This window comes from Bos indicus x Bos taurus, chromosome 29 (assembly GCF_003369695.1).
Source record: "Bos indicus x Bos taurus breed Angus x Brahman F1 hybrid chromosome 29, Bos_hybrid_MaternalHap_v2.0, whole genome shotgun sequence".
Classification (NCBI taxonomy): Eukaryota; Metazoa; Chordata; class Mammalia; order Artiodactyla; family Bovidae; genus Bos; species Bos indicus x Bos taurus.
Window position 1 is genome coordinate 7,817,048 of NC_040104.1, and position 121,896 is coordinate 7,938,943.

The 121,896-nt window shown below is 51.2% G+C and overlaps 14 protein-coding genes across 30 annotated transcripts; 7 read left to right on the top strand and 7 right to left on the bottom strand.

Moving 5' to 3' along the window:
• The first annotated feature begins 7,199 nt into the window (after window positions 1–7,199).
• SYVN1 (synoviolin 1) lies at window positions 7,200–15,212 on the top strand. 5 transcript variants are annotated; one of them, XM_027531219.1, is made up of 17 exons: window positions 7,200–7,364; window positions 7,788–7,872; window positions 9,056–9,204; window positions 9,430–9,522; window positions 9,612–9,764; window positions 9,892–9,940; window positions 10,363–10,466; window positions 11,105–11,231; window positions 11,326–11,425; window positions 11,498–11,563; window positions 11,659–11,775; window positions 11,870–12,033; window positions 12,309–12,437; window positions 12,530–12,685; window positions 12,767–12,953; window positions 13,773–13,924; window positions 14,000–15,212. In XM_027531219.1, the coding sequence occupies exons 3-17, from the start codon at window positions 9,073–9,075 to the stop codon at window positions 14,104–14,106; spliced, it is 1,836 nt and encodes a 611-aa protein (XP_027387020.1). In that variant the 5' UTR covers window positions 7,200–7,364; window positions 7,788–7,872; window positions 9,056–9,072; the 3' UTR covers window positions 14,107–15,212. The 5 variants fall into 5 exon arrangements, with proteins under 5 accessions (XP_027387020.1, XP_027387019.1, XP_027387018.1 ...); XM_027531218.1 differs by lacking the exon at window positions 7,200–7,364 and having other exon boundaries at window positions 7,783–7,872; XM_027531217.1 differs by lacking the exons at window positions 7,200–7,364; window positions 7,788–7,872 and adding an exon at window positions 8,111–8,220.
• On the bottom strand, window positions 15,120–19,158 carry MRPL49 (mitochondrial ribosomal protein L49). 2 transcript variants are annotated; one of them, XM_027531223.1, is made up of 4 exons: window positions 19,019–19,158; window positions 17,522–17,666; window positions 16,612–16,736; window positions 15,120–16,500 (listed from the first exon to the last, which is right to left on the bottom strand). In XM_027531223.1, exons 1-4 carry the CDS (start codon window positions 19,094–19,096, stop codon window positions 16,354–16,356), a joined length of 495 nt encoding a protein of 164 aa, XP_027387024.1. In that variant the 5' UTR covers window positions 19,097–19,158; the 3' UTR covers window positions 15,120–16,353. The 2 variants fall into 2 exon arrangements, with proteins under 2 accessions (XP_027387024.1, XP_027387023.1); XM_027531222.1 differs by having other exon boundaries at window positions 17,522–17,672; window positions 19,019–19,127.
• A 94-nt stretch (window positions 19,159–19,252) lies between these two features.
• On the top strand, window positions 19,253–20,897 carry FAU (FAU, ubiquitin like and ribosomal protein S30 fusion). Its single transcript, XM_027531224.1, has 5 exons — window positions 19,253–19,363; window positions 19,631–19,713; window positions 19,806–19,950; window positions 20,501–20,556; window positions 20,722–20,897. Exons 2-5 carry the CDS (start codon window positions 19,639–19,641, stop codon window positions 20,845–20,847), a joined length of 402 nt encoding a protein of 133 aa, XP_027387025.1. The 5' UTR covers window positions 19,253–19,363; window positions 19,631–19,638; the 3' UTR covers window positions 20,848–20,897.
• A 2,090-nt stretch (window positions 20,898–22,987) lies between these two features.
• Window positions 22,988–24,787, top strand: ZNHIT2 (zinc finger HIT-type containing 2). The gene has a single exon (XM_027532030.1). The coding sequence runs from the start codon at window positions 23,544–23,546 to the stop codon at window positions 24,741–24,743; it is 1,200 nt and encodes a 399-aa protein (XP_027387831.1). The 5' UTR covers window positions 22,988–23,543; the 3' UTR covers window positions 24,744–24,787.
• Window positions 24,788–24,933: 146 nt separating this feature from the next.
• TM7SF2 (transmembrane 7 superfamily member 2) lies at window positions 24,934–29,658 on the bottom strand. Of its 2 annotated transcripts, XM_027532028.1 has the most exons (10): window positions 29,423–29,658; window positions 28,844–29,040; window positions 28,684–28,738; window positions 28,138–28,332; window positions 27,955–28,058; window positions 26,382–26,501; window positions 26,124–26,292; window positions 25,849–25,929; window positions 25,639–25,761; window positions 24,934–25,344 (listed from the first exon to the last, which is right to left on the bottom strand). In XM_027532028.1, the coding sequence occupies exons 1-10, from the start codon at window positions 29,472–29,474 to the stop codon at window positions 25,184–25,186; spliced, it is 1,257 nt and encodes a 418-aa protein (XP_027387829.1). In that variant the 5' UTR covers window positions 29,475–29,658; the 3' UTR covers window positions 24,934–25,183. The 2 variants fall into 2 exon arrangements, with proteins under 2 accessions (XP_027387829.1, XP_027387830.1); XM_027532029.1 differs by lacking the exon at window positions 26,124–26,292 and having other exon boundaries at window positions 29,423–29,613.
• Window positions 29,659–29,805: 147 nt separating this feature from the next.
• VPS51 (VPS51, GARP complex subunit) lies at window positions 29,806–42,020 on the bottom strand. The gene is made up of 10 exons (XM_027532026.1): window positions 41,716–42,020; window positions 41,122–41,251; window positions 33,643–33,789; window positions 33,350–33,569; window positions 32,523–33,240; window positions 31,941–32,156; window positions 31,524–31,742; window positions 30,988–31,109; window positions 30,803–30,890; window positions 29,806–30,190 (listed from the first exon to the last, which is right to left on the bottom strand). The coding sequence occupies exons 1-10, from the start codon at window positions 41,938–41,940 to the stop codon at window positions 29,930–29,932; spliced, it is 2,346 nt and encodes a 781-aa protein (XP_027387827.1). The 5' UTR covers window positions 41,941–42,020; the 3' UTR covers window positions 29,806–29,929.
• A 776-nt stretch (window positions 42,021–42,796) lies between these two features.
• On the top strand, window positions 42,797–46,188 carry TMEM262 (transmembrane protein 262). Of its 2 annotated transcripts, none has more exons than XM_027532045.1 (4): window positions 42,797–43,024; window positions 45,432–45,721; window positions 45,827–45,926; window positions 46,035–46,188. In XM_027532045.1, exons 2-4 carry the CDS (start codon window positions 45,545–45,547, stop codon window positions 46,109–46,111), a joined length of 354 nt encoding a protein of 117 aa, XP_027387846.1. In that variant the 5' UTR covers window positions 42,797–43,024; window positions 45,432–45,544; the 3' UTR covers window positions 46,112–46,188. The 2 variants fall into 2 exon arrangements, with proteins under 2 accessions (XP_027387846.1, XP_027387845.1); XM_027532044.1 differs by lacking the exon at window positions 42,797–43,024 and adding an exon at window positions 44,023–45,305.
• Window positions 46,159–50,219, bottom strand: ZFPL1 (zinc finger protein like 1). Of its 5 annotated transcripts, none has more exons than XM_027532033.1 (8): window positions 50,063–50,219; window positions 49,635–49,744; window positions 49,213–49,324; window positions 47,894–48,087; window positions 47,729–47,801; window positions 47,509–47,655; window positions 47,144–47,267; window positions 46,159–46,634 (listed from the first exon to the last, which is right to left on the bottom strand). In XM_027532033.1, the coding sequence occupies exons 2-8, from the start codon at window positions 49,734–49,736 to the stop codon at window positions 46,448–46,450; spliced, it is 939 nt and encodes a 312-aa protein (XP_027387834.1). In that variant the 5' UTR covers window positions 49,737–49,744; window positions 50,063–50,219; the 3' UTR covers window positions 46,159–46,447. The 5 variants fall into 5 exon arrangements, with proteins under 5 accessions (XP_027387834.1, XP_027387835.1, XP_027387837.1 ...); XM_027532034.1 differs by having other exon boundaries at window positions 50,050–50,211; XM_027532036.1 differs by having other exon boundaries at window positions 50,106–50,205.
• A 40-nt stretch (window positions 50,220–50,259) lies between these two features.
• Window positions 50,260–55,859, top strand: CDCA5 (cell division cycle associated 5). 2 transcript variants are annotated; one of them, XM_027532038.1, is made up of 5 exons: window positions 50,260–50,362; window positions 50,715–50,809; window positions 50,883–51,059; window positions 53,488–53,925; window positions 54,117–55,859. In XM_027532038.1, the coding sequence occupies exons 1-5, from the start codon at window positions 50,281–50,283 to the stop codon at window positions 54,195–54,197; spliced, it is 873 nt and encodes a 290-aa protein (XP_027387839.1). In that variant the 5' UTR covers window positions 50,260–50,280; the 3' UTR covers window positions 54,198–55,859. The 2 variants fall into 2 exon arrangements, with proteins under 2 accessions (XP_027387839.1, XP_027387840.1); XM_027532039.1 differs by having other exon boundaries at window positions 50,361–50,491.
• A 772-nt stretch (window positions 55,860–56,631) lies between these two features.
• On the bottom strand, window positions 56,632–93,044 carry SAC3D1 (SAC3 domain containing 1). The gene is made up of 4 exons (XM_027532040.1): window positions 92,964–93,044; window positions 92,214–92,794; window positions 90,924–91,420; window positions 56,632–59,828 (listed from the first exon to the last, which is right to left on the bottom strand). The coding sequence occupies exons 2-4, from the start codon at window positions 92,785–92,787 to the stop codon at window positions 59,640–59,642; spliced, it is 1,260 nt and encodes a 419-aa protein (XP_027387841.1). The 5' UTR covers window positions 92,788–92,794; window positions 92,964–93,044; the 3' UTR covers window positions 56,632–59,639.
• On the top strand, window positions 63,435–67,123 carry LOC113886109. 3 transcript variants are annotated; one of them, XM_027532042.1, is made up of 6 exons: window positions 63,435–64,951; window positions 65,145–65,254; window positions 65,473–65,571; window positions 66,506–66,572; window positions 66,712–66,861; window positions 66,946–67,123. In XM_027532042.1, the coding sequence occupies exons 1-6, from the start codon at window positions 64,796–64,798 to the stop codon at window positions 67,024–67,026; spliced, it is 663 nt and encodes a 220-aa protein (XP_027387843.1). In that variant the 5' UTR covers window positions 63,435–64,795; the 3' UTR covers window positions 67,027–67,123. The 3 variants fall into 3 exon arrangements, with proteins under 3 accessions (XP_027387843.1, XP_027387844.1, XP_027387842.1); XM_027532043.1 differs by having other exon boundaries at window positions 66,712–66,787; XM_027532041.1 differs by having other exon boundaries at window positions 66,712–67,123.
• NAALADL1 (N-acetylated alpha-linked acidic dipeptidase like 1) lies at window positions 74,584–90,839 on the top strand. The gene is made up of 18 exons (XM_027532027.1): window positions 74,584–74,798; window positions 74,884–75,056; window positions 75,139–75,260; window positions 75,649–75,771; window positions 83,776–84,059; window positions 84,162–84,266; window positions 85,304–85,389; window positions 85,530–85,649; window positions 87,556–87,641; window positions 87,724–87,787; window positions 87,873–87,940; window positions 88,166–88,257; window positions 88,339–88,429; window positions 89,167–89,248; window positions 89,332–89,502; window positions 89,577–89,664; window positions 89,771–89,863; window positions 90,177–90,839. Exons 1-18 carry the CDS (start codon window positions 74,599–74,601, stop codon window positions 90,361–90,363), a joined length of 2,235 nt encoding a protein of 744 aa, XP_027387828.1. The 5' UTR covers window positions 74,584–74,598; the 3' UTR covers window positions 90,364–90,839.
• Window positions 93,045–93,503: 459 nt separating the features above from the next.
• Window positions 93,504–105,088, bottom strand: SNX15 (sorting nexin 15). 2 transcript variants are annotated; one of them, XM_027532031.1, is made up of 8 exons: window positions 104,886–105,088; window positions 99,808–99,843; window positions 99,475–99,595; window positions 98,058–98,173; window positions 97,790–97,958; window positions 97,333–97,476; window positions 94,342–94,599; window positions 93,504–94,054 (listed from the first exon to the last, which is right to left on the bottom strand). In XM_027532031.1, exons 1-8 carry the CDS (start codon window positions 104,982–104,984, stop codon window positions 93,960–93,962), a joined length of 1,038 nt encoding a protein of 345 aa, XP_027387832.1. In that variant the 5' UTR covers window positions 104,985–105,088; the 3' UTR covers window positions 93,504–93,959. The 2 variants fall into 2 exon arrangements, with proteins under 2 accessions (XP_027387832.1, XP_027387833.1); XM_027532032.1 differs by lacking the exon at window positions 99,808–99,843 and having other exon boundaries at window positions 104,886–105,060.
• A 7,465-nt stretch (window positions 105,089–112,553) lies between these two features.
• Window positions 112,554–120,448, bottom strand: ARL2 (ADP ribosylation factor like GTPase 2). Of its 2 annotated transcripts, none has more exons than XM_027532204.1 (5): window positions 119,991–120,448; window positions 115,755–115,865; window positions 115,497–115,659; window positions 113,877–113,957; window positions 112,554–113,033 (listed from the first exon to the last, which is right to left on the bottom strand). In XM_027532204.1, exons 1-5 carry the CDS (start codon window positions 120,053–120,055, stop codon window positions 112,899–112,901), a joined length of 555 nt encoding a protein of 184 aa, XP_027388005.1. In that variant the 5' UTR covers window positions 120,056–120,448; the 3' UTR covers window positions 112,554–112,898. The 2 variants fall into 2 exon arrangements, with proteins under 2 accessions (XP_027388005.1, XP_027388004.1); XM_027532203.1 differs by lacking the exon at window positions 119,991–120,448 and adding an exon at window positions 118,174–118,266.
• Window positions 120,449–121,896: the final 1,448 nt, after the last annotated feature.

The window sequence follows — 121,896 nt, forward strand, 5'->3', positions numbered from 1 at the left end:
TGATCGTTGAGTTTTAAGCCAGCTTTTTTCACTCTCCTCTTTAACCCTCATCAAGAGGCTCTTTAGTTCCTCTTCGCTTTCTGCCATTAGAGTGGTATCTTCTGCATATCTGAAGTTGTTGACATTGCTCAATCTTGATTCCAGCTTGTGATTCATGCAGCCCAGCATTTCAAATGTTGTACTCTGCACAGAAGTTAAATAAGCAGGATGACAATATACAGCCTTGTCATATTCCTTTCCCAATTTTAAACAGTTGTTCCACGTAAGGTTCTAACTGTTGATTCCTAACCCACATACAGGTTTCTCAGGAGACAGGTAAGGAGGTCTGGGACTTCCATCTCTTTAAAATTTTTCCACAGTTTGTTGTGAACACAGTCAAAGGCTTTAGTCAATGAAGCAGAAATAGACGTTTCTCTGGAACTCCCTTGCTTTCTCCATGATCCAATGAATGTTGGCAACTTGATCTCTGTTTCCTCTGCCTCTTTGAAACCCAGCTTGTACATCTGGAAGTTCTCAGTTCATGTACTTCTGAAGCCTAGCTTGAGGATTTTGAGCCCCTCGCTAGCATGTGAAGTGAGAACAGTTGTAAGGGAGTATTCTTTGGCACCGCTCTTCTTTGGGATTGGAATGAAAATTGACCTTTTCCAGTCCTGTGGTCACTGCTGAGTTTTTCCTCTGTTCATTTTCAGTATACAAAATTCCATCACATGATTAAATTACAACTCACTTATGCATTCTCTTCTAAGAATGCCTACTTGGATGTCTCCTCTACTTATGAAGAGCCACAGTGAACGTTCTCTGTATGTGTCCTTTCTGTACACATGGGAGACTTTCTCCCATGTGAGTGAAATTGCTATGTTGAAGGGCAGATGTGTGTTTAAATCTACCAGATATTGCCAAACCACTCTGCTTTACCTTCTTCCACCAGAGTTACTTTGCTTTACGTTCTTTTTGGCCATGCGTCTCGGCATATGGGATTTTGGTTCCCACCAGGATGGAACTTGTGCCCCCAGTGGTGGAAATGTGGGGTCTTAAACACTGGATCTCTAGGGACAGAGATGTTAAGACTTTTACTTTTTGTCAACACTATGAATAAAAAATTATATCTCATTTTTATTTGCACATTCATTTCCCTAATGATTGGTGAGGTTGAGTACCTTTTCAAGTTTTGTGGATTAACTGGTTTTATTACACAGTCCAGGAATCAATACAGCATTTCATCTAACAATTAGAAAAGCACTCCAACCATTTTTCTTTCGGGTTTTCTTGTTGATTTGGAAGAGTGCTCTTCATATTCTGGACACGGATCCTTAGTCTTCTCCCAATCTGTCATGTATTGTTCCCTTTACTTATGGAATATTTTAATTTTTTTAAATGGCATAACTTTATTGAGGCTTATCTGACATATGTCATCTGCCCACTTCAAGTGCACAATTCAACAGATTTTTAGTAAATTTATCAAGTTGTACAACCATCATCATAAATCAGTTTCAGGACATTTCCATCACCTCAGTATGATTCTTCACATCAACTGTTAACCCTATTTATGGAATCTTTAGTGCATAGAAATTTTATGTTTGAATGAAGTCAAATTTATCCATATTAGTTTTCCTTTATAGTTTGTGCTTTTTGGCTCTTTTTGAAGAAATCCTTGACTACCTCATATTTCCCCATATTTTCTTCTGAAAGTTTAAAATTTTTGCTTTTTAACGTTTAAGTGAATCAATTTTCCTAGAACTGATTTTTGTATACAGTGTGAAATAGAAATCCAGTTATTTCCCACATGGATTAATCAGTTGTGTCTGGAGGAGAAATGGAGACAGTTAATACTGAGTCATCTTAGAAATATTTATTGGTCTATTCATGTTCTGTATTCTGTGTTGGGTCAATTTTACACACCTTTTCTTTTCTAGGAAATTATTCCTTTCACCTGAGTTTTCAAATGTATTGCCATAAAATTACACCTACTATATTCTTATTATTTTTAAATCTTTGCTGTGTTTATTCATTATATTGTTTATTTTTACCTTCACTTTATGTTCTTAATCAGCCTTGCCAGAGTTTTGCCTATTAGCTTATTCAAAGAGCCAGCTTTGTACTTTATTAATCTTCTCCCTTTTATTGACATCATAGAAGTATTGAGTGTTCTGCTTCACAGATATGGTATATCTCTCCATTTATTTAGATATTTAATTTCTCTTGGCAATATTTTGCACTTTTCAGTGTACAAGTCTTGCATATTTTTACACCTCCTGATCTGGGAAGTTCATCTTTCAGTGTCATATCTTTTTGCCTTTTCACACTGTTCATGGGGTTCTCAAGGCAAGAATACTGAAGTGGTTTGCCATTCCCTTCTCCAGTGGACCACATTTTTGTCAGAACTCTCCACCATGACCCATCCATCTTGAGTGGCCCTACACGGCATGGCTCATAGTTTCACTGAGTTAGACAAGGCTGTGGTCCATGTGATCGGTTTGATTAGTTTTCTGTGATTGTGGTTTTCTGTCTGTCCTCTGATGGATAAGGATAAGAGGCTTATGGAAGTTCCTGATGGGAGAGACTGACTGTGGGGGAACTGGGTCTTGTTCTGATCGGGGGACCATGCTCAGTAAATCTTTAATCCAATTTTCTGTTGATGGGTGGGGCTGTGCTCCCTCCCTATCATTTGATGTCACCACCCTAATGGCAGAAAGTGAAGAGGAACTAAAGAGCCTCTTGATGAAGGTGAAAGAGGAGAGTGGAAAAGCTGGCTTAAAACTCAACATTCAGAAAACTAAGATCATGGCATCTGGTCCCATTACTTCATGGCAAATCAATGGGGAAACAATGGAAACAGTGACAGACTTTATTTTCTTGGGCTCCAAAATCACTGCAGATGGAGACTGCAGCCATGGAATTAAAAGACGCTTACTCCTTGGAAGAAAAGCTATGACCAACCAAGACAGTGTATTAAAAAGCAGAGACATTACTTTGCTGACAAAGGTCCGTCTAGTCAGAGCTATGGTTTTTCCAGTAGTCATGTATGGATGTGAGAGTTGGACCATAAAGAAAGCTGAGTGCCGAAGAATTCATGCTTTTGAACTGTGGTGTTGGAGAGTCCCTTGGACTGCAAGGAGATCCAACCAGTCCATCCTAAAGGAAATCAGTCCTGAACATTCATTAGAAGGACTGATGCTGAAGCTGAAACTCCAATATTTTGGCCACCTGATGCAAAGAACTGACTCATTGGAAAAGATCCTGATGCTGGGAAAGATTAAAGACAGGAGGAGAAAGGGACGATAGAGGATGAGATATTTGGATGGCATCACCGATTCGATAGACATGAGTTTGAGCAGGCTCCAGGAGTTGGTGATGGACAGGGATGGTTATGAGCTGCAGCCTGGCATGCTGCAGTCCATGGGGTTGCAAAGAATCAGACACAACTGAGACTGAACTGAGCTGAAGTAGTATTTTTAAGTTTTAAATTTTCAATTGTTTACTACTAATATTTAGAAATGTAGTTTCTCTTGGATCCTGACCTTCCATCCTACACCTGCTGAACGAACTCACTTAGTTCTAGTGGCTTTCCTGCGGCTTCCTTGGTAATGATTTAGTCACTCAGTCATATCCAACTCTGTGCCTTCATGGACTATATAGCGCACCAAGTTCCTCTGAGATTTCCCAAGCAAAATTAGTGGGGTGGATTGCCATTTCCTTCTCCAGGGGATCTTCCTGATCCAGGGACTGAACCTGGGTCTCCTGCATTGCAGGTGGATTCTTTACCAACTGAGCCACCAGGGAAGCACTTAGTAGTATTATTTAGACAATAAAAACAGTTTTATTTCTTCTTTTACAATCTGTAATTTTTCCCCTTTCCTTAGTCTCCTGGCCAGGACCTCCAGCACAATGTTGAGTAGAAGTGGGAAAAACAGACATCCTTGCCTTGCTCATCTTCAGTTCAGTTCAGTTCAGTTGCTCAGTCGTGTCCGACTCTTTGAGACCCCACAAATCACAGCACTCCAGGCCTCCCTGTCCATCACCAACTCCCAGAGTTCACTCAAACTCATGTCCATTGAGTCAGTGATGCCATCCAGCCATTTCATCCTCTGTCGTCCCCTTCTCCTCCTGCCCCTAATCCCTCCCAGCATCAGGGTCTTTTCCAATGAGTCAACTCTTTGCATCAGGTGGCCAAAATATTGGAGTTTCAGCTTCAGCATCAGTCCTTCCAATGAACACCCAGGACTGATCTCCTTTAGGATGGACTGGTTGGATCTCTTTGCAGTCCAAGGGACTCTCAAGAGTCTTCTCCAACACCACAGTTCAAAAGCATCAATTCTTCAGCGCTCAGCTTTCTTTATGGTCCAACTCTCACATCCATACATGACCACTGGAAAAACCATGGCCTTGACTAGATGGACCTTTGTTGGCAAAATAATATCTCTGCTTTTCAATATGTTATCTAGGGTGGTCATAACTTTTCTTCCAAGGAGTAAGCATCTTTTAATTTCATGGCTGTAATCACCATCTGCAGTGATTTTGGAGCCAAAAATATAAAGTCTGACACTGTTTCCACTGTTTCCCCATCTATTTCCCATGAAGTGATGGGACCAGATGCCATGATCTTCGTTTCCTGAATGTTGAGCTTTAAACCAACTTTTTCACTTTCCTCTTTCACTTTCATCAAGAGGCTTTTTAGTTCCTCTTAACTTTCTGCCATAAGGGTGGTGTCATCTGCATATCTGAGGTTATTGATATTTCTCCCGGAAATCTTGATTCCAGCTTGTGCTTCTTCCAGCCCAGTGTTTCTCATGATGTACTCTGCATATAAGTTAAATAAGCAGGGTGACAATATACAGCCTTGATGTATTCCTTTTCCTATTTGGAACCAGTCTGTTGTTCTATGTCCAGTTCTAACTGTTGTTTCCTGACCTGCATATAGGTATCTCAAGAGGCAGGTCAGGTAGTCTGGTATTCCCATCTCTTTCAGAATTTTCCACAGTTTATTGTGATCCACACAGTCAAAGGCTTTGGCACAGTCAATAAAGCAGAAATAGATGTTTTTCTGGAACTCTCTTGCTTTTTCCATGATCCAGCGGATGTTGGCAATTTGATCTCTGGTTCCTCTGACTTTTCTAAAACCAGCGTGAACATCTGGAAGTTCACGGTTCATGTACAGCTGAGGCCTGGCTTGGAGAATTTTGAGCATTACTTTACTAGCGTGTGAGATGAGTGCAATTGTGCGGTAGTTTGAGCATTCTTTGGCATTGCCTATCTTTGGGATTGGAATGAAAATTGACCTTTTCCAGTCCTGTGGCCACTGCTGAGTTTTCCAAATTTGTTGGCATATAGAGTGCAACACTTTCACAGCATCATCTTTCAGGATTTGAAAGAGCTCAACTCGAATTCCATCACCTCCACTAGCTTTGTTTGTAGTGATGCTTTCTAAGGCCCACTTGACTTCACATTCCAGGGTGTCTGGCTCTAGGTGAGTGATCACACCATAGTTATTATCTTGGTCATGAAGCTCTTTTTTGTACAGGTCTTCTGTGTATTCTTGCCACCTCTTCTTAATATCTTCTGCTTCTGTTAGGTCCATACCATTTCTGTCCTTTATTGAGCCCATTTTCCAAGGATTTCTCTTGATTGAAATTTAATTCTATTGTGGTCATAGAAATACTTTATATGACTTGAATTCTTTTAAATGTATTGAGTCTTGTCTACTATCCCACAATAAATCCATCTCCCTAGAGCAGAAAGTGGCACCCCACTCCAGTATCCTTGCCTGGAAAATCCCATGGACAGAGGAGCCTGGCAGGCTACAGTCCATAGGGACAAAGACTAACACGAACGAGCAACTTAGCATACACACGCTATCAGTCTAGGTAAATGTTCTGTTTTCATTTAAGAAAAACATGTATGCTTTAACAGAACATATAAAGTGTTTTGTAAATGTTAATCAGGACAAGTTATTGATATTATTGCTCAAGTCTACTATGTCCTTGCTGATTTTCTGCCTACTTATTGTTCTGTCAATGAATGAGAAACGATTATTAAACCCTTTGACCATTATTATGGATTTGCCTATTTCTCTCAGCAGTTCAACCAGGGAAGTCTCATCAGTCGTGATACTGTTTGCTTGGAAATCTACTTCTGTTTAGTGTGGGACAAAAAGACTCAGGCCTCCACCCTTAAGCTCAGCGCCTCTAAAAATGAGAGTCAAGTTCATTGCCAATGTCAGCCCAGGGTGCTGAATGCCATTATACCGGAAGCACAAGACATCATGGGAACACACAGAAGGGGACCCCATCCAACTCAAGGAGTTAAGCAATGTTTACTGTGTTGGTAACTGAGGAGAAAGACATTCCTTGGAGAAGGAAAGGACTTTGTGGACAACATTTAAATGAAAGAAAGAGGAAGAGGGCAGATACATAACTGGGGGGAACACAGAGGCATGTGGGGTCACAGAAGCTCAAGGAGAAGACTTATAAGAATCAGAGAAATGGGGATGTCCCTGGCGGTCCAGTGATTAAGACTGGACACTTCTACTGCAGGGTGCACGGATCCCATCCCTGGAGGATCAAAGATCCCTCATGCTAAGCGGTGTAGAAGGAAGGAAGGAGAGCGCGGTTGAGTCACGACAGAACTGAAAGCTGCCCATTGGATACAGTCATTAGAAAGTCATAGATGGTCTTATAGGGGAGCCAGCTCAGTGATAGGCTACAAGTTAAACTGGTCAGGCAAACTCAGGTTAACAAGTGGTGATAAAGGTGACTGAGGCTAACAGTACGGGAATTGAGTTTGACAGACCCGGTGTCCATCCCAGGACTTGCTAAATCTCTATACCTCAATTTTCAACATATAAAATGAGAATGTATAAAATAAGAACACATAAAATGGAATGCAGGAGACATAGGAGACGCGGTTAGAACCCTGGGTCGGGAAGATCCCCTGGAAAAGGGCTTGGCAACCCACTCCAGTATTCTTGCCTGGAGAATCCCCTGGATAGAGGAGCCTGGCGGGCTACAGCCCATAGGTCGCAAAGAGTCGGACACATCTGAAGCAACTGAGCACACGGTACAAAACGAGACTAGCACCACTAGCTTATCAACTTTAGTGGTTGATGATTAAACGCGATGACGGCGGAATACGCAACGCACGGTGGGCGCATTAACTCTATTCTGTCAATGAGCAGACGAGGTTGGGTGATGACAGCCAAGATCTGGCGAGCTGTGGCTCCGGCGGCCCGACAGAACGATCTAAGAACAGCAACGCAGTAGGCTTGGGGAGGGGTGAAGGCACGCTACGGTGAAGTCACTCCCTTTGCAAAGAACACTCCCATCGCAAGGTGAACCGGAATGAAAGGTCTATCTTCTACTCAGTCCCAGGTACACCTCCCTTTCGCGGCGCAGCAAACGTTCCCCTGGGGCAGACTCAGAACACCCGCCCAAGGACTGCGCCCTCTCTACTCGCTACCCTTCAGGGTTTGGAGCTAGCCCTAGGCAACGCTACCTTCCGCCCCTAGCAACGGCTCAACTGCTTTCCTCTTCCTATAGGCCAGCAGTTTTCGTTTCTTTTTCTGATTGGTCCGCGTAACTCTATTTTGAGCAATCAGTAGCAGCCACGGGGATCTAACACACTCCCACCCAATCTGGGGGTGATCTAGGAGGGAACACGTTTTTCTTTCCTGCATCCAGTTCTCTGAGAAAGCGCCTAACTTATCAAACTGTTGTAAGTCCCCTTGGAATGAGTCTCTAAGACATTCTGTTTATTTCTCTTAGGCCCGTAATGTCTTTCCCTTGCCTACGCAGCCCCTCCGAATGGTACGGCCCGCACGACTTCCCTCCCGCCCTCCTCGCCCGCTGGCAGCTTTGAGAGCCCGAGTCCTCGTCTAAGTTAAGTCCACTCAGCGGCGGAGACGCTACCATCTGTGCTTAGTAAATGGGGAGACTCTAATCTTCTCCGGGTGCCCCTCTGGCGCTCAGACCACCTCTCGCCTCTCTCATCTGTTGCGCGAACAGTAGGCGCGAACCCCACACGGGTGGTGGCACTGCCGTTCCCGGTGCCACCGGCAGCGCGGGCACGGGAACGGGGCGCGTGGTACGACCCACGCCCCGCCCCGCCCCGCCGGAAGTGAGGTGTCTCACCCTCCAAGTTCCGGCTCGCAGGGGGTGGGGAGTGTTGTTAACCGGAGCCGCCTCCGCAGTCGCGGGCATTGAGCGGGCTCGCGGTGCTGGGCTCCTGGTGAGTGGGCCGGGGTCGGGCCGGGGTTGTGGTTGGAGTCGGGACCTGGGCGTTCCCCTTCGAGGCCTCCGGGGTTGATGCGCCCCCTCAGCCCCGCCGCCCGCTGTCGGCCTGTCAGCTGGCGGTAGACTGGCGCCCGCGCGGCCGCTGTCCCGGAGGCCCGGCCCCGCCTGCGACGCTCGCAGCTCCCGGCGCTTACAGGTGCGCGGCGGTGGGGGCGACCCGGCTCCCTATCCGTCCCGCTCCTGCATCCTGACGGTCGGCCGTTTCTCCGGTGCCCCGAGTTGACAATGCCCCAGGGGGTGGGGGGCGCCAGGGTTCCAGGCTGACGTACCCCGCCCCGCTTCCGCGGGGCGCGCGTCAGAGCTGCCCACCCTGACCGAGCTGTCACTGGCGCTGCCCCTGCCCGGCTGCGCCCCCCAGCGCCTTGCCTTCTCCCAGACCAGGCGGCCTGTTCCCGCTTCTGGAGGTTTCTGCATCCCACCCCATCAAAGTCACTTTTAGGGGCAAAGGGAGCAGGTCCCTCCTCCGACTTTGCCGCCTTTCCTCATTCTTCCCTAGAGGCGGCGGTCTGGCAGGCAGCGTGGAAAGAGCCCTAGATTTGAAACAGGACTAACCCAGGCTCCAGGCCTTGCGTCAGTGTGATCACTTAAGCCCTTTGAGTCTTAGCCTTCTAATTTGTAAGATAGAGAAGCATATGTTATTCTTGACGCCATGATGGTGAGGATGAAGTGAGGTTTTCTTTCCTTTCTCCTGTTTATTAACACTGCGTCTCAGGCACGGTGCTAAGCTTGTACGGTATGGGCATCAACAATTCTTTATTTTCCCCTTGCAGGTCCTCAGGCCAGGGCAATGTTCCGAACTGCTGTGATGATGGCGGCCAGCCTGGCGCTGACCGGGGCCGTAGTGGCTCATGCCTACTACCTCAAGCACCAGTTCTACCCCACGGTGGTGTACCTGACCAAGTCCAGTCCCAGCATGGCAGTGAGTTCAGGGCTCAGGGAGGGAGGAACTCCCTGGGAGGCAAGGAGGAGTCTGCTTCAGACAGGGGTGGGGCTAAAGGTCAGGTAGGTAGGACAAAAGTGAAGTAGCTGCCAGACCTAATTTGGAACCAGTTGTGATGGGGATGTGGAGAGGTTCTTGAATGATGAGCCCCGGACAGAACAAGGCAGAAAGTGACCTCAAAACACAGCCTGTCTTCACTCCTAGGTCCTGTATATCCAGGCCTTTGTCCTTGTCTTCCTCTTGGGCAAGGTGATGGGCAAGGTGTTTTTCGGACAGCTGAGGGCAGCAGAGATGGAGGTAAGATGTTCATGGCTCCGAAGGTGAGGGGCAGGGAGCTGGGCAAACAGAATGTCTGAGTTCCATATCCTTCCTTGTTCAACCTCCAGCACCTTCTGGAACGTTCCTGGTATGCTGTCACTGAGACTTGTCTGGCCTTCACCGTCTTTCGGGACGACTTCAGCCCCCGCTTTGTTGCTCTCTTTACTCTCCTTCTCTTCCTCAAGTGTTTTCACTGGCTGGCTGAGGACCGTGTGGACTTTGTGAGTTGGGTCAGGGGATTCTCTGGAGCAGAATGGCTGGAGGGCAGACTCATGGAGTGAGGGCTGGGTTGGGGGTGTGGGGTGAGCCCCAGACTTCCTGACAGGCCCCCTTTCTGCTCTGCCTCAGATGGAACGCAGCCCCAATATCTCCTGGCTCTTTCACTGCCGCATTGTCTGTGAGTGAGATCCACGGGAGTGGAGAGGAGGGAGCTGGAGGGAGAAGAGGCACCATGAAGGACTGGAACATGAAAAGTCATTAACCATGGAGCATGCCATAGAGCATAGGCTGCCCACTCCACCCACAGCTGTACAGGAAAGATAATTTAGGAAGTTAATTTGCATCATCTCTGCCCTGTTCCACTCCAGGGCTTCTCAACTGCCTGGCCCCTTATTAGCTCTTTGCCTCCTCACCTGGAGCTTGGGCCACCCTTAGGCAGAACCAGAAATCCCAGCGGGCTGGGTTTGGTGGAGTGTGCCCACCTGACTAGATGGCTGGGGCCATGGTGGGCTTGAGGGTGGGAGCTGTCTTGGAGCAGAAAGTGGCTGTCAGGCCCTGGGCTGATCCCACCAACCTCCCATTATGTCCCATTACCAACAGCCCTTATGTTCCTCCTGGGTATCCTGGACTTCCTCTTCGTCAGCCATGCCTATCACAGCATCCTGACCCGAGGGGCCTCTGTGCAGCTGGTGTTTGGCTTTGAGGTAAAACTGGCTTGGGAGGTTGGGAGGACAAGCCTGAGGTGGCACTGCACGTGCCTTGAATCACTTCACAGACCTTTACTGAGCACCTGCTCTGTGGCCAGCCCGTGTGGCCACCAAGGAGCAGCTGTCAGTCAGTCCCAGCCCTGCCCACTACACACTCCTAGAAGAGTGGGCAAAGCCTAGAAAGGCATGTGTGGAGGAGCCCTGACCTGTTGCTCAGGGAAGGCTTCCTGGAAGTTGATGCCAGAGGAGTTGGCTGTTAATGGACAGGAGGAATTAGCTGGATGGACAGCTGGGGAGGCGTGTCTGGTGATGATGGTTCATCTTTGTTGAGTGCTTTCTGTATGCCGGGCCCTGTGCTGAGCACGACCTGCATCTGTTTTAATCAGCAAAGCAACACTGTTACACAGGAGCAGTTAATTCTGTCATTGACAGACATGCAGACTGAAGTTCAGAGTGGTCTAATGAGTTGCTGAAAGTCACGTCAGCTAGTGAGTGGAGAAGCGAGGAGGACCCTGGTGGCATCCAGGCCTGTGCTTGTACTGTGGCACTCTGCCGCGCACAGGCCTGGGGATAGCAGAGTTGGGCTGGAGCAAGGGGGCTGCATTCTTATGTTCCCTGCCCCTCCTACCCCCCAGTATGCCATCCTGATGACCATGGTGCTCACCATCTTCATCAAGTATGTGCTACACTCCGTGGACCTCCAGAGCGAAAATCCGTGGGACAACAAGGCTGTGTACATGCTCTACACCGAGCTGTTCACAGGTGAGGAGCCTGGACCTTCCCAACCTGTACCGGTGTCCCCAGCCCTGCCTACCAAGTCCTGTGACCTGCCACTCTCTGTCCCCCTGACGCCCAGGCTTCATCAAGGTCCTGCTGTACATGGCTTTCATGACCATCATGATCAAGGTGCATACGTTCCCTCTCTTCGCCATCCGGCCGATGTACCTGGCCATGAGGTGAGTCTAGCTGGCCCTGCCACACCGTCGACCCCTCCCCGTCTCCCTCCTCTACTGAAACTGTCCTTTCAGGCAGTTCAAGAAAGCTGTGACTGACGCCATCATGTCTCGCCGAGCTATCCGCAACATGAACACACTGTAAGTGGGCCTGTCCCAGCTGTTCGCCCAAGCTCTGCCCCAGGTGCCCCGCCTCCAGCTCTGGTCTTGACGTGCCCTTGGCCTGTTCTGACCAGGTATCCAGACGCCACTCCAGAGGAACTGCAGGCGATGGACAATGTCTGCATTATCTGCCGAGAAGAGATGGTGACTGGTGCCAAGAGACTGCCCTGCAACCACATTTTCCATACCAGGTGGGAGAGGCCCAGAGGAGCCTGGGCATCAGGGGTGGCTCTGGGAGGCAGAACCCCAGGGACCTGCCAACCACTGCCTGGTCTTGACCCCCAGCTGCCTGCGCTCCTGGTTCCAGCGGCAGCAGACCTGCCCCACCTGCCGTATGGACGTCCTTCGGGCATCGTTGCCGACCCAGTCACCGCCGCCCCCTGAGCCTGCAGATCAGGGGCCACCACCTGCCCCCCACGCCCCACCACTCCTGCCCCAGCCCCCCAACTGTGAGTGGCCCCTTCATCTGGCCATCCCACACTGTTGGGTACTTGCCCTGGACTGGGAATGGGAAATCTTGAGGTGAAAGAGTCCCTGCCCTCTAGACAGGGTGGGGGGGCCACAAGGGCTGGTCACAGGAAGAGACATAGATGACTGCCGTCACAAGTGATCTGTGCTGAGCTCAGAGAGGGCCTGTGGGGACAGAGGACATCCAGACCCCCTGCCTGCATCCTGGATCTGTCTCAGTTTGGACCTTTTCTCACCACCGGTCTTCTCTCTGCAGTCCCCCAGGGCCTCCTGCCTCCCTTCCCTCCAGGCATGTTCCCGCTGTGGCCCCCCATGGGCCCCTTCCCGCCTGTCCCACCTCCCCCCGGCTCAGGAGAGGCTGTGGCCCCTCCGTCCACCAGTGCAGGTGAGCCCTTTGGAACCACATCAGCCAGGGGATGGAAGCAAGGGAAGCAGAGGCCCGTCGACACTTACTGACTTCCTGTTCTTGCTCTTCAGCTGCCGTTTCTCGGCCCAATGGAGCAGCCACAACCACAGCCGCTACTGCCGCCTCTGCCTCAGCACCTGGCCCTGCCTCCTCCCCGGAGGCCAGCCCTGCCCCCGGCTTCCCCTTCCCCCCTCCCTGGATGGGCATGCCGCTGCCTCCGCCCTTTGGTAAGTGGGGCCTCTCCAGGGGTGGTTTGGGGAGGTGGGGGGTGTCAGGCCCAGGCTGAGCCTCTCTCTCTCTCCCTTCAGCCTTCCCCCCCATGCCTGTGCCTCCTGCAGGCTTTGCTGGGCTGACCCCAGAGGAGCTGCGGGCTCTGGAAGGCCATGAGCGACAGCACCTGGAGGCCCGGCTACAGAGCCTGCGCAACATCCACACGCTGCTGGATGCCGCCATGCTACAGATCAACCAGTACCTCACCGTGCTCGCCTCCCTGGGGTACGTCTACACCTGGGGCCAGGGCGGGCAGCGGGGGTGTAGAGCTGCCGAGAGCAGGCCCCCAGCGATGGTTTTTGGCCCTTTTCTCCTGCCACCCGTTGATTCGTGCATCCTACCTGTAGGCACACCCAAAGTGTCAGGGTTCTCAGTGTCTTTTTATCCTGCCCCTGCACAAGGCCTGTCTGGATCTGCGGAGGAGTGGGGTTTATCAAAGAGCTGACCTGAATCTTGTCCCTTTATACTTTCCTAAAGTCAGATTACTCATAATTCCTGGTACTTCAGTTTTATCGTGTACACCCTCTTGACACAGGGTGGCACTTTGGGAATCACGGCCCTTGATCTGAGACAGCAGATAAAGTCACCTGGAGCTAGCCTGGCCCAAGTTCAAGTCCCAATCCTATCACTCACTCACTTTGTGACCTTCGTTACCTTATTTGAATAGAGGTGTTCTAATTCCTATTCGCAGGGAACGTGTACAAAGTGCTTGGTACCCAGCAATGTCAGTACAGACTTGGAGGGGAGCTTGAGTCTGAGACTCGTGTGCTTTGTGGGTTACTCAGTGGACTGTCTTAGTTGGTCTGGAAGGTGCCTGGCACCTTAGATGGGGACTCAGCAGTGTAACTGAACGCGGCCCGCAGTCCCTGCCTGTACGTGGTTTACGGTCTGTGGTACAGAATTTCAAGGAGTCACGCAACACGTGTTCACTGGCGTCCACTGGTGACGTCGGTGCTGGCCTTCACCCTGCGAGGTGCACCGAGTGCAGAGTCTGTCCAGTCAGGCCAGGACGCCACGCCCTCCTCTCATCCCTTCTCTTCCTAGGCCCCCCCGGCCTGCCACCGCAGCTAACCCCACTGAGGAGACTGCCCCTAGCGCTGTTGCTGCCACCTCTTCCACCAGCATCCCCAGCTCTGAGGCCACCACCCCATCCCCGGGAGCCTCCCCACCAGCCCCTGAACCCGAGAAGCCTTCAGGTAGTTGCGGTCAGCCCCCAGGGAATGGGCCAGAGGCCTTGTCTGGGTTCCACTCCTGGACCTCTCTGTCCCCAGCTCCTGAGTCAGCGGGCACCGAGGAGCTGCCTGAAGATGGGGAGCCTGATGCAGCGGAGCTGCGCCGCCGCCGCCTACAAAAGCTGGAGTCCCCTGTTGCCCACTGACAACGCCCCAGTCTTGACCTGCCCCCTCTCGAGCAGCCCTCGCTGGGACACGTCCTGCCACCAAGTGCCAGCTCCCTCCCTCCCTGCACCAGGGAGCAGTAAGCCCAGCTCTGAGGCGGAGGAGGTGGCACCCTAGACCAAGTGCAAAGCGGCTGGAGGCCCCAGCTGACCCCAGCCCTTGCAGTCCCCTGGCAGCCATGGGGATTTGGGGTCACTTCCAGGCTTCTTCTCCAACCTTTCAGCCCTGTATTCTGCTGGGCCCATCAAGACAGAAAGGTGCAGCATCTGAGACGCCCTCTGACCCCCCAGTGCCCTTCTGGGAGAAGGGGCAGCCCCTCTGAGTCCCGCTTGTGCGTGGAGTCACGCTGCAGTGCCGAACAGTATTAGCTCCCGTTCCCGAGTGTGGACTCAAGGGGCTGGAGGCAGGCCAGGAACTTGCTCCTGGGCCCGCCCACCAAGACTGGTACCTAACCTCTTTTCCTACCTAAACTCTCCGGAAGCTCTTTGCGGTGGTCTGCTGTGCCCTTTGTGCCCTGTGGCACTTCCATGTCTTACTGGCAACCACACAACTCAGGGAAAGGAGTATCTGGGGGTGGAGGGGCAGGCGACAGCACCGAGGGGCCCTGCTCTGCCCCTCCCCCCCGGGCCCTTTTCTCCCTGTAGTTTAAGGTGAGACTCTGGTCTCACTCAGCAGGCACCGGGCAGCCTCACTCTAGGCTGAGAGCTCGTGTGTCTGATTCTGAACCACTGCAAGCCTCAGAACCTACGGAAAGGCCACTTCTTAACTTGCAGAATTTTTCTTGAGTTTAGAAGAATGGGAGTTATTTCCTTGCTGTCTTCTGGCTTACATTTTGAATTGGAATGCCTGACCCCCAGGAAAGGGAAGCAGGAGTGCTGAGTTCCTCATCTTTCCAGTTTAGAAAAGGCTCTGGGCCAGGTAGGGCCCACAGGAGCCAAGGCCTTGCCTGCCCCTGTCTTTTTCCCCTTGGTTTTATGTTACAAGAGTTGCTGGAGACAGTTTCAGATGATTATTTAATTTGTAAATATTGTACAAATTTTAATAGCTTAAATTGTATATACAGCCAAATAAAAACTTGCATTAATGACTGGTGGAACTGGTGTGATAGGATTGGTGTGCCACACTCCCTTTTTCTAAACTCAGGTTGTAGACTTAAGAGTGGCCTGGAATCTGCGGGTTTATTTATACAAAGCAGTACTGTCCCTGGGCAGTGTTGAATTATTAAGGTCTTCGGAAGATAAACCCATTTTACATATGAAAAAACTGAACCCCAGAGAGGGTAACTACCTTGCCTGAGGTCAGAGCAAGTAGGGGAGCCATGCTTTGAACCCTGTCTTGAGGCAGCCTGATGCCGAGGTGGGGGTGGATCTCAGGTCTCCTGCCTTTAGGACTCCCAAGGTGAGGCAAGTGTGAAGGTTCCTTGGCTGGGGCAGGATAGGACGATAGGGACAAAAGGTCAGTATCTTCCTGCCTGAGTATTGTCCAGCCTTGATACCAGGTCAGCAACCTGGGAGGGATGGCCGTGGGCTGCGCCAGGAACTCTCAGGGAGCCCTGCAGGCCAGCTAATCACTTAGATTCCTGGAACTAGAAACCCAGTCAGGTCCAACTCTAATACAGAATGAGAAGGAGGCCACTTTTTACCTCTCCATGGGTAAAAGGAATGAGCCCAGGGTCTGACGTGCATGGCACTTGGAAATGAAGACCTCCAGGATCTGTGTCTAAGTCATCCTGGGTTCTCTAGCCTCTACCAAGCCAGATCTGACCTAGAAGAAGGGCTCAAGGATTTTTTGCAGCAGTGAAGGTCTGTGGGCCAAGGAAGAAATGTGCCCAATGGGTGTGCCCTGGGCTACCCTCCGGTCAACCAGGCTGGGCTATTGCTTTCGAGAGAGGGGCAGTTAACCACCTCTAAAGCTTGAGTAGCTCAAGTCAAGGAGCTCCAATGAAGGGAGAGCAGGATCACGCCAAAGTGGGGCAGGGAGGCAATTAACACTCCCCTCAAGCTTGGCTGTTTCTGGTGTGTCTCCAATGTTAGACAGCCCTCCCCCAGTGCTGGCACCCATACCGAGTCCCATTTCCTCCTTTATGCATGCAAGGCCTGCTCCAAAAGCCCTCAGCCCTGGTCTCTGTACCCCCTCTTTCCTTGTTGCTCCAACAGCCTCCCTCCTCCTGGGATCCCCAGGACTGCAGTCTGAGGGGCACACTATCACGGAGGCTGCTCAGCTGGGCATCAGAAGCCCTTCTCCAGGAGCCAGGCTTTGAGCTGCTGATCAAAGTAGCCCTTGATCCGAAGGGTACCGGTCACCTCATTGACCTGGGTGATAGGTGTCTTCCCCAGCAGTGGGCTCAGAAAATCTTCCACATCCTTTTGCAGGGCCTAGGGGAAGATGACGGATCAGGCCTGGTCAGGAGACCCTTCCCTCCAGAGGCTCCTGTCCCTTCAGCCCTGAAAGGTCAGAATTGGACCCTGACCTACCCACCCACTTACCCAAATGTCCCCCTCCACCTTCCGGATCACAGTCATCTGACGGTTTCCATGCGTGATGTCCCTGTAGACTGGGATGTTGTGCATCCGAGAGCGCCGCACGAAGTAGGGCAGGTTGGGTGGGGGGTCTGTGACAGAGAGGGACAGGGATAAGTCAAATGTCCTCAGACTTCCTCTCACCTCGCCTTTCTCCCCCATGTGTAGAGGGTCAGTGAACACAAGGGCAAAGCCACCTCCAGGCTTCAGATCAGGAGACCCGCTTTTTCCGTAAGTTTGGTGCCAGGACCAGCTTGTTCATGCTGGTACCTCAAGGCCCAGCACAGGCCCAGCACCAGCAGGTGCTGAAGAAGAAATGAAGTCGGGGCTATGCCTCCCTGGATCTTTGGGTCCCCCTCTGGAGCCAATCGTTGCCCTTCTCCACTAGGTCAGGGAGGCTAAATTCAATCTGGCACAAAGGGATGGCCATTTACAAGAACTGAATACCTAGCACAGACCGAGCTCTGCACAATCCACTTTAATGTGCTGAGCAGATGATCTCTATTTTGCTGAAACTAAGGTTGGGAGAAGCTAAGCAACTAGATAATACTGGAAATGCACGGCAAAACCAAACCTGGACACAGAGCTGCCCAACTCCCAAGCCATGTCTCAATTATGGCCGGGGTGGAAGTTTTTGGATCATCTCTCTATGCTTCACTTTTCCCACATGAGAAGACCTCACCCCAATAGTGTGAATGGATGGGTCCTACTAAAACAGGTATCCAATCCCCAGCTCTTCGTTGAACCTAAGATGCTAGCTCTAAGTGATCTCAATGTAGCCCTCTGGGGAGTTGAGAGCCTGGGCCAGGGCAGAGAGACCACTAGGGAGGGAGATGTTTCCCTGCAGCCTTCAAGCTATCCCCATCACCCAGCTCACCTCTAGGGGGCTGCCAACCACAAGGAGTGGGATAATGTTCGTGCTTTGGGGGCTTTGGGATGCTGGTGGGGGGTAACAGGCGCTCCACAAAACGGTATTCATCCACAGACTCCAGGAAGCGGGGGTAATCAGGAGTCCCCTGGGTCTGGCTCTGAGACAAAAAAAAAAAATCCATCAGCTGGCAGAACTTCAGTTAAGTAGAAAAAGGAAACATTACAGGCAAAAAGAATAGCATAAATAAAAGGCTGGAGTTTAACTTGTATAAGTAAAAGGCCGCTCACTGCGCTGCCACCCCTTTCCTGGGGTCAGGAGGTAGGAAAGCACCAGACTTGAGTTTGCCAGGCTGCAGGGTACAAGTCTGAGGGTACAGGGTTACCCTCAGGGTACAAGGCTGAGGATATGATGGTTAGCGCCATGGACTCAATAGACAAACTCCGGGAGATAGTGAAGGACGGGCACAGCAAAGCCTGGTGTGCGCTGCAGTCCACGGGGGACACGACTTAGTGACTGAACAACAAAGGGTACCAGTCAGGAACTCAGAAGGGCCTGCCTCTCAGGATTTTTGTGGGACTCAAATGAGAAGTGTGTGTATACCTCTGGAAAGACGAGTAACCCTAGGTCTGACCAATCCGGCATTTTTCAATATTTTAGTTTCCTCTGAAGATTCTACTGAAATATTCTACCTCTGGGTTAGGGACTGGGTTAGCAATCGTGATAATTTCCCACTCACTCTCATCTGAAGTGACCTTCCCTCACCTGGAACATTTCACGCTCAAATTCATATGGACATAACCAAACACTAAGTGCTTATGGGTACTGTTTTCACTTAATTCTTTTAATTCGACATGTTAGGGGTTTTACTACCTCCTTTGTACATCCAAGACAGATAAAGACATTAGCAAACAATATACCTAAGGTCACATTACAGTCTGTCCTTCCATACTTCTCCCAACAGAAAGCCCAGGTTCCCAGGGTTACAATGAGAATGAAAAGATGAAGCGGCCTATATATCTTGAGTCTTAGGTTCCCAAAAGCGTCGCCAATGATGTGGGGCCAATCCTCACCCTTTGGAACGGCTTCTTCAAAAAAAAAAAAAAAAAGGAGGCAGCCAAAAAAAGAAAAAACTAGAGAGCGAGTTGTGCTGATTAACTCAAGTTGTCCTGTTAATTAACTCAAGTTGTCCTCCAATCATATTTCAATTCTGTTAATTAACTCAAGTTGTCCTCCAATCATATTTCACCTGTTAATTTAATTAACTCAAGTTGTCCTCCAATCATATTTCAATCCTGTTAATTTAATTAACTCAAGTTGTCCTCCGATCATATTTCAAGCCCCACGTTCGGAAACGCGCTCCAGGCCCTGCAACCTTCTCTGTCAATCTTGTATCTGAGCTCCAGAAAAGTGCCCCCTAGGGAAGGCGCAGTTTTTAGATTATAAGGCACACAGTGAGCCTCACACCTAGCCCTCTGCCCCCAGCTCCAGGATCAGCTCTCTCACCAGTCGCCGTAATCCGCAGCCCGGCGGGACACCGGTTCTCCAGCCCCGCAGCACAAACCAAAACGTAGCCGCCGCCATCTTGAACTGTCCCCCAACCAGCTTTCTGCGCGCGCAATCAGCCTGGTCCCGCCCCTTTCTGTTCGCCCCGCCCAGGACCGAGAAGGCGCCTGCGCAATCATAAAGAGGCGGAGCCAGAACGGCTTCGGGCGGTACAAATATCGGAGGCCTTGGCGGTCGCTCCTCAGTGACGTCGCACGCAGCAGGCGGAGAGGACGTGCGTTTCCTAGCTCCTTCCTCTTTCTCGACTCCATCTTCGCGGTAGTGGCAGCTGTGTCCGCGATCTAGGTAAGAGTTGGGCTACGGGTGGATCGGAAGGACTTAATAGCAGATTGGCCTCGAGGTTAGAAGACGCGGAAAAAACAGGGAACGAGGGACTGTTCTTGGGGCTGATTCCCGTCGATCCTCCCTGGCAATTCGGGCCTTACCCACGTGAGACCCCGAGACCACCTACTTCCCTGCGCAGTCATCCCCGGCCGCCCACCCATTTACCGATCCTCGTCTCTCCCAGAGTATTTATTCTCTTAGAAACCACCCTCCCTATCTTTTTTTCAGTCGCCAACATGCAGCTTTTTGTTCGCGCCCAGGAGCTACACACTCTCGAGGTGACCGGCCAGGAGACGGTCGCCCAAATCAAGGTAAGACTCCCTGGTGCCGTCTGGTTTTTTTTGTGTGTGTGTTCTTCATCCTCGCTCCTTGCGGGAACGCTGAACCTTGTTTTTCTCCATAGGCTCATGTAGCTTCGTTGGAGGGCATCGCTCCAGAAGATCAAGTCCTGCTCCTGGCTGGCACGCCCCTAGAGGATGAGGCTACTCTGGGCCAGTGTGGGGTGGAGGCTCTGAGCACTCTGGAAGTAGCCGGCCGCATGCTTGGAGGTGAGTTGGGGAGGACTGTATTTTGAACCGCTTGTAATCTTTTGGGTGTAGAGTGTGTCCTCAATCCAAGGTGGTTCTTCCTGTTTACCTCCCTCAGAAGGAACTTCTGAGCGGTCCACGGGAGACTGAGCCAGAGTGTAGTTCTGTTTCAGTCACTTACCAGATAGACTCTTGTCTGTGTCTTAGTTTTCTCGCTAAAACTGGGTCGTCAGACCAGATCACCAAAGGGCTCTTTGTCATTCAGTTGCTAAATGTGTTCTTCTTTTTGCGACCCCATGAACTGTATGTAGCACACTAGGCTTCCCCATCCTTCACTATCTCCCGAAGCTTCCTTAGGTCTTGTTTAAAGTCAGGAGCTAGAAAATTCTGAAGTGACACCCCAGAATGTACCAGACTAGACGTTCTTGGTCAGAGTTCAAATCGCTATGACTTTGTTTTCATTTCCTCTTGGGCCCATCTTGCCTTTAAAACCTTAAGTTGAGGGAGAAAGGATTTTGCTCCGTGGTGCCGCCTTGTTCTAACTGCTTGCTGTCCTCCTTTCCCACTACAGGTAAAGTCCATGGTTCCCTGGCCCGTGCTGGGAAAGTGAGAGGTCAGACTCCCAAGGTAAGTGAGAGTATTGGTGGTGGTGTTTGGATTTTGTTTTTTTCTGGCACAGCTAAGCCAAAACCCTGGGCTCTTGCCCTGTTCGGTTTCTTTGTTATTGGCAATGAGCCAGAAGGAAGGCCTAGAAGAGGCAACCCAGGTCTGATCATCCCTCCCTTTTCCCAGGTGGCCAAGCAAGAGAAGAAGAAGAAGAAGACGGGCAGGGCCAAGAGGCGTATGCAGTACAACCGGCGCTTTGTCAATGTTGTGCCCACCTTTGGCAAGAAGAAGGGCCCTAACGCTAACTCCTAAGTCCTCTGTAATCTTGGCTTTCTCTAATAAAGCCACTTAACCCAGTCATACCATCGTTTCATCTTCATTTGCGGGGCCTGAGGGAATGATGTGGTTTCTAGGGCTAGTGGTATGAACAGGCCTCACTTTGGTTTCCTGGCATTATGGACTCAGTGACTGGACGGGAGTGGAAGAATGGTAAACGTGTTTTTAAAAAACTTCCTGTGAAAATTGGTAACCACAGAGACCAGCCCTTGGGGGAATAGCAGTCTAGTGTTTTCTGCACTGGGAATAGGTGTGGCCTTCCTGGAGTCCAGGTCAGGAATCTGGTCTACCCTAGCTTTAGAAAGTCTTGCCTGATCACATTGGCACTGCAGTGATCATTTGTTGTGATTTCCTGCCTGGCCTTGCTAACCCAATCATAGACGTCACAGGTGAGGTTGCTTGGTTGATGGGCTCAGTGCTCCCAGAAGTGGAGTTATCTGGAGCTGATTAAAGTTTCCTAGAAACACATGCATATACATTGATTCTGCTAAGGTTTTCGAACCTCATGGTTCTTGGGATACAGCATACTATGGGGTAAAGACCTTGGGCTCCAGACTGTCTTGAGTCTGGATCCTTGTTCCATTTATTCACTGACTGGCTTGCTTTTTTTTTTTTTTTAACTGTGTTATGCAGCTTACAGGGTTCTGGTTTCACAACCAGGGCTCGAATCCAGGCCCGGCAGTGGAAGCACTGAGTCCTAACCACTGGGCTGCCAGAGAAGTCCACTGCTGCCATCTCCCAGATCCGTGTAGCTCAATGGGGAACTTTGGTTGCACCATCAGGGATCTAGTTCCCTGACCAAGGATTGCACCTGAGCCCCCTGCATGGGAGTGTTGAGTCTTAACCACTGGACCACCAGGGAAGTCCTTGCCATCGTCTCTTGAGAGTTGCTTTTGAGGATTAAAGGATATAAAGTGTTTATATCAGCTCCTGCCATCTAGAAAAGTACACAAATGTACTGGCTATTTTTGTCTTTTATAGTGAGCTTTCTAGAAAGACACTGGCCCCATCTCTTTTAGGAGTTTAGTTTCTTGTGAGGAAAGCAAGAAAACTAGTTAAAAGTGTTACTAGTTACAAGAAAGTAAGCAGGATGCTGTAATGAAAGAGGAAGTGAGTGGTGGACAGAAAATCTACCCTAGGAAGGTCTCTGAGGATGGGATATGTGAGACCTTAAACAGGAAATGATTAAGTGGTGAGATGGTGAATTTGCAGCCAGGAGAACTCTGGCGGTGTGGAGCAGATCCTGCAGGGTCTTGTCAGATGTGGAGAGGAGTGTGGTTTCAGTCCAAGTGCAGACCAGGGTTTTAAAGTAGGGCCTGCTGGGATATGACTTGTAATCTACTTTCTCTGGCTGACTTCTGGAGGGCTGGCAAAAGGAAACTGGTTAGGCTGGTGTCGTCTAATTGAAGAACAAGAAGCTTAGACCACCAGGGGTAGTGTGGGTGTGTGTGTACTGTTGCTCAGTTATGTCCGACTGCAACCCCATGGACTGTAGCCTGCCAGACTCCTCTGTCCATAAGAGTTTTCCAGGCAAGAATACTGGAGTGGGTTATTTCCTCCTCCAGGGGATCTTCCTGACCCAAGGATTGAAGCCCTGTCTCTTGCGTCTCCTGCATTGGCAGGCAGATTCTTTACCACTAGCAACACCTGGGAACCCACTTCCCTGGTGGCTCAGATGGTAAAGTGTCTGCCTGGAATGCGGGAGACCTGGGTTCTAATCCCTGGGTCGGGAAGATTCCCTGGAGAAAGAAATGGCAACCCACTCCAGTACTCTTGCCTGAAAAATCTCAGCGACACCTGGGACAGGGGGATGCAAAAATGAACAGACTCTTCAAATCCTTCCAGATCTTGGTAGGGAAATAGATGATCCATATTGAGATAAAAACAAGGTATTTTAAAGGTAGAACTGACTAGTTGTGGGACTGGATATGAGTAAGTTGAGGCAGGCACCAAAGAACCAGAGCTCTCATGGGTGCCATAAATCGAGGCTTAATACTTTGGGCACAGTTGGTGAGTTATCATCCCCAGTCTACCACAGACTCAGTTCCATTAGGACAGGTACCCCATCTCATTTTGCTCTTTGGTGTATTTTCTTTGGAAGTCAGGGAGGAGCTCAAAAATTTTAATGTTGCTTCCTCAAGAGGGGAAATGCCCCCAACACACCCTGTCTAGGCTAAGTACCCCTCCTTGGTCTTCCTTTCACTCTCCTTCCATTCTTCCCTAGTAGAATGGTTGCCCCTCCAGCGCAGAGACGCCTCATCTCCCATCGACTTGGCACAGTTAGTGGCCTAGAGTAGGTCAGTTCAGTTCAGTTGCTCAGTCGTGTCTGACTCTGCTACCCCATGGACAGCAGCACGTGAGGCTTCAAGTTTAGTCAAGATTGGGTTTTGCCAAAGCGCTTTATGATGCTAAAAGCAACCACTAGGGGGCGGGCTGGTACCGACCGAGCTCCCACCGCTCAGGGCGGGGCTACCTCACCGACGGCTCCTGAGCCGTATGTCGGGTCATGTGGGGGCGTGGCTTGACCTCCGAATGCGGCCGGAAACTGCAGAGAACCGCTTTGATGAAGCGCTCCGTCGGCCCCGCAAAGAGGCGGAAGTAGCCGAGAAGCGCCGGAAACTTCCGACCTGCGGCGCGTGTGTGTTCCTTGGTGGTGTGTTGCGCCAGTTGCCATGGAGCCGGCCGGGCCGTGTGGTTTCTGCCCCACTGGGGAGGCCCAGCCGGCTCGCTACACCTGCCCTCGCTGTAACGTGCCCTACTGCTCGCTGCGCTGCTACCGGGCGCATGGCAGCTGCGCCGAAGAATTCTACCGTGACCAGGTGCTGGGAGAACTTCGCGGTCGTAGCGCCTCGCCCAGCCGCCTGGCCACCGCCCTGCGCCGGCTGCGTCAGCAACGTGAGACCGAGGATGAGCCCGGGGACGCAGGCCTCAGGCCTGGCCCGGCTCCCGGCGGCCTCTCAGGACTCTGGGAGCGGCTGGCCCCGGCCGAGAAGGTGGCCTTCGAGCGGCTGCTGAGCCGAGGCGAGGCCGGGCGGCTGCTGCCTCCGTGGCGGCCATGGTGGTGGGGTCGCGGGGCCGGGCCGCGGCTTCTGGAGGAGCTGGGTGATGCCCCAAGCGGTGATGCCGAGGAACTGGAGCCCTCCCCGGCGAGGATGCCGCCGGAACCCGTGAGGGATGAGCCCGCGGCCGTCGAGCAGGTTCTTGGAGACCTCCCCGGGGCCTGCCCTCCCGCCGTGCCCACCCGGATCCCCGCGCTGGCCAGCCTGAGCAGGGGCCGGACTTCGCCGCTCGTGCGCTTCCAGCTGCCCAACGTGCTGTTTGCCTACGCACACACTCTGGCCTTGTATCACGGCGGCGACGAGGCGCTGCTCTCGGACTTCTGTGCCACACTGCTCGGCGTTTCCGGAGCCCTGGGCGCCCAGCAGGTCTTCGCCTCTGCCGAGGAAGCCCTGCAGGCCGCAGCCCATGTGCTGGAAGCAGGCGAGCATCCCCCCGGACCTCTGGGCACACGGGGTGCCATGCGCGAGGCCGCCCGCATCCTGCTGGGTGAGGGCCCGGCCAACCAGAAAAGCTACACGCTGGCAGCGCTGGGGGACCTGGCGCAGACCCTGGGCCGGGCCCGGAAACAAGCTGTGGCCCCCGAAGAACGAGATCGCCTCTACCGAGCCCGAAAGAAATGCCAGTTCCTTCTGTCTTGGACCAACGAAAATGAGGACGCCCTCACACCCCTGGCTTTAGACTGTGCCACGGCCCACCGAGCTCACACTGTGGCGGCCGAGGAGGTGGCAGCCCTCACGGGGGAGCTGGAGCAGCTTTGGGGAGGCCCCCTGCCACCTGCCCGGAGGACTCTCATTGAGGAGCTCCCCGGCTGAACCCTTTGTCATTAATAAAAAGCTGTGACCGCTCTGCCCTGTCACCAGTGCCCATTTCTGAGTGGTGGTTCTTGTGCCACCGTCCCCCAGACTCTTGGGCCCACAAACTACCTGTCAGCTTCTCCTTGACTGGGGCTGACCCAGCCAGTCTTTAAACAGCCTGGCCCCAGAAAGGGAGAGAAGCAGCACCAAGGATTCCAGCTGTTTATCTAAGGAGGAAGAGCAGCACACCCCCCCTACACACACACACTCCATTTGGGAGCATTGGCTTCGTTTCCCCCTTGCTCCGGCCACCTGTCACGCTGTTCATCCCAGTGTTTTGGAGCTCAGGGCAGGGTAGGGTACAGGCCCTTGTGTCCCGGGCGCGTCCGGGCTCCTGGTGCCCAGTGTGCCGTCAGCCGGGCTGGCACGTGCCCCGACCTGCGGTGTCTGGCGCTGCTTCAGTAGACGTAGGGCACGATTCGGTAGGGCACACGCCGGCAGTACTCGTGCCAGGCCAGGCCGTACTTCTGCCGACACTGCCTCTCATCCCGGTCCTCACGGTGCACCAGCAGCGCGGTGAAGTAGAGGAAGTAGAAGTAGGGCAGCAGGTGGAACACCCCTGTGGGGAAGGGGGTTTTCTGACCACTCAGCCAGCCTACCGGTTCACAAACGTTTCCGCTGCTAATGGCCCACGGGGGCATCGGCTCAATGCTGAAAGGGTCAAAGTCTGCAGGGAGAGCTGGCATGCTAGGCTGTTTCAGAGGTCTGCCCACCACAGCCTGAGTGCATCCCCAGCTTCCTGATTACTCCCTCCACTGGGGTGCAACCCTGTTGTCCATTCTGCACCCAGACTGGGCATCCTCTACCTTGGCCCCCCCACACACACACCTGTAGCCCCTCTCAAATCACTCACCACACGGCAAGGACCAGGCCAGAGCCATGATGAGGTCTCCAAGGTAGTTGGGATGGCGGACCATACCCCACCACCCGGACACCAGCAGCCGTCGCCCTGTGGCTGTAGAGATGGTCTCAAGGTCTGGAGAAAGACACATAGCGGGATGGGGGGACCCTTGGAAATCCAGCTGCCCCATCTCACTCATGGCACCCAAGAAACCCAGCTCACCAGCCACTCTGGGATCAGAAGGATTCTTTCGGAAGGTGTTTTTCTGAGAATTGGCTCCACGGAAGATGTAGTAACCAACAGCTGGGGGAAAGCATGAGCAGGTGGTCAGGGGCCTTCCATCTGACCCTGACCAACTACCCACAGCCTAGACTCAGTCTGCCAGGAGACCGAGGACCCAGCCCTTAGCTTTAAAGAAGCATGTGAGGCTTAGCACCTACCCAGGGGGTGCTCGATAAATAATGAAAGGGGAAGGGGAATGCTCCTTCCCCACTGACCATTGATGAGGCAGATGAATGAGGCCAGGGGCCACCCCAGAGGCTGTGGGTGATACAGCAGGAACTGGGCCTGCAGGCTGTAGGTGAAGGGTACCCAGGCGAGGTCCCCAAAGGCCAGCATGAAGCCAAACCCGTCATGGATGATGTCCATGGTGGTCAGGACTGCCTCCTGCAGGGACAGGACCCAGACACACTGGCTTAGTCCCCGCAAAGTCCTCAGGCACCCTCCCCTGCCTCCTCGGCCCCGTCCTGCCTCACCTCGTACCAAAGGGCATCACCCACGTACAGTAGCTGGAAGCCATTGACCAGCCACATGGCCAGCGAGGGACTCCCCCGAAGTTCTGCTTCCTGTATCAGCAACGCCAGGTTGATGAGGACCTGGGGGTTAGGCAGAGGGTGAGACAGGGCAGTCCGTCCCCAGTCCACTTCTGCAAAGATGACAGAGCTGGAAAGGCAGCGACCAGCCTGTCCCCTGTCTCAGCTCTCCGTCGCTAACTCTCCAGGCCTGTGTTGAGTGGCTCCAGCCATGTCCCCAGGGGCAGAGAGACTGCATTTGTCCGCCTCCTGACCTGTTTTCAGTATTCCCTTTGGGAGAGCAGCATAGGGAGCAACTGGACACTGCAGGCTTGAGAGTTAAATCAGACCTGGTTTTGAATCTCAGCTTTGCCTCCTGGGCAAGCTGCTCACCCTCTCTAAGGCTCACCCTCCTTTCCCGCCTCCACGTAGAAAATGGAGATAATCATGGACCTAATGTGTGTGCAGTGCTCAGCATGTGTGTTTGGCCATAGGAAGTGCTCAGTAATGACTGCTGCTGCTGCTGCTGCTGCTGCTAAGTCGCTTCAGTCGTGTCCGACTCTGTGCGACCCCATAGACGGCAGCCCATCAGGCTCCTCTGTCCCTGGGATTCTCCAGGCAAGAATACTGGAGTGGGTTGCCATTTCCTTCTCCAATGCATGAAAGTGAAAAGTGAAAGTGAAGTCGCTCAGTCATGTCCGACTCTTAGCAACCCCATGGATTGCAGCCTACCAGGCTCCTCCGTCCATGGGATTTTCCAGGCAAGAGTACTGGAGTGGGGTGCCATTGCCTTCTCTGCAGTAATGACTAGCTGGCATCGAATCTGTACTGAGCGTCCCCATTCAGGTAGCACTGGGCTTGGTGCTGTCAGTCAGGCTACCAATTCTAATCCTCACCATAATCTTGGGAGGAAGCTCTTACTCCATTACACACATGAAGAAATAGCCTCGAAGGCCAGGATCCAGGCCCCTGATGGGCACTCAGCATTCCTCCCGCCTCTGGATGAAGCAGTTTCCAGGGTGACGGGGACCTTGCCCAAGACACGCTTCAGGAAATCGTGACCACAGACCAGTATGCGTGATTATAAACAAAAAACACAGTTGGCTGTTGTCAAGGCCACCAACGATGGATAGGTTCCTAAGTCCACTGATGAGTTTGAAGTTCTGCACCGTTCTGACCTCTAGCAGCACAGAATCATCTCTTCAAAATAGATTTTGCACTTGACAGCTTTATTTAAAATTGTCTCTCCTAATTCCCTCTGTGCTTTTTCCTCATCCCCTGACATGTGACACATTTTATTCCTATTAGAATGTAGGCTTCATGAAGACAGACTTTTTTTCTTTCTTCCCTGTAACTATCTTTTTGTTTTGTCTCCCAGTACCTGGAGCAGTGCTTAGAGCACATGATGAACTCAACAAATATTTGTGGAATGATTAACGACATGTCAGCACAATTTTGGCCCTGCCCTGCCCAGGCACTGCTCACCCATCCCACCCCTCCCCCTGGTTGGAGGCCCACTTAGCCATGCCCAGCATACCCAGCCGATGAGGCCAGGCCGCAGTTCGCAGAAATATTTGAAGTCAAAGGAACAGATGCGCGGGTTGAGCTCCCGTCCCAGGAAAAAGTCGTAAATGAGATTGCCTGGAGAATAATGGAGGGTGAAGGTGCAAGCCAGCACCCCCGTCTGCCTCTATCCTTCCCCGACTGGGTCTCCTCTCACCTGAGTTCCCTCCAGGTGCCAGGGCCGAGGCAGGGGCTAGCAGAGCCTTCAGATACAGAAGGAGGCTGAAGATGAAGGCAATGAGGGTGGCCGCAAACGCCAAGGGCAAGAGCATTTCCGGGAGCGCGCTCAGGGGCAGCCCGGCTGACACCCCCAGGCCCACCAAGAGGGCTGTCAGCACCAGGGCCTGGAAGCCTGAACCGCAACACATGGTGAGTCCTGGGATTGAGACCCTCCACCTCCGCCGCCCCCACCCCTAAACACACACACACACACAGCCTAAAGCCCAGGGAGGTTGCAGACCTAGCCAGTAATCTGACACTTTGGCTCTTGGAGGGTCACCCCAGCCACTTCTCTGAGTGCTAGGAATGGAGGAAGGAGGCGTGTGGAGAGAACCAATGAAACCCCCTATGTCTGTCCTGGGTGTAAAAGAGGAGCAAAATAAGAGTTTGGGGTCGCGGGCGCATCTCCATGACCTTCCCATTGGGCCTGGGGCTCCACCCCCCAAACCCGCAGCTCCACTCAAGGACCTAGCCCCCCAGGCACCGTTAATGGGGTAGCGCAGTCGACTCTTGTCCTTCAATTCCTGCCCCTCAGCCACCTGCGGGCACAAAGCGGTTCTGATAAGGGTTGAGGGGGTCCTTCCTTCTCGCCGAGCCCCTGCCCTCCGCCGCCTCCCCCGCGCGTTCGCGAGCAGAGGCCACACCTTACGCGCCGGCAAGAGGTAGAGCGCCGCCTGCAGGCCGAGCCAGGTGAGACAGAGCAACAGCGCCCACGGGCTCCACAGCTCCTCCAGTCCCGGCAGGTAGGGGGGTGGGCCCAGGAGGCGCGCCGGGCCCGAGCGGGCCACCAGTAGCAGGTGGAACATAGTGACCGGGAGCAGCAGCATCAGTGCCGCGGCGCCTGGGGAAGGGGGCGATCGCGTCCGGGGGTCCGCTCTCCGGCTCTCCCTGACCCCCACAGGCACCCTTTCGTATCCAGGGCTCCCTTGGCATTCCCATTGCCCTCTTCCATATCCGGTTCTCAGCCCTTGGTCCCGTTCTCTGACTTCTATCTTGCTTCTCTAGAGGACTCCGCTCCTATTTCCTCTAGTCCTCCCAGTCCTCCACTGCACAAATCCCCAGCTCTGCAGCCCCTTCTCCCAACACTCCCCTGCAAACCCCTAGATCCCACTGCCCCCCGATACCCCGCAAAGTCTTTCACCCTCAGATCCCTGTTCACAGCTCAACCCTCCAGTTCTCCCTGTAAGTCTCAGGCCTTAAGTACCCCCTCTCTGCCCCATTACCCAAGGGTCCTCCGAATTCCAGCGGGGCCCGAGAGCCCTGAGGAGGGGCCATGGTCTCCGCTGTGCTGGGGGCTGGAACCTCTCAAACGTCTGTCAAGGAAACACAGCCCACCCCATCCCCCAGGAGATGGGCTCACTGCCGAGGAGGACCGAGCCCAGCTGGGCTTGCACCTGTCTGGGCAGCAGACAGCGACCGCTTTTGTCCCGAGGTCTTTAAATGGACCCGCCCCCGGCCCATGCTGGGCCCAGCGGGTCAGCCAATCGGCTCTCGGGGGCGAGACCAACGTGAGCACCTCCAAAGCCGCCTCTGCAGTCTCAGGCAGGCTCACAGCTCCACCCCAGTCCTCCAAGTCCCGCCCCGCCTCCCCGCAAGCGACAGAGAGGAGGAGGCAGCACGACTTTATTAGGCAGTAGGCAGAGCTTGAGGGGAAGGGCCGCTGGGGCAGGAGACCAGGGGATGGGCGGATTGAGGCGACTGGGCAAGCCCGTGCATGGCCGTGACGGAGCCTAGCCGCGCTCACAGATGACCTCAACGACACTGGGTTCCATGGGCACTGGGTCCGGGCAGCGCAGGGCAGCTGAAGCCACCACTTCGTCCAGCAGCAGGTGAACAAGCTCCTCATCAGCCACGAAGCGCCACAGGTAGAGCTGCAGGAAGTGGCAGTCCACCTGCACCTGCTGCAGCCCGAAGCGCCCAAAGGTGCGCAGCCGCACGCACTCCAGCAGTGTCTTCAGGCTGATCTTGATGATGCCGGTCAGCACCGACACCTGTGGACAGGGACACGGGGATGCAGAGCCGCTACAGCAGGTGCTGGGGAGGGGTACTAGATCCCTGAAGGCACCCGCGTTCCGTGCAGGGGCCAGGGAGCCAGTAAAATGCCAGCAGCTGTGATGGGGTAGAAAGTCCCAGAACCCAGGTAAGAGGGAAATAGGATGTCGGCCTCATCACCTGGAGGGGAGCAGACAAGGAGGGCCCAGCGATCTGAGGCAGAGATGGGGTCAGCATGGACATACGGAGGGAAAGGCTTACTACGTTGGAGGGAGAGCACCAGGTCCCTGAGCGTGGGCTGGGTGAGGACAGAGATCATGGGGTGAACAGCAATCCCCAGGGAAGAGCCACGACTATGGAGGGTGTAAGAACAAAGGCCAAAGAAGCAGACTAGGTGACCCCTCAGACGCAGGCTTAGAGCACACCCAGGGCAAGGCCAAGAGCGATGAGATGGTCATGGTGGGGCGCTGGGTGAGCACTTTCCTAGACACATTTCCCAGGAACAGAGACGAGGGGACTGAGTCCCAGGGCTTCCTGGGACCAGCGTGGAGCTGCTTCAGCTGACCTTCCCAAGGGGCCCAGGGAAGGCAGGGTCACTGGGGAATTCGAACCTTATTGAACTCCACAGGGCTGAACACATCAATACGCTCAGAGAACAGTTTCTGAATGTTGCTCAAGAGGTTGGTGTCCATTGGGGCACTGGATGGGGGGAGACAAGAAGTCAGAGCCCACCCCTGCACCCCAGTCTTCCTTCTTCCACCCCCACCGCCCCCGGGGCTACCCTGACCACTCAGACCTGGGTGTATAGCTGGGTGCGTAGCGGCCCTGCTGCCGGGAGCTGCTGTAAACCGAGAAGGTCCTCTTGCTGGAGTCGCTGCTCTGGGCCTTCCGAACGCCCTCCTCATACAGGAGCCCCACCTGGTGGCAGAAGGAGGAACTGCAAGGAGGCCAAAGCATGGGGGAACTTGCAGCCCATCAAGGATGCTCTAAGTTACACTCATGTTACAAGAATCACATGTTATAAAATAAACACAGGGTGGTTGGGGTGTGGAGGGGCAGCCGGGGGCTGTACCTCGCTGGCACCCAGTCATTATTTATAGAACCAGTGGAGTGCAGCAAAGGTGGAACATGAATTGGTACTGAGGCCCAATCTTCAGTGTCCACCCTGCCCTGATTTCCCCAGTGACTCTGGGCCTCAGCTTCCTCCTCTGAGGTGAAATGGGGGTGATGATGCCACCATGGCTGAGAGGAAGGAGGCCAGAGGTGCAGGCACTGCCTGACCCCAGCTGTCTTGATCCTTAGAGGGCACCGCCGGCCAGCCTGGGGCAGCACCTGCACATCGATGGCTGTCGTGTCCTCCACCACCCGCTTCATGACAGCACGCACGTTCCGAGGCTCCAGGGTACTGAGCCAGTCCCGTGTCTCCACACTCTTGCGCAGCATCTGCGATATGACTAGGCCCTGCACCTTCACGTAGTGGGTCAGCAGTCGTCGTGCCGTCTCCCTGGCCTCCGCACACAGTGTGCTCACGGGCGTCACTGGAGACTGGTCCTGAGCCACGGATGCAGAGAACAGGCAGTCAGTGGGTCCTGGGGGCAGCTCTGCAGCCAGTGCCCACAAGGAGCTGTACACAGGCTTGGCAAGGGGGAGGCCGAGTTGGGCACAGGCAGCCCTAACTGTGAGGGCACTGGCCAGTCTCCTGCGTTCCTAGCATCACCACCCCCACCTTGCTATGGGCTAGCAGTTCACCTGCACCAGAAACTGTTCATCGGTGAGGGTGAGGATGTAGGAGACGGTGGCCGTCTCGTAGTCCAGGCAGAGGCGGGAGAGCAGCAGGAGCAGGGCAGGTGGCGTGGCACCCCCCTTCTCCCCGGGGCTGTCGCAGAAGCTCTGAGCCGTCTGGCACATGGAGCGGATGAAGCCCACGATGAGGCTCTCACGGACACCCTGGCTGCAGAACTCGCCCTGTGAGGAGGAGGGGCCTAGATACACAGCAGGTCCCCTCTTCCAGGCAGAGGCTGCCAGTGATGTTCTACTGGGACCCCAAGTGCCCTGGCCTCTCTCATCCTGTTTCCAGTACCCGAGAGCAGATCCCCTGGTTGGAGAAGGGACTGCAAGGGGGCAAAGCCTGCACTGGGGACCCTGCTTGCAAATGCCCTCAGAGCCTGTCCCACCCCTCCAGGCTGTGGCAGTCTTCAAGACAGCCTGAAACCACATCCAGTCGGCGTGAGGCAAAGACTGAGGGCCCTGGAGCTGTCAAGTCACATGCAGGATGAACAAAAGAATGCCACAAAAAGGAAAAAAAAAAGGATGCCCAGGGACAGGCCGTACCCGGAAGTAGGGCTTGTTGGAGAAAGACACCTCCTTGGCGGTGAAGAGGTGCACAGAAGCCAGCGAGGCCTTAATGTGGCTCAGGATGGAACTGGCCACATTGGCTAACAGCTCTGCCAGGCCGGGGCCTTCCTTCCCAGCAATTCGAGGGGCGGCCAGTGCCTGCCGCACATCCGTCAGGCTGCCCAGGAAGGCCGCCTGCAGGCCCTGCAGATGGTGGCCCAGGCGCTCGCGGGCCACGCGCTCCACGATCTCGGTGGCGGCCTCCGCCAGCCCGGCAGCAGCCAGCAGGGCCCCGGGTGCGCGCAGGCGCCGGTGGAAGCGGTCCAGCGCCCGCACCAGCAGGGAGTTGTCTCCGCTGCCCTGCTCCTGCGCCAGCCGCCGCTCCACCAGCGCGAAGTAGCGGCTGCCCAGCTCCCGGGCAAAGGCTGCTAGCTTTTCGGCGCCAGCCGGGCCCTGGGCGGCAAACAGCTCCTGGTAGGCCGCTGCCACTTGGCAGAGGCCACCGACGAAGCCGCTGCCGCCGTGGTCAGTGAACTCTAACACGTCGGGAGCTGGAGGGGAGGGCCCCAGCTCAGCCTCCAGGCTTCTCAGCTCCTCCTCCAGCCGCCCTCGGGCATGCGCCAGGAACTCTTCGCACAGCTCCTCCGCAGGCTCACCGAGGGCCAGCAGCAGCTCCACGCACTCAGCTTGCTCAGGGGCGCCAGAGCCACCCTCCCTGCAGGAAGGGAGACGGAGGTGAAGGGCAGGAAGACAGAATTCGGGGGGTAGGGGAGGAGCAGACCCGGGAGCCCAGCGGCAGTGGCATGGTGGCCCGGGACCCACACCTGAAGCGCTGCCGTAGCTGCTGGGCCAGGCGAGCCGTAATGACCTGGCAGTCGTCCTGGATGGCGCGGAAGGAGGGCAGGTGCTGGTACTGCTGCAGCACGGCCCGCGCGCGGCCCTGGTATCGCACGGCCTGCCCGTAGGCGCCCAGCTCCACGCACTTGGTGAGACGTGAGGGCAGCTCGAAGAGGAACTGCAGCTTCCGCAGCAGCGCGTGGACCCCTGGGGGACAGGCGGAGGTGGTGTCAGCCTCAAGGGTGGCCCACTTTAACACCGGCTCTGGGGCGCGGCCCACCTGCCAGCTTGGTGATGCGCTCGTGGCGGTCCTGCAGCGTGGCGCTGATGCGCGCGCTGAAGTCCGTGATCACCGCCATGTTGGTGGCCAACCGGTCCATCTCGTCCTCCATCTTCCGGAAGTCGTTCTTCATCTTCCGGATGGTGTCTGGGAGGACAGGGGCGCAGGAGGGAAAGGCGGATGACTAGGGGCGCAGGCGGGACTCTCAGCTTGACACGCGGCCCGGGTGCCCTCACACACTCACCCCCTCCCCGGACGCGCCTGAGCTCACTCCTGGAGGGTCACATGGATGACTTGGTGCTTGAAATGGGCGGCAGTGGTGCTTGGTCACTAGGAGCCAGGGTGAGGTGTCATGTCAGTGCCCCTAAGGTTTTTTGGGCACCCCCTGTGTGCCCCAAGCTTGGATGCAGAGAGAAGATAGCCCATGAAGCGGCAGTCTTTGCTCTCAGAAGATGCCCAGATTCAAAGGAGGGTACAAGGACCTGTCTGCTGGGTCCCAGGGGCATCCTCTATGCCCAGCACCCTGCCTGGCACAGGGCAGAGAGTAAATACTTGTGCACCTTTATCTTTTTCCTGGCCTTCCAAGCCGTTGGCCTTCTGGAACATGGCTGACCGTTTCTGAAGGGCCCTTCCTCTTCAGTCCTGACAGAAACCTACCTAAAGAGGCTGTTCTTCCTTTCTGCCCAGGTGCCTCAGGGCTTGGCCCCTTAAAGCTCCTACACAGATTCTTCTTCTCCTACCTTTGAAGACCATGGCATCAAACCACACCCCTTCTTGTTGCCATCCCACTGTCCTCTTTGCCATGCCTCTCAGTTCGGGATCACTCACCTTGAGCATCCACAAGGATAAAGCTTAGGACACTCCTGATTGTTTGCTGACCTCCTTAACTCCATCAATTCCTGCCTCTGTCTCATCCATGCCACCCTCTCCTTGCCCTCACTAAGAACTGCCTCCTCTAAAACCTCAAAGCTTCCCTGGTGGTCCAGTGGTTAAGAATTTGCCTGCCAATGCAAGGGACACAGGTTCGATCCCTGGTCTGGGAAGATCTCACATCCTGAGGAGCAACTAAGCTGGAGTGCTACAACTTCTGAGTGCATGAGCCGCCAGTACAGAAGCCTGTGTGCCCTAGAGCTGGTGCTCCCCAACAAGACAAACCGCCTCAATGAAAAGTCTGTGCACTGAGATGGATAGTAGTCCTTGCTGGCCACAACTAGACGAAGCTCTTGCATGGCAACAAAGACCCAGAGCAGCCAAAAATAAATATACTTTTTAATTTAAAAACATTAAATAAAATCAAACTTCAGCTTCAAGTCTCACTGCCTTCTGTAATTCCAACCACTCATCCTGTGGACCACACTCTAAAATTCCTTTGGCTTTTTCAGGAACTCCAGACCCACTGGCCCAACCACTGGTCACTATTTGTAATACCTCTCATGGCTGCACTTCCCTGCTCACTCTTCTTAGCATCGGTGGGCCCCCACCAGCATTGTCACCCATTTGCAAGCCCCCTTGCCTCTCTTGACCCTGACTCCCATTATTTATCAGCAAGACCTTACCACAGGTTAAGCCCAATTAGCAACCCACCGCCTAAGAAGGAACAGTTGAAAATGGGCCACAAAATCACACCACCTGGCCTCCCCTTAATGTTACTGAATAGGACTTAGGTCCCAAAGCAGCACTATGTATTGGTCAGCCATCCTTCAGATGAATCTGTGTTCCCATTTTCCAAACTAACATTTCCTCCTCAGTCCTCAAAACTCCAATACATTCCCTCAACTCTCAAATGGTGACCCTGATTCACACTTCACAGAGAAAATACAAGTAAACATCAACTCCTTCCAAATCTGCAGAGTGAATGGACCCCTGCGGGGTCTCCTCCAGTCCCACGGCTGTGATGACTCAGACATTTCTGCCTCCGGGCCTGACCAGAGCCCTGCTAACAACTTACTTAATACCATGATGCAGATGGCAAACGGGCACCTCAAATATGACAGGTCCAAAACAGAATTCCTGACTCTCCCCAAACCTGTTCCTCCACTAGTCTTTTCCATTCTGGCTCCTTGCCATTTCTTAAGAGTCGTCTTTGATTCTTCTCTCTCCTTTACCCTACATTCAGTCCATCAGCAAGTTGTGTAAAGTTTACCTCCAACATGTTCTCTCCAAGCCACTATCATTTTTTATCTAAATACTTGTAGTATTTCCCAACTGACTTTCCTAACTCCACTCTGGAACTCATCATCAATATGCGTAACAGACAGCAATGAGGATGAAACTGAAACATATCTATTATAGGAGACTTTAACCCACTTCCGCCAATCCATGACAGATCAAAAAGACAAAAGCCAAATGAAGCTACAAAAGACCTAAATAACACAATATGGAAGACCTACTTGATTTATATTTAAGATTCCATAATATAGCAAAACCTTACCATGTATCAGGTCATAAAGGAAATCTCAAAACATTTACAGAAGAAACTGAAAAGATACAAAAAGCATTCTCTGATCACAATGCAATGAAATTGGAGATTAATAACAAAACTAAAAAATAAAAAGATCCCATTATTTAGAGAAAATCCTCATTCTTGTCAACTATTGGAGCAAAAAAGGAAATCCAAACAAAGGAAGCTGGGTCTTCGTTGCTGTGCTCGGGCTTTTCTTTAGTTGCAGAAAGTGGGGGCTACTCTTTCTTGCGGTGCTTGGGCTTCTCATTGCAGGGGCTTCTCTTGTTGCAGAGCACGGCTCGAGGGAGTGCAGGCTTCCAGTAGCTGCGGCACGAGGGCTCAGCGGTTGCGGTTCCCAGGCTCTAGAGCACTGGCTCAGTCACTGTAGCACATGGTCTTAGCTCCTCCGTGGCGTGTAGGATCCTCCTGGACCAGGGATACAACCCAAGTTTCCTGCATTGGCAGATGGATTCTTTGCCACTGAGCCGCCAGGGAAGGCCTGCTACACTTTCTTGAATTATTACTTCTCCTTTATGGCAATGTTTTTTTAAATCTATTTGTCTACTTTCTAATTGTCATGGTTTTATTTTTCACTTGTTAAATAATATTCAAACATAAAAGTGATCCATTTAGGAATGTATTTATTATGCATGATAATGTTTATCTTTTATAGACATGTAGCTCTTTCAAAAGCTACTACAGGTACTAGGACAAAAAACCTGATTTTTTAAAGTTATTTTTAGATTTGCTTTGTGTTTGAAACAAGGCATTAAACATTGTGTTTCACCTATAAAATTTTGACTGAGTTATTTAGCATCTCATTACCTGTTTCCCCATTTGTAAAATGGATATATGGTTAACAACTTCATATATGTGTAAGAATTTAACTAATATATGTTAAGCACCCCAATCAGTGGTTTTATATTAAACACTCAATAAATATTGTCTAGTATTAGCCAAAGTTGCTATTATTTATAATTACTAATAAACTAGTTATTACCAAAAAAATTCTATTCAATTAATCTGAAAGCTTACCCTATACCAGTATTATACTGTCATGATTTTCTAGATTTGTAGTAAATTCTGAAACCAAGAAATCTGAGTCCTCCAACTTTGTTCTTTTTCAAGATTTTTTGGCTATTCTGGATCTCCTGCATTTCCTTACGAATTTTAGGATCAGTTCGTCAATTACGCAAAAAAAAAAAAAAAAAGGGCATTTGGAATTTTGATAAGAACTGCACTGAATCTGTAGATCAGTTTGGAAGTATTGCCACCTTAAATATAAAATAAGTTTTCTAGTCTATGAATATGGGACATCTTTTTACTTATTTAGGGATCCTTTAATTTCTTTCAAACTGTTTTAGTTTTCAATGTACAAGTCTTAAACTTGTAGAGGTGGTAACATCCCCTTTCTCATTCCTGGTTGTAGTAATTTGAATATTCTCTCATTTTTTTCTTGGTCTAGCTAGGTTTGTCAATTTTGTTGAGCTTTTCAAAGAACCAATTTTTGGTTTCACTGATTTTCTCTATTGTTTTCTATGCTCTTAATTCTAATCTTTATTATTTCCTGACTTTTACTTACTTTGGGTTTAGTTTGCACATTTTTCCTCTTAACTTTCTTAGGTAGTAGGTTATTGATTTAAGATCTGTTTTTAAAACTTTTATTTTCGGCTGCGTTGGGTCTTCGTTGCTGTGCACAGGCTCTCTTTAGTTGCGTGAGCAGGGGCTACTCTCTAGTCGCGGTGCGTGGGCTCCTCACTGAGGAGGCTTCTCTTGTTGCGGAGGATGGGATCCTCACTAAGGAGGCTTCTCTAGTTGCGGCGCGTGGGCTCCTCACTGAGGAGGCTTCTCTTGTTGCGGCGCGCGGGCTCCTCACTGAGGAGGCTTCTCTTGTTGCGGAGGATGGGCTCCTCATTGAGGAGGCTTCTCTTGTTGCGGTGCGTGGGCTCCTCACTGAGGAGGCTTCTCTTGTTGCGGAGGATGGGCTCCTCATTGAGGAGGCTTCTCTAGTTGCGGCGCGTGGGCTCCTCACTGAGGAGGCTTCTCTTGTTGCGGCGCGTGGGCTCCTCACTGAGGAGGCTTCTCTTGTTGCGGAGCACGGGCTCTGGAGCTCACAGGCTTCGGTAGTTGTGGCGCACAGGCTTAGTTGCCCCAAGGCATGTGGAAGCTTTCTGGACCAGGGCTCGAACCCATGTCCCCTGCACTGGCTGGCAGATTCTTAACCTCTGGACCACCAGGGAAGTCCTCTCTTTTTTCATGTAAGCATTTACAGATATAAATTCCCCTCTGAGCACTGCTTTTGCTTCATCTCATAGGGTTTGGAATGTTGTTTTCATGCTTATTCATCTCAAAGCATTTTCTGATTTCTTTGTGATTTTTCCTTGACCCATTGGTTACTTAGGAGCATACTGTTTAATTTTGACAAATTTGCGAATTTCTCAAATTCCTTTCTGTTATTGATTTATAATTGAATTCCACTATGTTCAGAGAACACTAATCACTTGATTCCAATCCTCTTAAATTTATTGAGACTTGTATGGCCTACGATATGGTCTATCCTGGAGACTGTTCCATGTACACTTAAGAAGAATGTGTATTCTGCTGTTGTTGCAGGAGAGGGTTTTGTATGTGCCTGTTAGGTCCATTTGGTTTAAGTGTTGTTTTTTGTTTTTAAAAATTTATTTATTTTTAATTGAAAGGTAAATTGCTTTGCAGTCTTGTGCTGGTTTCTGCCATACGTCAACATGCATCAGCCATAAGTATACATATGTCCCCTCCCTCTTGAACCTCCCTTCCACCTCCTACCCTATCCCACCCCTCTAGGTTGTCACAGAGCCCCAGTTTAAACTCCCTGAGTAAGTGCTGTTTAAGCCTTCTATTTTCTTGCTGTCTTTCTAACTGTTCGCTCCATTTTTGAAAGTGGGATATGGACATTTCTAACTATTATTGCTGAATTTCTTTTTTCTGCCTTTAATTCTATCCAATTTTGCTTTATGTATCTGGGATTCTGTTGTGAGGTCCATGTGTGTTTATATTCGTTAACATCTTAATGAGCTCACTATTATAAAATGTCCTTCTTTCTCTTTAGTAACAATTTTTGTCTTACATATTATTTTGTCTGAATTGGTACTACTATCCCAACTCTCTTCTGGTTGTTTTTTGGGAGAAGTATCTCTAGAGTTCTTATGATAAAGACCATAATCCTTATCTTGTCTACAAAGGGCCCGCCTAATGTGGCCCCACAGGCTCCTCCAGGTTCATGTCATGCCTTACTCCCCTTAAAAACAAAAACAAGGAAAAGCCTAGCTCGTTACGTTTCCACTCTTACACCAGATCTTGCAGTTTCTCGGGCACCACATCCGCCATCCAGTGTTCACGCTGAAACTAGGGCATTCTGGTTATTCAAAGCTCCTCAACACCATGTCCTGCCAGTGGTGCCCCTAACACTCTCAGTTTACTCATCACTGTCTATCTCCACCATTATCATCTGGAGTAAGCTCCCAGAATCTCTGGTCTGGGCTACTGAAATGGCCTCACTCTAACCACCTCTCCAATCTATTCCTTCCAATGCAGCTAGGAGCCAGAGGGATCTTTTCAAAACAAAAATCACAACAGCTTGATTAGCTAAGTATGCTTTAGATAAAGGTTAGATTCCTTAATGTGCTCTGGAAGGTCTCTAGTTGAACTCTACCAACCTATCCACCTGACTGGCTCTGGCCACAGTCTGCTTTCCCTCCTGCTACAGTAGATGGGCTCCTGGCCTTGTGTTCAGGCGAACCTCTCCACTGTGCACTGCTCAACCCCCCTCCTTTCCTGAGGACCTTGCTTCTGTAGTTTCTCCCTCTCTTGCACCACTGATGAGCACTCCATGAGCTAACATATTGGTCAAGCTTATCAATTTCTTAGAATGCTTTTCTTCATTTATCTTCTAAGACACCCAGGGTCCTGGTTGTTCTCAAATTTCTCAAACGTTTGCTCCTTTGGAAAAGAAGATTTGTCAGAGTTTCCTTTTCTTCGTGACTTCCAAATCTTAGGATGCCCCAAGCTTCAGTCCTCAGACCTCTTCTCTCTGTACACTCCCTCCCTAGATCTCATCTTGTTCCACTTGTGTCTCAAGTTCCAGCCTTCTCTGAACTCCAGATCCCTCAACTAACCAACTTTTAAGAATCTTGAGCCATTCTACTTTTCCACTGTACCCACCCTGGTCCATACAACCAGTATCTTGCCTGGACTTTTAAAACAGCCTTCTAATGGGTGTCTCTACCATTCTTGCCTCCCTATCGTCCATTTTCAACAGGGGACAGAAGGGTCCTTTTAAATCAAAAGTCAGGTCACCCCATCTCCTGTTCATTTCATCTCACTCAGAGTAAAGATAATATACACTGCAGGTAGACCCATGAGATCTGCCTCTAGGACTAAGTATATGTGGGTCCAAAATTATTACAGAAGTCTGAGCAGTACATTTCCCCAACACAACATGGAAGCTAGCGTGGATGAAAGATGAACACTGCCTAACACTGTCTTGAACAGAGAATAAAGGGAACAGAAGGGGGTGCAGGGAAGTCTTTACATGATCTTTGTCCCTTAATGACATACATTTTCTGTCTCTTTGCTTCATTTACAGAAAAAGAAAGGAAGAGGAAAACGGGAAAGAGGAAGAAAGGAAAAAAGAGAGAGAAAAGGAAAGAGAGAAATAAGCCCATTCTTGATTCAGACTTGAAACAGAAGAAAGCTACCACTAATGAAAGAAACTGTTGCTGAGGCATCCTTAGTGTCAGAGTGCTTCAGATAAATTCATTTCTTTTTAAAATTTCAATGTCTTTTTCTCCCCTTTGGTCCTCATAATAACCCTCTGAGAACAGTTATTACCTCAATGGTTATCAAACCACAAAAGCTCTAACAGAGATGAGAGTGGATTCGCGTCAGGGCAGGACCATAACCTGGGTCTGCTCTGTCTAAACCCTCTGCTGGCTTCCCCAACACTGGTGGAACTGGGGGATGTGGGACGTGAGGATTTGTGTCGCAGTAGGAATCACCTGTCGCTGAGATGAACTTGTTGTAGTTCTCATAGACCAGGGTCTGCATGTCGCTGTCTAGAGCCCGGATCTGCCGCACCATGTCCGTCTCACTGTCCATCAGCTGGGCCAGTGGGCACTCTCTACGCAGCTGGAGGAAATTAGGTGGTTAGTGTCCAGGACAGGGGGCATGTCCCCAACTGGTAGGCTTTTGGTGCAAGAAAATCCTGATCCCACCCGTGTCAAGAATTTCAGACAAGGAAACTATAAGTGGCATAGCTCAAGAGTTACCAGGTTAGACCCTACTTGAGGTTTGTCAGCATTTCAAAACCTCAGATTTAGCAAGTCCTGGTCCTTCCTACGCCAGTCAGCGCCTGGGACACGCCCCCTATCTCGGGTCTATCTGAACATCAGCCCAGGAGACCTCAGACTTCACACCACTTCAGACCAGTTCAAGTCTGCCCACGCCCCCTTATCCTCCAGCTCTGCCCCTACAGCTCCGCCCAGCGCTGTCCTGCTTTTATGAACCCTTCCTCCCACACCCCCGCAAAAAGTCGGAGGCATGATCTGGGGCTTAATATATCGGGGGCCTGTTCCCCCTCCCCCTACACACACCTTATCCAGGTATACTTCCGGGTCGAAGTGCGCCCCATTGAGATCTGTAGGGTCCAAGGGGTCCGGCCCCGAGGGGCGTCCCGCCGCCTCCCCCTCTGAGAGGCCGTAGTAAAGCTTCAGCATTCCGTGCGCCTTCCGCCGACGCTCTGGACCCTCAGCCTCGGGTCCTTCTGGGGAGTCCCCAGGTCCAGACCCTGGGCCAGGAGCAGCAGCTGCCGCCGCCATGGCTCCAAGTGCAGCCCACAGGCGTGAGGCTGGGCAGGGGACAGGGAGGAGGCACTTCCGGGAGCCATAAAGTTGTTGTTGAAACGAGGCAGTCCTTCAGGTGAAACGTCCCCCTGCAGCCTCGAGTCCTTCGAGACTAGAGTTCCCCCGCATGTTTTCTCCCCGAGCTCAGAGGTTCCGGGAAAGCCCTGGGTTCCCACCCCCGCACCCCCTCACTCCCTTCTCCAGCTTCTCAGATGGAAAGATTTTGCGAAACTGGTTGGGTCGCTGTCTTCCCGGAAGGAGGACGAGTCGTGGCTTCCACCCTATGTCGCTAGATGCAGGCAGTGGAGGGAGCGCGGGCCAGTGGAGCCAGAGAGCGTGTGCCTGGCATCCTGCCACGGCCTTGTTGAGGGGAGAGGGGGTGGGCAGCAGCTTTTTCCTTCATTCCTAACATCGGGGTACATATTTAACAAGGGGACTGTGAGGGTTAAATGCATATATTCTCGCCTGGAAAATCCCATGGAGCCTGGCGGGCTACAGTCCATGGCGTCTCAAAGACACGACTTAGGGACTAAAGGACCACCACAGTGCCTCAAGGGAAGTGTCTCTCATGGCCTGGTCCTCTGACGCGCATCAGAATAGCCTTCAGAATTACCTGCGGCGAGTTGTAAAGACTCTGGGCTCCCCTCAGACCTAGCTTCTTTTTTTAAGTCTTTAAGTAATTCTGATGCACTTAAATTTGAGAACTCCTGTATACCCTGAGAAGACACACTTGGTAGATCTTAAGTCACTGATACGGCTTCCCTGGTGGTTCAGTGGTAAAGAATCTGCCTGCAATGCAGGAGACCTGGGTTCCATCCCTGGGTTGGGAAGATGCCCTGGAGAAGGGAATAGCAAATCACTCCAGTATTCTTGCCTAGGAAATCCTATGGACAGAGGAGTCTGGCCAGGCTACAGCGCATGCACTACTGAAAGACTTTGTTTCTTTCAAGTGACTGTTGAAATGCGCTGCCTTGAGGGGTTAGGTGGAGGTGTTGAAGGTAATTCTCAGGTTTCTGATTGGGACAAATGTACAGCTGTTCACTGAAGTAAAGAGCTGAAGGTATGGAAAGACTTGGGAGTTCAAATTGAGACACACTGAGTTTGAATGGATGAAAAAGGAGAAAAGACTTTGTCAATGTGGTCTTTGAAACATATTATGGGTTGGGGGTCCGGGGTGGAATGGAAACCACTTTGTTATTCTTTGGCGCGGGCAAAACCTAAACCATTTACTATCTTGTTTTTCACAGCAAGTTTGTTGACCCCTAAATCTATGGGATATTCAGAGACTGTCTAAAAATATATACATATATATATGAAGATTTCAGCTTAAGAAGCTATAATCTTAAGAAAAATGAAGACAAAAGTATAAAGATTTAGATCTACTCCAGGAAATCTATAAACTTAAAAAATCACAGAATACTGTTATGAAAAATTATCCAACAGTTGGAATAAAGACAGTGTAGCATGACCTCCCAGTATCATACTGGGGCATTGTTTCACAAGCCCACCCAAGGACTACTTAATTACCCATATGAAGTTGCTCAGTCGTGTCCGACTCTTTGCGACCCCATGGACTGTAGCCTACCAGTTTCCACCATCCATCGGATTTTCCAAGCAAGAATACTGGAGTGGGTTGCCATTTCCTTAATTACCCATAGAAGTGTACATTTGTTTTTAATCTTGCTATTTAGATAGTGTTGGAGAGATGTGAATCATCTCCAGTGGAAATATCCAGTGGAAAAATAACCTCAAGTTTTTTATTGCCCTGTAGGACATCAACCTATCTTATATCTAGTAATCATGGCCTAACACTCTTCTTTAAATGCCTATCAATACCTAGCTCTTCATGATGCATTACACATGAGTGAGGGGGAAACCCCTTCACGAAGCGTTAATATATCTTAGTTGTGTTTATTCAAGTATATTTTTAACTTTTAAAATATTTATTTGGTTGTGCCTGGTAATAGCTGTGGCATGTAGGATCTAGTTCCCTGACCAGGGACTGAACCCAGGCCACCTGCATTGGGAATACGGAGTCTTAGCCACTGGACCACCAGGGAAGTCCCATGTTAACTTTTAAAAAATCATATTTTAACAATATGTGTGGCATGATTTTTTAAAATTATGCATGTAGATACATACATGCAGGTGTATGAAGTTACATCAAGGGACTCAAAAGATGCCCACTCACCAAACTGTTTAAGGGGTTACTTCTGTGGGGGGAGGGGTGTGGAGGAAGAGTCCTCTGTATGCTTGTGTGTCATGCAAGTCTTCCTCAAGAACATACTCTACTTGGATAACTTTTTAAAATGGCATTGAGGTAGGAGACCTAACCAAAAAAAAAAAAAAAAAAGTTCATCTGTATTCAAATGAAAACTAAAGTGTGAACAAGTATTTCAACAGTGTAAACACAGCGGGGGAACAGACATCACCCCTTCAATGTGTTAAGATGAGGTCTGAGGGTTTTGTGATTAATGACACTGGGCAGCAACCACGGTTGATGGGGTCAGGTTCTAACCTTACTCCTTCCAAAGGCAGGAGATTTCAGATCTTGGCCAGGCCCGGGACCGGACTTCTGGGGCAGTCAGGCAGGAGGAAACGGGGCTGGCCAAGTTCAAAATCAACTTTTTCTACTTTAGTTCCTGGGAGATTGCACGTCCCTCCACACCATTTTGGGCCAGTTTTCAGCCTTATTTTGTTGACAGTCCTGGAGGTCTCACAATTTTCTTTTCTTGGCTTCTGTTCTTGCCCATTCCACAGCCTTGGGTAGAACTGGATCTTAGTCTCAGTACCAAGTCCCTTACTGTCTGTGAAAACTTGAGCAGACAATCCCTCTCTGTGCCCCAGGTCTGTGTGTAAAATAGGCTTTGTGCCACCAATCCCAGCTTTCTCCTGGGACTCCTGGCAGAGTAGAGGCGATGGGTGTGAAGATGCTAAGCGTGGGAAGGTAGCAGAGGGGAGAGCTGGTCAGCATCATATGTTGGAAGAACATCTAGGAGAAGATGGAAAAGCCAGTTGCTCTTCAGGCCATGCCTGGGAGGTTGTGAGAAGGTCCCTTCCCTTACATCAGGAGTTGGAACAAATACTTGTAGCTTGTGATCCAGCTCAGGCCTGCCCTCACCTGGTTAGATGGGATCACATCTGACCTCTCACACACCTAAGACATCCTGAGGATCTACATGCCCCTCCCCTTTTCTGGATCCCAGTTCTTCATCTGTGGAACGTGACCACACTACCTCCTGCGTGGACATGTTGCGGACTCAGTGAGAAGACTCACACCACAGCACAAACTGGGATGAGGAGCGCTGTCCCTTCCTCTGCACCATAGGGCCCCCTGCTCTGTACGTTTAGCCCGGCGCCCTCCACCAATTCAGAGCTGCCCTGGCCACCCATGAAACACCCCTGTACTGGCCGGAACCAGCTCACGTTCTAGAATCTTGTTCTCTACAATGTCCTTCTTATTCTAGAATCCCACGGCTATTCCAGACTGGGTGCTCTAGAACCGGAGGGATTGGCTGCTCTTCCTGGACAGTGTCCGCTGCTCAAGCTCTGCCACCCGCCTTGAGTCTGTACTCCTGCCATGATGCGCTGGCGGGACCGTGTGGCTGTGCTCTTCTTCCCACAAGGCATGATTCTCACCATGGCCGCGCTGATGCTCTTCTTCATACACCTGGCTGTCTTTGCCAGCGACGTGCACAACTTCTGGGTCACCTACCGCTACGACCGCATGAGCTTCCGCTACACCGTCGTCCTGATGGTAGGCTGGGGCGGGGGCTCGAGAGGTGGTCTGGGGAGGCCCAGGGGCTGATGGAAACCCCACTGTTGTGTCAGGGGCCACTTTCCCAAGGGATGGGCCCTACAGTTCTCCCAGGTGATCAGCATCTGCTGGGCCGCCATGGGGTCACTCTACGCGGAGATGACATATGACAAGTTTCTTCGCTGCTTTTCCCTGACCATCCTGAGTGAGTAGGGAAGGGAGGTGGACTTGGGGGGAGGAGGGAGCTTTGGAATGCAGAGACACAGCAAGGAGGGGGCAGGCAAGGCTGATGGGGGCTCTCTCCTCTGCCCAGTGCTCAACGGGGCCATGTTCTTCAACCGCCTGTCCCTGGAGTTTCTCGCCATCCAGTACCGGGAAGAGAGCCACTGAAGCCTGGGACCCGGGCTGAGAAGGGGGAAGGAAAAGGCTGCTTCGGGTGTTTTAATAAAGTCTATCATTTATTTCCACCTGTTGGCTCCTTTTGGTTGGCGGGAAGAATGGGGAGGGGGGGGAAGCTGCAGACCCAGGAGGAGCAGGTCAAATGCTTGATCCGCAGGGACCCCAGGCCTAGCCTGCAACCACTCTGGTGGACTTGACTTTGGGTCTGGGATCTTAGTGTCTCAGGCTTGAGAGAGAGGAACAGAGAAGGGCCCCCCCCCAGACAGCCTCCCCTACCCACCTCCTCAGGCCCCCAGGTCCTAGGCTGGCCCAGCCATAGGCAAGGATTCAGGAGGGACCCACACGGATGTGAGGGTTCATGAGTGGGTCCAGGTTGGGGTCACTGTCAGCAGCAGCCCGGCCCAGGCGAGACATGAGGGCCAGCAGGGCCAGGAAGCCCAGCAGCCCCAGCAGTAGCAGCAGCCCCGCCCGCTGCAGCAGGGTCAGCGGCCGCTTACGGGACCCAGCCCGGCTCCTGGGGGGGTGAGGGGAAAGTCAGGTCAGGCCTTAGGACCCTGGTGGCCCTGTGGCTGGGAGAGGAGTGCCAGCCACGACCCTTGTCTTCTGGCCCCAGTGCCACCAGCCCTGAGCCTTGTTTCCTCAAATGTGCCGTGGGGGCAGAGGCGGGGCTCATCCCCGAGCCTGCCCGCTACAAGGATGATTGTGCAGCTCAAAGCAGCTGAGGTAACAGCTGTGTTCTGGAAGCCAGAATGTGTCAGGCATAAGGGGAGTCACAAAGACCGGGGAGGTGTCAGAGCGGGAAGGGGCCTCAAGAGCCTGAGTCTGAACCTCATATGCAGCAGGCGAGGAAAGAGCTGGAGAGGGGCAGACCCCAGCCCAGGCCTCCATGCAGGGCCCCAACACCAGGTCCCGTTATTACCCAGGATAGGCCTCCTTTATCATGAAACCGTCCCCCCAGGGCCTCTGGCTCTCACTTCCCCCACTCCCCGTTCCTAGCATCCTGCCCCACATGACCCCGTGTACCTGAGCAGCTGGGCCAGCCACCCCAGGGCTGGCCGGCGCCGGTACTTGTCATCATCACAATCCCGGTGGAGGCCTGGTGCCCGCTCATCATCCCGCGTGTCATACACCTTCCTCGGGGCTGAGGCTGCAGGGGCAGAGCCACCGGCATCCACAGGCTCAGGAAACTGGGCCAGAGAGGGGTGGGGATGGGGGAGGGCAGGAGACCCTGGCCCTTTTCAGCCTGACAGAGCATCTTGGGATCATGGGGAGGTGATGTCTGATGGAACAGGAAGGGTTCTGTGGGTGGGTGGGTGGACTGCCGAGGTCCCTCCGCATACCCACCCCCCATTCTATCCCCCTCTGGCCTGGACAATTCCCCAGCTCACCGTGAGTCAGAGGCTCGGGATTGCCCATGTGGATCACCGTGTGCTGTTCAGGCCGGCTCGGGGAAGCAGGGGGCCGGGGGACTTGGCTGTAGAAGGCTGGGGCAGCAGAAGCGCTGGCTGTCTCTTCCTGTTCGGGGCTACCGCTGGCTATGGGCAGGAAGAGAGCGGTAAGCAGGGTGGGGAGGCAAGGACCCCATTAGCAGTGGAGGCTACCACTTACCATTAAAGCTGGACCAGTCAGAGAACTCAGACGTGTTGAGGGGTTCAGGCTCTGGGCTCACCAGCTCGTCAATCTGGAGGAAAGAACTGATGTCACCAGTCTGCCCGGTGCTGTCCCCACCCACCCCTCTGGCCCAGGTGGGACCCAGGGCAGAAAGATTCTCACCAGAGGAAGACCCAGTCCTGCCCGGGCCCAGTTGACCGTGGCCAGCTTCTCTCTCAGCGCAGAGGCCACAGGGCCAGCCAGGTTGGTTGGAGGGAAGATGGGGCCACTGCAGCTGGGGCACTGGTAGCCAGCAGGTGCTGTGTTTCGGGGGAGCTGAGCAGCACGCTCATTGAGGCAGGCCCAGTGGAACAGATCTTAGAGCCCACAAAGTAGTGGAGGAGAGACATGAGGAAGACTCTTAGGACCCCTAGTCCACTAGCCCACTGCAGAGATATCTGCACACACATGTGTAAGCCCAGGGCTTACACAACCTCCTTCCCAGGTTGATTATATCAGTGTACCTTAAGACTTTGGTCTTCCTGGCCACCACTGTCTGACTAAGACAAGGCAGATGCTACCAGGCTGCCCAGCCCCTAGGGGCTCAGGGTAGGTGGGAAGAATATGCCACCTAACCTCTCCGGGAGTCCTCTCTGGACCTGCACTCATCACAAACTCACTGGGCTAAAAGCTCAAAAGGTTACTAGACATATACACAGGCACCTGTATGCGTGTACATATCCATCGGCACAAATGTACACGTTTATATACATGTAGTCAAACACAAGTGCCATCCCCTATATCCACACTTATGGGCACATTAACTCTCACATACATTCAAGTATGCTAACACCCAAGCATTCACACCCAGGAATTCTGCAAGCCCACAACACGCTCATATGTTCCTGTACAACACTGACCCATTCACTCACCCACAGTACCAACGAACACACTAACACGTAAAGACACAACGCACATTTAACACATGCATATATAAACACACACTCACAGTGAGAAACACATATGTTAAGCTCACTCTTTTACACTAGTTCCTTCAAAAAGTGGAGCTAAGGCTCTTACAGCAGAGTCGGGTCAAGACCATGACACATGCCTCTGCTGACTTCTTTTAACTGACGTCACTGTGGGAAATTCAATTCCTCTCTGTGTAATGTTGGAATTAGAAATGGATCCTGAACGTCTGAGAGCCCCATGCTTTCAGCTCACTACAGGTACAGCCAGCTACTGCTCACAGCCACAACCACACCTGAGAGATTGGCAGGGAGGAAGCTAGGAGCTTAGTTTTTAGGGAAAAACACTAAGGCCTAGAAAGGGAAAGTGACTTGCCTGAGCTCACACAGCAAGTAAGTTACCTAGTGGGACCAGAATCTGAGTTCCAGCCTCCCAAGCTTGAAGGTCTCACTGTCCTGCTGCTTGGGGAGCCGCTGGAAACCAGTCACACTGGTCTTGTCCAGATCCCCACCCCCAAGGTGCCCAGGCCTCACCATAACAGATGAGGCGGGTTGTCTCCCGAGCAGCCAGGGGTATGTTACACAGGCGGCAATTGGGGTTGTAATCGCTATCTTGGAGCCACTGCAGGTAGGACTGGACGATGCACTGAAGTGGGAGAAGGGGGTCACAACTGGAGCCAGGGCTCCACAGCCCATCTCCCCAAGGCCCAGGTGCCTCTTTTTCTGTCATCACAGAGGAGATTCATTCTTTTGTTTGACCAATCAATAAACATTCATTGAGCACATATGTGCCAGACTCTGTCTTAAGCACTGGGGATACAACAGTGAACAAAATAAACTAAGTCCCTGCCCTTGAGGAGCTTCCATTCTAGGGCCGGATCTTTCATAAATTTGGAGGAAAGTCAGTACGGCTTGCCCACCTAGCGCCCTGCTCAGTCTCTACTCTGAACACCCACCTTGGCGTGATTGGCTACCAGGCAGTGCTCGCAGACGTTGACCCGGTGTTCGAAGCAGAACAGGTTGGTCACCTTCCTCTTGGGGCACTTGCAAAGTCCCATAGTCGACCCTGAGGAAAGCGGCACAGTTGGCAGGGAGCCAGGTTCTGCTGACCTCTACACATTTACCAGCCCAGTTTGTTTCCACTTATTAACTTCCCTAGACACCGCTCGTATCCGCCCCAACACCAAACTCCTGCCCACCTTCCCTCTACATTCTGGGCCACGGCCCCTGCATAAATCCCGCCTCCTGAGACACCCGCATTCGTCCCGCATCCCATCCTTGGGCAGGCCCCTCCATCAGTCTCTCCGATACCACCGGCCCCGCCCCCAGAGGTCCCTCCTGAGCCCCACCCCCTCCATGCCCCGCCCCCACCTTCTCCACAGACCCCACTCTCTGTGTTACTAATCGGCTGCGGCACCGGTCCTCACGGGCGCGAGCGCCGGTCCGAAGCGCGGAAGGTCAGACCGCGTTCAGCCAAGCTCTCGCCCAGCTCTCTTCAGCTCACAACGCTCCGATTATCCCTCGGCTGCCACGTCTCTTCCGGGTGCGGCGCGCGCTGATGACGTGAGAGCGACAGTGACCCCTCCCCTGTAGACGCTAGACATGGAGGAGGGTGGAAAAAGGAGTGATCGAAGCTCGCGGACCTCCCCCGTACATCACTTCCGCTTCCTCCCGGGCAAGGCGGGTAATTCGAACGTTTACCTTTCGGGTTGGCGCGCGCTCTGGTGGCGGCACCTGCGGCAGAGGGGATAGAGACCAAAGCTAGACATGTCCGAGAGACGAACCCGGTCCGGAGGGGCCGTCCAGTGCCCCGGTGAGCGGAGGGGGCGCGCGGGAAAGGGGGTTAAGCCGTTTGAGGGACGCAGTTCGGTGAGGAACGCCACCCCACCCCCCGCCCTCGAAGGCTCTCTCGTCTCCTGGCCAGGAAGGCGCCCCCAAAGGGCCTGTTTGGGAATCTTCTCTCTCTTTCTTCAGAACCTGTTGTCTAGACTCTGAGGCCGAGTCCTCCCCTACCTCCTAAATTTTTCTGATTGCAGGACCCAGCGCCCCAACTCCCACTCGGTCTCTGCGGAGGTCCCAGCGGAAATCAGGCTCTGATCTCCCAAACACCCTTCCGGAAGTCTGTCCTAAGGTGAGCCTCAGGTTCCTCCTGCTCTGGAAGCCTCTGGGCTAATAGAGACCTCATGTTCACTCCTCTTCTCCAGGCGCCTCAGGAGGCTCCAGTCAGAAAACCCATCGTCTTGAAGAAGATCGTGGCCCATACTGTAGAGGTGAGGGCTGAGAGAGGAGTTGTAGGTGGAGAGCCAGGATCGGGAGTCGGCTGTGTGATCAACTCGTCTCCACAGATCCCATCCATTAACTCTCCTCGAAGAAGCCCCCGGGTAAGTTCATTTTCATTTCTTAGTTAAGGGGAATCCAGGACAGACACTCTAGAGCTGGGGCGGGATATAATGGCTGCTCATGTCTCGTGGCTCCGCTGGTAAAGAATCCGCCTGCAATGCGGGAGACCTGGGTTCAATTCGTGGGTTGGGAAGATCCCCTGGCAAAGGGAAAGGCTACCCACTCCAGTATTCTGGCCTGAAGAATTCCATGGACTGTATAGTCCATGGAGTCACGAAGAGTTGGACACAACTGAGCAACTTTCACTTACTCACTCATGTCTGCCCAGGGAGTTGTTTTTGCTGTATTTTGAAACAATTTGCCTTTGGACACCTGCATATGTTGCCAGGCTTGCTTACTTCTTACACACTTGGTGCGTTTAATGCCCTGGTATTCTCTACCATTTTCCTTTTAAAGTTGAGCTGGGTCTTACTACTCATTTTTCTTTTTAGCCTCTTTTTCTCAGTAACTTATAATGTCTTGAACTGTTTTAGCCGAAGTTATTGTTAAAGGTGTCTCATTCACAGAAGATCTGTACGTGATGATATAATGAATGAGAAATGTTACCTGCCTTTGAGTAGCTCACGAGGCTTGTAGTCAACTGGGGAGAAAAACAAGTGATAACACAGTATGCTGAGGACTGTAATAAAGAAAGTAGTAGATACTGTAAAGATACCTAACCCAGACCAGGTAGCTCAGGGAACGTTTCACAGAGGTGTTTGAACTGAGTCTTTGAAGACAAGTTAGCAGTGCTCCAGGCGAAGGAAGCTGTGCTTGTAGACGCCTGGAGTCCACAAGGAAATGCGCAAAGTTTCAGGAACAGCACTTTCGGTGCGTCTGCAGTAGACCTTGTCAGGAGAGGGAGTGTGCTGAGCCGGAGCAGATCCTGATGAACTTGGACTTCATCCTTCATTCTGTGGGCAGCTTTGGAGAGTCTCAAGGTAGTGACTGAGGCAGCCTTGGGTGTTATAGAAAGATCCTTCTTGGGTCTGGTTGGAGAATGGGTTGGAGAAAGCCTTCTGGGGACTCCAAGACCAAGTAGAAGGACATCAGAGGAGTCCTAAAGTGAGACATTGGGTGCGTGAAGTAAGGTAAAAGCAGAGCTTTGCTGGAGTACTGCTGGAGAGCCCCATCACACAGGACTCAGCTCAAAGGATACCTCCTCCCGGAAGCCTTCCCGATAGGCCTTATGAATAGCCAAGAGTACTTTGTTTGTCTTGAGGGCAGGCTTCTGTCTCCCTGACGGTGGCCATTCTTATTGGTTGAATGATAGATTCATGAGATATTGGACCAAAAAAATGTGCAAGGACTTGGACGGCTGTAGGGACTGACAGAGTGGTAGTCTGGGTGACCCTCCTTTTGTTCAGCATCCCTTTTACTAAGACTGATGGGATAGATTCCCCAGAGCCTAGAGCCAGGAAATGTCTCATGATAACGTAATTCTTTTAAACCACAAGGGTCACTAAATTTGTCCTGTTTCTCACCTTAGTTATCAGAAAGCTCAGTGTCAAGTTTTGTGAAAGTCAGTTGAGTCTTTATGTATTGAACACCTACTCCATGCAGGGCTCTGCTGAAGGTGCTGGGCGTAGGCCAGGTCAACCAGACAGGTGAAGACACCTGCTCACGTGTGACATGCACATTCTAGCTGAGGTCTCAGCCAACCAGCAAACAGTCAAAATCAGGTAGTGATCTCGCTGGCCAGGAAAGGGGTGACAGGCAGAGGTAAGGAGGGGCTGGCCTCCGTTCCATGGTAAAGGACCATCTCTCTGAGGAAGCAGCTCTAGAGCTGAGACTGGAATTATGAGAAACCAGTGTGTGAACATCTTAATACACATGTCAGATTAAGCATTTTCCTGTTCACAACCTTGCCATGGCTCCCTGGGCCTCCCCTTGAATAGTGGCCTGCAAAACATGCCCTAAAACACCCGCGTTACCTCTCGAATCCCATCATCAGTTCCTTGGCTCACTCCCTCTCACTTCACCCTCACTGCCCTTCTTGTTCCTTGACCCTGACTGGCACAGTTTCACCTCAGGACTTTGCACTTTCTGTTCTCTGCCTAGGACAGTTCTCTGGATGACTGACTCCTTTGCTTCCTTCAAGTGCTACCTGTATCTCGGTGAGGCCTACACTGACCTACACCTATCCCGTGCACCCCATGTACGCTCCATCCTGTTCTGTTTTTTTCCCAAGGTGCTTAGCACCTCTAACATGTGGCACGATTCCCCCTGTGTCTTTTTTCCCACTAGAATGGAAGCCCTGTGGAAACAGGTGTGTATTCTTTGTTTTCTTCCCTGCTGTCTTCCCAGTGCCTGGCAGGTGACCAAAAAGGACTTAGTGACTGGATGGACATTTTAGATCCTTGGGCCTTTCTTGAAGTCAGTAACACAGTTAAATAACTGGGAGGCATTCTCTCTTCTGTCCTGCTACAGATCGCTTCTTTATTGGAGAAAGAAAACAACCCTCCTAGCAAGAAGCTTACTAAGGAGGACCTCTTCCACACCTGCAGTGTCCCTGTCACCGCCCCCTCCACTCCTGTGCTATGCCCCGTGAATGCTGAGTCCAACTCCTGGAAAGGAGACTTGGACGCCAGAGACTTGGAAATGTCAAAGAAGGTCAGGCGCTCGTACAGCCGCCTGGAGACTTTGGGCTCTGCGTCCACCTCCACCCCAGGCCGCCAGTCCTGCTTTGGCTTTGAGGGGCTGCTGGCAGCTGAAGACTTGGCTGGAGTCTCGCCAGTGGTGGATTCAAAGTTAGCTGAGGTCCCCAGGGTTTCTGTGAAGCCCTGGGCCCCAGACACAACTCTCCCTGGAATCTCCCCTCTGGTTGTGAAAGAGAAACGAAAGAAGAAAAAGGTGCCGGAGATCTTGGTGAGTGAGGGGCAGGGGTCTTCCTCTGCTACCACTCCAGACACACGGGGAGACACATCAGGACACGGGCAGGGCAGGGGCTCAGCCCTGGCTATTGTGGTGGAAAGGCAGTGCCTGCAGAGTATGGGTGGAGACGCACAGCTGACGTGCCCTCTTCGCCACTCACCTGCCCTCCATTTCTCTTCCCCCAGAAATCGGAGCTGGATGAGTGGGCCGCGGCCATGAATGCTGAGTTTGAAGCCGCTGAGCGCTTTGATCTCCTGGTTGAATGAGATGAAGTGGGGGTGTCCCTGGCCAGACTCTGCCCTCCTCCTGTTGTACATAGTTCCCTCATCCAAAAGACGCTTGGGGTCCCCTGCCCTGGTCTTGTTCCCCATGCATGTGCTGTTGCTGCACGTGGGGCCTGTCCTCTGGGGGTTGGTGCAGCGGCGGCAGCCATCTGAGCTTCCAGAAGGGGGACCTCCCTGGCTCAGCATCGCATTGGTGTCCCGTCTGTCGTCAGTGACCTACCATCCTTTCCCCCCACCTCCCTGAGTATCCCAGCCAATTTCCAGTCAGGCCACAGACTAGGGAGCAGGCATCACTGGCCCAGCCAGAGGAGGTTAAAGGGCTGGGGGTCGGGGGGAGAGAGGGCACCTCTCTGCTCCTATGGGGAAGTGCCGCTCTTCTGCACCAGCCCACCGGAGACAGGTGTGGGGGCCATGGCCAGCCTCTGGCTTTCTCTACTGAGTCATCTCTGCTGGGGCTTGGTTCCCCTCCTTGAGCCCATCTAGGTAGTGAAGCTTGGGTTTCCTCTTAGATTCTGTAGATGGTCCGGGAGCACTGAACCCATGGATTGGAGAAGTACTATCTGTGAGGAAGAATCTGGACCCTGGGCCTATAGAGTCTTTTTTGTAGGGGAGAGGGAGGCCTTGGTTGCGTCTCAGACGGTAAATGTCTACTACAAGGAAGCTGTATTTTATAGTTCTGTGTGTTGCTGCTGAGATGTTGGGTTAAATGCAGGCTGATGGAGCAACGGCTGCTTGAGGTGAAGAAGGTGTCTCGAGAAAACGTAGAACCTGAGGCTCAGGGATTCTGGGGCGATGCCTGCAGTGGCCCGGGAAGGGGCCCATGGCTGAAGGCGCCTGCTCTTGTTACTCATACCTGTTTTTTACAAAGTGTACAGTCTACTCAGCTCTAGAAGAAAAACTTTGGGGTTGTATGGTCCTGGCGACCTTAGTGTTTTGTAAAGTTCTAGGAAGCTTTCCTCACGTGCCAGAAAGGGGCCAGGTTGAGAGCAGCTTTAACTTTCAGCTTCCTTAGCGTCCTCTCACACGAGGTGTGAGTACCCTGCCTGAGGTAGGTACTAGGAGTTGAGCTGGGGGGAGGAAGGGGTCATCTCATTGTCTCTGGTGAGCCGCATGCCCCCTCCCTTGTTTCTCTTTTCTCAATATTGGTAAAAGGTGAGCTTGCAATGGCTGCCCAACCACAGCTTCCCCTGTAGCCCAGGCCACTGTACCTTTTGATGATTATGGATTCATGGAAGTAGAAGCTAAGAGGAGTGCAGAGGAGCTAGTAGATAGCAGAGGACATCAGGGAAGATGAGTGTTTGCTTGGTTAGGGTCCCTTAAATGGCACAGGCCTGGTGGGTATCAATTAAGCTCTGCAAGGCTGAGGAGCCCTAGGCTACCTGTCCGGTGCTTCATGCTTTGTCACGCAAGCCCCTTTGCCAGGGTGAACCCAGACGCCCTTGAACTGGACTGTTCCTGGAGAGTTGTCCTCGCTGACTGGCAGGACAACTCCTGGGAAATGTCTTTGTCCTGAAAGCCGGAAGTCACCAGATGATGTTCAGTTGATGTTGTTACTACAGACTTTTCTCTGTCCCTGAAAAACTAAGAATAGAGTTGAAGAGAAAACTGGGACTTCTTTTCAAAATTAAAACAAACAAAAAAGTTTCTGCCTGTTCATAGACTCTTTTCTTTTGTTGGCTCAAAGCAGAGCTGAGGGTGTGGGACCCAGGAAACCATGCTTTCTTTGGGCTGCTTGTCTGTTTTTAAGGGGGACTGCCAGCCTGGCTTCCAGTAGCCCTGTGGTAGATCACTCCCACCCCCAGGTCTGTGTTTTCTGTCCAGTCCTCCAAGAAGGGGAGCCCCATACCCTCATGTCCCAGCAGGAAAGAAGTCGGGCTGGGGTGAGGCTGCTAAGAGCTCCACTCTTAGCACCTGGGCACCAACCCTCCACCCCTTCCTGAGTCCAGCTCTTACCCTGCTTCATCTTCCTGACAGATTCCTGTGAAGGAGCCAGTTCCTCACTGGCTTAGCCTGGGTGCTCGACAGCAGTGGGTGCAGAATGCCCTGGGGAGCTAGTCAAAGCTTTGATTCCCAGGAATTCTCCCACCAGGCCAGAGGAGGCCCAGGGACATAAATGCATCTTTATGCAGGTGGCACACCCACTCCCTTTCCTCATCCTTTCTATGCTTGCCCTTGCCTCCTCGTTTTTAGAGTAAATGCGCCACCTCCTTGCTCAAGACTGCCTAAGTTTTTTTTTTTTTTTTTTTTTTTGCTATACTGAGTCTTCCTTGCAGCGTGCAGGCTTCTTTAATTGCAGTGTACAGGCTCTCTAGTTGTGGTGTGTGGGTTTAGTTGCCCAGCGGCATGTGGGATCTTAGTTCCCTGACCAGGGATCGAACCTGCATCCCCTGCATTGGAAGGTGGATTCTTAACCACTCCACTACCAGGGAAGTCTCAAGATTTTACTAGTCTATCTCCAAACCATACGTCTCTACTGAGCTCAAACTGGAATCTAGAACTGTCTTCTAAAACTATCTCAACTCAGAAGTCATCTCAAATTCAGCTCATCCACCAACGTGCCTTTTTCTGTGCTCCTGTTATTATCAACACCACCTGCTGACCCAGTCACACAGCCAGGAACCTGGGGTTATCTGTAGGTCTACCCTCTCCTTCACCCCATCCCATCAGCCAAAACCTCCTCAACACCCCTCCATCCCACCTCTATGGCCCCTGGACATTTGCCCTGGCCTCCTAGTGGATCTCCTTAGAATGAGTTCTAAGAGACAAAATACGATGCTGTTTCTCTCCTGCTTAAAACCCTTTGATACAATAATCCCACACGTTATCTGACTCAGTCCTTAACAACAGCCCTGTGTATTATGTGGATTTCTGTCCACTGTACCATCAGGCAAGTCCAGAGTGGTGGTTTGGTTTTTTTTTTTTAATTTATTGTGACAAAGTACATAACATAAAATTTACCATTTTAAGCATCTTAAGTGTACAGTTTGGTAGCATTAAACACACTCACAATGCTGTGCAGCCATCACCATCATTCATCTCTAGAACCTTTTCATCCTCCCAAAGTGAAACTGTCCCTGTTAGACAGTAAGTAATTCCCTATTCCCTATTGCCTCAGCTTCTGGCACCCACCATCCTACTTTCTGTCCATGAGGAGCCAGAGGATGTTTGCCCTTTTGTGTCTCATTTCTTTCTTAAAAGTTTTTGAAACTTTGTTTATTTTTATTTTGGCTGCACTGGGTCTTCATTGTGCCACTCTGGCTTAGGTGCCCTGTGGCACACGGGATCTTACATTGGAAGGTGGATTCTTAACCACTGAATCACCAGCAACATTCCTTTATGTCTCATTTCACTTACCCTGTTTTCAAGGTTCATCCATGTGACAGCATGTGTCAGAATCAATTCCTTTTGAAGACTGGATAATATTCCATCATACCTATTGTATATAACAAAAATGTATATTGATACAATTCACTTCTGGGTACAATATCCGAAAGAAGTGAAAGCAGGGTCTCAAGATATTTGCCACCCGTGTTCATAGGAACATTATTCACAGTTGAAGTTGGAAATAGCACAGATAACCATCGATGGATGAATGGATAAAATGTAATATATACATTTTTGTATATTCTATTGTACCTCTAAGTACACGAGTTTGATCTTTGGTCCAGGAATATCCCACGTGCTGCAGAGCAACTAAGCCAGTGTGTTACAGCTGCCTAGCCTGTGCTCTAGAGCCCACGAGCTACACTGAGCCCGTGTGCAGCTGCTAGCCCATGTGCTTAGAGCCTGTGCTCTGCGAAAGAGAAGCCACCGCAATGAGAAGCCCACAATGAAGAGTAGCCCCTGCTTGCTGCAACTTGAGAAAGCCTGCGTGCAGCAACAAAGACCCAGCACAACCCCCCCAAAAATAAAAGCAGCCATGAGGAAAACACCCTTTGATGCCTTCCCATTGTCGATGCAGTCGTGTAATGGATGTTATCAGGTTTTGGCTGCCGAGTGTCAACCCCTACAAATGGCCCAGTAGCAAGACCTGCTTTTCTCCTTGGGCATGAAGGGGTCAGATACTTGCTTGCCCTGATCCCAGTGACCAGAACATGCGCATCTGACCTGAGTCAACCAGTCAGACTGCATGAGGACCTGGACCGAGGACCAGGAGGAGAGGGAAGGATTGTTGAGGATGCAGTGAGGTGAAGGCCTCACAGGCCCGGTGGCAGCCCTGGACCTCTGTGGTCCAGTGTGGAGATGACAGAGCACTCCGGTTGGGTCCTGTGGTGGGGTCCTCATGTGGTTCTGGCAGCCAGCATCCCACATCTCCGGCCCTTTGAGTCTTCCTCAGAGTTCCGTGACTCCCCAGTATCCTTCCTTGTTTGCTCAAATTACCCAGTGCTGTTTTCTCTTATTTGCAACCCAGAGCCCTGCTGGCCCAGACTGCTTGCTGGCACTCTTGAGGACTCCAGGGTGAGGCTGCTGGCCAGGTCTCCAGTGTAGGGTCCAGAGACCCAGCGCAGGCCTTGAGCTGCTGCAAGGTCCTCACCTGCTGAGTTCCGCCTTGATTAGGTGTGGCTTTGGCTCAAGTGTCACATCTGCTCAGTCTTTCCTACCCGCCTGTCCCAAGGGTTCAATCCCTGATCCAGGAGGATCCCACGTGCCCCGGGCAACTAACCCCCTGGGCCACAACTACTGAGCCCACGGGCCCTAGAGCCTGTGCTCCACGACGAGAGACGCTACCACAATGAGGAGCTCGTGCACCGCAACTGGAGAGTAGCCCCCACTCATTGCAACTAGAGGATAGCCCATGAAGCAACAAAGACCCAAAACAGCCAAATATAAATAAATAAACATTAAAAAAAAAACTATAGGCTTCCCAGATATCAGAAAATAGAGCATTCCTGTGAAACCTTTTGTAAACTGAAATGGTGTAAAGTGAAGCAGTTACCTTAGGACACAACAGCTTGCTAACAGAGGCATAGCATAAATCGAGGTGGAGCACAGATGCTCACGGTGCTGCGATGGCTGCAGTTTCTGGTGGAGTTGCTTGGCAGGGCTATTCTGGCTGCTTGGAGTGCAAGCTGCCTCCAAAACTGCTCCCTGCAAAACCAATGCTGAACGCTGTTTTTGCTTCTTACCTTTTTTCCTAAAAATGAGAATTTTCTCCAGTTTCCTAAAACTGAAAATTTCTTTCAGTTAGCAAGAACAGGTGCTAGTGTTAGGTCTTTTCATAAAAGCAAGTGGCATAAAGTGAACTTTGGAAAAGTGGGGAATAGCTGTCCCCATCTTGTCGTTTTGATGAGAATGAGAGGAAATGATACGAGTAAAGTGCATAGTACATGATAAGTACTCAGTGAACAATAGTTATTTACAGGTAGACCTGACCACGCCCACCTTTCTAACTCTCCAGACCATGTGCAGACCCCTCACAGCACCTTAAAGCTCGCAGTCTGTCTGTTGGACACACACATTTACACGGTAGTCTGAGCTCTGAGGGTGGAGGCGGAAGCAGTCGTATTTAGCTCTCCTCCCAGCGTCCAGGCACATGAGGGATGAAGAGGGGTGATGCTTTCCCTCCAGCCTGGCCCATGGCAGCTCACAGCCTCCTGGAGAGCTTCGAGCACCCTGGAGGAAAGAGAGGGCCAGGGTGAGTCGAAAGCAGTGGCACCTGGGTGGCCTGAGGCAAGCATGAGACCTCAGCACCCCCCACCCCCAGTACGAATCCTGGACCCAACCACAGGGTTCACACTGATCCCCATGGCCCTGGGTGTAGACTTCACTCTCGCACAGGACAGCTCCCTACCCAGCCCCCACCCCTCCCCCGCCTCTGAGTCCTGAGTCCTGAGCCCCTGTGACCTGCCACCTCTTCACGCTTGAATGAAGAGGCTTGAAGGCCTTGGCTTGAATGGTCCTGAGAAGGCTGCCTTCCCCACTCCCACCAGCAGCCCGTGTGCTCCCACCACGTGACTGGCAAGTTGCCAAACTCTGACAGCCATCAGACTGGAACTCAGAAAGCCCTGGTTCTGAACCCCACCTTTGTCTTCTGAGACCACAGCCAAGTTACTTAGCCTCTTCGAGTCTCGCTTTTCTCTTATGAAAAGTGGAGCTGATTCCACCTCTGTGACTGAGTTGCTCTGGTCAACTTGTTGTCCAGGTTGATGGTCACACGCATAGCTCCTGGTAGAATATGTAGTAACTGACCCCTGGCATCCTTATATGAGGTCCATAACAGACTCCCCAAAGGAGGGAATTCCTTTTTGTATCCTCTCCACATTCAGGGCAGGGCCCGGTACAAAATCAAGGCTCACTGAATATTTGTGGAGTGGAATTCCAGTTGAGCTATTTCAAATCCTAAAAGATGATGCTGTGAAAATGCTGCACTCAATATGCCAGCAGATTTGGAAAACTCAGCAGTAGCCACGGGACTGGAAAAAATCAGTTTTATTTCCATTCCCAAAGAAAGGCAATGCCAAAGAATGCTCAAGCTACTGCACAATTGCACTCATCTCACATGCTAGGAAAGTAATGCTCAAAATTCTCCAAGCCAGGCTTCAGCAATATGTGAACCGTGAACTTCCAGATGTTCAAGCTGAATTTAGAAAAGGCAGAGGAACCAGAGATCAAATTGCCAACATCTGTTGGATCATTGGAAAAGCAAGAGAGTTCCAGAAAAACATCTACTTTTGCTTTATTGACTTTGCCAAAGCCTTTGACTGTGTGGATCACAACAAACTGTGGAAAATTCTGACAGAGGTGGGAATACCAGACCACCTGACCTGCCTCCTGAGAAACCTGTATGCAGGTCAAGAAGCAACAGAATGAATGTGGAACAACAGACTGGTTCCAAACTGGGAAAGGAGTACATTAGGGCTGTACATTGTCACCCTGCTTATTTAACTTATATGCAGAATACATCATGTGAAATGCTGGGCTGGCTGAAGCACAAGCTGGAATCAAGATTGCCGGGAGAAATATCAATAACTTCAGATATGCAGATGACACCACCTTTATGGCAGAAAGTGAAGAAGAAATAGAGTCTCTTGATGAAAGTGAAAGAGGAGAGTGAAAAAGTTGGCTTAAAACTCAACATTCAGAAAACTAAGATCATGGCATCTGGTCCCATCACTTCATGGCAAATAGATGGGGAAACAGTGGAAACAGTGAGCGACTTTATTGGTGGGCGGGGGGCCTCCAAAATCACTGCAGATGATGACTGTAGCCATGAAATTAAAAGACACTTGCTCCTTGGAAGAAAAACTATGACCAAGCTAGACAGCATATTAAAAAGCAGAGACATTACTTTGTCAACAGAGGTCCGTCTAGTCAGAGCTATGGTTTTTCCAGTAGTCATGTATGGATGTGAGAGTTGGACCATAAAGAAAGCTGAGCACTGAATGCTTTTGAATTGTGGTGTTGGAGAAGACTCTTGAGAGTCCCTTGGACTGCAAGGAGATCCAACCAGTTCATCCTAAAGAAAATCAGTCCTGAATATTCTTTGGAAGGACTGATGCTGAAGCTGAAACTCTAATACTTTGGCCACCTGATGCAAAGAACTGACTTATTGAAAAAGACCCTGATGCTGGGAGGGATTGAGGGCAGGAGGAGAAGGGGACGACAGAGGATGAGATGGCTGGATGGTATCACCGATGCAATGGACATGAGTTTGAGGAGGTTCTGGGAGTTGGTGATGGACAGGGAAGCCTGGTGTGCTGCAGTCCATGGGGTCGCAAAGAGTCGGACACAACTGGGCGACTGAACTGATACCCATTTTATAGGCTAGGAAACTGAACCTGAGTGCTTGGGGCTGCCCCATCTTTGAACTGCAGAGCGAGACTCCAACGTGGGTCTATGGATTTTCAGCTTGGAGCTGTCTTCTGTCTAAATCTGAATTAATCACCTCAATCACTGGCTTGGCCAGTGGGACCCTGATGGGGCACCAAGGGAATGCCAGGCATTCTCTGGGAAAGTGCTCAATGGCCTGGGGGAGAGAGCTTTCATACAGTCGGCTGTTAGACAGCCAAGCTGAGTCTGATGTGGAACCAAAGGGAAGTCAAAGAACTAGTGACCCTGGACTCCCTATCGTGTTACAACTTTCCATATTTCTTATTATTCAGATACTCTCCTATATCTCCAGTCATCTTCTCCAATACTTTCTGGTTACTAATTCTAGCCAGAAAGCTGTTCGTGCCTCCCAGTTTCCTCTGATGGGCACCAATAGGTGGGCGTGGCGTTAGGGTTGCCCACAAAAATATGCAGGATTCCTGGTTAAATTTGAATGTCAGATAAACAATGAATTTTCTATTTAACGTAATCATGTCCCAAATTCAATAAATAATAATCTTGCAGGACAAGTATGTCCCTTGCAATATTTGGAACATCATCATACTAAAACAAAACTCATTGTTTATCTGGCACTCAGATTTAACCAGGCATCCTGTATTCTATTGGGCAACTCTGTGTGGTGCATTGGTGCGTAGCATATGCAAACCATGTGAGGCCTGCATTTGTGGCCGGACAGTGTCTCATGGTCACCTTCCACGGTACAACTCAGAGTAGACACTTATCACAGGCAGCAGTCATGAATGCCACTCTCCTTCACCCTCAAGGCCCTGAGCTTCTGCCCCCAGGGTCTCCTCCTCCCATCCATCTGCCCAGCCACGGGCTCAGACAATCAACACAAACACCCAAAGATCTCCCACACTGATGCTAAAATCTTGGCTCCCGGTTCACTGATGCTGACTAGAAATACGGAGACAGAGTTTGGAGGAAAAAAGGAAGAGTAGCTTTATTCTTTGCCAGGCAAAGAGGAAACCGCAGGCCAGCACCTCAAGAACTGTGCCCCCAGAAAAGACAGAGGTTTTATATCCTAATGAAAGTCTTGCGTTTTTTTTTTTTTTTTTTCCTTTTGCAAGATTTCAAAACAGGGACTTCCCTGATGGTCCAGTGGTTAAGAATCCACCCTCCAATGCAGGGAACTCAAGTTTGATCCCTGATCTGGGAAGACCCCACATGCCGCGGAGCAACTAAGCCTGTGTTCGTAGAGCCTGTGCTCTGCAACAAGAGAAGCCACCACAATGAGAAGCCCGAGTACTGCAGCAAAGACAAGCTCCTGGTGGCCACTTGAGAAAGCCCGTGTGCAGCAATGAAGACCCAGCGCAGCCAAAATAAATACATAAAATTTTAAAAGAGAAATAGATTTTTTTTTTTTTTTAATTTCAAAACAGCCACAGCTGGCATCAGGCAGATGGTAACTGGGATTAGTCTTTTCTGGTTATCAGCCCGTGACCGTCTTTCTGAAATGAAGAATGCTACGGAAGAGTGTAGGGGAGAAGAGTGCCGGGTGCAGGGTGTGATTCACGTGGAGTCAGTAATTTGCTCTGTTTAGCTTTGTGAAGGACAAGTCCAGCTACAAGTTGTTTGTTAGCTTTTGTAACACTAAAGAATACCCAAGATTGCCTATTTCAGGCCTGTTTGTGCTGTTTCCCCAGCCTGTTCATTTTTTTCTTAGTTATCAGAAAAGTCTCATTTCTATCTTTGCTGCCACAAATTCCCCACCATTACTTCATTCCCTCCATATCAATGGAGGAAGGAAATGGGGCATGGTTCTCACCTGGCTGAGGACAAAGCTTCAGTTTTATTCCACTTGACAAACACCAGGTCTCTGGCCCAGGGGCCCATCTATCTCCTACTTCAACTCTTCCTTGTCCCCTGGAGGCCACAGCCCAGGCCTGCTCACCCTGGCTCTCAGTGGGAGCACCCCCGTCTGAATGTGTAATGTCCGTTGGCATCATCCTGCCCAAGCCACTTCCTCTTTTGGATTGCCCTTCTTCCTTCTCTGGCCAAGACACCCCACTCGTAGATCAAGCAGCACCCACTGGTGGAGTCTTTCTGGATCTCCTAAGCCAAGTGGCCCTCTCAGTCAAGGCTTTCTTTACAGGCTTCTGGATGGCACATGTCCCTAACACAGTGGGCATCTGAGAGCCTAGGCCACCCCTGCCCCCCATCTCTGGGGGCTTCTGGGCAGAACTTGGTCACAATCATCTATCTGTATGGTCTCAGTATCCAGCGTAATGCTTGGCTCAAGGACAGAGTTTGGTGGACCAGTGTTTACTGGAGACCATTAACCTCAGAGTGGATTGCATTCTATCGCAATCATAAGTCATTGCTTACTTCCCTCTCCTTGTATTTGGGCCCTTTAGGCAAGTTTCAGTTTTTCTTCTGGCTGTCAGTTGGCTACTATGGACCTCTGTGTGAATTATTTTTATTTCTTTTGGAGATGTTTCTAAAGCAAAGTTTCCAAGCAAAGTTACCAGGAACACCTTGCATTTGCAAGAATTCAGTTGACAAGATACCATTACTGTATAGCTTTGGTAGGGTTGCCAGATAAAACACAAGACACCCCAGTGAAATTTGAATTTCAGATGAAAAACAAACACTTTTTAAAGTATGAGTGTGGCTTGTTCAATGTTTGAGATATGCTTGAAAAAATGACCATTTATTCTGAAATTCAAATTTCACTGGGTGTCCTATATTTTACCTACTGAGGCCGCCCCAAGAAAAGCAGGGGAGGCTGGAAAGGGGAGACCAGCGGGATGGTGGGGGTGGCTCACCAAGTGAGTTACCATCTCCCTCAGTGTCCCTGGGATGGACAAACAGCCCACTCAGAGCCCGAGGAGAAGCCAGCGCCGCCACCTGCTGCGGAGCAGAAGTCAGAAGACACTCAGATCTCCGGAGAGCCGGATACAGAGGTGACCGGACCTCCCAAGGCCGAGGGCAGCGGGGGCGGGGGGGCTGGAGAAATTCTTCTCCTTCCTGGAGGGAGGCCTGAACCCCTCGCCACTGTGCCCATCCTCTGACTGTCGGGTGTGGGAAGACCCCAGTTCTCAGGTGGCCAGCCAGCCTCATGCCGCCTCAGTCACCAGGGCACCCTCTCTGCCAAAGCCATCTTTTTCAGATTCTTCAGAGCAGCAGCTGGGCCAGGAGCAGGAAGCCAGCGCCACATTCTTGTTTACCCTCCTGACCGCAACTGAGCCCGCTAGCGACCCTGCAGAGTAAGGCCACGTGAGCCGGGTGAGAGGGGAGGGGGCGGAGGGTGCCTCTCTGCCATCAACATTCAGACCTGGGCCAGGACTCAGCCCTAGGGCATGTGTGTGGGGGTGGCTCAGGCAAGACTGAAGAAGCCTGGGCCTTGGGCTGGGTTCCCCCTCTGCTCACCCCAGCCTCCCCAGCCTCCAGCCTCAGGTCCAATCCTCACTGTGCACCCACCCAGGGACTTGGACCTCCAGGAGTCCCAGTTCCTGGATAAGGAAGACTGGGGCCCGCAGCGGACCTCAAAGGAAATGAGCCATTTGCAAAATGTTTGCCTGAGGTGAGCCGGACCGGGGCAGGTGGGGACAGGGAGGGGGACAGGGTTTCCCAGAATGGAGTGCAGGGCCTGGGGCTTGATGTAAGTTGGCGCCTTCACTGGGCCCTCTTCCTTCCCTCCTTCCCTTTCCTGCTCTCTGTTCTGCTCTGGGTGACCTCCTTACTAGCCAGTAGGTCCCTTCCCTCTCAAGCATCAATGGCTTGTATGTCCTGTCCCAGAGGAGTGGGGGCCACAGCCCTTTCCCATCAATGTGCCCATGTGCCCGATTAGCGGGAAGTCTATGATGTTGCCTGCAAGGGGCTGCCATCTTTAAATGTCCAAGAACTTGAGAGGTATTTTGTTCTGTGGAGAAAGGGGATGGGGGTGGTCAGTTCTCTGGATGTCAGGCTCTGCAGCTTAGGTCTGCACAGTCCCATGGCCGCTTGTTTATCAGTGGCGATGTCAGGGTCCAAACTCCACCTGGAGACAGAGGTCTTGGGGTGGGAGGAGTGTGACAGTCATTCCCCAAGGCTGCAGGAGATTCCCACAGCCATGGATCTGAGTGGTCAACGCGTATTCATCTACAGCTGGCCAAGGAGCTCGGGCCAGGCTAATTCCACACAGAAACCACACAGAACCCTGCCACAGCCCCCACTGCAGACCAGAGGGGTGGGCTGCTAGCCCAAGCCTCCTTTAGAGGGTTCCCGGGCCAGTACATGCAAGGCAGCAGCCGGATATCCCCTTGCTAAAGAAGAGAAGCAGGATTCATCTGCCTCTAGGTCCCCTGCTGCCAGTCACAAGGGAGAGATGAATTCCCTCCCTGCCTTTGGCTTTGCCAGAACCAGACCGGGCTCCTGGTGAATCCCTGGGCTTGTGGCTATTCCAGATCAGGAGCTCATGGGGGGCTGCCTAGGACAAGTCTGGGGGCTGAGGGGGCGGGTCTCCCTTTCAACCCTAGGCTTCGGGAGTCGCTCAGCACTATCCAAGCCGACAATCTGGCTCTGGGGGAGAAGCTTCGAGACCTGGTGAGACCTCAACCCAGGACCCACCTCCTTTGTGGTACCCCCTCCCCACCTCCCAGCCCTGCTCCTGGGCAGGCCCCTGGCAGGCCGTCCTGCCTGGTGTCGTCTACCCACCTCTGGCCCCTGCAACCCTTTGTTCCAGCCTGACTCCTTGTATAAAAGCCTGAAAGAGGAAGCAAGGGCCATCCTGGAGGGAGAGAAGGCCATCCAGGAGGAGGGTAAGGCCTTTCAGGAGGAGGGTAAGGCCATCCAGGAAGGAGCCCAGGCTGTCCAGGAGGGGGCGCTGTTCCAGGTACCAGGAACTCCACCCAGCTCTGGGTGGGGTGAGACGACCAGCTTGCCTAGCGCCACTCAACTGGTTCCCCACTGTCTGCAGCAACCCAGCTCCCAGATGGCAGGACTGGTCATCCTGCAGCCTGACCGTGCCCTCAACAGCAGAAACACATGTCAGCCCTAGGCCCTAGCTGAGCTGAGGCTGGAGACAGCACATCTCCTTGGGGAGCCTCCCTGGCTGTTCCTCTCCAGCTCCCCGCAGTAAACTTTACCAAATCTGAGCCATGGCTCCCCCTGCCTGTGTGTGGGCCCTGGGAATCGGAGCCCACCAGCTCCAAGTAGGCCATCCTCCAACATCCTCCACCTCCCTGGGTCCTGAGCTGCCCCCACCCCAGAGGAGGCTCCAGATCTGGATGTTATCATCCTCAAGGTCAGTGATCCTGTGATAAGCGCTGGGGTGGGACTGGAAGGGGGCCGCACCCTCTCCTTGGGAGGCTGGAAGCCCCAGGTCTAACTCCAAAGGGCAGATTAGGGAGGGGCGGGAAGAGCCACTTTCCACCCTGTGGCCTTGGATGAGTCTCTTCTTTTTTGTCAGTCAAGTCATGGGGGAGGGGGGAGTGAGAGCCCCAAAGGGGCCCCAAACCCACATACTTCAGGCCTGGAAATGCTGCTGGAATTTGAATTCCCACTCCCACCTCCAACCAGGGTCTCCTGGGGCCCCGCCCTGAGACCTGCTCCCCTTCACCAATGATGGTCTTCCTGTCCTGAGTCATAGATTCCACCCCTACCTCATCCATGGACCCGAGTGTCCAGCTGTGGTCCCTGTGCCCTGGCCACTGACAGGCCCTCAGGGCTTGTACCCCTCATCTTCATTGCCCTCAGACCTGGCCCAGCCCCGGGAGCCTTCCTAGGCATACCCTGATTACTAATGTAATGAGAGAGAGAAGACAAGAGACAGATGCACAGAGAATGTATAGGCAGAGTATTCAAAAACTTAGACATTTTTCCCACACCACTAAACAAACAAAGTGCTTTAGATTTTTTTTTAACTCCCTAACGAAGGAGATGACAGAGCCAGCAAGCTGACAAAGCCTGTTCAAAGGAGGATACAAGAAAGCAAGACACATATATGTTCAAGGGAGAAAAAGAGGAGGAATCCTGAAACAAGATTGCTAAATGAGATACAAAATTGGTCAGCGTGCTATAGGACAACTTTTGGCAAAGCCCCATAACCCTAAGGGTGGTATTGTTCACTGGGCAGAATCCTCTAGTGTGGCATGGGAAGAACCATGACCATCTCTCTGCCTTCATATACCCACTGCAGGGGACACTAGCTGGGGGGGTGCAGGTCCAGGTTGGGCCCCTTGTCAGACCCAGTTTGACTTATACCAGACCCGTGGGATCCCGCCCAGGCCAAAACCTGACGATTCACTGGACCAGTGAAGGTTTGATTTGGTCCCAGCTTTAGACTGAGCTGTGTGTGTGTGCGTGCTCAGTTGTGTCTGACTCTGCAACCCCATGGACTGTAGCCTGCCAGACTTCTCTGTCCATGGAATTTTCCAGGCAAGAGTACTGGAGTGGGTTGCCATTTCCTACTCCAGGGATTGAATCTGAGTCTTTTGTGTCTCCTGCATTGGTAGGCAGATTCTTAACCAGTGAAACCTGTAGTCTAGTCAAGGCTATGGTTTTTCCAGTGGTCATATATGGATGTGAGAGTTGGACTGTGAAGAAAGCTGAGCACTGAAGAATTGATGCTTTTGAACTGTGGTGTTGGAGAAGACTCTCGAGAGTCCCTTGGACTGCAAGGAGATCCAACCAGTCCATTCTGAAGGAGATCAGCTCTGGGATTTCTTTGGAAGGAATAATGCTAAAGCTGAAACTCCAGTACTTTGGCCACCTCATGAGAAGAGTTGACTTATTGGAAAAGACTCTGATGCTGGGAGGGATTGAGGGCAGGAGGAGAAGGGGATGACAGAGGATGAGATGGCTGGATGGCATCACTGACTCAATGGACGTGAGTTTGAGTGAACTCCGGGAGTTGGTGATGGACAGGGAGGCCTGGCGTGCTGCGATTCATGGGGTCTCAAAGAGTCGGACACGACTGAGCGACTGAACTGAACTGAACCTGAACTGGGCTCTGATTTGTCTGCCCTCCACTCCCAAGACTCCACCCTCTTCCCTTAGCCAACCAGTGACCCAGGGGTACAGCTGTGTTCTTTTCCCGAAGGGAGTCATACCATAATGATATTGAGGAAGATAGATCGGCTAAATGATTAAATCAGTTTAACCACTTCTATCTCCAAGGACTTCTATCTCCAAGATATTGCATGGTCTCGTTTGATAGGTGGCAGGTTTTTAAAATTTTATTTTATTGAAGTATAGTTGTTTTCTAATGTTGTGTTAATATCTGCTGTGCCTGCATGCTCAGTCACTCAGTCATGTCTGAATGTTTGCAATCCTATGGACTGTAGCCCACCAGGCTCCTCTGTCCATGGGATTTTATAAGCAAGAATACTAGAGTGGGTTGCCATTTCCTCCTCCAGATTTCTGCTGTATAGCAAAGTAATTCAGTTAAATAGGATTGGCCAAAAACTTCTTTTGGGTTTTTCCATAACATCTTATGTGTATATGCATACATTTGTTTTTTCTCTAGACTGCCTCTTTTATAAAGATTGGATTAGGGTAGGTGAGAATCACAAGTGAGGTGAAGTGAAGTGAAAGTCACTCACACGTCCAACTCTTTTCTCCCCCATGGACGATACAGTCCATGGAATGCTCCAGGCCAGAACACTGGAGTGGGTAGCCTATCCCTTCTCCAGCAGATCTTCCCAACCCAGGAATCAAACCAGGGTCTCCCGCATTGCAGGAGGATTCTTTACCAGCTGAGCCACAAGGGAAGCCCGAGAATCACAAAGATTTAAAAAATAAAGAAGAACCCACGTCAAAGCTGCCATCAGGTAGCACCAGTGACAATTTCTTGCACTTTTCTTCCCTGTCTCAGTAATCGCCTCCACAGAAGGCAGACTTTATTGGAACAGCTCTGTCTTCCCTGTCAAGTCTCTGTGCACCAGTTTGCTGGCACTGCCCAGCAAACCTGGACAGTGGGGGAATGCCTGCCTTAGGCTGGTTTTATCACAGGATATTGGATATAGTTCCCTGTGCTGTATTTGCAGCATGGGGGATCTTTAGTTGCAGCATGTTTTAGGACCTTGCTTTTTTCTATTCTATATGTAATAATTTATACCTGCTAATCCCAAACTTTTAATACATCCCTCCCTTACCCCACCTCGGCAAGCTAGGCAGCAGTTTCTATTTTATGCATTTATTTATTTTAGTTTAGTTTTATGTATTTATTTGTTTTAATTTTGGCTGTGCTGGGTCTTCATTGCTGCGTGAATTTATCTCTAGTTGCAGAGAGTGGGGGCTACTCTCTCTTTGCGATATGCGGGCTTCTCATTGCAGTGGCTTCTCTTGTGGAGCCCGGGCTCTAGGGCACCTGGGCTCAGCAGTTGTGGCTCCCAGGCTCTAGAGTACAGGCTCAATAATTGTGGCACACGGGCTTAGTTGCTCTGCGGCATGTGGGATCTTCCTGGACCAGGGATCGAACCCAAGTGTGCTGCATTAGCAGGCAGCGTCTTTACCACTGAGTCACCAGGGAAGCCCACGTGCCCACATTTTGTATCCCTGTGGTTGCCCTGGACACCCCTTAAATATCAGACAGCTGAGTATGAATGCCCAGGGTGGAGGAGCTGAGCTTATTCGGGTCAGGTTTTCATCCATTCTACAAGGATTTGTTCAGTGCCTGCTATGTACCTGGCACTGCTCTGGGCTCTGGCGATTCAGTGGTGAATAAAACAAAGATGTGGGCCCTAGCAGAACTTACATTCTACAAGGGGAGATAAGGGATAATTAGTATCAGAACAGTGATGGATGCAATAGAGAAAAATGAAGCGGGAGAGGGGAGGGAAAGCCTGAGAGGTAAAGGAACACAATTTAGAGAGAGTGGCAGGGAAGATTGCATGCAGAAGTGACGTTTGAGCAGAGATGTAGAGGCCTGAGGGAGGGACCACAGTGGGATGTACAGCCATGAGATCGCCTAGGAAATGGGTGTAGCTGGGGAAGCCATCCAAGGCTGAGCCCTGGTCATCTGACACTAAGAGGTCAGGAGATGAAGAGGACCCAGCAAAGGAGACTGAAAAGAAAGAAACCGGGTGAGTGAGATGTCCTGGAAGCCAAGTGACCAAAGCACAGAAAGATGACAGGTGATCCACTGTGAGCAGCACGGCAGCCGATTCAAGTAAGAAAAGAGGACAGAACTGACCAGGGCATTGAGCAACATGGAGCAAAGTGGACCTTTTCAAGAGTGATTTCAGTGGAATAAAGCCTAAACGGAGTGGCCTCAGGAAAGAATGGGAGGAGAGACTTTCCCGGTGGTCCAGTGGCTGAGACTCCTCGCTCCCAGTGCAGAGGGCCTGGGTTCAATCTCTGGTCAGGAAATAGACCTCACCCACTACAACTAAAGATCCCGCATGCCGCAACGAAGATCACATACCCCAAGTGCCACAACTGAGACCTAGCACAGCCAAATAAATACCTAAAACAGAAGAAGAATGGGGGGAGACGAATTGGAGACGAGCATCGTCCACTCTGCTGAGTTTTTTTGTAAAAGGGGACAGAAAATGGGACAGTTACTAGACGAGCAAGTAGAATTGACAGTTCTTTTTTTTTAAGTGTTAAGCACCATAAACAGGTGATTTAGGTGGGTGCAAGTGATCCAGTAAAGGCAGGGAGCCTTGTGGGGCCACATCCTTGAGCAGTGAGGGCAGGGTGGGTTTTGCCCAGGGTAGAGGCTCCCTTGGATGGAAGTGGATCACACAAGGGGATATTCCTTCTGATTTTCTCAGTGAAATAGGAAGCACAGTCTTCAGCTGAGAGTAAGGGTGGAGAAGAACGAGTCGGAAGCTTGAAAAGAGAGGAGGGAATATGAAACCACCATCTAGGATGGGGGGAGGGACTGCGGACCAGGGAAGGATGGTAGGACTGCTGGGCAGTGTTAAGGGCCTGCTTGAGGCCCCGGATTATAAACTTAAGGTGAGATGAGTGAGGTCATCTGACTGCACAGGTACATTTGGGGTCAAGGGTGAAGGTGAAGTGTAGGCAGAGGGGCGTGTGTAACCAGGTCAGGGATTTTTCCAGTGAATGTGACCAAAGCAGAGAGGATCAAGGCAGTGGAGAGGGTTTGCAAGAGACTCTGACTGGGTGAGGAAGATAAGCACACTTGGGAGTGGAGAGAGGACGGGAGCCAGCACCAATGGACGGGCCGTCACGGGGGATCGAAGAACTCTGAGCCCAAGGGATGGAGGGAGTGAGGTGGGAAGATAAGGAAATCAAGAGACTTCCCTGGCGGTCCAGCGGTTAAGACTGCACGCTCCCACTGCAGGGGTGTGGGTTTGATCCCTGGCCAGGGAACTAACATCCCACATGCCAGGCAGTGCACCCCAAAAGTAAGATAAATGGATGAGTGGCTGGACATAATCATTCACTAAAGGAAATCAAATGCATTAGCTCTCTGAAGGGATTTCCATCAATACCCACAGTCCATCCAAAATGTTCAGAGGGACCATACCATCCTCCCAGCCAAGATGGAGAAAGAAGATTGATCAAGTTAACATCTGGTGCAGACAGCAGAGTTGACGTCAGCTGATTCCAACAACCTGAGCTGGAGTTCTCCAATGTCACCCGCTCAGATGTCACACACTCTTGTCCAGGTGTCATGTCTGTGGCCTCACACTTTCCAGGACAGGGGTAGGGCAGGATCATGGGGTTTCTGTCTCATGGTGTCATCACCACATCTGTTCTTTAATTATGAGTTGACCTTGATGTCTGGCTGGCTGCCCGGTGGTGACTGTCTTCTCATGCCCTTGTAAAGGAATGTGTGCACTCCCCACACTGATGGGCTACAGATAAGATCACATCCTGGGTGCTGATAATCATCTCTCCAATACCTGGCTTTTTGGGGCACCTCCCTGAAGTCCCTGATCACACTGTACCCCACCCCTAGTCCTGACACGCTAATGTGCTAACACTCCTGACCAATAGCAAGAGGGAGGTGGGCACCGTGGCACAGGTGAATGGGGCTGTAAGCAGTAGGAAGGGGGCTGCTCTGCTCTGAGAGGGTGCTGAGAAATCACACACACACACACACAAAGTCTACCATGCCCAGCTCTCCTGGATCTCCAGGAATCTTTGGGCCGATCAATAGATTGCAGCCTGGCTGGACAAAATCCCAAGGCAGGATAAGCCATGGATGGTGGAAGGAGTCACATTTGAGCCCCAGGGATCTTCCCAGTCCTTCCCGGCTCCCTTTGAAGTCAGAAAGAGGCTCAACACTTATACTGAGTACTTGGTGGCTCCCTCTCCACCCATCCTCATCTGTATGGATGGCCTGCCCCTTGCCTTTTCTGCATGCCAAATACTATCTTATCATTGGAAGATCCCCTCAAATGTTCCCTTCTGGACAGAATTTGTCATTCATTCCACTGGGAGCACGCTGGTCCTCCCCTCTATAGGGGTGCTCACCACATGGTTCAACACAAAGCCTGTCTGGCTCCTCTGCTGGACCTGAGTTCCTGGGCACTTTGGCTTCCCCAGAGCCTGGCATGGGTCTGGCATAGGGCTGAATAAATGAAATATGCTGGCAGTTAGAGTGAAGGAATGAATAAATGAATGGATGGATGGAGGGGAGGGCAGAGGATGGGTGGATGGGAGAATGGGTGAATAAATGTGGGGGGTGGGTGCATGAACAGATGGATGGATTCCTGAAGGAATGAATAAATGAATGGATGGATGGAGGGGAGGGCAGAGGATGGGTGGATGGGAGAATGGGTGAATAAATGTGGGGGTGGGTGCATGAACAGATGGATGGATTCCTGATAGAGTCAGGGGATGATGATGAGGAGGAGGTCACCTTATCAAGAAAGTGTGTGCTTCCCCAGCTCCATCCTCTAGAACAGTTTTCATTTTAAGGGTCCCACTTCCTTCCGTAAGCTTAGGTCCCTGCGGGATAGATACAGAGAGTTCTGGGTCTCTCTTCTTCCCTTAGCTCTAGGCTTAGCATTTTTAGGGGGTTCACATGAGGCAGAAGTGGCTAAAATACACTGAGTTCCCACTATGGGTCTAAAACCAGGCTAGACATTTTTACAGATGTGGCCTTGTTTAATAAAAACAGCACCCCAGTTCTGTGAAATTTGTTCTATTATCTCATTTTTACAGCTAAGAAAATGGGCTCAGAGACACTAAGTGAATTGTCTAAGGTCATACAGCTAATGTCTAGCAAAGGATGGGATTTGAACTTAAAACCTACTCAAGGAGCCAGGGCTGGATGGGCTAGAGATCAAGTGACACCGAGGAACCAGAGGCCGGGATGGCGAGCAGTAGGGCCAGCCCTGCTCTGGATACAGGGGCTCTGAGTTCTAGTCCTGGCCTGGCCTCTTTTACTGGCAGACAGTGGGTGAGACTTTGCCCATCTCCAAGCCTCAGCGTCCACGCGTGGATCTGCTGCCCCTCGGGGGTCTCTTCCAAGTCAATGTTGCAGAAATAGAGGTGGATGTAAGGAGCTCCTGGCCCTTCCTTGGGACGTCCCCTCCTTTCTCTGCCAGCTAGTGACCAAAGGGCAGGACTGCCCATTAGATAATAGTTAACTAGGTCTGAGGTCCCATCTATAAGGAGGCCACCGAGCTGGCCAAGATTCCACAGGATGCAGTGGGTAAAGGTGCTGGGAGGGGTGGTGGGGGCCGCTGCCCTCTTGGGGCTGGGGATCATTGTGGGTCACTTTGCCATCCCCAAGGGGGCTGACTCACCAGCCCCCAGTGCCTCAGCCTCCCAGGACCTGGACCTGAAGATCCTCGAGACCGTCATAGAACAGCTAGATGCCAACAGGATCCGGGAGAACCTTCGGTGAGAGGCCTGCCTTTGCACCTCTCCCGTGTGCCAGAGGCCCCTCCCTGACCCTGGACCCACCCCTCTCTCGCCCACCCTGCAGAGAACTCTCCAAGGAGCCACATCTGGCCACCACCCCCCGGGATGAGGCGCTGGTGCAGCTGCTGCTGCAGCGCTGGCAGGACCCGGAGTCAGGCCTGGACTCAGCCAGGACCACTGAGTATGAGGTGCTGCTGTCCTTCCCCAGCGGGGAGCAGCCCAACCGTGTGGCTGTGGGTGAGTTCCGGCCCTGGCTCCGGGATGCCTGTGGGCTGGGGCAGCCGCCGGGCCCGGCTCCGACACAGCCCTCTCTCAACAGTGAACTCCACTGGGGCCATCCTCTTCTCCTGCCGACACAGTGAAGAGAACCTGACTGGGGAGCAGGGGGGCCCCAACGTGGTGCCGCCCTATGCTGCCTATGCTCCCCCCGGAACCCCGCAGGTGGGCCTGGGATGCCCCCTTCCCACTGCTGGCCCAATTCCCCCTTGTTCCCACCTCAGCTGCTCCCATCCTGACCCCAGGGGCTGTTGAGAAATGCCTCAACTGGGGCGCAGCCCCCACCCAGAATGTACTCGCTTCCACACTCCATTACTACTCCTTTTGCCCATCGCTTAGTCATTCAACAAACACTAACGGGCCCTGCTCCAGGCCTGGCCTGATACAGGGTACCTGGACACAGAGCACAGAGAAAACCAGGTGTGACTTGGTCTTGGGGAGCTGAGAAGCTCTGGGTAGGGTAGGGGGGCGGGATCTAAACCCTTCATCCTGCCATTCAGCCTTTCTCTCTCTTTCCTGGGCCTGGCTTCAAGTCACCTTCTCTTGGGAGTAGGGCCCGCTCGTCTATGCCAACCAGGGCTCGGAAGAAGACTTCAAGGAACTGCAGAACAAGGGAGTCAAACTCCAAGATAGCATCGTCTTGACCCGCTATGGGGGTGTAGGGCGCGGGGCTAAGGTAAGCAGCAGCCCCCAGTGCAAGGGGCTGGGTGGGGAGAGGGGCCGGCAGCAGGCAGGAGGAGTGAGGGGAAGGGGATGAGCAGTGCTGAGTGGGGCACCAAGCCCTGGGCTTGGGGCAGAAGAAGGGGGTGATTCCTCCTTCCACCCACGATGGCTGCTGTGGGACTCCGCCCACCCAGGTTCTAGTCCATGGGTAGGCCCAAAGAATACTTCTGTGCTATGTAACCATGGGTGCCTCCCCCAACATCCCTGAGCCTTGGGAAATAAAGGAATTGGGGAAATTTTTCAGCTTTCATATTCTGGAAGTCTAAGTCCTCCTGTGAATATCTCCTGTGAAATTCTCCTGAATATTTGACTTAAATCCCTCCTATTGTCCCCTCCCACCCACCAGTTTGCTTCATTTCAATACAGAATTTTGACGGAGGATTCCATGCCTATTGCTATTTATTATTATTTTATTTTTTTTTTTTTAGCTGCACTGGGTCATGGTTGCTTGGTGCTGGCTTTCCCTAGTTGCGGGAGCAGGGTGGGAGGCTATTCTCCATTGTGGTGCAGGTGACTTCTCCCGTTGTCTAGCACCAGCCCCAGGGCACTTGAGCTTCAGTGGTTTCAATGCATGGCTCCACAGTTGTGGCTTAAGGGCTTACTTGCCCTGCTGCATGTGGAATCTTCCAGACCAATGTCCCCTGCATTGCAAGGCAGATTCTTAACCACTGGACTACTAGGGAAGCCCTGTCTATGGTTTTTAAATGTTTATTTACTTACTTATTTTAAATATTAAAAGGTATATAACAAGAGATGGGGCTAGGGAATTAGTGTTTAGGGGGTTAAGAGCTTCAAATTTGCAAAATGAAGAGCGTTCTGGAGATAAATGGAGGTGATGGTAGCACAGTAATAGAAATGTGCTTAATGCCACTGAACTGTACTTTTTTTTTCCTTAATATTTATTTGTTTGGCTGTCCTGGGTCTTAGTTGTGGCACTCGGTACTCTTTAGCTGCAGAATGTGAACTCAGTTGTGGCATGTGGGATCTAGTCCCTGAACTGTACACTTAGATACTAAATTTTATGTTATGTGTATTCATCACAGTTTTTTCTACAATAATAGTAAAACATATTTATCAGTTTTCAGAATCAATAGCTAGAAAAAAATAAAAGATTATAATTGCAAGCCATAATGAGAATATGATTAACCTAACAATATAAAGCATCTGCCTGCAATGTGGGAGACCTGGGTTCAATCCCTGGGTTGGGAGGATCCTCTGGAGAAAGAAATGGCAACCCACTCCAGTATTCTTGCCTGGAGAATCCCATGGACAGAGGAACCTGGTGGGCTACAGTCCATGGGGTCGCAAAGAGTCGGACACAACTGAGTGACTTAACTTTCTAACTTTCTAACAATATAAAATAATTACATACAATTTGGGGGGTCAAGCAGAGTGATGTGGTAAGTGGAAGTGCGTACATGCACAAGTATGCCACCCAGCCAGTCTATATCTCTTGGTTGGTGCATTTAATCCATTTACATTTAAGGTTATTACTGACATGTATGATCCTATTACCATTGTCTTAATTGTCTTGGGTTTATTTTGTGTTGATCTTTTCCATCTGTTGTGTTTCCTACCTAGAGAAGTTTCTTTAGCATTTGTTGTAAAGCTGGTTTGGTGGTGCTGAATTATCTTAACTCTTGCTTGTCTGGAAAGCTTTTGACTTCTCCAACAATATGAATGAGAGTCTTGGTGAATATGGTATTCTTGGTTGTAGGTTCTTCCCTTTCATCACTTTAAATGTATCATGCCATTCCCTTCTGGCTTGTAGAGTTTCTGTTGAGATATCAGCTGATAACCTGATGGGAGTTCCCATGTATGTTATTTATCAATTTCCCCTTGTTGCTTTTTAAAAATATATATATAATATTTATTTATTTGGCTGCCCCAGGTCTTAGTTGCAGCACATGAGATCTTCAGTCTTCATTGCAGTCTATGGGGTCTTTAGTTTCCGTGTGCACACTCTTAGTTGTGGCATATGGGATCTTTGTTCCCTCACCAGGGGTCTAACCTGGGCCCCCTGCATTGGGAGCGAGGGGTCCTAGCCCCTGAACCACCAGAGAAGTTCCTTCCTTGTTGCTTTTAATATTTTATCTTTGTCTTTAATTTTTGTCAGCTTGATTACTATGTGGTTCAGTGTGTTCCTCCTTGGATTTATCCTGCCTGGCACTCTCTGTGCTTCCTGGACTTGGTTGACTATTTCCTTTCCCATGTTAGGGAAGTTTTCAGATATTTTCTCAGGTCTTTTCTTTCTTTCTTCTCTTTCTGGGACCCCTATAATACAATTGTTGGTGCCTTTAATGTTATCCCAGAGGTCTCTTAGGCTGTTTTCTTTTCTTTTTTTTTTTTTCATTCTTTTTTCTATATTCTATTCTCTGGCAGTGATTTCCATATTCTATCCTCCAGGTCATTTATCTGTTCTTCTGCCTCAATTATTCTGCTAGTGATTCTTTCTAGTGTATTATTCATCTCTGTTTCTTTGTTCTTTCGTTCTTCTAGTTTCTTGCATCTTCTCCATTTTCCCAAGATCCTGGATCATCTTCACTATCATTATTCTGAATTCTTTTTCTGGAAGGTTACCTAACTCCACTTAATTTAATTGTTTTTCTGGAGCTTTATCTTGTCCCTTCATCTGGGATGTAACTTTCTGTTTTTTCATCTTGATTAACTTTCTGAAATGTGGTTTTTGTTCTAACCAATTGTGGTTCTTTTAGCTTCTTTTGTCTGCCCTCTGATGGAAGAGGCTAAGAGTTTTGTGTAAGCTTCCTTATGAGAAGGACTGAGTCTTGCTCTGGTGGGCAGGGCTGTGCTCAGTAAAGCTTTCAGATCAGATCAGTCGCTCAGTCATGTCCGACTCTTTGTGACCCCATGAATCGCAGCACGCCAGGCCTCTCTGTCCATCACCAACTCCCGGAGTTCACTCAGACTCACGTCCATTAAGTCAGTGATGCCACCCAGCCATCTTATCCTCTGTTGTCCCTTTCTCCTCCTGCCCTCAATCCCTCTCAGCATCAGAGTCTTTTCCAATGAGTCAACTCTTCGCATGAGGTGGCCAAAGTACTGGAGTTTCAGCTTCAGCATCATTCCCTCCAAAGAAATCCCAGGGCTGATCTCCTTCAGAATGGACTGGTTGGATCTCCTTGCAATCCAAGGGACTCTCAAGAGTCTTCTCCAACACCACAGTTCAAAAGCATCAATCCTTCGATGCTCAGCATTCTTCACAATCCAACTCTCACATCCATACATGACCACAGGAAAAACCATAGCCTTGACTAGACGGACCTTTGTTGGCAAAGTAATGTCTCTGCTTTTGAATATGCTATCTAGGTTGGTCATAACTTTCCTTCCAAGGAGTAAGCGTCTTTTAATTTCATGGCTGTAGTCACCATCTGCAGTGATTTTGGAGCCCAGAAAAATAAAGTCTGATACTGTTTCCACTGTTTCCCCATCTATTTCCCATGAAGTGATGGGACCGGATGCCATGATCTTTGTTTTCTGAATATTGAGCTTTAAGCCAACTTTTTCACTCTCCACTTTCACTTTCATCAAGAGGCTTTTGAGTTCCTCTTCACTTTCTGCCATAAGGGTGGTGTCATCTGCATATCTGAGGTGATTGATATTTCTCCCGGCAATCTTGATTCCAGCTTGTGTTTCTTCCAGTCCAGCATTTCTCATGATGTACTCTGCATAGAAGTTAAATAAGCAGGGTGACAATATACAGCCTTGACGTACTCCTTTTCCTATTTGGAACCAGTCTGTTGTTCCATATCCAGTTCTAACTGTTGCTTCCTGACCTGCATACAAATTTCTCAAGAGGCAGGTCAGGTGGTCTGGTATTCCCATCTCTTTCAGAATTTCCCACAGATTATCGTGATCCACACAGTCAAAGGCTTTGGCATAGTCAATAAAGCAGAAATAGATGCTTTTCTGGAACTCTCTTGACTTTTCCATGATCCAGCGGATGTTGGCAATTTGATCTCTGGTTCCTCTGCCTTTTCTAAAACCAGCTTGAACATCAGGAAGTTCAGGGTTCACATATTGCTGAAGCCTGGCTTGGAGAATTTTGAGCATTACTTTACTAGCGTGTGAGATGAGTACAATTGTGTGATAGTTTGAGCATTCTTTGGCATTGCCTTTCTTTGGGATTGAAATGAAAACTGACCTTTTCCAGTCCTGTGGCCACTGCTGAGTTTTCCAAATTTGCTGGCATATTGAGTGCAGCACTTTCACAGCATCATCTTTCAGGATTTGGAATAGCTCAACTGGAATTCTATCACCTCCACTAGCTTTGTTCGTAGTGATGCTTTCTAAGGCCCACTTGACTTCACATTCCAGGATGTCTGGCTCTAGGTCAGTGATCACACCATTGTGATTATCTGTGTCGTGAAGATCTTTTTTGTACAGTTCTTCGGTGTATTCTTGTCACCTCTTCTTAATATCTTCTGCTTCTGTTAGGTCCATACCATTTCTGTCCTTTATCGAGCCCATCTTTGCATGAAATTTTCCCTTGGTATCTCTGATTTTCTTGAAGAGATCTCTAGTCTTTCCCATTCTGTTGTTTTCCTCTATTTCTTTGCATTGATCGCTGAAGAAGGCTTTCTTATCTCTTCTTGCTATTCTTTGGAACTCTGCATTCAGATGCTTATATCTTTCCTTTTCTCCTTTGCTTTTCACTTCTCTTCTTTTCACAGGTATTTGTAAGGCCTCCCCAGACAGCCATTTTGCTTTTTTGCATTTCTTTTCCATGGGGATGGTCTTGATCCCTGTCTCCTGTACAATGTCACGAACCTCATTCCATAGTTCATCAGGCACTCTATCTATCAGATCTAGGCCCTTAAATCTATTTCTCACTTCCACTGTATAATCATAAGGGATTTGATTTAGGTCATACCTGAATGGTCTAGTGGTTTTCCCTACTTTATTCAATTTAAGTTTGAATTTGGCAATAAGGAGTTCATGGTCTGAGCCACAGTCAGCTCCTGGTCTTGTTTCTGCTGACTGTATAGAGCTTCTCCATCTTTGGCTGCAAAGAATATAATCAATCTGATTTCAGTGTTGACCATCTGGTGATGTCCATGTATACAGTCTTCTCTTGTGTTGTTGGAAGAGGGTGTTTGTTATGACCAGTGCATTTTCTTGGCCAAACTCTATTAGTCTTTGCCCTGCTTCATTCCGTATTCCAAGGCCAAATTTGCCTGTTACTCCAGGTGTTTCTTGACTTCCTACTTTTGCATTCCAGTCCCCTATAATGAAAAGGACATCTTTTTGGGTGTTAGTTCTAAAAGGTCTTGTAAGTCTTCATAGAACCGTTCAACTTCAGCTTCTTCAGCGTTACTGGTTGGGGCATAGACTTGGATTACTGTGATATTGAATGGTTTGCCTTGGAAACGAACAGAGATCATTCTGTCGTTTTTGAGATTGCATCCAAGTACTGCATTTCGGACTCTTTTGTTGACCATGATGGCTACTCCATTTCTTCTGAAGGATTCCTGCCAGCAGTAGTAGATATAATGGCCATCTGAATTAAATTCACCCATTCCAGTCCTTTTGAGTTCGCTGATTCCTAGAATGTTGACGTTCACTCTTGCCATCTCTTGTTTGACAACTTGCAATTTGCCTTGATTCATGTAAAGCTTTAATCCAGTTATTTGCTAATGGGTGGGGTTGCACTCCCTCCCTGTTAGTTGTTTGGCCCAAGAGGACCTAGCCCTGGGGCCTGTGGGCTCTATGATAGGGTTAATGGCAACCTCCAAGACAGCTTATATGAAAGGGGGTCTTCTAGGAGTGCTCCTGCCAGTGTCCCCATCCCTTGGTGAGCCCCTGCTGACCATCGCCTCCACAGGAGACCCTGCAATACTAACAAGTGGTTCCGTCTCCTGTGGGGTCACTGCTCCTTTCCTCTGGGTCTTGGTGCCCACAAATTTTGTTTATGCCCTCCAAGACTGGAGTCTGTTTCACCCAGTCCTGTGGAACTCCTATAATCAAATCCCGCTGGCCTTCAAGGTCAGATTCCCTAGGGGTTTCCAGTCCCTTTGTCAGATCCCCAGGCTGGGAAGCCTGACGTGGGGCTCAGAACCTTCGCAACAGGGGGAGAACTTCTTTGGTATATTGTGTTCTCATTTGTGGGTCACCCACACGGAGGGTATGGGATTTGATTTAGTCGTGATTGTGCCCCTCCTACCCTCTCATTGCAGCATCTTCTTTGTCTTTGGAAGCAGGGTATCTTTTTTTGATGGGTTCCAGCGTCCTCCTGTTGATGGTTGTTCAACAGATAGTTGTGATTTTGGTGCTCTCACCGGAGGAGATGAGTGCATATCCTTCTACTCCACCATTTTGAACCAGAAGCCCTCTCATCACAATTTTAAAAGAAGTAAAAATAAATACCTATGTACATACATACATAAAAGGAGTGCCCTTGATAAGAGCTGGTGGGAAAAAAAAAGAAAGGAAAGGGGAACAGGTGTAGTAAAATGATACAGACAGTGAAACTCTCAGCTTTTAAAAAAACATATAGAATGAAAAAAGTTTTCTCATAATGCTCCCTCCAAAGAGGTAGCTTTGTTTGTTTGTTTATGGAATGTGATCCAGAGTTTCCTTGGGAAGAAGAATATATGAAGGTATATTCTTCTTTCTCTTTTTTTTTATATAAAAATAGTGTACAATACCCACTGTTCTGAACTGTGCTGTTTTCATATTAATATATCTTAGAAGAAATTCCCTGGTGGTCCAGCAGTTAGGACTCCTTGTTTCTACTTCAGGGGGCCCAATTTCCATCCCTGGTTGAGAAACTAAGATACCGAAAGCCACTCAGCCTGGCAAAACAAAACAAAACAAAACAAAACAAAAAAACCAACCCCAAACCAAACAACCAAACAAAAAGTCATCCTGGAGATCATTCTCAAGTGGTACATAAACTCTGTCCTTGATCTTCTTTTTTAATGTACTGTTTTGTTTTCATTGACTTAAAATATACGTAACATAAACTTTACTATGTTAACCATTCTTTAATGGGCCTTTGTTGCTGTGAGGGCTTTTCTCTGGTTGCAGTGAGGACGGCTTCTCATTACAGTAGCTTCTCTTATTGCAGCTCCTGGGATTTAGGGCACAGGCTCAACAGATGTGTCACACAGGCTTAGTTTCTCTGAGGCATGTGTGATCTTCCTAGTTCAAGGACTGAACCCGTGTCCCCTGCATTGGCAGGCAGATTCTTTACCACTGAGCCACTAGGGAAGCCCAGTGAACTGTTTTTTAAATGTACGTTGCAATTAAGAACATTCACAGTGTCAAAAAAAAAAAAAAAAAAAAAATTCACAGTGTCGTGCAGCCATCACTACGACCCATTTCCAGATTGCTTTCATGGTTCCAAGTGAAACTCTGTACCCATTTAACACCCTTATTCTCCCTCTGCAGCCCCTAGTAACCTGTATTTGAGTTTCTTAGCCTATTCTAGGAAGCTCACGTAAGAGGAATCATGCAATATTTGCCTTTTCATGTCTGGCTTCCTTCACTTAGCACAATGTTTTGAGGTTCATTGATGTATCAGAGCTTCACTCCTTTTTAAGACAGTAATTTACGTTTGCATGCTGTATACTGGGTTTTGCTTATCTGTACATCAGTGACGGAGAGTTGAGTTGTTTCTATCTTTTGGCTACTACGAATAGTGCTTGTATGAATAGGGGTGTAGGAGCATACTCTCCTTCCTTCTTACAGCTGTATGTTGCTCCTCTGCAGGGTACCTCAGTCTCACGGCCCCACTGATGAGCCGTTGTCTACACTCAGCAGTCTTCTGCTGTCTCAAGCAGCACTGCAACAAATGACTTGCATAAGAGTCATCTTGCTGGGAGGAAGGCAGACCTGTACTGGCTTCCACAGTGATGAAGGGAAGAAGAGGAGCAATGTGAGATGTGCCCCCCTTTCACCTCCCTTCCCTAAACACAGCCTCCTCTGCTTCCTGCAGGCTGTGAATGCTGCCAAGTACGGGGTGGCTGGAGTGCTAGTGTACACGGACCCCAAAGACATCAACGACGGGAAGAGCTTGCCAAATGAGACCTTCCCACACTCCTGGTGCCTGCCTCCCTCGGGCGTGGAGCGAGGCTCCTACTTCGAGTATTTTGGGGACCCCTTGACTCCTTACCTTCCAGCTACGCCCTCCTCCTTCCGCCTAAACTCTGACAATGCCTCTGGATTTCCCCCAATTCCCATTCAGCCCATTGGCTTCGAGGATGCACAAGTCCTTCTCTGGTGAGCTTGTGCCCTGGGGTCTCCTGCCCACTCTCCGGTGGTGGCCCCCAACTTCAACCCCACATCCATATTTGCTCTGAAGGGCCTCCCCCTCCTCCCCAGTAACCTTGGAGGAAACTTAGCGCCAGCTGACTGGCAGGGAGGACTGGGCTGTGACTACAATTTGGGGCCAGGCTTCCGGTCGAATGGTATCTTCCCAGAAGACGGGTAAGATGGAGTCCCCTCCTCCCCCAACGCTCCCATTCTCTTCCCTTGTTATACTTTCTTTTTTTTTTTTTTTCATGTATGTATTTATTCTTTTATTTTTGGCCGTGCTGGGTCTTCGTTGCTGCACGTAGACTTTCTCTCATTGCAGCAATCAGGGGCTGCTCTCTAGCTGTGGCGTGCCAGCTTCTCATTGTGGTGGCTTCTCTTGTTGCCAAGCACAGGCTTTCGGGCACGTGGGCTTTAGTAGATGTGGGCTCAGTAGTTGTGGCTCACAGACTCAGCTGCTCCACGGCACATGGCATCTTCCTGGACCAGGGATCAAATCGGTTCCCTTGCATTGCAAAGCGGATTCTTGACCACTGGACAACCAGGGAAGTCGGTTATGCTTCCCTGACCCTAGGCTTCCTCGCTGCTCACTTCGAGGCCTGGCCCTTCCTTTTCTCCTCTTTCCCAACCCCTCCTTGATTCCAAAACACCTGTCTTGTCCTGGGGAAGCCTGTGAATCAGTTGTGTGCTCCACAAGGCTCTGTGGAGTCCCCCGACCTCACCTTGGACCTCCGTTCTTCAGCCACCCTCTCTCTTGAACGCACCAAGCTCCTTCCCAAATCAGGGCCTCTGGACTTGCTGTTCCGGCTGATGGAACACTCTTCCCCAAGCTCTGCCATTCCTGGCCTGCCCTAACACCCCACCTGCCACCAGGCACCTTGTCAGTGTCCCCCCAAGCTCCCTCACTGCCTGCAGTTGCTCACTTCCTTGGGGTCTGGCTGCTCCAGGAGAGGGAGATCCGACGAGGGTGGGGTCCATGTCTGTCTCAGCCATTGCCCAAAGCTGGTACGATGCTGACATACACTAAGTATCCAGTAACCGAGTGAGTACAAAGGAGAATTGGAGTCAGAAGAGCTGGGCTCTAGCCTCGCTGTCTCTCCTGGTATTTCCAAGCAGGTGACTTTTCCAGGTTCCTTTCTGACTCTGGGCCTCAGGTTTTCCTGCATTTTGGAGGGGGAGTGGGCGGTGCCGAGACTCCTGTCCCCTTCCAGCCAGGTGAACGTGAGTGTCCACAACCGTCTGGAGCTGCGGAACTCCTCCAATGTCCTGGGGATCATCCGCGGGGCTGTGGAGCCAGGTGAGCGCCTCCTCACGGCTCCCGGCGCCCCCAGCACCCCGCCCAACCCTGGGCGCTGCTGACCACGCCCCCTCGGCCCCGCCTGGCTGCCCCGCCCACCCATGCTCCTCTGAAGTTTCTGACTCTGCTCCTCCTGCCAGACCGCTACGTGCTATATGGAAACCACCGGGACAGCTGGGTTCACGGGGCCGTGGACCCCAGCACTGGTACTGCCGTCCTCCTGGAGCTCTCCCGCGTCCTGGGGACTCTGCTGAAGAAGGGTGAGCGGGCCGCCCTGCCTCGGTCCAGGGACTCGCTCCCCAAGAGGGCACCTAAACCCAGTCCTCCCTGAATTTTGGGCGCTGACACCCCCTCCACTCTTGCATTGGCCTGTGCCCAAGCCTAAGGGCCCTCGGGACAGACATGCATGACACTAGCCCTGGCTTCGCTCAAGCAGCCCAGTGCGGTACAGGGAACTCTTGCAATACCTTCTGAGGGTCTTCTGCACCCTTCCAGTGAAGCGAGATCAGGTGTGGTCGCGAGCAAAGCTGTGCCCAGGCTCTGCCCACGGAGAATCTCAGCTTGGTTGAGGCAGGGGGACAGACAGTCGTTAACTCTACAAACACTTCAGCCATACCTACTGTGTGCCAGGCCAGCTCTAGGCACTGGACGTCCCCCCAGAGAACCCCAGAATTCTGACTGTAATGACAACTATGAAGCATGCTATTAGGAAAAATATCTACCGGGCTTTCCAGGTGGAAGCCAGAGCTCAGGGAGGTGGCAGTTCCAGGTGGGGGTGGGGGTCCAGGTGGGAAAGAGTGGCTGCACCAGGTGGCAGAGCTGTGTGTTTCCTAAAAATAGGGACATTTTCTTTCATAACAATGCTACAATGATCAGAATCAGAAAATTAAAATTTTTTCCAGTTGTTCCAATAACTTTCAAAAATTACGTATTTATATTTTGGCTGGTCTGGGTCTTCACTGCCCCTTGAGGGCTTTCTCTGATTGCAACGTGCAGCCTTCTCTTGTTGTGCAGCACAGGGCTTAGTTACACTGAGGCATGTGAGATCTTAGTTCCCGGCCAGGGATCGGACTTGTGTCCCTTGGAAGATGGATTCTTAACCACTGGACCACCAGGGAAGTCCTTCCTTTAACATTTAGAGCAAAAGAATGTTCTGGTCCAAGAGTCAATCCAGGAGCACAGGTTGCCTGTGTAGTAATCGCATGGGTCATCTGTAATAGTTTCTTAGCTGTTCTTTCTTTCCTATCCTGATTATTTAGTTTGTTGACTGTCTCTCAATTTCGGTTTCTCGGATTAGATTCAGGTTATGCATTTTGGGCAGAAAAAAGCGTGGGAACTTTCCATTGCAAGCATATAATCATTTTATACTTAAAAAATTTTTGATTTAAAACAAAAAGATGAGAAATGATCAAAGGGGACTGAGTTGCAGCCAGAGATGGGAGTACAGCCCAGAGCACACAGTGCCATGGAGGGTGAGGGGAGTCTGAAGGAGGTGAGGGGCAAGCAAGCACTCCGAGGCTTCCAGGAGGTGACTGAGGACTGTGGCAAGAGCAGTGAGGGCATGAGGCGGAGATGGGAGCCAGCCTGCAGGAGGCTATGAGAGCGATGTGGGACGTTGGTTAAGCCCCTGGATTCTGGAGCCAGATCCTGAATTTGAACTCTGGCTCTGCTGCCTACCAGCTGTGTAACCCTGGGCAAGTCATTAAACCTCTTTGTGGCTCCATTTCGTCAATGGAGACAATGAGAGTCTGTCTCTCAAGACCTTGTAAGGACTGGCTCAATATGGATAATGCTCTAAGGACAATGTGTGTTTCATCACCAAATGAATAGGAGTAGGGGCCGGTTTTGCATAAGATGCCAGGAAGAGAGTTAGGGGATCCAGAGAGAAGAGGGGCAGGGCATTCTGGTAGAACGGACCACCGGACTGAAGGAGATTGTTGTCGGGGGTGGGGGCCAAAGTTGAGGTGTCACAGCAGAGGAGAGGCCCTGGTAAAAAGAGGGCGAAGCCTCAGCGAAGGTTTGGCCGGGGAGGTGCCAAGACCTACCTCCAATGGCCAGCTGCCCTGTGGGTTCCAGCCCTCTCTCCCTCCACATGCCCAACCTTCCCCCTAAGCCACCCCGAGATCTGGGGGATCTTGCCCTCCAGCACTTTATCCTTCTCCCCAGGCACCTGGCGTCCCCGCAGATCAATCGTGTTTGCGAGCTGGGGGGCAGAGGAGTTTGGTCTCATCGGCTCCACAGAATTCACGGAGGTGAGTGAGCCCCGCAGCTGGGCACTCGAGAGGATTCCCGGGGCGGGCCGCGCGGGGCTGACGTGGTCGGGTCCACCTGCAGGAGTTCTTCAGCAAGCTGCAGGAGCGCGCCGTGGCCTACATCAATGTGGACATCTCGGTGTTTGGTATGAGGGGCGGCAGGGCTGACTCGGGGAGCGGGGACACGAAAAGGCGGGGCCCAAATAGAGTCTTCCTTGGATCCTCTCACAGCCAATGCCACCCTGAGGGTGCAAGGCACGCCCCCGATCCAAAGCGTCGTCTTCTCCGCGGCCAAACAGGTGGAAAGGGGAGGGGCTGGGAGCGGGGTGGGAGGAGGCTTGTCGGGGGCGGGGCTACACGGGGTAGGCGGAGCTGATGCTTCGGAGAGGGGCCGGCGGTGGGACTGAGGCTGCGGGGAGGGCCTTGAAAGATCTGCAGGATTGCGCAAGGGCTGGTGCGGAGGACCTGCCTGGTTGTTGGACCTGGGGAGGGGCCAGCGGCAGACTAGATTCCCCTCCACTCAGATCTCCGCACCGGGCTCCAGCGGTCTCAGCATCTATGACAACTGGATCCGATATTACAACCGTAGCAGCTCCGTGTACGGCCTGGTCCCCAGGTGAGCCCGGGACCGGGATGGGGACCCCAGGCTGGTGAGCTGGCCCAGCGCCCTGCAGCCTGACCATATTCCTTCCCATAGTGTGGGGACTCTGGGCGCTGGCAGCGATTATGCCCCTTTCATTCACTTCTTGGGCATCTCCTCCATGGACATCGCCTACACCTATGACCGGGTAAGCAGGCACCCCTTAGTCCCCAGCCCGGGACTTTGCTCCACTAGCCCCCTCCTCTCTCGGGCTGCTCCTGTGCAAACTGCATCCATCACTCAGTAGTTGTGCTACCTCGACCAAGTTTCTTTACCTCTCTTGAGCATGTTCATCCTCATCTATATTATTTTATCAAATTTAAGACACCACTGAGTATAAGATGCACTGTTGTGATATGCATTATTCAGAAGGGAAAAAATACACGGTCAGTTGAATGCAGGATGACATTGACTGTAAGAAGCATCCTGATTTCAGAGATCTTAAAATGTGAAAAAAAGTTTGTCTCAGAGTACATTAAAAAACAGTATAAAACGGGTGATTTGAGGGTAAAATGAGATAAGGGCTGCAGAGTGCCAGACTCTTTCCCTGTTTGATGCTCCAAAATACCCTTTCTCCCCTCCATGGCCACTCTGCTCCTGAGTGGTGGAGCTGGGATGTGAATCCTCCTGTTTGACTGCAAAGCCTCAGGTTCTTCTCCTTCATGCGAAACAGGAAGCTGGCACCTGACCCAGCTCTGGACTTAGTTGTGTGACATCAGGAAGGTTACTTAACCTCTCTGAGCCCATTTCCTCCTCTGTAAGGTGGGAACACCTAGAACCTGCTTCACAGGTGTGGTGACAACTGACTTGAGATAATGGCTCTACACTGAACTCCTCCTTCCACTTCTCATCCCAAGCCTGTCACCGTGGGTCTTGTTTCCTCAGAGCAAGACCTCAGCCCGGATCTACCCCACCTACCACACAGCCTTTGACACCTTTGATTACGTGGACAAATTTTTGGACCCTGGTGAGGAAGGGGGCAAGGGGTCTCCTGCGGCGGGAGGAGGCAGGGCTGAAGGCTGAGCCTGGCCTCATCACCCTCCCCGCCAGGTTTCAGCAGCCATCAGGCCGTGGCCCGGACCGCGGGAAGCGTGCTGCTCCGGCTCAGTGACAGCCTCTTCCTGCCCCTTAACGTCAGTGACTACAGCGAGACCCTCCGCAGCTTCCTGCAGGCTGCCGAGGACCTCAGGGTCCTACTGGAGCAGCACGGCATCAGCCTCGGTATGGAGACCCCGATATTGAGGCATGGGGAGCCTTATGCCCCCAGGGCTAAGATGCTGGCTGTTCTCCCCCAGGACCTTTGGTGACTGCGGTGGAGAGGTTTGAGGGGGCAGCCACGGCATTCAACCAACGCATAGCAACACTGCAAGAGGGCACCCCCGAGTAAGCAAGGGTTGCAAGCAGGTGTCTGGGAGGGCAGCATCCAGGGCAGGATGCAGGCTGGCAGCTGGGTGGTTGTAGGGTGACCAGAAGGTCTTGTCACCCTCAGTCCCCTGCAGGTGCGGATGATCAATGACCAGCTGATGCTCTTGGAACGGACTTTCCTGAACTCACAAGCCTTCCCAGAAGAACGCTACTACAGGTGAGCCTGTCCAAAGCTCTTGGGAGGTGCAGTGAGATGAGGCTGGACAATGGGTACCCATCCAAGGGAGGAGAATGTCACTTTTGCTGGCCTTTAGAGCACAACCCAGTCCCTTGAGATGGCTGGGGAGTGAGGCTCAAAGAGGGGGAGGCAAATCAGTTAAGGTCACCCTGGGACTACAGCCTACATCGCCTCCCACTACCAGCAGAGAGGTGCATTTGTCCCTAGCTGTATACAGGAGCTGTTGCAGGCTGAAGCTCTGCTCATTCTTGGCCCCTGCATGACCTTGATCCTCCCCCATTTCTCCCTTCAGCCATGTGCTCTGGGCACCCCGCACCGGCTCTGTGGCCACGTTCCCTGGCCTGTCCAATGCCTATTCCCAGGCCAAGAACGCAGGCCACGAACCTGCAGCCTGGGCTGAGGTGCAGAGACAGCTCAGCATCGTGGTGGCAGCCCTGGAGGGCGCGGCAGCCACCCTGAGGCCTGTGGCTGACCTCTGACCCCGCCCTCATTCTTCAGCTCCCACCTACTCTCTATCCTACTCACTCCCCCTCCAGGTTTCTTTGACTATGTCCCCATCTCCCTTCATGCTAGGAAAGGGCACGACCACAGGACCCTCTCAAACTTCGGAGGGGTCCCACAAGTGTGGACGCTTGAAGGGAGTGACAAGCCCCAGATGAAAATTTCCCTCTTGCTGGATCTTGGTTGGCAGAGGGTGAACAGGAGACAGGGATGAGGGGAATGACGAAACCACCAACTGCTCTTGGTAGCAGATGAGTGAAGATGGGACGCATAATGCCAACCTTAGATGTCAACTAAGAGACACCAGAGCCACCCCCCAGTGATCAGCAGGGAAACTAAGGCCCAGGGTGGACAGGGCATAGTCCAGTTTGGGTTCCTCTTCCCCCACGGCCCCAGCACGTCTCAACTCCTCCCTGCCCTCCCCAAATAAATCAAGCCGAGCTTTTGTTCCTTGTACTGTGCGGGAATCATGAAAAAAGAAACCTGAGTGGTTCAGCCCCAGTCTCGGGGCTCTGGGAGGACCCAGTCCTCTTCATACCTCGGTTGTGGGTCTGTCCACAGCCTCATCTTCCTCCTCTGCCATGACCACGTCTTCCAGAGTGCGCCCTCCAAGTTTGTTCCCCACCAGTATCTGGCAGGTCCCGGCAGGTGGCAGCCCCTCCTCAGTGTAACGACCCCTCAGGAACACCACTCTCTCCTGTCCATCTAAGGGTAGTCCGTGGGCCTGGCACAGGTCCCGTGCCTCGTTGGGCCCATCCAGGGCCAGCAGGTGGACCATGAAGCCCAGGGGCAAGGTCTGGCCCTTGGGGGTGCTGAGTGCACGAGCAAGGCGGGCCAGGGCTCCCCGGCGGGCACGGCCCACGTGGCACTGCACAGCGCAGCTCTGAAGGTAGGGCAGCGTCCTGAGCAGGCGAAAGAGGCGGGCGGCATTGCCTTCACGGAAGGCGGAGTCAACTGCCAGGGCAGTGCGCAGGGCCGGGCAGGAACGCAGAGCTGCAGGCAGCCGCAGAACCTCGTGGAGGGCCTCTACCGAGCCTGGAGGGGCGAGAAGCGCGAATGAGGATGCTGAGTCCGGGAGCAGGCCCGCCTTCCGTGCTATCCCCTTTCAGTGGTGTCTGACTCTTGGCAACCCCATGGACTGTAGCCCACCAGGCTCCTCTGTCCATGGGATTCTCCAGGTGAGGATACTGGAGTGGGTTGCCATGACCTCCAGGGGATCTTCCCAACCCAGGGATAGAATCCCTGTCTCTTACATCTCTTACATTGGCAGGCAGGTTCTTTACCACTGGTGCCACCTGGGGAACCCATCCCCTTAGGTTTCCCCATCCCCCTCCCACCTTCATGAATCTTCAACCACCTTCTCTGGCCTTCCCCCACCCCCAACTCACTCCTCCTCCACCAGCTCCTGCTCTGGCCACGCCATATCTCAAGCAAAGCCAATCCTCCCTACCCCTTAAGGTGAAGTCGCTCAGTCGTGTCCGACTCTGCGACTCCGTGGACTGTAGCCTGCCAGGCTCCTCCGTCCATGGGATTTTCCAGGCAAGAGTACTGGAGTGGGGTGCCAGTGCCTTCACTATCTAGGTTCAACTGTCCCATTCCAACTCTATCCCCTCCACTTTCATAATGAGAAAGCCGAGACCCAGAGAAGGGAAGGGACCGGTCAGAAGGTTCATGTAGGGGCTCAGTGGATCTTGTGCAATGGCTGAGATACACATTAAGGAGACATTTAGGATGGAGAGGGAGCTAGTGGTGAGGTTTGAAAGCTTCTCCTTCCTTTCTTGGCCTCCACTGTCCCGGCCTCTGCTCTGCCGCGGGGACCCTGACTCACCCAGGTTATACAGCAGAAAGAGGCCCTGGAAGGTGGCCTGGCGGGGGTGGGGACCGGCGCCCAGCGCGTAGCAGCGGCGCAGAGAACCGAAGCTCTCCTGGACCTGGGCTTGCAGCAACATTGGGTCCACTGGCCCGTGCGTCGCGTTGGGTCCGAGCCGCGCCACCACGGCCAGCAGCACAGCCAGAGCCGATTCCAGCACCAACGCCGTCTCGACGTCGCTCGCGGTTTGCAGGGCCAAGTCCAGCCGCACCGCGCGCAACCGGTCCGCCACGAAGCTGGCCACCTCCGCGCAGGAAGCGTCGGTGCGCTCGGCCACCTCGCTAGCCAGGTAGCGCACGGTGGCCAGCAGCACGGACGGCGGACGAAGCTGACTCGGCGGGGGCCGGTTCTTCCCGGCGGCCGGCCGACTGTACTCCTTCACCGCGCGCTGCGGGTCGGCTCGGGGCCTGTCCCTGCGGCACCCCGGCACCACCTCGAAGCGGTGCAAGCGGCGCTCCTTTTCGCGCTGTGCGCGCTCGGCGGCCGGACACATGTCCAGGCACGTGCCCACGGGCAGCTCGTAGCCGGGCATAGGTGGGCTGGGGGGAAAGAACGGGCTCTCAGCATCCAGTGGACAGCGGCGGCCCCTCGCCCCATTCTGCGGGAGAGCACGCCAAGGCTGGCGAAGGCGGGGCCAACCCCTCTCGGCCCGCCTCCCCGCCCTGGTCTGAACCTTCCCCCGGCCCGTCTGGCCGCCGCAGTCCTCACCGAGTCCTGTCGCCTCCCACAGATCTCCGTGCAGGCCTCCCGAGATCCTCTGCGTTGTAGTTCAACGTCGCCAACACTGTTCCTCACGTTCAGGTCCCACTAAAGCCCAACCACAGTGCACCGCTATAGTCGGACCACTCCCATGATGCACCACTTTATAGTTCCCTTCCGCAACCAATCGCTTTGCAGGAGAGGCGGGGCAAGTGTGGAGCCACGCCTTCCCGGGCTCCCTCCCTCTAATCCCATCATTGTTTAGCTCTGAACCACCCGACCCCAGTGGGGACACCCGCTTTGGTTCCTCTTCACCCGATAACCTGACTCAGTCGGCCTTACTGCCGTTCTTTTCTGTTTCCTTGAGGACTCTTCTCCCTGTCTTCTAGATCAGGGGTCAGCAAACTTTTTCTACAAAGACAGTAGATACTACAAAGACAGTATCTACAAAACAGTAGATACTCTTGGATTTACAGGTCACAACCAATCCTCAGCCTTGCCGGTGTAGTGAGAAAGCAACGGTCGACAACACTAAATGAAAAAGCCTGGTTGCGTTCCAATAAACTTTTAGATACTTAAATTTCATTATAATTTTCACCTGTCACAGAATATTATTATTTTGGATTTTTTCAACTATTAAAAAAAAGTAAAAACTCTTCTAGTTCATGGGCCTTACAAAAAAAGGCAGTGGGGCATATCCGGCTGTGGGCGGTAGTTTGCAGACCCCTGTTCTAGATGGATAAACAGATGGCTTACGGACCAGAGCTGCAGCCTCCCATATCAAGATAGAGACAGGCAGGATCAGACATGTGAGTCCCTGATTCCAAGGTGGCAGGTGTTTTCAGAGAGCTGAGAACTCATTATTTTTCTCATTCCTGGTCCAGTTACATACAGAAAGAGCCAGTTACAGGACCAGGAGATCAGGCACCAGGGAGAGAAGAGGGTGGCTGGCAGTGCTGGAGCCAGAGTCCTGGGAACAGGTCCACTCCCATCTCGGGGTGGGAGTTAGGACAGATGCAGGTGCAGGATTTCCTCTGCCCGCTTCAGGTACTCGGCCGCCTTCTTCTTCACACCCTCTCGGCGGGCAGGTGATGGGTCACCTGAGAAGACAGAATGGCTCAGTGGGTACCTGGATTCAGAACCCTTGGTCTAGCTCCTTACTGTCCACAGAGCATCACCACATGTCTTTCCCTGTTCCTTGGGAGTCAGATATATGCTCCCCATTTTACAAATAAGAAAACTGAGGCCACAAGAGATAAAGCAGCAGCCCAAGGTTACACAATTGGTCAGTGAGGAGCAATTGTGATCCTTGTTTTTCACTTTCCTTTCCCTTCACTGTACCATCCAGGATCCCAGGCCTGACCCTCTAGCCTCCAGTCTTGCTCACCAGGAACTCCCTGGAGCAGGATGTGCACGCCGTCCCGGTAGCCCTGCAAAGCAGCAGGGTAGGCGCCTGCCTTCTCGTCCCGTAGGGCCTGGGTGATGAGTTCTGTGGCTTGGCTCAGATAGGCAGGGGCGGGCTCTCCTTCCTCGTCGTCCTCCTCTGCTTGTCCACCTGGCTCCCAGGGTTCCTGGTCCGGCCTTCCAGATCCTGCCTCCAACGCTGCCAGCTCCCCTATGTGGGTAGGACTGGGTCCTGCACCTTCTGTCATCAGATGTGGAGGACTCAGGTCAGACGGGCCCTCTTTTGCCCTGGGCTTGCTGCCCAACCCCAGACCTCTCTGGCCCACCAACCCGTCCTGGGTTTCTCAGTGCCTGAGCAATCCAAAAGCCACTTGTGCAGAGCACACCAGCCACGATCTATTTGGTTGGTGGAGTTTGTGTGCTTTTGTAAAAACAGTCTTACTTCCCTAATTCTTTGTTTATAATGAGATATAGTTGATTTACGATATTATGTAAGTTTCAGGTGTACAACGTAGCCTAACTCTTTGTATGCATGCATGCTCAGTTGTGTCTGACTCTTTTGAGACCCCATGGACTGTAGCCCGCCAGGCTCCTCTGTCCATGGGATTTTCCAGGCAAGAATACTGAAGTGGGTTGCCATTTCCTACTCCAGGGGATCTTCCCAACCCAGGGATCGAATCCAGGGGTCCTGTGTCTCCTGCATTGCAGGTGAGTCATTATTAACATTTTACCACTGAGTCATCATTAACATTAATTTGCAAACTCCGAGTCACTGGTTCTACTCCCCTCCCGACTACAACAAATCCAAGAATTTCCTTCACAAAGTTTAATTGAAGGATTCTAGGCCAAGCATGCCAGGTCAAGGGTAGAAATGCTCCAAGCTTTGGAATCTTAGAATAATGGATCCAGTGAACCTCCAGGCTTTTTAAAGTCTTTCAATTTCAGCTGAGGCCCCAAATGGGAAGAAATGGGTGGAATATATTCACACATTCCAGAGAGAAGGGCTCATATATCCTCTAGGACTGGCAAGGAGATGGTCAAAGATTCCCTCTGTAGATTCCACAAAAGAAGGCTAGCGATCTAGTGAACCTTGGATGAAAAAGCCTTTAAAGGGAAGGTGCAGGACTAGGAACCACCACTGCACACCACTGGCCTGGAGAGGGAAGGGTGGGCCTCTCTAGAGCCCCACCAGAGGGACCCCATGTGGAGACCAGGGGCCTTATAGGAAGGTAAGGTGACATTTCACTTTCCAGTTGGACTACAGCCCTTCCTGTGTTGCTCATGAAGCAGAAGACAGAAGAGATCTTGGAACACCCTAGTACTTGAGTTCAAGAGGCTGGTATATTTGATGAAGAGAGAGAGAGATGAGTGCCAGCCCCTCACCTGGAGAATTCTGATGGTAAAAGTTTGGCTGGACGAACCCACAAAGTGGGGCAAGGACAGAAGGCAGCATCTGAGCAAAGTACCCCTCCAGCTTGGTTGGGGCGAGAATTTAGGAGTTTTTTCATGGGCCAAAGGAACATCTTATGGGAGCTGCCTTTGAAGAGTCTTTCCAGGCTCTTGCCCAAGTACCTGGGCACTGGGCATCCCAGGAGGCTTGGCTGGGGCCAGGCAGAGTGCCTGGATCCTGCCTCTCTGTAGCCGGGTTCATCAGCCATGGCGACATCACCCCTGCCTTTCTCCTCCAAAGGACATTCCTCACACCCTGGTTACCATGGCCGGGGGCCCAGCCACCAATCAGGCCCGAGTTGCGGGGGCAGGGGGTGCAGGGTAAGGCTGAAAACTGGATGCAAGACTGAGGTCCTGATTTGGATCGGACCTCAGAGTGAGAGAACTCAAGTGCCAGAGACAATCAGAAAGCTAAGGGCCTGCCCAAGAGGTCACCAAAGGGTAGAGAAGGGAAGCCAACAAAACAGGCTGAAAGAGACAGCTACGGAAGCCAAAATGAAACTGTGTCATGACGACCCGAAGTGCCGTCAACCACTTCAACACCCTAGCTGCAGTAGCAGCATAAACTCAGAGAATTTTAAAATGAAAAGATTCTGAGTCTCAGAGCCAGGGATTGTCAAGCTCGTGATCTGACAAGGAGCTCAGGACCAGGGCCTCCATGTGGGGCCCTTCCACGTCTGGTGCCCTCACACGCCAGAGGCTGCCCCAGGGGCTTCCTCTGCTGTCCTTGGAGCCCAGACCTCACTGCCCTTCACTGACAGGATCTATAGCCTTCAGGATCTACAGCCAGACCCTGAGCCAGCTAGGAAACCTTCACCTTGAGCTTCGAGCGAAAGAAGTCAGACCCTCCCAGGGCAGTGTGACACCCTGCTGGTTCCAAAGCGTTCTCAGGGAGAGGATCCATGGTGGGAAGCGGCTCACTTCCACTACAGTTGCTCACTGTGCTGGAGTACCCAGCTGACCAGGGCAGCAACAGCACCTGGGAAGGGTACAGTTCAGTTCAGCTGCTCAGTCATGTCTGACTCTTTGCGACCCCATGGACTGCACCACACCAGGCTTCCCTGTCTATCACCAACTCCCAGAGCCTACTCAAACCCATGTCCATCGAGTCGGTGATGCCATCCTACCATCTCATCCTCTGTCGTCCCCTTCTCCTCCTGCCTTCAATCTTTCCCAGCATCAGGGTCTTTTCAAATGAGTCAGTTCTTCGCATCAGGTGGCCAAAGTTTTGGAGTTTCAGCTTCAGCATCAGTCCTTCCAATGAATATTCAGGACTGATTTCCTTGAGGACTGACTGGTTTGATCTCCTTGCTGTCCAAGGCACTCTCAAGAGTCTTCTCCAACACCTTCCTTGGGAAGGGGCACTGCTTCTAATTATCAAAGCCACCTTTCGCCCACAGGGGGCGCCTTTCTTGGATTTACACAGGCAGGGTGCAGCTGGTGGCTATGCCTCCCTATGGTAGGGACCTCCTGCCCAGCTCCACCCCCTCACCCTACCCTGACCCCACTCGTCCCAACTTGTTACCTTCCTTGGAGAAGGGGTCAAACAAGGCAAGCTCAGCCTCGGTGAGGGGGCCTCGGGCAGGGGAACTGGATGCCTCCTCGGTGCTCCCACAGTTAAAGAGGAGATCCAAGGCCTCCTGAGCAGGGCTGGATGGTGGCGGGTCCGCTGAGGAATAGATCATTGGTGACATTCATGCCTGCTTTTATTATTATCTCCCAGCTTTCAAAATATCGTTACCCACTCACTGAAGCCTTGCAGCAACCACGGGCATAGACAATTCCATTCTTAAAGTTTGTGCCCATTTTACAGATTAACAAACTATAGCCCTGAGAAGGAAAATGACCTGGGCAGAGTTCCTCAGCAGGATAGTGGTAGAGGAGGTGGGAAAGGCTTTTCATTGAGGAAGGAGTGGTTCCCACTCCCCATACAGACAGGCTCTGGACCCTCCAGCCCTGGCTCGCTCTCCTGCTCCACGTACCTGGCACCTCCAACTCCTCAAGGCCCCTTCTCTCTGCAGGAAGCGGCTGGGGCAACCAAGTCTCATGAGGCTGGACCCGGGGCTCGTCGGGCGGTGGTGTGGGAATCAGAGGCGGGGGCAGGATGTGCAGGTCTCCGGACACCTCGGAGGGCCGTGTCACCTCCCCACCCTGCACGAGAGAAAGACCAGCCGGGGGAGTCACAGGGACAGCCTGTGGGCAGGCAGGCTTCCCAGGTGCTGAGGACCAGGGAAGAGCAGGCGCACATACCCGGAAGAACTCCTTGAGCTGGGGGCTGTTGTTGAGCGCGGGGATGTGCACAGTGAAGCGAAGCAAGTCCTCGGCCCCCTTTCGCCGCTCCTCAATCACCGAGGCTTCAAACCGGCCTGCACCCGCCAGGACAAGGGACAAGGAGACAACAGTGACCCACTGGCCACTTTTCCTGGTCCTGCCTGAGAGGATCTGAGCAGCCCCCTGGCCCCCACCCCATTCTCCCAGAAATCCACCTTGGCTCTGCCTGGGGCAAGGGTCTCGCAAGGAGGGACCTATCTCCCTATTCATCCATTTACCGGATGAGTATTGAGCAAAGCGAGGTCTCTGCCCTCATGGTTATTACATCCCAGACAGGGGGAAGCAGGAAACCAACAAGAAACAAATAATTTCAGATGGTTTCGATGTATTAGGGAGGAAAGTAAGACTCAGAGCGGGGAAGTGACTTGCCCAAGGTCACACAGAAAGTAGCCCCGTGTTTACAGCTTCTCTGCTCGGTTCCAGGCATCATGCAGAGTTATTTAACTCTGGGCTAGTTATCGTGCTGCCAGGGGGAGTTATCCCACTGCCTGGCATAATTTGCTAGCGAGGACCTTTCACCTTGCTATACAAGAACATCTCCTGTGAGTCCAGAGACACAAGTAACAGACCAGCCCCGTCTGGGAGAAATATAATATAAGCCTCATATGTAATTTACAATTTTCTAGGAGCTGCATTTAAAAAAAAAAAAAAAAAAGAGACAGATTAAATTTTAATTACATATTCTGTTTAACCCAGTATATCCAAAATAGTCTCATTTGAATATATAATCAATATTCAACTATTGAGATAGTTTACATTGTTTTTTCAGTGTATTTGACCCATAAACACATCTCAGTCCAGACTAGCCACATTTCTGGTGCTCCTCAGCCATAGGTGGTTCATGGCTGCTCTTTCTAGACAAGTGCAGATCTAGAAGAAACACCAGGTTGTGGCTTGGAGTTCTGGCTCAAGCCCCTTCATCCTGAGCCTCAGTTTCCTCATCTTGAAAATGGGGCTAATGAGGACAGGAATTAATATTAAAGGGCTCAACACACAAAAAGGGCAGAACCATTTCCCCATGTGTAAAATGAGACCGTCTCTAATGATCCCTGGGTCAGGAAGGTCCCCTGGAGGAGGGCATGGCAACCCACTCCAGTATTCTTGTCTGGAGAATCCCATGGACAGAGGAGCCTGGCAGGCTGCAGTCTATGAGGTCACAAAGAGTCGGATACAACTGAAGTGACTTAGCACACACACACACAAGGGCCCTTCCAGTGGTCTGAAACACATCTTTGCCAGGAGTTTCAGACCCCTTCCATCCAGCCCTTAGCAGCAAGTGTCCCCTTTGCCCAATGCTCTCTCCATCTTTGGCCTGAATGCCTGAATCAAGACTCACCAAACACCTGGCCGCGGGGGAAGGCTGGGAACTCTTCGAGGCGGCGGAAGAGGTTGCGGTGGGTGTAGGCCAGGTCTCCGTGCAGCTTTCGAAAGTCACTGTACCGCTTCCAGACCACCACCTAAGAGGGACACGTGACTTGACTGGGCTGAGCAGTGGTGGGATTCGGCCTTCGCCAGCCCCAGCCCGGCTCCAGGCTGTGTGCGCGTTAGGGCACAGCAGCCCCTCCTTCCAGGGAGAGAGGGGGGCTGGTCTCCTGTGCAGTTACCAGTGTCCCTGCACTGGTTTTGGATCTGGAATCAGGAGATGGTCCCTTCCTCCTATGAGGCTCACCTCTTTGACATCCTCCGGGTCCCTCTTTGAGATGAACTGAGGAAGAAAGGCAAAAACCAGTGAGACCGACATCCATCCCCTGTAAAAGATGGCCCAGCTAGCTCCCAGCCCCCTTCAGAAGAGCAGAGCCCTTCAGCCAGTGGTATCAAGGGGTCCTGGTTTAAGGCCCTGAGTATAACTTTAAGCAGTTTTTGTACCATGTACCTTAGTTTCTTCATCTGTCAAACTGTTACCGACCTGGGTCCTTGGACTCTTTAATCAATAGAAACTGATGAGGCTGGCCGAGAAAATCAGGCAAGGCATTAATGGGACCCAGATGCAGCACAAGGGATGGGAAACAAGCGACAGGGACCCTTAAGCACTCCCTCCGAGGAGGGCTAGCTGGTTCCTTAAATGGTTAGGGCCCGAGGGGTGGCTTGAGTGATCAGCTCATCCCCTTGGTGGTGCAGTGTGCAGGCACCATGCACAGCACCCTGCTTTTGCGCCAGGCACCTCTGAAGTGGCAGTAGGTTTACGGCCTTATTGTATCTCATGGTTCACAATTGCTTAGACTTAGCATGCAGGCAGTTATTTTGAGTCCCTTATAGCTTCTTTTTCTTTTTAAAAAATATCTAACTATTTGGGCTTCCCTGGTGGCACAGATAAGAAAGAATCTGCCTGCAATGCAGGAGACCCGGGTTTGGTCCCTGGCTCAGGAGGATCCCCTGGAGAAGGGAATGGCTATCCACTCCAGTATTCTTGCCTGGAGAATCCCACGGACAGAGGAGCCTGGCGGGCCACAGTCCATGAGGACGCAGAGTTGGACATGACGGAGCGGCTGATGCACACTTTCTATTTACGTGAGTATTTACTTGGCTGCTCCAGGCCTTAGCTGCAGAACACGGAATCCTTTAGCTGTGGCGTGCGGATTCTTAGTTGCTGCACGTGGGACCCAAATCCCTGATCAGGGATCGAACCTGGCCCCCTGCACTGGGAGTGTGGAGTCTTAGCAGCTGGACCACCAGGGAAGTCCTAATAGTTTCTTTGTATTCTGTTTGTCTAGGGGCAAGTGTAAGTACGCCAGTACAGGGTCCCAGGTCCCAGCCAGTTGCAAAATGGGGGGAGCCCTAAAGGCCCATCTAGAGGGCTCCGTCCTCAACCCGGCTTTTATCTCACTTCCTTCAGAGGGTAAGCCCCTGCATCTCTTTCTGAAACCAAAGGCCTCCAAGTTCTCTAAAGAATGAGGTTCTGTCCCAGGAGCCACCCCTCCGTTCAAGGAGGAAGCTGCTGTGGGTGAACACTCCTGGACACGGAAGTGAACACTCCTGGACACGGAAATGAACACTCTTGGACACGGAAGAAACCTCACTGGGGTTGTGAAGAGCAGACTGGTGTCTGAGATGGAAAAAAGACTCCATTTTCATTAGGGCATGCTCATAAGAATTAAAAAATAACACCCTACAGCTTGAAGTAGCTCTGACAGTTTCCAAACATCTCCAATTCATTATTCTACATCCCAGGGAGGCACCTATGATTCACATGCCCATTTAGGAGATGAGGAAATGGAGGCTTAGAGAGGGCTCCTGACCTGTCGGGGGACTGCTAGCATTGAAACCCTGGCCTTTGCTTTTCACTACAGGCTTGCCTAAAATATTTTGGGTAAAATAAACTATATTGAAAAACCATTGAGGAATATATACCTGACAAAGGACTCCTTTCCACAATATATATATAACTCCCACGTGCGTGCTTAGTCACTCAGTCGTGTCTGACTCTTAGCAACCCCATGGACTGTAACCCACAGGCTTCTCTGCCCATGGGATTTCCCAGGCAAGAATACTGTAGTGGGTTGCTATTTCCTTCCCCAAGGGATGTTCCCAACCCAGCGATTGAACCCATATCTCCTGCATTGGCAGGATTCCTTACTATTAAGCCACCAGGGAAGCCAAAAGTACCCCTATAGGTACATATATATACACAGAATATTACTCAGCTATAAAAAAGAATGCAATAATGCCATTTGCAGTCACATGGGTGAACCTAGAGATTATCATACCAAGTGAAGTAAGTCAGAGAAAGACAAATATTATATGACATCACTCATACGTGGAATCTAATTTTTTTTTAAAGTTGCAAATGAACTTATTTACAAAACAGAAACAGACTTACAGATATGGAAAACAAACTTATGGTTACCCAAGGGGAAATGGGGGAATAAATCAGGAGCTTAGGATGAACACACACGCACTGCTACATATAAGACAGATAACCAACAAGGACATACTGTATAGCACAGAGAATTCTACTCAATATTCTGTGATAAACTATAAGAGAAAAGACCCTAAAAAAGAATATATGTATCTGTGTAGCTGAATCACTTTGCTGTACACCTGAAACTAACACAACATTGTAAATCAACTATACTTCAATAAAATTAATATAAAAACAAACAAGAAGGGGAAATCTTGTAGTTCATGTAAGGATTATTGGAAACAAAGTATAGAAAATAGTAAAAAAAAAAAAAAGAACATTCTATAAATTAATATCAAAAAGACAAACAACCCAACTTTACAAAATGGACAAAATACTTGAACAGGCAACTCCCACAAAAGATGATGTTTGAACGGCCAGAAAGATAATGAAAATATGCTCTTTAGTCCTAAGAGAAATGCCAATTTTAAGATCCCAGTGAAATACTACACACCCACCAAGAATGGCTAAAATTAAAGATGCTGATGATATCAAGTGGTGGTGAGAATGAGAGTATACAATGGTACAACTACTTTGGAAAACTGGCGATTGCTAGGAAAAGTTACACATATGCCCAGCAAATGACCCAGCAATGCCCAGGTACTCTCTTTTTTTCAACTCTTACTTTGATTTTGAACTTATTTTTGAACTGTGGTATTGGAGAAGATTCTTGAGAGTCCCTTGGACTGCAAGGAGATTCAACCAGTCAATCCTAAAGGAAATCAGTCCTGAATATTCATTGGAAGAACTCATGCTGAAGCTGAAACTCTAATACTTTGGCCACCTGATGTGAAGAACTGATTCATTGGAAAAGACCCGGATGCTGGGAAAGACTGAAGGTGGGAGAAGGTGACAACAGAGGATAAGATGGTTGGATGGCATCACCGACTTGATGGACATGAGTTTGAGTAGGTTCCAGGAGCTGGTAATGGACAGGGAAGCCTGGCATGCTGCAGTCCATGGGGTCGCGAAGAGTTTAACTGAACTGAGATAGCTGATTTACAATATTCAGGTGTATACACATACATAATCTTTTTCAGATTCTTTTCCATTATAGTTTTTTTTTTTTCCATTATAGTTTATTAGTTTATTACAAGATGGGATCCTGGTGGCTCAGACAGTAAAGAATCTGCCTGCAATGCAGGAGACCTAGGCTTGATCCCTGGCTGGGGAAGATCCCTGGAGAATGAAATGGCAGCCCATTTCAGTATTCTTGCCTGGAGAATTCCACGGACAGGGGAGCTTGGCAGACTATAGTCCATGAAGTAACAATGGGTCGGACACTACTGAGTGACTAATACTTCTTCTTATTACAAGATATCAACTATAGGGACTTTCCTGGCAGTCCAGTGGTTAAGATGCCAGGCTTCTATTGCAAAGGGCATGGGTTTGATCCCTGATCAGGGATCTAAGACCCCATATGCCTGGGGGTGAGGCAAAAAAAGAAAGAAAGATATAGTTCCCTGTGCTATACAGTAGGGCCTTGTTGCTCATCCTTTTTTTTTTTTTTTAAGATTTATTTATTTATTGTTGGTTGCGCTGGGTCTTCATTGCTGGGTGCAGATTTTCTAGTTTTGGGGAGTGGGGGTTACTCTCTAGTTGCAGTGCACAGGCTTCTTCTTGTGGTGGCTTCTTTCATTGCAGAGCATGGTCTCTAGGGCACACAGGCTCAGTAGTTGTGGAGCACTAGCAGCTGCTTTGCGACATGTGGCATGTTCCCAGACCAGGGATTGAACTCGTCCTCTGCTTTGGCAGGCAGATTCTTAACCACTAGACCACCAGGGAAGCCCTAATCTATTTTATATACAGTAGTTTGTATCTGCTAATTCCAAACTCCTAATTTATTCCCCACCTCCCTTTCCCTTATGGTAACCATAAGTTTATTGTCTGTGAGTCTGTTCATTTTAAAATAAGTTGACTTGTATAATTGTTTTAGATTCCAGATATAAGTGATATACCATATGACATTTGTCTTGGGATTATCTTTTTATTTTCATTTTGTAAATTTTTTTTAATATTTGCATTTTTTTGATACAGGAATGACACAAAAGATTTGAGGAAAGACCATTTTAAACATCTAGGATTCTGCGTTTAAATCATTTTGGAAGCCTTTACATTTCTGCTTTAACAGTTATTAATGCACCTGTTTAATAGTTGCCTACTTCAAAATTGTAAAAATACAAAAAAATTTACAGTGAAAAATCTTCCCCAATTAGTTCTTGTATGTCATTCTACAGATAATATTATACTGTTTCTATTTTTAATTCCTTTCATGATATCCTGTCTGTATACACTTATAACGTTATTACTTCATATACCAACTTTCGTCTTTATCTACTGACTTCCTGCTGTGACTGTGAAGAGACTTATTCCTTTATATCTTTACAAGTGTATGAATTTTTAGTCACAGGCATAATTTTTTGAAAAAATTTATAAAGTAATTCAACTACTTAAAGAGTTTTCATATAAATATCAAACAAACCAACAGACAAAACTTACTCCAAGAGACTGGAGACCTAATCAATATTTGGGGTGAGCCAGTTTTCAAGTTAATTTAAAGAAATTCACAGCCTGACGCCAAGGTGCCACGCATTGGGCGTGGACACACCTCGCAGTCTGGGAACTGCCGGCACGCCCTTTTAAAAGAGCAGAGCCCTCCTGTGGCCCCGCCCCTTGATGGCTAAAGAAGTAAACTAAGGCCGGTTAACCGCCCCCCGCCCCCCCCCCCCCTTAAAGGGGAAATCCATTCTGTCGTCTAAAATGGGAGCCTCCAGCAGCGTCTTGCCTTAAAGTAAAACACGGCACCGCTCTTGTTAAAAGGGTAAAGTTCCTGCTGGGCCCCACCTCACCTGCGCCGTCACTTTGTATTCAGTGTAGCCCTTGGGGTGGGTCCGGGGGTCGGAGACTGTGTAGTGTCGCAGAAAGTCGTCTTTCGCCTGCCGGGACATGGCAAACAAATTGGAGCGGAGCTGACCGCCGGCCTCCGCCTCCTCCACGCCTCCCCCGCCCCCGCCCCCTCCAGTTCAGTCTTCCCGAGTCGCCGCTTCGCCCGGGCCTGCGCCCTTCGTCCTACGGCCCAGGGAGCTGGTCGCAAGTGACAGCGCAATTCTCAGCCAGGCGCTTGGCCAAGGGAGTGTCTAAAAAGTTCTCGATGGTTGGTAAAGCCGGAACCAAGTGATTTGGGAAGGGATTGGGGAAGAGTAAGGAAGGCAATGGCAACCCACTCCAGTACTCTTGCCTGGAAAATGCCATGGGCGGAGGAGCCTGGTAGGCTGCAGTCCATGGGGTTGCGAAGAGTCGGACACGACTAAGCGACTTCACTTTCACTTTTCACTTTCATGCATTGGAGAAGGAAATGGCAACCCACTCCAGTGTTCTTGGCTGGAAAATCCCAGTGACGGGGGAGCCTGGTGGGCTGCCGTCTATGGGATCGCACAGAGTCGGACAAGACTGAAGCGACTTAGCAGCAGCAGCAGCAAGGATTGGGGAAGCTGGATCACTCAGGTCTGCTTTGAGATAAACCCACCCCATGCGATGGTAAACCCTCATCACATATCAATGACTTCTTTGCTTCCCAATTCCCTTCTTTCATCCATTCCCCCAAATTTTATTGTGTTCAGTATGTGCCAGACACTGGCAAATCATTTCCCTTTCTCCTTCCCTGCTGCTGCTGCTAAGTCACTTCAGTCATGTCTGACTCTGTGCGACCCCACAGACGGCAGCCCACCAGGCTCCCCTGTCCCTGGGATTCTCCAGGCAAGAACACTGGAGTGGGTTTCCATTTCCTTCTCCAATGTATGAAAGTGAAAAGTAAAAGTGAAGTCGCTCAGTCGTGTCCGACTCTTTGCAACCCCATGGACTGCAACCTACCAGGCTCCTCCGTCCATGGGATTTTCCAGGCAAGAGTACTGGAGTGCAGTGCCATTGCCTTCTCCTTCCCTAGGATTCGCTAAATTCACATTTTCTGTAAGGATTCAGTTCAGTTCAGTTCAGTCTCTCAGTCATGTCCGACTCTTTGCGACCCCATGAATCGCAGCACGCCAGGCCTCCCTGTCCATCACCAACTCCCGGAGTTCACTCAGACTCACATCCATTGAGTCAGTGATGCCATCCAGCCATCTCATCCTGTCGACCCCTTCTCCTCCTGCCCCCAATCCCTCTCAGCATCAGAGTCTTTTCCAATGAGTCAACTCTTCACATGAGGTGACCAAAGTACTGGAGTTTCAGCTTCAGCATCATCCCTTCCAAAGAAATCCCAGAGCTGATCTCCTTCAGAATGGACTGGTTGGATCTCCTTGCAGTCCAAGGGACTCTCAAGAGTCTTCTCCAACACCACAGTTCAAAAGCATCAATTCTTCGGTGCTCAGCCTTCTTCACAGTCCAACTCTCACATCCATACATGACCACAGGAAAAACCATAGCCTTGACTAGACGGACCTTTGTTGGCAAAGTAATGTCTCTGCTTTTCAATATGCTATCTAAGTTGGTCATAACTTTCCTTGCAAGAAGTAAGCGTCTTTAATTTCATGGCTGCAGTCACCATCTGCAGTGGTTTTGGAGCCCCAAAAAATTAAGTCTGACACTGTTTCCACTGTTTCCCTATCTATTTCCCATGAAGTGATGGGACCGGATGCCATGATCTTTGTTTTCTGAATGTTGAGCTTTAAGCCAACTTTTTCACTCTCCACTTTCACTTTCATCAAGAGGCTTTTGAGTTCCTCTTCACTTTCTGCCATAAGGGTGGTGTCATCTGCATATCCGAGGTTATTGATATTTCTCCTGGCAATCTTGATTCCAGCTTATGTTTCTTCCAGTCCAGCGTTTCTCATGATGTACTCTGCATAGAAGTTAAATAAGCAGGGTGACAATATACAGCCTTGACGTACTCCTTTTCCTATTTGGAACCAGTCTGTTGTTCCTTGTCCAGTTCTAACTGTTGCTTCCTGACCTGCATACAGATTTCTCAAGAGGCAGGTCAGGTAGTCTGGTATTCCCATCTCTTTCAGAATTTTCCAGTTTATTGTGATCCACACAGTCAAAGGCTTTGGCAAAGTCAATAAAGCAGAAATAGATGCTTTTCTGGAACTCTCTTGCTTTTTCCATGATCCAGCGGATGTTGGCAATTTGATCTCTGGTTCTTCTGCCTTTTCTAAAACCAGCTTGAAGATCTGGAAGTTCACGGTTCACGTACTGCTGAGGCCTGGCTTGGAGAATTTTGAGCATTACTTTACTAGCATGTGAGATGAGTGCAATTGTGCGGTAGTTTGAGCATTCTTTGGCATTGCCTTTCTTTGGGAATCAAATGAAAACTGACCTTTTCTAGTCCTGTGGCCACTGCTGAGTTTTCCAAATTTGCTGGCATATAGAGTGCAGCACTTTCACAGCATCATCTTTCAGGATTTGAAATAGCTCAACTGGAATTCCATCACCTCCACTAGCTTTGTTCGTAGTGATACTTTCTAAGGCCCACTTGACTTCACATTCCAGGATGTCTGGCTCTAGGTCAGTGATCACACCATCATGATTATCTGGGTTGTGAAGATCTTTTTTGTACAGTTCTTCTGTGTATTCTTGCCATCTCTTCTTAATATCTTCTGCTTCTGTTAGGTCCATACCATTTCTGTCCTTTATCGAGCCCATCTTTGCATGAAATGTTCCCTTGGTATCTCTAATTTTCTTGAAGAGATCTCTAGTCTTTCCCATTCTGTTGTTTTCCTCTATTTCTTTGCATTGATCGCTGAAGAAGGCTTTCTTATCTCTTCTTGCTATTCTTTGGAACTCTGCATTCAGATGCTTATATCTTTCCTTTTCTCCTTTGCTTTTCACTTCTCTTCTTTTCACAGCTATTTGTAAGGCCTCCCCAGACAGCCATTTTGCTTTTTTGCATTTCTTTTCCATGGGGATGGTCTTGATCCCTGTCTCCTGTACAATGTCACGAACCTCATTCCATAGTTCATCAGGCACTCTATCAGATCTAGGCCCTTAAATCTATTTCTCACTTCCACTGAATAATCATAAGGGATTTGATTTAGGTCATACCTGAATGGTCTAGTGGTTTTCCCTACTTTCTTCAATTTAAGTCTGAATTTGGCAATAAGGAGTTCATGATCTGAGCCACAGTCAGCTCCTGGTCTTGTTTTTGCTGACTGTATAGAGCTTCTCCATCTTTGGCTGCAAAGAATATAATCAATCTGATTTCAGTGTTGACCATCTGGTGATGTCCATGTGTAGAGTCTTCTCTTGTGTTGTTGGAAGAGGGTGTTTGCTACGACCAGTGCATTTTCTTGGCCAAACTCTATTAGTCTTTGCCCTGCTTCATTCCGTATTCCAAGGCCAAATTTGCCTGTTACTCCAGGTGTTTCTTGACTTCCTACTTTTGCATTCCAGTCCCCTATAATGAAAAGGACATCTTTTTTGGGTGTTAGTTCTAGAAGGTCTTGTAGGTCTTCATAGCACCGTTCAACTTCAGCTTCTTCAGCGTTACTGGTTGGGGCATAGACTTGGATTACTGTGATATTGAATGGTTTGCCTTGGAAACTAACAGAAATCATTCTGTCGTTTTTGAGATTGCATCCAAGTACTGCATTTCGGACTCTTTTGTTGACCATGATGGCTACTCCATTTCTTCTGAGGGATTCCTGCCCACAGTAGTAGATATAATGGTCATCTGAGTTAAATTCACCCATTCCAGTCCATTTCAGTTCACTGATTCCTAGAATGTCGACATTCACTCTTGCCGTCTCTTGTTTGACCACTTCCAATTTGCCTTGATTCATGGACCTGACATTCCAGGTTCCTATGCAATATTGCTCTTTACAGCATCAGACCTTGCTTCTATCACCAGTCACATCCACAGCTGGGTATTGTTTTTGCTTTGCCTCCATCCCTTCATTCTTTCTGGAGTTATTTCTCCACTGATCTCCAGTAGCATATTGGGCACCTACTGACCCGGGGAGTTCTTCTTTCAGTATCCTATCATTTTGCCTTTTCATACTGTTCATGGGGTTCTCAAGGCAAGAATACTGAAGTGGTTTGCCATTCCCTTCTCCAGTGGACCACATTCTGTCAGATCTCTCCACCATGACCCGCCCGTCTTGGGTTGCCCCATGGGCATGGCTTAGTTTCATTGAGTTAGACAAGGCTGTGGTCCTAGTGTGATTAGATTGACTAGTTTTCTGTGAGTATGGTTTCAGTGTGTCTGCCCTCTGATGCCCTCTTGCAACACCTACCGTCTTACTTGGGTTTCTCTTCCCTTGGGCGTGGGGCATCTCTTCACGGCAGGGGAACATAAAGAACTCCAGAGAAGTACAGTGGTGACATGGGTTCTGAAGTCACACGTCTTACTAACTCCAAGAGTTCCCCTTAACTACTTGAGTGACAGTTTCTCATCTCTAGAATGGGGATGTTGACATAGAATTTACCGCAGTGGCTTTCTCTTTTTCCTTTGTGGGTCCGTCTAGCATTCGCCCCTGCCTCTTTCTGTTAGCACCATAGCACCAGATCTTTCGAGGTAGTTCACTAGGATGTGCAGCCCTCCAGCCTCTTAGCTCAGAATCCAAAGGTGCCAGCTCCTTTCCCTGCCCCAGGTCCCAAGTAGGGGTCGGGGACTCCCCCCTGAAAGACTTGACTCTTGAGTGAGGGACAGGCACAGTGCCTGGTGAGGGCACAACGTTCCTCGAGTACAGTGTCGGCTGTGGGTTTGGCTGCCCAGCCTTTGGAGCTGTCCAATCTCCACCGACGTGCCCTGAGTTCCCAGTATCTGCCCAAGAAACGTCTTTCTGCCAAAGGCAGTGATCTGTGTCTGGACAGCGTACCCAGGACCCTGACTGATCCCACCACCACCACACTGGAAGCCTAAATGGAGTAGCAGGGGAGGCCACTCTTCTTACTGGAACTCAGATGAGTGGGTGCTGTAACTTCAGAAACACAAAGCAAACTCCCAAACCAGACTCTTGGCAGCGGTGGAAACAGGGTAGTTCATCCAGAGGTGTTCGTGAGGAGGCTGGGATGGGGTGTGTCCCCTCTTACAGCATACACAGGGCTCCTCTGAAGACCCCTTTCTTGGTTGGGAAGACCCCTGGAGAAGGGAATGGCTCCCCACTCCAGTATTCTTGCCTCAAGAATCCCATGGACAGAAGAGCCTGGTGGGCTACAGTCCATAGGGTCGCAGAGAGTCAAGACAGGACTGAGCAATTAACAGACATGCACACCTGGTTTTCAGAGTTCTCTTGGCAGGGCCCTGGCTTCAAGTCCCCTTCTCTCCCATCATTCCCTCCTCTCCCTTGCCCAGTGGCTCCGCATTCTCCCATTTCTGCCTTCTTTATCTAAGACCTTTCCCACCTAGGTCAGTTTAGCCTCTGGCCTTTCTCCTTCCATTAGGAGTTCCGTCACTGGTAGAAGTGAACAGAAGAGCCTTTTCAGAAGGCAGAGGAGAAGGAAAAGCTGCAAATGCACAGGGGCAGGGCAGGGGGTCTGCTCCCCACATTCCCACTCGGTTGGCTTGACCATGTGATGCAGACTTTCTGCTGCAGCTCATCCTTCACATTCAGAGGACTTGTGATGACTATAACCTTGTTATTTTTCTTATTTGTCTCTGGACTTCCCTGATGGCTCAGATGGTAAAGAATCTGCCCGAAATGTGGGAGACCAGGTTCGATCCCTGGTCAGGAAGATCCTCTGGAGAAAGGCATGGCAACCCACCCCAGTATCCTTGCCTGGGAAATATTTGTCATTAACCATGTATAATTCACCTTTGAATGAAAGCATGCTGCTTACTAAGGGCCCCTAGGAGGGCTTGAACACTGGGTTGACTCACCCAGATCAGTGGATGTCTGAATTCACATTGGATCTGCTTGAACTCCTGCTGGTTCAAATAAAAATAATTATAGCTGACCTATAGTGCATACGACGCACAAGGCAACCCACCCATCTGATTCTCCTCCCAACCCTAGGAAGTAGGTGACACTGTTTTCAACCCAGGTGGGGACCCCAAGGCAGAGACAGGTTAAGCAACTAGCTCTTCATCAATCAGTGAGTGGCAGAGCCAGGGTTCGGCTCTGGAGACTGGATATGTCTGCTCCCCATAGGGATGAGAGCCTGGGACATGGTGTCTATCTTGCACAGAAGACACGGCAGGTGGTTCTCAATTTCTATGGTGATGGACAGTTTATACTCTTAAAAAAAATACTGATTTTCTTATTTTATTTGGCAGCGTCAGGTCTTTATTTGCCACATGGAGTCGTCATCGAGGTGCGAGGGCTCAGTAGTTATAGCACCCGGGCTTAGTTGCCTCACAGCATGTTCCCCAAACAGGGATCGAACCCGCGTCCTCTGCACTGGAAGGCAGATTCTTAACCACTGGACCACCAGGAGTGTCCCGACAAGTTTATATTTTAAGGTTGTCCACCCAAAATCCATTTCTCTTCTTCCATCCTAACAGAGTGCAGATTTGCGGAGGTCTCCACCCTCCAGGGAGGGCTCCTGGAGCAGTGAATCTGTCTTTTGCTCACCTGTCCCTTAGGAAAACTCACCTTCCCTCATAAACATGTTATGCCAAATTCCATCTGGCACTGGAATTCTGAGCACAGAAACAAAAGCAAAATGGCGAGCAGGGTGTGGGGGCTCAGCGTGCTGGGTTCCAACCCCAGCCCCACTACTTCCTAGCGGGGGGCGGTTTAAGTAAGTCACATGACCTCCTGGAGGCTTTGTTCCTACATAAATGGGGACATATATGGTTGGGCTTATAATTCAATGTGATGGTAAGTGAGAAGTGCTTCAAACAGAGCCCTGCAGAGGAAGCCCCTACTGGAAGGACTACAAGCAGGGCACCCTGTCCAAATATCCATTTATCCTGCCACCTGGATGGGGGCTCTGGGTCTCCCTGGTTCCCATCCTTTCCCACCCTGGCCCTTGCCTCAAAGAGTGCCCGTTAGCCTTCAGAGAAGGTCCCTTCCCAGCCCTGTTCTCAGTTAGCTAACCGGCCTGATGTCCACACCCTCCTACACCGGAGTCATCACCCCCCGTTTCCCAAGAGCCCTTGCTTTTCAGGCCTCTGTCCTGTGAGTCCCTCTGCGTGAACCAGCGCTGCGTCACACAGCCGTGTAGGCTGCCCACTGCGCACAGACTCCTGGCTGCCAGTGGGAAGCTGGGAGCTGAGATTCAGCCCCTGTTCCGTTTGACAAGCTGAGAGCCCTGATGTTGGGGTGCCTTCCTTTTTCTCATTCATACCTCTGAGGGTAGCAGTTGCTCCAGTAAACTGTCCTTCCCCTCCTCTGGCCGGAAAACTTCTACTCATCCTTTACTCTCAGCTTTCATGTCACCTCCTCTGGGAAGCCCACCTGAACTCTTCCAAATGGAATTCCAATGCCCTGTCCCGTGCTTCTGTAATTCTCTGCCACTCCCTTGACACAGTGACAGTTGATCCTCTGACTGAAATGTTGTCTTTTTTGTCTCCCACTGGGCTGTGGGCTCTAGGCACCCTGCAGGGCTGTAGAATCAACAAATGACTCAGCCAGGAATGGGAGCGGGGAACAATTTATTCTCACAGCTGAGCAAATGGTGAGGCCCACAGCCTCGATAGCAGCAGAGGCAGCCCCCTCCCAGCCACAGCCCTCTCTTCCTGGTCCCGCAGCTGCAGGTGGGCCAGGTCAGGAGCCAGGGGGACAGCCAGGGTGACAGGCCTCCCGCCTCGGGAGCCGGCTGGCCACAGAGCAGCAGTGGGCAGCAGTAGCAGCAGCAGGGTATGGAGGGGGGCGGGGGCTGTTAGTTGGGCTGGCGGACTCCCACCCTTCCAGGGATGGTGCTTGGTGGCGGGGTGGGGGGTGCCTAGACTGTGAGCTGAGTAGGGGGGCATCAGAAGCAGCTCAGTCGGCCATGAAGATGCGGCTGGAGATGTCATCCAGGAGCCAGTCGATGCCAGGCAGCAGGTTCTCCCCGGTGACGGCGCTGCAGCCCTGGATGCACCAGTGGTGGCTACGGATGGAGTCCAGCTCCAGGGCCTGGGAGGGCGGAAGGTGATGGTGGGCCCTGGGGACCACAGGCCCTGCCCACCCTCAGCCCCTTCCCTCCCCTGGCCCAGGGGAAATCCAAGCCCCCATCAAGGGCCTGCTTTGGGAAGCCTCCCCTGGCCCCTGGTGAAGATCTGCTGGCCTCCCAGGGCACCCGGGCTCTCTGTCACCACCATGCCAGTACTACCCCTTATAATAAGATTGCAACAAGGGCCCCTGACATTGTGCAATGGGCCCTACAAATGTCCTCTTATCCATTCGCCCCATGGTCCCCTAAGCCAGGGATGTGTTTGCCATTTTACTGAGGAGAAAACCTCAGAGAGGTTAAGCAGCCTGCCTAAAGTCACACAGCTAATCAGTGGCAGAACCTAGATTCTAACCCCACTCTTTCTCATTCTGGTATTCAAGCTTCAGAGTCAGATGAAGATGTAACCTGCGGTCACATAGGCCTGTGTTTAAATCCTGGCTTGTCTGCTTCCTGGCTGTGTGACCCTGGGGGACTTACCTAACCTCTCTAAGCCTCCTTCACTATCTGTAGAATGATGATAATAGTTCCTACCTCAGGAGGTTGCTGTGAGAACTGAGTAAGTTAATCCATGCAAAAAGCCTAGCACAGAAAAAGCGCCCACTGCCTGTTGGTTACTGTTATCCCCGGGATAATCTACTTGCAGATCTGCTGTCCCCCAGGCTGTGGAGCACAACTCCGTCTTCTATCACTGAATCTCCAGTACCCTGAATACACACAGCAGGGGCTAATAAATGCTTTCTAAATAAATGAACAAAGAATCACATGCCCCTTTTCCTCTGTGAGCTTGTGCCAAGGCCTGGACTCACCTCGCGGATGGCGTTAGAGGACAGTGCTCCGGGCAGGTCTTGCTTGTTGGCAAAGATGAGGAGGGTCGCTCCGGCCAGGCGCTAGAGAAGAGAAACAGAGAGTAAGGGGAGGCGGGGTGGAGGCTCAGAGGGCAGCCCAGCCCCTGCGCTAATCACCCAGAGCAGCTGGGGTCAGAGAGCAGTCTGGAAGATTAGAGCAAGGTCCCATGGTGGTTGCAAAGACACCATTAGTGTGGGCAGTGTGAACACAGCCTTCCTGTCCAGCCATTATGGGCTGGAGGGAGCTGTGGGCTGGCCTGAGACCCTGCTTCCAGCACAGTCACACCCAGTGGGCACCTCTCTTCTCTGTGCATCAGATTCCTCTTCTATAAATGGGAGGGGATGATGGACAAGGGGAGGGGGTGATGGACAAAGGGGAGGGGTTATGGACAAGGGGAGGGGGTGATGGACAAGGGGAGGGGGTGATGGACAAGATGATCCTCAAGCCTCTGCTTCTAGATTGCTGTGACCTATGACCTGACATCAAAAAGAACGCGACTATCCCAGGGGCTGTGGGGGCTGAGGGCAATGAGCTTCCCCTCCTCCAAGTTCACACAGTCCCCTAACTGTCCCATTACCCTGACAGACCTTCCTCTCTGCCTGTGATTCCAGTTACTTCCCTCTGTGTGTTTGTGACCGGGAGTCCCTCCATGTGGATGGCGGCTCTACCCCTTAACAAGGGCCTTGAGGTGCCAGGCCAGGGCTGAACATTCAACAGCCAGGATCTCACTGGACCTGCTTGACTGCTATTTAGGCCTATTGTCCCTAAATAATTATTAACAACTCCCTCTTTAACTCTCAAAAGTGTCCTGAATTTCAGCTAAATGCAGTGGAGTAACCTGGATTAAACCCTGGAACACAGAAAGGACATTAATGGAGAAACTGGTGCAATCCAAACAAAACCTGTAGTTCAGTTAACAGTAACTTGTTAATTTCTTATTAAATAGTTTTAACAAGTGTTTGGCAGTTCTGTAAGATGTTCATATTAAGGGAAACCAGGTGAAAGATACATGGGTAACTTTTCACTATCTTTGCAACTTTTCTATAAATCTAAAATTTTATTTAAAGAAGAGCATTTTGGCTCAGACAGTACATTTTAAGATCACCGTAATTATTAATATAATGCCCATCTGAGAGATGCAGTGGCAATTCAGAGAAACTAAGTGCCTTGCCTAAGGTCACAAAGCAAACAGTCCAACGCCTGAGGCAGGCTCCACTGCCTGCCAAAGCTTCACACACCAGCCTCAAGTCATCCTCCCCAAAGCCTGACTCAAGGTGCAGAAACTGAAGCTCAGGGTGGTGAAGCAGTGACACTGCAGGGATGTGGACCCACATCTAAGACCACGTGGATCCGTGTTCTGCTCATGGCACTGTCAGCCTCCCTGGGGAGGGTGTACTGGTTGTCTCTGCCTCCCCAAGGGTGCTGGACACGTGGTGAGGGCTGGGTGAGGGAACAGACCCCAACTGAGTGTCCCCCTGGGATCATGGACCCCACAGGGAATCGGCTGAGGACAGTGTTCACACACCCACACAGGTGCATGAAGCACCAGGACACAGGCACTGGGGGAGCCCCCTGCCTACCTCCTCCACCAACAGGTTCTGGAGCTCCCGCTGGCAGTCCTGCATGCGTTGGCGGTCGGCGCTGTCCACCACCCAGATGAGGCCGTCGGTGCTCTCAAAGTAGTTCCGCCAGTAGGACCGCAGGGACTTCTGGCCGCCCACATCCCAAATGTTCAGCTTGAATCTGGACAGGGCAGTGGGGGCTGCAGGGTCAGTCCGGCCCCCGCCCGCCCTCCCTGCCCTGTGCTGGGCAGGCCCGCCCTCGGGGACCCCGCTTACCCTCGGTGCTCCAAGGTCTTGATGTTGAAGCCCAGTGTGGGGGAGATGGTGTCGATGTCTTCACCGTTGAACTTCTTGAGGATGGTCGTCTTGCCAGCATTGTCCAGGCCCCTGGGGGTGCGCCAGGTTAAGGAGAAGTCCCCAGGCTCTGCGGGCTGGTGACACCATCCCAGGGCCCCTCTCTGACCACATATCAAAGTATGTTGAGTACCTGCCTGACCTACATGATAAATGTGAAAATGTATCATCTTCTAACCAGATGCTCATAATTCATCCCACAACATATACTGTTGGCTAGGCTACCCTGGTTGCTCAGTGGTAAAGATTCCACCTGCCAATGCCGGAAACTCGAGTTCGATCCCGGGTCTGGGAAGATTCCACATGCCAAGAAGCAACTAAGCCCGTGCACAACCACTAAGCCTGTGCTCTAGACCAGGAGCCGCAACTCCTAAAACTCGTAGAAGCAGGCCCTAGAGCCCCTGCTTCACAAGAGAAGCCGCCACCAGGAGAAGCCTGCACACCACAGCTAGAGAGTAGCCCCCACTCACCACAACTAGAGAAAAGCCTGTGCGGCAACGAAGACCCAGCACAGCCAAATACAAAAAATAAAAATGTACTGTTGGCCAAAAAGTCCCTTCGGTTTCGCCACAGATGTTACAGAAAAACCTGATGAACTTATTGGCCAACCCCATGCTTAAGGCCTACACTGCTCCAGAATACCTCTGGCACTGGGGGTGCCCTGGAATCACGGTCCCTGCCCTGTGCGGCTTCCACTCCAGTGTGAGACAGCTGGACTGAGGCCCAGACTGCAAGGAGCCGGCTTTTTGAAGGACTAGGGGAAGAAGAGCATTCCAGGGAGCAAGTATTTGGAGGCAGCCACCCTTGCCCTTTTGTTTCTGGAATATTCCAAACCCTTTGCTGCTGAGTGTGCAAACAAATGGGTAAGTTCACCAGCTGGAGAAAACCACCCTCCTTTTTCCTTCTAATACCCAAGGGGGCTTACAGCTGGGACTGGGGGGATGGGGGTGAGAGGATCTCTCCCGAGACCCGGCTTTAGTCCCTGATCACTGGTGGCTGATTGCTCTCCTCATCGCCCCCCACCCCAGCTCCATCATCCTGCTTCCTTCTCCACTGGATCATTTTCATCAGCTGATGAGTGGACGTCTCTCCCACCAAGAAGAAGCGAACAACACCCTCTCTTGACCCCTCTCCCCCTGACGTTTTCCTTTATTTCGTTCCCTTTATAGCAAATCTCAGAACTGTTGTCCATACTCACCCTCTCCAGTTTCTGTCTTCCTGCTCCTCTGTGAACCCGTAAGACCTCTGCTCCCACTGCTTCCCCGAGACTGCTCTGGCCAAGGTCAGTCCTTAGAGACGCCTTGCTCTCCACTGACTGGGTAGTCCTCAGCCCTCTTCCTCCTGCTCCTGGCCAGCCCCCTCCTTCACTCCAGGACACGGGCTTGCCTGGCTCTCCTGACTTCCCTGGTCACCCTTCCTCATCGCCCTGACCTTTTGATCTGAGCTCGGCCCTAGGTTCTCTTCCCTGTCCACACACACTCTCTCAGTGGTCTCATCCAGAATTATGGCTTCAAATACCATCTTTATGCTGATGACTCTGAAATTCGTACGTCCCACCCGGCTGCTCCCCTGGACATTGGTCTCTATATCCAGCTGCCAGGGTGACATTTCTAGGATGTCTCAGCAGCATCCTACAGGACCAGTCTGAGCTCTCATCTTCCCCCTGAACGTGTTCCCCACCCGCTTCTATAATACCTGTCAGCAAGTGGCTCCTCACTCATCCTATCGCTAGGACCCACGCTTGACACCATTCTTCTCCTAACGCTCACGGCCAATCCAGCAGCAACTGCTGCTGGTCTTACTATCAAGATTTAAATCAACGTCTGTCACTGCTTCCACCCTGATCCAAGCTACCATCCTACCTTACATGTGTTACTGCAGTGGCCTAACTAGTCTCAGCTCTCACTTTCTGTCTGCACTTCTCATTAAAGCAAACATCCCCTACTGTATAGTACGGGGAACTACTCAGTATTCCGTAATAACCTACACGGGAAAAGAACCTCAAAAACAATCAGTTCAGTCGCTCAGTTGTGTCTGACTCTTTGTGACCTCATGGACTGCAGCACACCAAGCTTCCCTGTCCATCACCAACTCCTGGAGCTTACTCAAACTCATGTCCATCCAGTCAGTGATGCCATCCAACCATCTCAAAAAACGGATGGAAAAAGAATGTGTGTAAATATATACATAACCAAAACACTCTGCTATACACCTGAAACTAACACAATATTGTAAATTAACAATGTGCATGTGTGTGCTTAGTCACGTCTGACTCTTTGCAACTCTATGAACTGTAGCCCGCCAGGTTTCTCTGTCCGTAGGATTTCCCAGGCAAGGATACTGGGAGGGGTTGCCATTTCCTGTCCAGGGGATCTTCCCACGTAGGGACTGAACACCCGTCCATTTCGTCTCCTGCATTAGCAGATTCTTTACCACTTGCACTACCTGGGAAGCCCGAAAATCAATTGCAAAATAAAAATAAAAATTAAAATTAAAATATTTAAATTTAATGCAAAATAAAATTAAATTAAAATGCAAAAAAATTTTTAATTGAAAAAAAATAACAAAAATATGGGACTTCCCTGGTGGTCTAGCGGTTAAGACTTCACCTTCCAATTCAGGGGCTGTGGGTTCAATCCCTGGTCAGGGAGCTATGATCCCACAGGACTCAGAGCCAAAAAACAAACAATATAAAACAGAAGAAATACTGTAACACATTCAATAAAGACTTTAAAAATGGTCCTCATTAAAAAAAAAAAATCCACAAAAATAAACAAACAGAGGAAAAGTTCAGAACTAAAGGTCCCACCTGAAATACCTCTTCCATCTGACCTAGCCTTCCACTGTTCTCACTCCCTCAGCTCACACTTCCCTCCCTGACAGTCCTTTGAACACACCAGTCGGCTTCCTCCTCGGAGACCTTTACACTTGCTGTTCCCTTTGCTTAAACATTTCCCCCCCAGATCTCTACATAATTCATCCCTCACCTGTCTAGATTCAACTGTCACTTTCTCAGTATGGTCTTCTTTGACCACCGTATTTATGCAGGATTAACTTTGTTAACATTTTCTTCCCTCAGTATCACACAAAATGTCCGAAGGTAGGATTTTTGTTTTGTTTTGCTGTTTCCCCTAGCCGCCCAGGACAGAACTTAGCACGTAACAGTGAAGTGAAGTCGCTCAGTCGTGTCCGACTCTTTGCGACCCCATGGACTGTAGCCTATCAGGCTCCTCCGTCCATGGGATTTTCCAGGCAAGAGTGCTGGAGTGGATTGCCATTTCCTTCGCCAGGGGATCTTCCCAACCCAGGAATCGAACCCAGGTCTCCCGCATTGCAGGCAGACGCTTAGCTCAATAAATGTTTATTGGATGAATGAATTCTCTGTGCCTGTCTCACAGTTCTTAAAAACAGACATGATGTAAATATTACTAAGTTATTTGTGCACATAAATGTCTCCTCTCTGCTGGGGGTGAGGCCGGCCCAGCTCTTGGATCTCAGCTTGCCCCCCACCCCGCCCCAGCCTGGCACGGAGGGGGAGAACGGATGTGCACGCCTGCGAGCGAGACTCAGAAAGTCGGCAAGGCCCTCGGGCCTACAAGCCGTCAACCGCGGGGACCCCGACTGGCCGTGAGACAGCAAAGAGATGGACAGTCGGACCCACGCGAACCTAGCGACCGCAGACGGCGCCCCTGCTCCTCCGCCCTCTACCGGGAGAGTAGGGCGGGGCCCGCACGCCCCCGAGAGGCCGACCCTGAGGGCGGGGCCGAGGCCTGGCACCCTCCAACTAGGGGAGGAGGCGCCCAGGTCGGGGGAGGACGGCGGCCCCACGCTCGGGCCGACGGGTGGTAGCGTTCGAGTCACCAGCCCCGCCTTCCCTTATATCGGGACACCTGGTCCGGCCGCCGCGCCGTAACGCCCACACCTTGGAAACGAGGCCCCCCCGACCGCGTCGAGCCGGTGGTACGGCCTCCTCCCGGCTCCCCCCCGCCAAAAGCGATGGTAGGGCCCACGAGCGTGACGCACAATGGGCAGTTGGTACAGGCCGGCCGGCCGTACAGGCAGCGCCCGGTAGGGGGCGCCTGACACTGCCCGGTCGGCGGGCTCCCCACCGCACCCCCGCTACCCTCGCGGCTCCGGCTCCGGCGTCAGGAAGGATACAGCATGAGCAGTCGCAGCTCCCGCTCTTTCTGCTTCATCTTCTTCAGTATGGTCAGAAGCCCCATGTCCCGGTAGCCCCCTCCCGGCCGCCGTTTCTTCGTATCCCGGGACCCCTTTCCCTGCTCCTATTGGCTGTCACGCCCACGGACAGCACAGCCTATTGGCTGGCTCCTCGATTGGTCCCGCCCTCGCTCCCACGTGACCGCGAAGGCGCCGGGAGGTGCTGGGATGCACGATCCTTCTAGCCTGCCGGGGGCGGGCGCTTCTGGGTGGCCGTTCGCGTTAACTCTTCGCATCCCCAGTTCCTGGGTGACCAGAGCACCGCCCTTCTGGGACCCCCAAGCCCGACTGGAACGGAAACCTGAAGTTCCGGTGCTGTGTCTTAGCTGAAGAGGGAGTCGGAGTTCTGGAGTCAGAACCGAGAGCCCCAAGGCCGTTGACGTCACCCTGGGGCTACCGTAGGGCTTTGTTCCGCGGAAACAGGATCCAGATCCTGCTGTCTTGGGCCTTGAAAGGCGTCATCCTAAATCTGCCCGTGTTAGGGCTTCCCCTCATTCCCTGGCTTCCGAAATCAATCGTAGAGGGTAGGCTGGGGATTCTTCATCCAGGGTGGAAATGCCCCTGAGGAAATGTGTAGGGCTGTCAGTGAGTTGTTCCAATTTCAAGGCAGAGCCCCTGTCGTCTAGAGGTCATTGGACAGACTTGCACAAAGAATTGTTCCGCCCAAGATGCCCATTGTCTCTCTGTTGAGAAGCACCATTTTTCATTTTGCCAATAAGAAAATTGACGCTCACATGTGCTTAGCATAACTGACATGTAGTAGTGCTCAATAAATATTTGTAGTTTAATGAATGACTTTGTCCAAGAGTTTGGTTCTTTACGTTAGTGCTTAAGTCCAGAATAAGTGAGGAAGCCGAGGCCAGGGACTCCGCAGATTGTAAACTCGGATGAGCTTGGGATTTTACTGGCAGTCCAGTGGTTAAGACTCCCTGCTTCCACTGCAGGGGGCAGGGGTTCTATTCCTGGTCGGGCAACTAAGATCCAGCATGCCACTCAGTGTCCCACTCCAAGAAGAAGAAAGGTGAGCCTTGGACTTCCCTAGCGATCTAGTGGTTAAGACTTCTTTCTTCCATTGCAGGGGGTGCGGGTTCAATCCCTAATGGGGGAACTAAGATCCTTCCTGCTGTGCCAGGAGGCCAGAAAATTAAAATAAAAAATGAAGGGTGAGCCTTAGTGTCTTTGTTTTGAGCCCTTCCCAAGGGAACTATGGGGTGAATGTGAGTAGGCAGTAGAAGAAGCTGTGTCTAATGATTGGGAAAGACCAGTGCAGCACTAGCTGAAAAGAATGACTGATTGCTGTGACATTTATAAAGCATCCACATTTCCTACTTTATCTTCCCTGCAACCCTAAGAGATTATTTCCTTTTTGTAGATGTGATAGTGGAGTCCCCAGAGTTTAAGGAACTTGGGCAGCAATTTAAACTATGTCTGGTGGGCAGTACAGAGTGTTGTTTTTCTGGGTTCCTCCGTGGTGGTTGTCTACAGAGGGAGAGGTCTGGGGTGAACTGGAACTTCCCATCTTGCAGAAGAAGGTTGTAGAGAGATGAAAGCTGGACAGAAAGGGGTGCCTGGTGGGGCCCCTCAGCACCACTTGCTCTCCACCAAGCGCCCCCAAGGGAAAAAAGTGACAGTAAATTTTCTTCAGAGGCTTTGAAATACAGCTAAGATCACAGTGTTTCCATCCTGCCTCCCTGAGTCCACACTACAGAAATTCTAGCACCAGCACATGAACATTTATGACAAGGAAGTTCACTTTGGCATGGTTTGGAACAGTAAGAAATTGGAAAAAAATCTAAGAGTCTTCAGTGGACATCAGTTACCTAAGTTGGGGTAATCCTGTGTGGTG

Coding starts and splice junctions, on each gene's coding strand:
- SYVN1 (XM_027531219.1), top strand. CDS start 9,073: ATGTTCCGAACTGCTGTGATGATGGCGGCCAGCCTGGCGCTGACCGGG. Junction 9,941..10,362: donor CTTTCACTGCCGCATTGTCT/GTGAGTGAGATC, acceptor CATTACCAACAG/CCCTTATGTTCCTCCTGGGT. Junction 11,426..11,497: donor CCGATGTACCTGGCCATGAG/GTGAGTCTAGCT, acceptor CTGTCCTTTCAG/GCAGTTCAAGAAAGCTGTGA.
- MRPL49 (XM_027531222.1), bottom strand. CDS start 19,096: ATGGCGGCGGCTACGTTTTGGTTTGTGCTGCGGGGCTGGAGAACCGGT. Junction 16,737..17,521: donor TGGTTGGCAGCCCCCTAGAG/GTGAGCTGGGTG, acceptor TCTCTGTCACAG/ACCCCCCACCCAACCTGCCC. Junction 16,501..16,611: donor AGGTGGAGGGGGACATTTGG/GTAAGTGGGTGG, acceptor ATCTTCCCCTAG/GCCCTGCAAAAGGATGTGGA.
- FAU (XM_027531224.1), top strand. CDS start 19,639: ATGCAGCTTTTTGTTCGCGCCCAGGAGCTACACACTCTCGAGGTGACC. Junction 19,714..19,805: donor AGACGGTCGCCCAAATCAAG/GTAAGACTCCCT, acceptor TTTTCTCCATAG/GCTCATGTAGCTTCGTTGGA. Junction 20,557..20,721: donor TGAGAGGTCAGACTCCCAAG/GTAAGTGAGAGT, acceptor CCCTTTTCCCAG/GTGGCCAAGCAAGAGAAGAA.
- ZNHIT2 (XM_027532030.1), top strand. CDS start 23,544: ATGGAGCCGGCCGGGCCGTGTGGTTTCTGCCCCACTGGGGAGGCCCAG.
- TM7SF2 (XM_027532028.1), bottom strand. CDS start 29,474: ATGGCCCCTCCTCAGGGCTCTCGGGCCCCGCTGGAATTCGGAGGACCC. Junction 26,293..26,381: donor GTGATGCCCTTTGGTACGAG/GTGAGGCAGGAC, acceptor CTGTCCCTGCAG/GAGGCAGTCCTGACCACCAT. Junction 25,930..26,123: donor ATTCATCTGCCTCATCAATG/GTCAGTGGGGAA, acceptor GCTTTCCCCCAG/CTGTTGGTTACTACATCTTC.
- VPS51 (XM_027532026.1), bottom strand. CDS start 41,940: ATGGCGGCGGCAGCTGCTGCTCCTGGCCCAGGGTCTGGACCTGGGGAC. Junction 31,110..31,523: donor CGACAGCCATCGATGTGCAG/GTGCTGCCCCAG, acceptor TTCTGCCACCAG/GTGGGGCTCCTGTATGAGGA. Junction 30,891..30,987: donor GCACCCAGCTATACACCCAG/GTCTGAGTGGTC, acceptor CCCCCCATCCAG/TGCCCCAATGGACACCAACC.
- TMEM262 (XM_027532045.1), top strand. CDS start 45,545: ATGATGCGCTGGCGGGACCGTGTGGCTGTGCTCTTCTTCCCACAAGGC. Junction 45,722..45,826: donor GCTACACCGTCGTCCTGATG/GTAGGCTGGGGC, acceptor TGGGCCCTACAG/TTCTCCCAGGTGATCAGCAT. Junction 45,927..46,034: donor CTTTTCCCTGACCATCCTGA/GTGAGTAGGGAA, acceptor TCCTCTGCCCAG/TGCTCAACGGGGCCATGTTC.
- ZFPL1 (XM_027532033.1), bottom strand. CDS start 49,736: ATGGGACTTTGCAAGTGCCCCAAGAGGAAGGTGACCAACCTGTTCTGC. Junction 49,325..49,634: donor TGGTAGCCAATCACGCCAAG/GTGGGTGTTCAG, acceptor CTCCCACTTCAG/TGCATCGTCCAGTCCTACCT. Junction 48,088..49,212: donor AACCCGCCTCATCTGTTATG/GTGAGGCCTGGG, acceptor GTGGGCTCTAAG/ATCTGTTCCACTGGGCCTGC.
- CDCA5 (XM_027532038.1), top strand. CDS start 50,281: ATGGAGGAGGGTGGAAAAAGGAGTGATCGAAGCTCGCGGACCTCCCCC. Junction 50,363..50,714: donor CTTCCTCCCGGGCAAGGCGG/GTAATTCGAACG, acceptor TTCTGATTGCAG/GACCCAGCGCCCCAACTCCC. Junction 53,926..54,116: donor AAAAGGTGCCGGAGATCTTG/GTGAGTGAGGGG, acceptor CTCTTCCCCCAG/AAATCGGAGCTGGATGAGTG.
- LOC113886109 (XM_027532041.1), top strand. CDS start 64,796: ATGGTGGGGGTGGCTCACCAAGTGAGTTACCATCTCCCTCAGTGTCCC. Junction 65,255..65,472: donor CCCGCTAGCGACCCTGCAGA/GTAAGGCCACGT, acceptor GCACCCACCCAG/GGACTTGGACCTCCAGGAGT. Junction 65,572..66,505: donor TTGCAAAATGTTTGCCTGAG/GTGAGCCGGACC, acceptor TTTCAACCCTAG/GCTTCGGGAGTCGCTCAGCA.
- NAALADL1 (XM_027532027.1), top strand. CDS start 74,599: ATGCAGTGGGTAAAGGTGCTGGGAGGGGTGGTGGGGGCCGCTGCCCTC. Junction 75,772..83,775: donor GTGTAGGGCGCGGGGCTAAG/GTAAGCAGCAGC, acceptor TGCTTCCTGCAG/GCTGTGAATGCTGCCAAGTA. Junction 89,503..89,576: donor GCAGCACGGCATCAGCCTCG/GTATGGAGACCC, acceptor GTTCTCCCCCAG/GACCTTTGGTGACTGCGGTG.
- SAC3D1 (XM_027532040.1), bottom strand. CDS start 92,787: ATGCCCGGCTACGAGCTGCCCGTGGGCACGTGCCTGGACATGTGTCCG. Junction 91,421..92,213: donor CTTTCTGCTGTATAACCTGG/GTGAGTCAGGGT, acceptor TCGCCCCTCCAG/GCTCGGTAGAGGCCCTCCAC. Junction 59,829..90,923: donor TGGACAGACCCACAACCGAG/GTATGAAGAGGA, acceptor TCTTTCCTCCAG/GGTGCTCGAAGCTCTCCAGG.
- SNX15 (XM_027532031.1), bottom strand. CDS start 104,984: ATGTCCCGGCAGGCGAAAGACGACTTTCTGCGACACTACACAGTCTCC. Junction 99,844..104,885: donor AATACAAAGTGACGGCGCAG/GTGAGGTGGGGC, acceptor TTTCTTCCTCAG/TTCATCTCAAAGAGGGACCC. Junction 98,174..99,474: donor CCCCCGCGGCCAGGTGTTTG/GTGAGTCTTGAT, acceptor TGGCGGGTGCAG/GCCGGTTTGAAGCCTCGGTG.
- ARL2 (XM_027532203.1), bottom strand. CDS start 118,250: ATGCAGGAGACGAAATGGACGGGTGTTCAGTCCCTACGTGGGAAGATC. Junction 115,660..115,754: donor AAGACCTTGGAGCACCGAGG/GTAAGCGGGGTC, acceptor TGCCCTGTCCAG/ATTCAAGCTGAACATTTGGG. Junction 113,958..115,496: donor AGAACCTGTTGGTGGAGGAG/GTAGGCAGGGGG, acceptor TCTCTTCTCTAG/CGCCTGGCCGGAGCGACCCT.